This window comes from Heterodontus francisci, unplaced genomic scaffold (genome assembly GCF_036365525.1).
Source record: "Heterodontus francisci isolate sHetFra1 unplaced genomic scaffold, sHetFra1.hap1 HAP1_SCAFFOLD_106, whole genome shotgun sequence".
Classification (NCBI taxonomy): Eukaryota; Metazoa; Chordata; class Chondrichthyes; order Heterodontiformes; family Heterodontidae; genus Heterodontus; species Heterodontus francisci.
In genome coordinates, this window is record NW_027140940.1 from 5,878,489 (window position 1) to 6,022,667 (window position 144,179).

Sequence of the window (144,179 nt, forward strand, 5' to 3'; positions counted from 1 at the left end):
TCTTCGGGGCTCGTGTCAAAGTTGGGAGAGTTGTCCCACAGACTAGTCAAGTCACAGCCTGACATAGTCATACTCACGGAATCATACCTGACAGCTGATGTCCCAGACACTGCCATCACCATCCCTGGGTATGTTCTGTCCCACTGGTAGGACAGACCCAGCAGAGGTGGTGGCACAGTGGTATACAGTCAGAAGGGAGTTGCCCTGGGAGTCCTCAACAATCGACTCCGGACCCCATGAAGTCTCATGGCATCAGGTCAAACATGGACAAGGAAACGTCCTGCTGATTACCACCTACTGCCCTCCCTCAGCTGATGAGTCAGCACTCCTCCATGTTGAACACCACTTGGAGGAAGCACTGAGGGTGGCAAGGGCACAGAATGTACTCTGGGTGGGGGACTTCAATGTCCATCACCAAGAGTCGCTCGGTAGCACCACTACTGACCGAGCTGGCCGAGTCCTAAAGGACATAGCTGCGAGACTGGGTCTGCGGCAGGTGGGTGAACCAACACGAGGGAAAAATATACTTGACCGCGTCCTCACCAATCTGCCTGCCGTAGGTGCATCTGTCCATGACACTATTAACAGAAGTGACCACCGTACAGTCCTTGTGGAGACGACGTCCTGCCTTCACATTAAGGATACCGTCCATCGTGTTGTGTGGCACTACCACTGTGCTAAATGGGATACATTTCGAACAGATCCAGCAATGCAAAACTGGGCATCCATGAGGCACTGTGGGCCATCAGCAGCAGCAGAATTGTGCTTAATAACAATCTGTAACCTCATGGCCCGGCATATCCCCCACTCTACCATTACCATCAAGCCAGGAGACCAACCCTGGTCCAATGAAGAGTGCAGGAGGGCATGCCAGGAGCAGCACCTACCACACATCAAACCTGGTGAAGCTGCAACACAGGACTATCTGCGTGCAAAACTGCGTATGCAGCATGCAATAGACAGAGCTAAGCGATCCCGTAACCAACGGATCAGATCTAAACTCTGCTGTCCTGCCACATCCAGCTGTGAATGATGGTGGACAATTAAACAACTAACTAGAGGAGGTGGCTCCACAAATATCCCCATCTTCAATGATGGGGGAGCCCAGCACATCGGTGCGAAAGATAAGGCTGAACCATTTGCAACAATCTTCAGCTAGAAGTGCCGGGTTGATGATCCATCTCAGCCGCCTCCTGAGGTCCCCAGCATCACAGATGCCAGACTTCAGCTAATTCGATTCACTCCGCGTGATATCGAGAAACGACTGAAGGCACTGGATACTGCAAAAGCTATGGGCCCTGACAATATTCCGGCAATAGTCCTGAAGACCTGTGCTTCAGAACTTGCCATGCCCCTAGCCGAACTGTTCCAGTACAGCTACAACACTGGCATCTACCCTGCAATGTGGAAAATTACCCAGGTATGTCCTGTACATAAAAAGCAGGACAAACCCAACCCGGCCAATTACCGCCCCATCAGCCTACTCTCTATCATCAGTAAAGTGTCATCAACAGTGCCATCAAGCAGCACTTGCTCAGCAATAACCTGCTCAGTGACACTCAATTTGGGTTCCGCCAGGGCCACTCAGCTCCTGACATCATTACAGCCTTGGTTCAAACATGGACAAAAGAACTGAACTCAAGAGGTGAGGTGAGAGTGACATCAAGGCAGCATTTGATCGAGTATGGCATCAAGGAGCCCGAGCAAAACTGAAGGCAATGGTTGGCATTATACCAAGCACAAAGGAAGATGGTTGTGGTTGTTGGAGGTCAATCATCTCAGCTCCAGGACATCACTGCAGGAGTTCCTCAGGGTAGTGTCCTCGGCCCAACCATCTTCAGCTGCTTCATCAATGACCTTTCTTCAATCATGAGGTCAGAAGTGGGGATGTTCAATGATGATTGTACAATGTTCAGCAACATTCGCGACTCCTCAGATACTGAAGCAGTCTGTGGAAAAATGCAGCAAGACCTGGGCGGCACAGTGGCGCAGTGGTTAGCACCGCAGCCTCACAGCTCCAGGGACCCGGGTTCGATTCCGGGTACTGCCTGTGTGGAGTTTGCAAGTTCTCCCTGTGTCTGCGTGGGTTTTCTCCGGGTGCTCCGGTTTCCTCCCACAAGCCAAAAGACTTGCAGGTTCATTGGTAAATTGGCCATTATAAATTGTCACTAGTATAGGTAGGTGGTAGGGAAATATAGAGACAGGTGGGGATGCTTGGTAGGAATATGGGATTAGTGTAGGATTAGTATAAATGGGTGGTTGATGTCGGCACAGACTCGGTGGGCTGAAGGGCCTGTTTCAGTGCTGTATCTCTAATCTAACCTGGACAATATGAAGGCTTAGGCTGATAAGTGGCAAGTAACATTCGCGCCACACTAGTGCCAGGCAATGACCATCTCCAAAAAGAGAGAATCGAACCACCTCCCCTTGACATTCAATGGCCTTCCCATCACTGAACCCCCTACTTTCAACATCTTAGGGGCTACCATTGACCAGAAACTGGAGCAGATATATAAATACCGTGGCTAAAACAGCAGGTCAGATCTAGGAATCCTGCGGCGAGTAACTCACCTCCTGACTCCCCAAAGCCTGTCCACCATCTACAAGGTAGAAGTCAGTAGTGTCATGGAATACTCTCCACTTGCCTGGATGGGTGCAGCTCCAACAACACTCAAGAAGCTCGACACCATCCAAGACAAAGCAGCCCGCTTGAATGGCATACCATTCACAAACATTCACTCCCTCCACCACCGACGCACAGTGGCAGCAGTGTGTACCATCTACAAGATGCACTGCAGCAACGCACCAAGGCTCCTTAGACAGCACCTTCCAAAACCGCAACCTCTACCAACTAGAAGGACAAGGGCAGCAAATGTATGTTAACACCACCACCTACAAGTTCCCCTCCAAGTCACACACCATCCTGATTTGGAACTATATCGCCATTCCTTCACTGTTGCTGGGTCAAAATCCTGGAACTCCCTTCCTAACAGCACTGTGGGTGTACCTACCCCACATGGACTGCAGTGGTTCAAGAAGGCAGCTCACCACCACCTTCTCAAGGGCAATTAGGGATGGGCCATAAATGCTGGCCAGGCCAACGACGACCACATCCCATGAATGAGTGAATAAAAAAAAGTCTCTGATGAGACACTTTATCAAATGCGTTGTGAAAGTTCACATAAATAACATCCATACACATTCTTCTGTTGACGACATTAGTCACCACTTCAAAAAGTCCAATCAGATCTGCAAGACATGACCTACCCTTTATAAATCCATACTGGTCTCCCTGAGCAATTGACATTTTTTTAAGTGTTTAATCACCTTGTCTTTAATTATAGTCTCTAGCAATTTCCCTGCAAGAGAGGTTTAGCTAACTGGTCTATAATTCCCAGGTTTCCCTCTCTCACCTCTCAAAGAGTGATGTTGACTTGTCTCTCTCTGATATTTCCCTCAGGTGAACTGCTTTTGATCCACACTCACCTTTATCTGGTAAAGGCCAAAACTCTCTGAAACTATTCTCAAATTTGAAGTTGGTAAGAAGTCCTGAGATGTACTTGTTAAGATAATGTATCATTTAATTCAACATCACACAATAACAATTCTCACCAGTACTGTTACATCATCCAGGAGGCAGTGATACAGAGGTGAAGTTTAATAAAACATTTCCAAGTGGAAGTCATTATACAAATCCAGGTGAGTACAGGTAACAAGTCCGTTCATCGACCCCTCAGTTTCCTCAGGATGTTTCACAGGGTCATTGCACCTTTTCACGATCTCATGGTTTGCAGTCTCAGGTGATTCCGTTTGAAAATTCAGTCCACAGTAAGTACACAATGTTTAATTTCCATGGTAACACCAGTACCTGCTCCCATGTTGGTGCCAGAAACACATTAAGTTCAGGATCCTTAAACACTACAAATGCTCACGATCACCCAGACAGAACAGTGGGATTCCCGACTGGTACTTTCCCCATTTCTCCTCTCGCAGTGTTGACCCATCCTGGGTGCACCAGTTTCAGGAACCTCCCCAATAGGATACTCTCTGGGTGACCCCAGACACTGGGTATTGGTATCTATTGAACGGTGGGATCTATCCAAGCTGAACAGAGCCTGTCTCCATCCTGAACACACACAGGTTCACTTCCCAGCAGGGTCACTGGGTACTGATACTGAGTGTAAACCCTGGATAATGTAATTCCCAAACCCAGGGATATTGAGTGTAATTACCAGTGTCCCACTGCAGCCCAGACTGAGCCCCACCCTGGACCCTTCCTGTCTGTACATTTCCCCAGTGCCCCATTGGGGAATGTTCAGTCCCGGATATCCTGCAGAAGCAGCGCTGTGGGGCCGGGCGGCTGAGTCACGTGACCCTGTTGCTGGGCCTCTGATGTCACAATGGGAGATGACACTCACTCAGCTCGAACTAGAAACAGTGAAACAGCCAATAGGATTTAAACCTGGAGCGCGGCCAATTAAAGGGGAAGGACAGAAAATTGGTGAAAAATGTTCATAAAAATAGACCAGAAATGTTTACAAATTGAAATGTTCACACATCTACAACCACATCCAGTCCGGGTCTTCTATCCTGCAGCGACTTCAGCAGCCTCTTTCCATTTGAACTGAACTGATTTCCCAACAACCTGAAACAGATTAAGATTAAGGATTAAATAGCAAATAGAGAGATTGAACAACAGTGTAAATACAGGGAGACTGGGATTAATATTTCAATAATAAATACTGAGATATTACTGATAAGAGTGACTGAATCACATTTATATTTTATTTATTACATTAAGCATTAACACATACACTCACCAGATATGCTCCAGACTCCTACAATTCAGTATGAGATGGTGGAGAGCAGGGAAAGACTGTTCTGTGAAGGAGTTTGATCTCAGATCCAGAAACGTCAATGACTGGTTTGTACTGTGAAGAGAGATGAGATCCTTGACACAAGAATCTGAGAGACCGACACGCCGTAGACTGGGGATCAGAGAGAGAAATAACAGGAATCAGTGTAAATCTCCACGGTTTATTAATAACACTATTACTGATATTAATAATAATGTTCACTATCCTATTATAAACATAATCTCACACAGTCTGGTACTTACTGTTCTACTCTGTAAAGGCAGCTGGTGAAGTATAATACTGGAGCTAATCTTTACTCAGTCGTAGATATATTTAGAGTTAAACATTACAAGCACACACCTCCTCACTCAACCATACACAGTTTCAATAAGTGTCTCTTTGTATGTGCTCAATTGAAACCACCTGAATCTTACCTACCTGAAGACTGGAGCAGCGGCAGGTGGGGACCTGTGAGGAACTGAATTGGAGAGGGACCTATGTAAAGAGACAGTGGGGCTCGAGGCCCTTACCTACCTGAAGACCGGAGCGGCGAAAAGAGGACCTGGGAGGAGGCGGATCCGGAGCGGGATTCAAGTCCCTTATTTACCTGGCAGGGCAGCTCGGCAACATGGAGTGCTCCTCCTGTGCAATGTTGGAAGTCAGGAACACTTCCAGTGTGAAGGAAGTGTCTCCAGCTGCAGCTACTCAAAATTCTCGTTTCGGATTTGGAGCGGTGGCTGGGAACAGTGTGGAGCATCCGCGAGGCTGAGATCATCGTGGATAGCAAGTACAGGGAGGTGGTCACACCGCAGGTAAAGACTGCTGAGGCAGAAAGGGAATGGGTGACTGCCAGGCAGAGTAGAAGAATTAAGCAGGTAGTGCAGGAGTCCCCTGGGTCCATCTCCCTCTCTAACAGATATTCCGCTTTGAATACTGTTGGAGGAGATAGTTTCTCAGGGGTGTGTAGCAAGAGACAAGTCTGTGGCACCACGGGTGGCTCGGCTGCACAGAATGGGAGGAAAAAGAGTAGGAGAGCTACAGTGATAGGGGATTCTATCGTAAGGGGTACAGATAGGTGTTTCTGTGGCCACAAATGTGACTCCAATGATGGTATGTTGCCTCCCTGATGCTCGGGTCAAGGCTGTCACAGAATGGCTGCAGGACATTCTGAAGGGCGAGGGTAAACAGTCAGAGGTCATAGTTCACATTGGAACCAACAATACAGGTAGAAAGAGGGATGAGGTCCTGCAACAAGAAATTAGGGAGCTAGGTAGCAGATTAAAAAGCAGGGTCTCAAAGACTGTAATCTCTGAATTACTCCCGGTGCCACATGCTGGTGAGTATTGGAATCCGAGGATAGAGCAGATGAATGCGTGGCTGAAGACGTGATGCAGGAGGGAGGGCTTTAGTTTCCTGGATCACTGGGTCTGTTTCTGGTGTAGGTGGGACCTGTACAAGTTGGATGGGTTGCACCTGAACTGGAACGGTACCAACATCCTTGCAGGGAGGTTTGCTGCTGCTGTTGGGAGTGGGGGTGGGGCGAGGGGGGGTGGTGTTTAACCTAATTTGGCAGGGGGATGGGATAAAGAGTGGAGTTACAGTAGGGGTGATGCTCAGTCAAATATAGAAGAGAAACTGAGTCAGTCTGGAAGGCAGAACAAATATAGACCTGTTGAGGCACAAGTAAAGGCTGGAATGCATCTATTTTAATGCAAGGAGTCTTACAAGTAAGGCAGATGGATTGAGGGTGTTGATTAACACATGGCAATATGATATTATTGCTATCACAGAGACATGGTTGAGGGAAGGGCAGGACTGGCAGCTCAATATTCCAGGGTATAGTAAAACAGGAGGTGGCATTGCACTGTTGATCAAGGAGTCAATTACTGTAGTAAGGAGGGATGATATCTTAGAAGGTTCCTCAAATCAGGCCATATGGGTAGAACTTAAAAACAAAAAGGGGGCAATCACTTGGCTGGGAGTGTACTACAGGCCTCCAAATAGTCAGGGAGAAATAGAGGAGCAGATATGTAGGCAAATCTCAGAGAGGTGTAAAATATTAAAGGACTAATAGTAGGGGATTTCAACTTCCTCAGTATTAACTGGGATGGTCTTAGTTCAAAAGGCTTAAAGGGGGCGGAATTCTTAAAATGTGTACAGGAGAGCTTTTTGAGCCACTACGGGGGGTGGTACTGGACCTAATCCTAGGGAATGAAGCCAGACAAGTGGTAGAAATGTCAGTGGGGGACCATTTCGGGGATAGTGACCATAACTCTGTGAGGTTTAAGGTAGTTATGGAAAAGGACAAAGATGGACCAGAAATAAAGGTATTGAATTGGGGGAAGGCTGATTTCAATATGATAAAACAGGATCTGGCCAAAGTGGACTGGGAGCAGCTACTTATAGGAAAGTCTACATCAGACCAGTGGAAGTCATTCAAAAAGGAAATAGTGAGAGTTCAGGGCCAACATGTTCCCGTAAAGGTGAAGGGTAGGACCAATAAGTCCAGGGAACCCTGGATGTTAAGGGATATAGAGGATTGGATAAGGAAAGAAAAGTAGGCTTACGGCAGATACAGAACAGCGGAGGCCCTAGAGGAGTATAGGAAGTGTGGGGGCGGGGGGGGGGGGGGGGGGGTACTTAAAAGAAATAATTAGGAGAGCGAAGAAGAGGCATGAAAAAACACTGGCAGGCAAGTTAAAAGAAAATATAAGGTGTTTAATAAGAATATTAAGGGCAAGAGGATAAGCAAGGAAAGAGTAGGGCCCATTAGGGACCAAAGTGACAATCTGTGTGTGGAGCTGGAGAACATAGGTGAGGTTTTAAATGATTACTTTTCATCTGTGTTCACCATGGAGAAGGACGATGTAGGTGTAGAGATCAGGGAGGGGGATTGTGATATACTCGAACAAAGTAGCACTGAAAGGGAGGAGGTATTAATGGTTTTAACGGGCTTAAAAGTGGATAAATCCCCAGGCCCAGATGAGATGTATCCCAGGCTGTTATGTAAGGCAAAGGAAAAGATAGCAGGGGCTCTGACACAAATTTTCAAATCCTCTCTGTCCACAGGAGAGGTGCCAGAGGACTGGAGGACAGCGAATGTGTTACCATTATGCAAGAAGGGTAGCAGGGATAAATCAGGTAATTACAGGCCAGTGAGTCTAACATTAGTGGTAGGGAAACTATTGGAAAAAATTCTGAGGGACAGGATTAATCTCCAATTGGAGAGGCAGGGATTAATCAGGGATAGTCAGCTCGGCTTTGCCAGGGGGAGATCATGCCCACCAAACTTAATTGAATTTTTCGAGGAGTTGACTAAATGTGTAGATGAGGGTAATGCAGTTGATGTAGTCTACATGGGCTTCAGTAAGGCTTTTGATAAGGTCCCGCATGGGAGATTGGTTAAGAAGGTAAGAGCCCATGGGATCCAGGGCAAATTGGCAAACTGGATCCAAAATTGGTTTAGTGGCAGGAAGCAGAAGGGGATGGTGAAGGGTTGTTTTTGCGATTGGAAGCCTGTGACCAGTGGTGTGCCGCAGGGGTCGGTGCTGGGACTCTTGATGTTTGTCGTGTACATTAATGATTTTGACGTCAATCTAAGAGGTATGATCAGTAAGTTTGCAGATGACACAAAAATTGGTGGTGTCGTAAATAGTGAGGAGGAAAGCCTGAGATTACAGGATGATATAGATGTGCTGGGGCAGAGCAGTGGCAAATGGAATTTAACGCTGAGAGGTGTGAAGTGATGCATTTTGGGAGGACTAACAATGCATGAGAATATACAATGGGTTGTCGGTCGGACCCTAGGAAGTACAGAGGGTCAGAGGGGCCTTGGTGTACTTGTGCATAGATCACTGAAGGCAGCAGCACAGGTAGATAAGGTGGCTGGAAGGCAGATGAGATACTTACCTTTATTAGTCGAGGCATAAAATATAAGAGCAGGGAGGTTATGTTGGAGCTGTATAAAACGCAAGTTAGGCCACAGATGGAATACTGATCACATTATAGGAACGATGTGATTACACTGGAGAATGCGCAGAGGAGATTCACCAGATGTTGTCTGGGCTGGAGCAAATCAGCTATGAAGAGAGACTGGATAGACTAGGGTTGCTTTCCTTAGAGCGGAGAAGGCTGAGGGGGGACCTGATTGAGGTATACAAAATTATGAGGGGCATAGATAGGGTAGATAGTAAGAAACTTTTTCCCTTAGCGGAGGGGTCAATAACCAGGGGGCATAGATTTAGGGTAAGGGGCAGGAGGTTTAGAGGGGATGTAAGGAAACATTTTTCACCTAGAAGGTGGTTGGAATCTGGAACACACTGCCTGAAGGGGAGGTAGAGGCAGGAACCCTCAATATTTAAGAAGCATTCAGATGAGCACTTGAAACGCCATAACATACAAAGCTACAGGCCAAGTGCTGGAAAATGGAGTTAGAATAGATAGGTGCTTGATGGCTGGCACAGACATGATGGGCTGAAGGGCCTGTTTCTGTGCTGTATAATGCTATGACTCTCTTTGACCACCGCCCACATATTAAACGCCATTAATATACAATTAACAGATTCCCTTCATTCAATTTCAACAAAAAAATCAAATCAAAAACCTCCAGACTGTTAACTAAGGTAGACGCCCATGGAGTTGAGGGCAAATTATTGACATGGTTTGGAAGTTGGTTGAGTGGGAGGTGACAGAGAGTGGGGATAATGGGTAAGTACTCTGATTGGCAGGATGTGACTAGTGGTGTCCTGCAGGGATCTGTGTTGGGGCCTCAATTATTCACATTATTCATTAACTACTTGGATGATGGCACAGTGAGTCATATATCCAAATTTGCTGATGATGCAAAGTTAGGCAGAGTGGGCAAACTGTGGCAGATGGATTTCAATGTGGGCAAGTGTGAGGTTATCCATTTTGGACCAAAAAAGGATAGAGCAGGGTACTTTCTAAATGTGAAGAGGTTAAGTACAGTGGATGTCCAAAGAGACTTGGCGGTTCAGATGCATAGATCTTTAAAATGCCATGAGCATTGCAGAAAATAATCAAAAAGGCTAATGGAATGCTAGCCTCTATATCTAGAGGATTGGAGTGTAAAGACACAGTGGTTATGCTGCAGCTGTACAAAACACTGGTTAGACCCCACTTGGAGCACTGTGAGCAGTTCTGGGCACCACACCTTAGGAAGGATATATTGGCCTTGGAGGGAGTGCAACGTAGGTTTACAAGAATGATACCTGGACTACAGGGGTTATGTTACGAGCAGAGATTACACAAATTAGGCCTGTTTTTGCGAGAATTTAGAAGGTTAAGGGGTAATCTGATTGAAGTCTTCAAGATATTAACAGGAAAAGACAGGCTCGGTAAAGATAAACTATTTCCACTGGTTGGAGATTCTGAAGGGAGAATAGTCTAAAAATTAGGGCCAGACCGTTCAGGAGTGATGTTAGGAAGCACCTCTTCACGCAAAGGGTGGTAGTGGTTTGGAACTTTCTCCCACAAACAGCAGTTGAAACTAGAACAGTTATTAATTTTAAATCTGAGATAGATTTTTGTTAAGCAAAGCTATTAAGGGATATGGGTCGAAGGCAGGTATATGGAGTTAGGCCGCGGGTCAGCCATGATCTCATTGAATGGTGGGACAGGCTCGAGGGGTTGAATGGCCTACTCCTATTCCTATCTTCCTATGTTCCTATATATTCTGTAAAAAGCATTACATTATGAAATCCTCAAGGACCACTAACAATTTCTTCATTCAAGAATTTCCTTTTGTAAATAAGACAGTTGATGACTTGCATCTACCCATTTAATTTTAGAGATTTCCTTTCTCTCTGGCTTTTCTGTCAAGCCACCAAGGTCGATCTGTTAACTTTTCTGACGCTTTGTTGTAACATGTGCATTATCCAACAATGAACAATTATCTATATAACATTCAATGAGTATGTGATCTTCAGTAAACCCCTTGTATAGAATCTCACTTACAATATTTGACAAATAGAATCCCATATCCACTGTCTCCACAAGGGCCAGTGTGTCAATCAGTTGAAGTATTCTTAACAATCCTTTTTATTTTCTGAGCTTCCCAAGCTGAAGGACAGTATCTCCCATTTTCACCCATCAGTAATATTATGAAACCAGCTGCACTAGAATACCCATCAGGAAGATTAGCATGTGAACCATCGCTAAAAATGACAAGTTTCATATTCTTTGGGTCACTTTGGGATGGGAACTTAAGCAGACATGTATTCAGATTTAATCAATTTAATTATAGAATGTTTTAAGGGTAAATAAAACATTCTCGACTTTAGGGTGTTTCATTGTAGCACTTCACTCCAACACATAAAAACTAGTCTCTGGTCTTGTCTGACGGCCCAAACAGTTCAACTGACCAATCAAGTTTCACAATTGTTCTGTCTCTTCTTCAGATATAACATCATCTTTCTGTGATGTCCGAGTACGATTAACTGGGAGGGGAGTAACACCCACTAAATAGGATTGTTGATTCAAAATTATTTCAGACCTACTCTGCTTAATATCTAAACCAATATATTTCAAAGTTCCACAAGACTGACTCCCTGTTTTAAATTCTATTCTAATGTTATTAATAACACCTTTCTCAAATTCCGCAGTATCACCACATCAGAAATCAACATGTATCATAAAGATAGTTTAGTTTAGTTTTTAGTTTAGTTTAGAGATACAGCACTGAAACAGGCCCTTCGGCCCACCGAGTCTGTGCCGACCATCAACCACCCATTTATACTAATCCTACACTAATCCCATATTCCTACCACATCCCCACCTGTCCCTATATATTCCCCTACCACCTACCTATACTAGGGGCAATTTACAATGGCCAATTAACCTATCAACCTGCAAGTCTTTGGCATGTGGGAGGAAACCGGAGCACCCGGAGGAAACCCACGCAGACACAGGGAGAACTTGCAAACTCCACACAGGCAGTACCCAGAATTGAACCGGGGTCGCTGGAGCTGTGAGGCTGCAGTGCTAACCACTGCGCCACTGTAGATGTCTGAAATTTTCCCTTTATGATACCAATAAAACTTTGCGGGATCTGTTTTGAGTTGAACTATTTCAGCAAAACAGATCTCACCGTAAAATACCACACGTTGGAAGCATCATTCAGGCCATACATGCATTTGTTTAGTTTTCACAGTTTCCCTTCTGCATCCACTGTCTCTTTGCGAAGTTTCAGAAACACACCTCTCTGAAAGGTATCGCCCTGCAGAAATGCAGCTTTCAGGTCAATTGATCTCCACTCCCATGAATATGTGACCAAAAGAGCTAAAACGATTTTCAAGATTACTTTTCCAGCTGTGGGAGAGCCCACTCCAACATCTGTATCACCCGGTCATTCTTCAAACCGCCCAGCAACCAGCCTGGCTTTAGCCTTATCAGTCCCATCTACAAGGACCTTTTCAGTACAAATCCACCCATGTGACAAGGCTCCTTGCCCCTGATCTGGTATCAGAGTAAACTCCGACTGTCTCCAACTATCTAATTCCCTTTGTTTTACTTCTCTTAATAGTTTATCCTCAAGTTTATTGGCAACCAATAAAACTTCACAAACATGAGGACTTCTGCTTCTAGTTCTGTTCAGAGACTGTTCTGTGACTTTAATTTCATTGTGTAATCTATTCAAGTTACAGCCTCTACTTGCACTTTTATATCTGTCGGGCCAATTAGTGTGAGATCTCCCTCTTACACTATCGAGGCTCTTTCTCCAGTACCTGATTTTTTCTGATACAAGGGTCTCCTCCAGATCCACTATCAGAACGTGCACTGTGCTTTCATACCCTCCACTCTTTCATCCCATTCTACCAGTCCACACTTCTTGACCATAATCCTGCACATTAAACAATATTTAAATTTGCCAGTAGCTTTTCCTGCACGTCCCACAATTATCATATTCCTGCATTAACTTGACCCCTCTGGAATATGTGTCACCCAAGTTTCTGAGCAATTGGTCTTTGGATGTGATAGCTCTGTTCTGTGTGTCATGATCACTCACAGTACCACTAACACACTGCTGCCACAGTCCTTCCCTGGTGGAGGGAGTGAATGTTTAAGGTGGTGAATGCGTGTTAATCAAGTGGGCTGCCTTATCCTGGATGTTGTTGAGCTTCCTGAGTGTTGTTGGAGCTGCCCTCATCCAGGCAAGTAGACAGCATTCCATCACACTCTTGATTTGTGCCTTGTAGGTGGTAGACAGGTTTTGGGGAGTCAGGGGGAGGACTACTCACTGTAGAATTTCCAGCCTCTGACCTGCTCTTGTAGACACAGTATTTATACTGCTGCTCCAGTTCAGTTTCTGGTCAATGGTAACCCCCAGGATGTTGAAACTGTGGGATCCAGCGATGTTAATGCCATTGAATGTCAAGGGGAGATGGTTAGATTCTCTCTTGTTGGAGATGGGCATTGCCTGGCACTTGTTTGGCATGAATGTTACTTAGCATTTATCAGCCCAAGCCTGGATGTTGTCCGGGTCTTGCCTCATGGGGAAATGGACTGCTTCAGTATCTGAGCAGTTGAGAATGGTAGATGGAGTATAATGTAGGGAAGTGTAAAGTTATTCACTTTGGTAGTAAAAATAGAAAAGCAGAGTGTTTTTTAAATGGTGTGAAACTTGTAAGTGTTGATGCTCAATGAGACTTGAGTGTGCTTGAATGTAGAAAGTTAGCACGCAGGTACAGCAAGAAAGTCGGAAAGCAAATGGCATGTTGGCCCTTATTGCAAGGGGATTGGAGTACAGGAATAAAGAAGTCTTGCTACAATTGTACAGGGTTTTGGTGAGACCACATCTCGAGTACTGTGTACAGTTTTAGTCTCCACATTTAAGAAAGGATATACTTGCATTGGAGGCAGTACAGCGAAGGTTCACTAGACTGGTCCCTGGGATGAGGGGGTTGTCCTATGATGAGAGGCTAAGTAAATTGGCCCATACTCTCTGGAGTTTAGAAGAATGAGAGGCAATCTCACGGAAACAGACAACATTCTGAAGGGACTGGATAGAGTAAACACAGAGATTGTTTCCACTGTTTGGGGAATCAAAAACAAGGGGCACAGTCTCAGGATTAGTGGCTGATCAGTTAGGACTGAGAAGAGGAAAAATTACTTCACTCAAAGGGTTGAGAATCTTCAGAATTCTCTACCCCAGAGGGTTGTGAATGCTCTATTGTTGAATACATTTAAGGCTGGGATAGAGAGATTTTCGGTCTCTCAGGGAATCAAGGGATATGACGAGCGGGTGGGAAAGTGAAGTTGAAGCTTAAGATTAGCCATGATCGTACTGAATGGTGGAGCAGGCTCGATGGGCCAAATGGTCTACTCCTGCTCCAATTTCTTGTGTTCTTGTGGCATTGTACATTGTACAATCATTACCAAACATCCTCACTTCTGACTTTATGACGGAAGGAAGGTCATTGATGAAGCAGCTGAAGATGGTTGAGCCGAGGGCACTACTCTGAGGAACTCCTGCAGTGATGTCCTGGAACTGAGATTATTGACCTCCAATAACCACAACTAAAGGCTGGCTCGGGTATAAAATTAAAACCGAACCCGGGCCCGACCCGACCACAGCCAACCCAAAGCCGACCCCTTTATTTTTTCTTGCGCCCGACCCGACCCAACATGCACCTCCATCATCTGTTCCAGCAGCTGGAGTTGTGGAGAATCATTGGTAAGCCTGATCCTGCGACTTCCCAGAAGCAATGTTCAGCCTGAGCCGACCTGAGCCCCGAATGCTGGACTTGGAATTTTGACCCGACATGATCCGAACCTGACACATGGTGTCAGGTCTCGTCAGGTTCGGGCTGGGTAGCCAGACTTTAACCACAACCATTAACCTTTGTGCTAGGTGTGACAACAATGTTATGAAGGTGCTTCCATTTTAAAAATATTTTTTGAGGACTCGTGTTCAAAAGACTGTGGAAATACCCGAGGAGATGCTTGACTTTTGTTTTAAAAAGGGTCATTGGAAGGACACTTGAGACTTTGTTTAAAAAAACACTTACTGGAAGTCACATGTCTTCAACTAAGTGAACACCAGAGGCCTTGCTGACTATTGAAGTTGTTTACAGAGAAGTCACATGTCTAGATGTTAGGAGTTGGTTTCATTTTGAACTGTTTGAATGGACAGCTGGGGTGTCAGCCTGCTAAGAGACGTCACCAGTTCATCCTGTTCCACTTCTTTGAGAACTCTGAGAATCCAGCGAGGGAACTGGAGAAACTGATGCAGCATTTCTCCTGAGAAGTTTCTGCAAGACTTTCTCTTCACATCTCCTGAACGAACTGCTTCTGAAAAGATCCCAATGACAACTGCATGTGTCTAGTGACCCCCGTCTACATGGATCTAGACCAATTGGAATATTCCATATCGTATCCTTTTTCTCCAAGAAGGAACAAGTACTTGGCCAAAGTATTTTTTTCTGTTTTTTTGTAAAGTTGATCTCTGCAGAGAAAGCATCTTTATTTTTCCTTTAACTGGTGTGTGTGTGTGTGTTGGGTTATTTCGAAGGGCATATATTGATACTTTCATATTTCAACCTGTGTGTTAATAAGCTTTGTATCTTTATGAAATGAGTCTTGTTTTATAATAAATTAATAATTTTGTTGATTATTAAAGAAACTTTGTTGGCAGATTTTTATTCAGAAACTAAAATAGATTCCGAAGAAGGGTCACTGACCCGAAACGTTAACTCTGCTTCTCTTTCCACAGATGCTGCCAGACCTGCTGAGTGAATCCAGCATTTCTTGTTTTTGTTGTATATAATTCGCTGTATCAGTAACTGGGTAAATCATTTAAATATATGTTGTGACCTGTGGAGAAGTGGAACTAGAGAAAGACAGTGCACTCCTCCATCCTCGGTCATAACACCAACCAGTGGAGAGTTTTCCCTCTGATTCCCACTAACTTCAATTTGCCTCGGGCTCCTTGATGTCCCACTCGGTCAAATGCTGCCTCGATATCAAGAGCAATCACTTTCACCTCACCTGGTCATATGGTTCAGATTCCGAGAACATCGGAGGGCAATCAAAGCCCAACAATTTACACTTGTTTTCAGCCATTTCTGATAATTGCTGTTAGGATTGTAGTTTTTTTGTCTGTTTTTTTCCCCAGAATGTCTCCTGCATGCGCAGAGCATGTGCAGAGCGATCGACGACGTCATCACTGCGTCCGCACATTTGCCAGCTTGCCAGTATGGGTCCATGTACGCCCCCGTCAACGTCGCTACGTAATGATGACCGAGTGTTGCTTCACCCCTCAATGGCTGCGATCGCAATCTCCATCCCTCCAACAGTACCCCGCACCCTCCCGCTATCTGCACCTCAGTTACCTCTTTTTGTCCCTGCTCTCTCCTGCACCCACCTGCACGCCGCTCCCAACTCTTTGCCACTTCATCCCGCCTCGCTGCAAGCAACCTGGTGGCTCCCCCCCCACCTTTGGGTTGCGAGGCAGGGAGCGAACAGCGGGAGGAACAACTAGTGGACGGGTGCAGGAGAGAATGGTGAAATGGAGTGACGAGCAGTCGGGAGCAGTGCGATGTTCGGTGTGGGAGGGCGCGGGTAAGAGAAGTGGTGATTGTGGGAGGGAGTGGGGTATGGTTGTGGGTGGAGGTGGTAATCGTGGATTTAGTTTTTTTTGTGTTAAATTGTGCAGCGCCATTTTTATTACGAGCAGCTGCCTGAGACGTCGCAGACAGTGACATTTCTGTCTATGAGGCGACATTTGCACATGTGCCCATACTGCGCCACCTAGTGGTTGCGTTGTCAGCAAACACAGCCTTTTTTCATAGCCTTGGACCTTCACCTTGAGGCGACCATTCTCTGTTACCATATTCTACTCTGGAAATCCAATTGGTGAAGAATATTACTGGAGCTAATCTTTACTCAGGCTTCCATTAATTTACAGAGTTAAGCATTACATGCATACACATCCCCACTCAACCACACTACAGTTTAAATAAGTGCCTCTGTATATGTGCTCAAGTGAAATCCCAGTTAATGCCCACAACCTGCATACAATTAAACACAATTAATATACAGTTAGCACTTACTGCAGTTCCTGTATTTTACTGTCTGGGTTCCTCAGAACTGCAGACAGTAGTTTCACTCCTGAATCTCCTAGTTTATTATCGCTCAGGTTCAGATCAATCAGTGACCGGTTTGTACTGAGAGTGAAGGCGAAGTCCTCGATACAAGAAGCTGTGAGTTCGTTATTATAAAGCCTGGGATCAGAGAGAGAGAGAAATAACTGGAATCAGAGTAAATACCAGTGTTAATTAAGAACACTATTGCTGATACTAATAATAATGTTTATTGATAACACTATTATTGATACTAATAATAACATGCAGTGTTAGACATCCAGTTATTATAGACACAATCTCTCACAGTCTGGTACTTACTCCAGTGTCTGTATTTTACAGTCCGGGTTCCTCAAAGCCTCAGACAGTAATTTCACTCCTGAATCTCCCAGTTTATTATCACTCAGGTCCAGAAACGTCAGTGATCGGTTTATACTGAGAGCGGAGGCGAGATCCCCAGCACATGAATCCGAGATATTGTTTTTGCCCAGCCTGGGATCAAAGATGGAGAAGTAACAGGAATCAGAGTAAATCCACATTGTTTCTTGGTAACACCATGACTGATATTAATAACGTGCAGTGCTTAGCAATAACACTATTACTGATATTAATAATAATACAGTGTTTATTAATAACACCATTACTGATATTAATAGTAATGTACAGTGTCAGATACCCAGTTATTATAAACACAATCACACACAGTCTGGTACTTACCACAGTTTCTGTATTTTACAGTCTGGGTTCCTCAAAGCCACAGACAGTAGTTTCACTCCTGAATCTCCCAGATTATTGGAATCCAGTCTAAACACAAACAGACAGAGAGTGAGAAACAAACTGAATCAAACCCTGGACCTGATACAATTCACTTTCTGTTTAATGTTACAAGAAACACTGAAAAAGACTTGAGGCAATTAACAACCAGATTTTCCTGTCACTGACAATGAATCTCACACTGTAGAAGTCCTCATATATCCAGGAGCTGTCAATAAAAATCAAAGAGGGAAGTAACAGTGTAGAAATGAGCAGAACGGCATGGCACTATGCTTGATGGGAAATGTAGCCAAGTTAGGAATAGTAGCTTTGCTGAGCTTTGATAGTATGATTTAAGTTTGTAGAAACCGCAATGAAATAGTTAAAAGTAAATGCTGATGATGTGAAGTTGTAGATTAGCCTACGCCAGTAGTTATAAGGACATCTGTTCCTTTATGGCATGATTGTGTAACTCTGTAGAAACAGTGATAACAGGACGCAGCTTGTAGCTAATATACAAGTTGAAAGTATAGCCACATATTCTTACAAAATGGGGTATTTACCCAAGGCATTGTGGGACAAGTTAGTTAGCTGGCAGTTTTGAGCCTGGTACTGCTCAGCACCGACGATCCGCCTGACAATGAGGGCCCCTCTTATCAGTGTAACTGCGGACTGTATGAAACACTCACGAATACAACTTGATAAAGATTACAGGATCACAGGACTCATGACAATTGTGGGAATCGAAACCAGAATGTTGTTTCTAACTCTTCTGCCGTTGCTAATTATCTTGATTATCTGTTTTCTTTTATCTTGCTGATGCAAAACAATATTATGTTAGTAACAAGTATGTATTGAGAATAGAGGGTATTGTTAACCTCAGTAACAGATGTACTGCATTGTTATCACTTGGTTGAAAGTTAAATTGTACCGCACTGATTGGTTAAACAAGGGGGTGTAGCACGAATCTTAATGTATAAACAGTAGTATCTGTATCACGAACAACACTTACTCTGGTGGACCCGACAGACTCTGTTGGAGTCAGTGCCGCTGTATCAGAGTAAGTCCGCCGGCTAATGCGCAAATAAAGATAAATTGATTTTACCTACACATCCGACTCGGTATATTTATTGAACCAGACTGAAGGCAAAAAGAACTCAGATTAACAACAGGACAGAAGGTAAGTGATAGGTTGGTGAGTATTAGTGTGTTTTTGTCTCTCTAAGTGACAGCATTTGAATAAAGTATTACTTGGGGAAATAAATCTATTACTTCAGTAAATTAATGAGATAAATCAATCAATTAATACATTTATTATTGTTTTAAAAGACCTAATTACATTTATTCATGTTATCAATAAGCAAATTAATTATAAAAGATTAGAGATGACAGGGCAGGCTACGTGTTGGGGCTGTAGGATGTGGGAGTTTGTGGATAGTGAGACTGTCCTGCATTCCCACACCAGCAGGAAATGTCTCCATCTTCAGTCCTTCCAGCTCAGAGTCAATGGGCTGGAATGTGAGTTAGAGACATTCCCAAACATAAGGGAGGGGGAGGAATTTCTTCACAGTTTTATCCAGAACACACTCACAGCTCAGAGAAAATCACAGGTTCAAGAACAGCATTGTTAGGGAGCAGCGTGGTGAGGACTTATGAGAGGTTGAGAAGGAGGGCCCTCAAACACAGGTCATGTCAAAAAGGTACAATGTACATGTTACCTGTGAGGACAAGGAAGAAGACTGTGGGGAGGACAGTCACAATATAGACCAAGGTACTGTTGCTCCGAAGACTGTCCAAGGGGGAAAGAGCAGAATAGAATGTGGTAGTGATAAGGGTTTCTATAATTAGAGGGATGGATAGCGTCCTCTGCAGCCATGAATGAGAATCCTGTCGGACGCGTTGTCTACAAGGTGCCAGGGTAAGGGATATCTTATGGTGACAGGAGAGCAATTTGGAAGGGGAGGGAATAATCCAGTAGTTGTGGTCGATGTCGGAACAAACGACATATGTAGCAACCGGGAGGAGATCCTGCTGAGGGAATATCAGGTGTTAGGAGCTAAATTAAAAAGCAGGATCTCAAGGGCAATAATCACTGGATTATTTCCCAAGCCACATGCAAATTGGCAAAGAAACAGTCAGATCAGGAGAATTAAAGTGTGGCTAAAGAACTGGTGTGGGAAAGAGGGGTTCCTTTAAATGAAACATTGGCACTGGAACTGTCACAGGAAGGAGTTATACTGAGTTTACAGACTCCACCTGAACCGGGATGGGACCTGTGTCCTAGTGGAAAGGGTAAATAGGTAAAGGCTTTAAACTAATAAGACAGGGCAGGGTGGGGGATGGGCGGGGGGGGGGGAGATGGGGAGGGATTAAGAGAAAATGAAATCAGCCTGAATAGAAATAATACAGGAAAAAAAAAATAAGTGAGGGCTTCGATGGAAAGGAGGTAAATTGAATTATGAAGCGTGATTGCAAAAAGATGGTTTAAAAAAAAGTAAGAGGAACTGCTATTACAAATGATTTAAACTTTTCATCCAGCAATACACACAGTGTCTGTAATAAAACAGGGGAACTGGTGGCAATACTACATTGTGAGGATCCATATTAGGGATTACTGAGACATTGCTGTGGAAAAATCTGGACTGAGCATTAAACATTGCAGGATATAAACTACTTAGAAAAGATAGAGAGGAAATTGGGGAGGTGGAGTAGCTGTACTTAATACTGAAAACAATGGCAGTAGCAAAAAGTGACATGGACATCAGCAAGACAGAAAGCTAGTCTAATGATAGCCATGAAACCATCGTCGATTGTTGCAAAAACCCATCTGGTTCACGAATGTCCTTGAGGGAAGGAAATCTGTTGTCCTTACCTGGTCTGGCCTACATGTGACTCCAGACCCACAGCAATGTGGTTGACTCTTAAATGCACTGAAATGGCCTAGCAAGCCACTCAGTTGTATCTGACTGCTACGAAGTCAATAAAAATGAAACCAGACGGACCACCCTGCATCGATGTAGGCAGCAGAAACGACGACAAACCCAGCCCTGTCGACCCTGAAAAGTCCTCCTTTACTAACATCTGGGAGCTTGTGCCAAAGTTGGGAGAGCTGTCCCACAGACTAGTCAAGCAACAGCCTGACATAGTCATACTCATGGAATCATACTTTGCAGGCAATGTCCCAGACACTGCCATCACCATCCCCTGTCCCACCGGCAGGACAGACCCAGCAGAGGTGGCGGCACAGTGGTACACAGTCGGGAGTTGCCGTGGGAATCCTCATCATTGACTCTGGACCCCATGCAGTCTCATGGCGTGAGGTCAAACATGGGCAAGGTAACCTCCTACTGATTACCACCTACCGCCCTCCCTCAGCTGATGAGTCAGTACTCCCCCATGTTGAACAGCACTTGGAGGAAGCACTTAGGGTGGCAATGGCACAAACTGTACTCTTGGTGGGGGACTTAAATGAGCTCCCACATGGGAGATCACAGCGGCTCTGATGTGCGTGGCCCGCATTTTCCACCCACTGCCAGGAGTAGCGGCTAGTCTTAAAATCCAGCTCAATAAGTTGAGGGCGGAAGTGAAGAGCAAAGAGCATTAGACTGGAAAAGAGAGAATCTGAAAATGGACTGGCAGTTAATGTAAAAGGGAACCCAAAAATCTTCTAACGGCATGTAAATAGTAAGAAACACAGAAAAAGTACAGCACAGAAAGAGGCCATTCGGCCCATCGTGTGTGTGCTGGCCAAACGAGCTATCCACCCAAACTAATCCCACCTTCCAGCCCCTGCTCCATAGCCCCACAGGTTACAGCACCCTCGGTACATGTCCAGGTACCATTTCAAAGAATTGAGAGTTTCTGCCTCCACCACCATTCCTGACAGTGAATTCCAGATACCCACCACCCTCTGGATGAAAAAGTTTCCCCGCATATTCCCTCTAATCCTTCTACCAATCACCTTAAGGGCTTATGGGGATAGTAAGAAGTGGGGTGAGGCCTGTTAGCGTCAAAGAGGCTGATATATGCTTCGAGGTGCAGGGCAAGGCGAGAACATGAAATGAGTGTTTTGTATCGGTGTTTAACAAGGAAGTGGAATCTGACAAAATACCGGTCGAAGTGGAGATGGTAGGGGTAATGGATGGGGTGAAAATAGGCAGGATGTACTGGAAAGGCCAGCTCTGTTTAGAGTGTATATGTCACCTGGTCTGGATGTCTTGCATCCAGGTTGCTTCAGGAAGTGGGGGTGGAGATATGGAAGGGCTTGTCATAAACTTCCAATCTTCCCTAGATGCGGGGGAGGTGCTAGAGGATTGGAGAGTGGCAGATGTGACACCCTTGTTCAAGAAAGTTTGTAAGAATATGCATAGTAGTTTAGTTTAGTTTAGAGATACAGCACTGAAACAGGCCCTTCGGCCCACCGAGTCTGTGCCGACCATCAACCACCCATTTATACTAATCCTGCACTAATTCCATATTCCTACCACATCCCCACCTGTCCCTATATTTCCCGACCACCTACCTATACTAGGGGCAATTGCTAATGGCCAATTAACCTATCAACCTGCAAGTCTTTGGCATGTGGGAGGAAACCGGAGCACCCGGAGGAAACCCACGCAGACACAGGGAGAACTTGCAAACTCCACACAGGCAGTACCCAGGATTGAACCCGGGTCACTGGACCAGTAATTACAGACCAGTCGGTTTAACTGTGTTGGGTAAGATTTTGGAACCAATGATTAGGGAAAAATTAACAGATATTTGGAGAGGTTTGAGTTAATTAAGGAGAGTCAGTACAGATTTGTAAAAGGCAGATCATGTTTGACTAATCTAACTGAATGTTTTTAATGATGTAAGAGAAGGTGGACATTCTCTATTTGGATTTTAAAATAGCTTTTGACAAAGTACCACATAAAAGGCTGGTTAAAAAAAACAAAGTGACTCCTGACAATGCAGCGGCCGCTGATGTCAGAGTGTGCCAAATTGCGCACATGTGCAGCTACATCTTGCCAGGACTAAGTGGCGCATGCGCAGGATGATGTCACCGTGCAGCACTGATGTCATCGCGTATCTGTGCCTGGTCCATCATCAGCCATGCGCGATAAAGCGTCATCAGGTATCCAGCCCCCCACTCGGCTGAGTAGTAGACTTTGAGGCTGGAGTTCTCCCCCCTCAGCCACTCGCTCCAGACCTCGCTGCTCCCCACCCCCACAACCGGATTTTCCTGGCCGATTGTTACTCGCTTCGCGCCACCCCACTCTCCGGCTACTTGCTCGCCACATCCCCCGGCGCCCCTCCCCCACCCCCAACTCCAGCCACTAACTCTAGACAATACCGCTTCCCTCCTCTCGGCTACTTGCTCCTACTGATCAAACGTGGCAGCCAGCGGCCGAGAGGAGGGAAGCGGCGTGGTCTAGAGTTAGCGGCTGGAGGGCGGGGAAATGCAGGGAGCGAGCAGCCAGAGCGGGGTGCCGAGGAGCAGGAAACCATCGGCCAGGGGAGTGGGGGGGGGGGTGGCGGGTGCGGGGAGCAGCGAGGTCTGGAGGAAAAAGCTGATGGGGGGGGGGTGGGGGGGCGGGGAAAGCAGCCGGTGGGGAGGAGGGGAGAAAGCGAGTTGCCGAGGGGTGAGAGTGTGGCCAGTGGGGTGGGAGCCAGTAGCTGTGTTCAGATGAAATCAGTCCTGGTCAGCCATGTAAACGAATCACAATAACAAATTGGCAGCACATATTACACTCTGCCCGATTTTCTTTTCCATCGATCGGGGAGCCAATTCACTATCTTTCAATGGAAATTCAATCATGAAATTCCTTTTGTATTTAATGCGATTACTGGAATATGAAATGGATCTGAGGATTACAGTTAGTATCCTGTAACTACATAGCATATTACTGGGCTATCATCCAACTTAATGTAAGGTTAGTTTGCTCGAATGATCTCGTCATAGCGTTTCCTGTGATAAATTGAGCAGGGCCGTCTTTAATCCTGGCAGCTGCCTGAACTTCGCAGACACTGACATTCCAGTTGAAGAGGCTGCAATTGCGCATCTCCATAGACAGACAGAGACAGGAGCAGAGCTCGAGGAGTGGAGGTTCAAAAAGCGCACCAAATCAGAGTCTGAGACAGAGAGACACAGAGAGAGGAGCACAGCCCAAGGAGTGGAGGTTCAAAAAGCCCGCCAAATCAGAGTCGGAGACAGAGGGAGAGACAGAGAGGAGCACAGTCCGAGGAGCAGAGGTTCAAAAATCGCGCCAAATCAGTGTCGGAGACAGAGAGAGACAGAGAGGAGCACAGCCCGAGGAGCAGAGGTTCAAAAAGCGTGCCAAATCAGAGTCAGAGACAGAGAGAGAAAGAGGAGCACAGTCCGAGGAGCGGAGGTTCAAAAAGCGTGCCAAATCAGAGTCGGAGACAGAGAGAGGAGCACAGCCCGAGGAGCAGAGGTTCAAAAAGCGTGCCAAATCAGAGTCGGTGACATAGGGAGGGACAGAGAGGAACACAGTCCGAGGAGCAGGAGCAGAGCCGGGAAAAAAAAATCGAAAAGTGACATCAGAGTGACGTCAAATTCAACAGTGAGAGCAGGGAAACAGAGAGCTGCTGGGGTCAGTACTCAGGTAAATCAAATATAGAGTAAGATTTGATCAATTTATTAGTGTATAAACTAAAAACTAAAGCGGATTATAAAACTAAAGACCAGTCAGCAATTTAAAAAAAATTAAAATCGAATTCAATAAAATCGAGATGCAGGGCCAAGCGATGTGTTGTATCTGTATGATGTGGGAGCTGGTGGACCCCATTGTGGTTCCTAGTGACCACATCTGCAGCAAGTGTTGGCTGCTCGAGGAACTCCGGCTCAGAGTTGATGAGCTGGAGTCTGAGCTTCAGACACTGCGACACATCAAGGAGGAGCAGAGTTACCTTGACACTATGTTTCAGGTGACAGTCACACCCCTTAGATTAACTACCTTGAATTCGGCCAGTGGTCAGAGACAGGTTGGTGTGACTATGAATGAGGCAGGTAGAGGGATCCAGGAGATAGTGTTTTAGGAGACTCAGCCATTGTCCTTGTCCAACAGGTTTGAGTTTCTTGCTCCCTCTGTGGACGAGATCAGGGATTGTCGGGAGGATGAGCAAACTGACCACAGCACGGTACAGGGAGCCATTCAAGAGGGGGGAGAAAAGAGAAATGTAATTGTAATCAGGGATTGTATAGTTAGGGGCATGGACACTATTCTTTGTGGCCATGATCGAGAGTCCCGAAGGCTCTGTTACCCACCTGGTGCTAGGGTTCAGGTTATCTCATCCGGGCTGCAGAGGAACTTGGACAGGGAGGGGAAAGATCCAGTTGTCGTGGTCCACGTAGGTACCAATGATATAGGTAGAAAGTGGATAGAGGTTCTGCTGAGGGAATATGAGCAGCTAGGGGCTAAATTAAAAAGCAGAACCAAAAAGGTAACAAGCTCTGGATTACTACCTGAGCCCTGAGCTAATTGGCACAAGGTCAATAAGATTAAAGAGGTAAATTAGTGGCTCAAAGATTGGTCTGGGAGAAATAGGTTCAAATTCATGGGACATTAGCACCAGTACTGGGGAAGGAGGGAGCTGCTCCGACGGAACGGGCTCCACCCGAATCATGCTGGGACCAGAGTCCTGGCGAATCGCATAACTATGGCTGTAGATAGGACTGTAAACTAAATAGTGGGGAGGGGGGGGTTCAGTTGCATGGAAGATTAGGAAGTCAAAGTTAAAGGAGAAGGTAGGAGTGCAGGTTAGTGATGAGGCGGATTGTTACCAGAAAATAAAAGGAAGGGACAGAACGTGTGAATGTCAAATTGCAACAAGGAATCGTACAAGAGTAGGGAAATTTGATAAATAGAACAAACTTCAAGGCTTCGTATCTGAATGCACGAAGCATTCGTAATAAAATAAATGAGTTAACAGTGCAAATGGAAATGAATAGGTATGATTTAGTGGCGATTATTGAGACATGGTTGCAGGGAAACCAGGTTTGGGAATTGAGTATCCAAGGGTACTCAGTATTTCGGAAGGATCGGCAGGAAGGAAAAGGAGGTGATGTAGCTTTGTTAGTAAAGGACGAGATCACTGCTGTAGTGAGAAATGATATAGGCACTGTAGATCAAGGTGTGTAGAATCTGTCTGGGTAGAAATAAGAAATAGCAAGGGAAAGAAGTCCCTGGTTGGAGTAGTCCCCAAACAGTAGTTCCGCAGCGGGGCACAGTATAAACCAGGAAATACTGGGGGCTTGTAAGAAAGGTACGGCAATAATCATGGGTGATTATAAAATGCATATAGACTGGATTAATCAAATTGGCAAGGGTAGCCTCGGAGGAGAGTTCATTGAATGTATTTGAGATTGTTTTTTGGAGCAATATATTGTGGAACCAACCAAGGAGCAGGCTATTCGAGATCTGGTGTTGTGTAATGAGGTGGGATTAATTAATGATCTCATAATTAAGGATCCTCTAGGGAAGAGTGATCATAGCATGCTAGAATTTCAAATTCAGTTTGAGGGTGAGAAACTGGAGTCCCACTAGCGTTCTGGAATTAAACAAAGGTAATTACATTTGGATAAAAGCAAAATACTGCGGATGTTGGAAATCTGAAATAAAAACAAGAAATGCTGGAACCACTCAGCAGGTCTGGCAGCATCTGTGAAAAGAGAAGCAGAGTTAACGTTTCGGGTCAGTGACCCTTCTTCGGTAATTACATTTGGTCCTAGTGGACTGGGCAGGAAGACTAAAAGGTAGGGCAATTGATGAGCAGTGACAGATGTTTAAGGAGATATTCAATTCCTCCCAACTAAAATATATTCCAGAGAGGAAGAAAGGTTCTAAGAGGGGGGAAAACATCCAATGCTAAGCAAGGACGTTAAGGATAACATAAAGACAAAAACTAAGGCATACCATATTGTAAAGGCCAGTGGCAGGCTGGAAGATTGGAAAACTTTTAAAGATCAACAAAGGGTTACTAAAAAAGTAAAAAGAGCAAAGGTAAATTAAGAAAGAAAACTAGCGCAAAATATAAAACCCGATAGCAAAAGCTTCTATAAGTATATAAAAGGCAAGAGAGTAGCTAAAGTGAATGTTGGTCCCTTGGAGGATGAGACAGGGGAGTTAATAGAGGGGAACACAGAAATGGCGGAGACACTAAATAAGTATTTTGCCTCAGTTTTCACGGTGGACGACACTAGTACCATCCCAATAGTAACAGGTAATGCAGAGGTTATAGAATGGGAGGAACTTAGAACAAACATCACTAGGGAAAAAGTACTGAGCAAACTACTGGGATTGAAGGCAGACAAATCCCCAGGGCCTGATGGCCTACATCCTAGGATCTTAAAGGAAGTGGCAGTGGAGATAGTGGATCCATTGGTATAATATTCCAAAATTCACTGGAATCGTGAAAGGTTCCAGTGGATTGGAAAAAAGCTAATGTAACGCCTTTATTCAAAAAGAAAGGGAGGCAGAAAGTAGGAACCTATAGACCAGTTAGTTTAACATCTGTTGTTGGGAAATTGTTAGAATCCATTATTAAGGAAGTAATAACAGGACATTTAGAAAGTCAAAACGCAATCCATCAGCATGGTTTTATGAAGGGTAAATCGTGTTTCACTAATTTGCTAGAGTTCTTTGAAGCTGTAACAAGCAAAGTGGATAATGGGGATCCTGTAGACGTAGTTTATCTGGACTTCCAGAAGGCATTTGATAAGGTGCCGCACAAAAGGTTAATACACAAGGTAAGATCAGATGGGGTTCGGGGCAATTTATTAGCTTGGATAGAAGATTGGCTAACCAACAGAAAACAGAGAGTCGGGATAAATGGGTCTTTTTCTGGTTGGCAAGATGTAACTAGTGGGGTGCCACAGGGGTTTGGTCTTCGGGCTCCAACTATTTACAATCTATATTAATGACTTGGATGCAGGGATAGAAGGTACTATAGCCAAATTTGCAGATGACACTAAAATAGGTGGAATAGTAAGTTGCAATAAAGAAATTTACAAATGGATATGGGTAGGTTAGGTGAATGGGCCAAAATTTGGCAGATGGAGTTTAATGTGGATAAGTGTGAGGTTATCCATTTTGGTTGGAAGTATAGAAAGGCAAATTATCTAAATGGAGAGAAACTTCAGAGTGCTTCGGTGCAGAGGGATCTGGGTGTCCTCGTGCATGAATTGCAGAAAATGCAGGTAAAGCAGATAATAAGGAAGGCAAATGGAATTTTGGCATTTATTGCGAAAGGAATAGAGTATAAAAGTAGAGAAGTGTTGCTGCAATTGTACAAGGCATGAGTGAGACCGCACCTGGAGTATTGCGTACAGTTTTGGTTCCCTTACTTGAGGAGGGATGTAGTTGCTTTGGAGGCAGTTCAGAGGAGGTTCACTAGATTGATTCCAGAGATGAGGGGTTTGTCTTATGAAGAGATTGAGCAGTTTAGGCCTTTACTCTCTAGAGTTTAGAAGAATGAAAGGAGATCTAATTGAGGTATATATGATGATTAAGGGGATTGACAAAGTAGACAAAGTTTCCTCTTGTGGGGCAATCTAGAATGAGAGGTCATAGTTTTAGGATAAGGGGTAGCAGATTTAAAACAGAGATGAGGAGAAATTACTTCTCTCACAGGGTCGTGAATCTGTGGAATTCACTGCCCCAGAGTGTGATGGATGCTGGGACATTTGAGTAAATTTGAGGAGATAGATTTTTAATTAGTAATGGGTTGAAGGGTTATGGAGAATGGGCAGGAAAGTGGAGTTGAGGCCGAGATGAGATCAGCTATGATCGTATTAAATGGCGGAGCAGTCTCGAGGGGCTGAATTGCCTACTCCTGCTCCTAGTTCTTATCTGCAAGCACTGCGCCACCTAGTGGTTGCATTGTCAGCAAACGCAGACCAAAAAAAATGATGCGATTGGAATAGAAATGTCAGTGTCAGCTTGGACAAAAAAACTGGCTTCAGGATGGAAAACTGCGAGTGGTGGTAAATGGTTGTTTATCAGACTACTGGATGATAGACATTGATATTCCCCAAGGGTCAGTGCTGGTGCACTGATTTTATTCGTGACATATACAAATGACTTGGATGTTGGAACTGAGTAAAATTTCAAAATTTACTCATGATACCAAACCCGGAGACGTAGCAGACACTGAGGATGTCACCAATCGACTGTAACAGGGCAGAGAAAGACTAGTAATATAGGCAGACATGTGGCAGATGGAATTTAGTACAGTGAAGTGTGAGGTGATGCATTGTGGCAGAATGGGGAGGGAGAGGCAATATAGACTTAATGTCATAGTTCTAAAGAGTGTGGAGGGACAATGTCTTCCCTAATCAGTACTGTCACCACACTTCCCTTTTATCCTTCCCTATCTTTACATCAGTTCTGATGAAAGGTCACAGACCTGAAACGTTAACTCTGCTTCTCTCTCCACAGATGCTGCCAGACCTGCTGAGTATTTACTGCACTTTGTTTTTATTTCATATTCCCACATGCTGTTTGTACTTGTAGCTTAACAAACTTATTCACCACACTTTGTGCTTATACACACATGCCGAAATATGTCTTTGTATTACTTGTAATTCTTCTTAATCTCTCTATCTCTGTAATCTCCTCCAGCGGTACAGTGGCGCAGTGGTTAGCACCACAGCCTCACAGCTCCAGTGACCCGGGTTTAGTTCTGGGTCCTGCCTGTGTGGAGTTTGCAAGTTCTCTCGGTGATCCCGTGGGTTTCTGCATGGATTTGTAAACAGCAAATCGTATTTGATGAAAGTAATTGAATTTTTTTAATGAAGTAACAGGGTAGCAGTTGGCAGGAAAAAAGACAGAAGCGCAAGAGGAGAGCCAACTGTGTAACAACCCTGACAAAACAAATTTTTCTGCAGCACCTGTGGAAGAGTCTGTCACTCTAGAATTGGGCTTTATAGCCACTCCAGGCACTGCTCCACAAACCACTGACCACCTTCAGGCGCTTACCCATTGTCTCTCGAGACAAGGAGGCCAAAGAAAAAGAAGAAAACAGGACTGAGGAAGGAATCAGGAGGCAAAAGGGAGGGAGGAATTTAAAACAATCATTCTCACTAGAGAAAAAGTAATGGGAATACTCATGGGGCGAAAGGCTGACAAGTCTCCTGGTCCTGATGGCCTGAATCAGAGGGTCTTAAAGGAAGTGGCTGCAGAGATAGTGGATGCATTGGTTTTAATCTTCCAGAATTCACTAAATTCTGGAAATGCCCCAGTTGATTGGAAAAACCACTAGTATAATAAGTCTGTTCAAGAAAGGAGAGAGACAGAAAGCAGGAAACTACAGGTCAGTTAGCCTAACATCTATCGTTGGGAAAATGCTAGAATCCATTATTTAAAGAGGTAGTAGCAGGACATCTGGAAAAATCTCAATACAATCAGGCAGAGTCAACATGGTTTTGTGAAAGGGAAATCGTGTTTGACAAATTTATTAGAGTTCTTTGAGGATGTAACAAGCAGTGTGGATAAAGGGGAACCAGTAAATGTAGTGTATGTGGATTTCCAAAAGGTATTCAATAAGGTGCCACATAAAAGGTTACTGCATAAGATAACAGCTCCTGGTATTGGGGGTGATATATTAGCATGGATAGAGGACTGGTTAACTGATAGGATACAGAGAGCCGGGATAAATGGGTCATTTTCAGGATGGCAAACTGTAACTAGTGGAGTACCACAGGGATTAGTGCTGAGGCCTCAACTATTTACAATCTATATTAATGACTTTGATGAAGAGTCTGAATGTATTGTAGCCAAATTTGCGAACACTATGAAGATAGGTATGAAAGCAAGTTGTGAGGAGTCTGCAAAGGGATATCGATAAGTTAAGTAGGTGGGCAAAAACTTGGCAGATGGAGTAGAATGTGGAAAAATGTGAGGTTGTCCACTTTAGCAGGAATACAATTATTTACATGGAGAGAGACTGCAGAATGCTGTGGTCCAGAGGGACCTGGGTGACCTTGTACATGACTCACAAACAGTCAGCATGCAGGAACACCAAGTAATTAGGAAGGCAAATGAATGTTGGCCTTCATTGCAAGCCGGATGGAGTATAAAAATAGGCAAGTCTTGCGACAACCGTACAGGGCATTGTTGAGTCCGCATCTGCAGTACTGTGTACAGTTTTGGTTGCCTTCTTTAAGGAGGGACACACTTGCATTGGAAGTAGTTCAAAGAAGGTCACGAGGCTGATTCCTGGAATGAGGGGTTTGTCTGATGAGGAAAGGTTGAGCAGGTTGGGTGTATACTCATTGGAGTTTAGAAGATTGAGATGTGATCTTATTGAAAAGTATAGGGCGGCACAGTGGCGCAGTGGTTAGCACTGCAGCCTCACAGCTGCAGGGGCCCGGGTTCGATTCTGGGTACTGCCTGTGTGGAGTTTGCAAGTTCTCCCTGTGTCTGCGTGGGTTTTCTCCGGGTGCTCCGGTTTCCTCCCACAAGCCAAAAGACTTGCAGGTTGGTAGGTAAATTGGCCATTGTAAATTGTCACTAGTATCGGTAGGTGGTAGGGAAATATAGGGACAGGTGGGGATGTTTGGTAGGAATATGGGATTAGTGTAGGATTAGTATAAATGGGTGGTTGATGGTCGGCACAGACTCGGTGGGCCGAAGGGCCTGTTTCAGTGCTGTATCTCTAATCTAATCTAATCTAATCTATAATATTCTGAGGGGGCTCAACAGGGTAGATGCTGAGAGGATGTTTCCCCTCATGGGGAATCTAGAACTAGGGGGGAGCACAGTTTCAAACTAAGGGGCCTCCCATTTAAGACGGAGATGAGGAGGAACTTCTTCTCTGAGGGTTGTTCGTGTTTGGAATTCTCTTCCCCCAGAGAGCAGTGGAGGCTGGATCATTGAATATATTCAAGGTTGAGTTAGACAGATTTTTGATTGACAAGGGAGTCAAGGTTTATTGGGGGGAGGCAGGAAAGCGGAGTTAAGGCCACAACTAGATCAGTCATGATCTTATTGAATAACGGAACAGACTCGAGGGGCTGAATGGCCTACTCCTGCTCCTATTTCTTATGTTCTTCTGCGGATGATACCAATCGCCTGCATCAGGACATTGATAGGCTATCAGAATGGGCAGACAAATAGCAGATGGAATGTCATACAGAGAAGTGTGAGGTGATGCATTTGACAGAAGGGATAGGGAGAGGCAATATAGACTTAATGGCACAGTTCTAGAGTGTGCAGGAACAGAGGGATCTGGGGGTTCATGTGCATGGGTCTTTGATCATGGCAGGACATTTTGGGAGAGTAGTTAACAAAGTTTATGGGATCTTGGGCTTCATAAATAGAAGTATTGAGTACAAAAGCGGGGAAGTTATGTAGAATCTTTATAAAGCTCTTTAGGCCACAATTGGAATATTACATCCAGTTTTGGTCACCACACATTAGGAAGGATGTGAGGGTCACTGAGAGGGTGCAGTGGAGGTTTAGCAGAACAGTTCCAGGGATGGGGGATTTTAGCGACAAGGTTAGATTGGAAAATCCGGGGTTGTTCTCCTCACACATGAATTAGGAGCAGGAGAAGGCCACTCAGACCCTCGAGTCTGTTTCACCATTCAATAGGATCATGGCTGATCTCCAGTAACCTTTCACCCCTTGCGTATCAAGAATCTATCTACTTCCGCCTTAAAAATATTCAAAGACTCACGTCCCTCGGAGAAAAAAAATTCTCCTAATCTCTGTCTTAAATGGGTGACTCCTTATTTTTAAACAGTGACCCCTGATTCTAGATTCTCCCACAGGAGGAAACATCCTTTCCACATCCACCTTGTCAAGACCCATCAGAATCTTATATGTTTCAATCAAGTCGCCTCTTACTCTTCTAAACTTCCAGCAGATACAAGTCTAGCCTGTCCAACCTTTCCTCATGGGACAACCCACCCATTCCAGGTATTACTCTAGTAAACCTCTGAACTGCTTCCAATGCATTTACATCCTTCCTTAAAGAAGGAGACCAATCCTGTACACATTACTCCAGATGTGGTCTCAAAAAAGCCCTGTGTACCTGAAGCATTACCTTTTGTATTCAATTCCCCTCACAATAAAGGATAACATTCTATTAGCTTTCCTAATTACTTGCTGTACCTGTATACTAACCTTTTGTGATTCATGCACTCGGACACCCAGATCCCTCTGCATCTCCGAGCTCTGCAATCTCTCACCATTTAGATAATATGCTTCTTTTACTCTTCCAGCCAAAATGGACAATTTCAGAATCACAGAATTGTTACAGTGCAGAAGGAGGCCATTCAGCCCATCGTGTCTGCACCAGCCCTCTGAATGAGCAATTCACCTAATGCCATCCTCCTGCAAATCTTTCCTTTCAAGTATTCCCTTTTGAAAGTTCTGAGTAAATCTGCTTCACTGTCATTTCAGGCAGTGCAATCCAGATCACAGCAAATGGCTGTGTAAAAAAATTCTCCTCATCTTCCCCCTGATTCTGTTGCTAATTATCTTAAACCTGTGTTTTCTGGTTATTGCCCCTCCCACCAGTGGAAACAGTTTCTCCCGATCTCCTCGATCAAAGCCCTTCATGTTTGTAAGACTGAAAAATAGGGAAATGTTATCAAGAGAGTTTGACCTGTAGCTCACTGGGCTAGTGTTTGCAAAGTCCAGTCCTCCAGCAGTTCTTAAAGAGCTGCAGCTTTTTACAAAAGGGGAAGTTTTCATTGTACATAATGACACAGTGGAGACATGTGGGCAGCACTATGTCCTTTGATGTTAAAGAGTTGGAGTTCGTGCAGGAAGTGCACTAAAGCAGGGTGGTTCTACTTGAGATTGTGTGTCATCCTTCAGTCAAAGCACAGTCGGCAGCTGCAGGAAGGGAGGTTGTTAATTGAGCCAAAGTAGTTCCCCAGATGTCTGGAACATGGCTGTAAATGTGGACGAGGTATGTTGGCGTCAAGAGAAGATGAAAGTAAATGTCCTTTTCATGATCACATACATTCCTTGTCTGGTCCACCAATCACTGCACAAACCTAAGCTGGGAACCGTACACCTGAAGGATTTTGGATTGTTCGATACCAGTTTTAAGGATTAATTACCTGCTAAAGGATCTGAGTTTGTTTCAGGGTATTAATTTAACAAAGGAACTGTTAAATGGACTGATCAACAGCATGATGGTAAGGGTGACTGCATTCAAAATGTCTTATTCAGCAGACTGTCCAGAAAGTTCAAGATAAGACAGTTGCAAGGTTTTGAAAATCTGTGAGAAGCTGTTGTAAGCATCAGATGTTGCAGTAACAATCTGTTTGAAACTATGATAAAGAGAGAGAGTGTGTGGAAAAGTACAAACTGTATTTTTGCCAGCAAGATAATAAAACCAGGATTTTAGCAAGTTCGAGTAGACAGTCCATGAGGAGATCACGAAAACAATCCAACAGAAAACCACACGTATGTCGATGGAGAATTAGGACTGAATTTTATCAGCAGCAAAGAAATCCTGCCGCCAGGATCGAAAGTGGGACCTGACCCCGTGGCCGGTGGGACCTGACCCCGTGGCCGGTGGGACCTGAACCCGTGGCCGGTGGGACCTGACCCCGTGGCCGGTGGGCAACAGGACCCTGGGGCAGCATTTTAACAGCGGTGGCCAATTCAGACTTTAACTCCGCTGGAGCCAGGCAGGCAGACCTCAGCGATTGGGAGGAGGGGGAAATTCCTCTTCCATCGTTGGTGCTGTAGCCAGGAGGGTGACCATTGTGAGCAGGAGGCCTCTTCATGGACCATGGAGGAACCATAAAGGAGGATTTACCTGGCACTGTCCCCATATCAGCGAGGGTGGGAGGTGACTCTTCATTGGGCACTTAATTGCTTCAATTGGCTGCCCGGTGGGTGGCAGCACCACTGAGGTTCCTGCTGATGGTAAAATATCGTGGCACCAGGAAGACGTTGGACCTCCCTCTCCCCACCGCCCCCTTGCACCACCATTTTCCCATCCCTCCTGCCTCCCAGGCCGTCTCCAAAGGGCTGGTAAAATCCAGCCCTTAATCTCGAAGTCTCCTGAAGCAGAAGAATTTCCCTTCTAAGTTTCGAGAAGTATTTCGAATGAAGCTTATGTGAATCTCTGTCTTTTAAAATTTTTTGTACTTTAATGCTAATAAAAGTAATCAGTTAAAGTCATTACCATAAAGAGTTAAAACAAAAGCATCCCCTGGAACCATTGTTCACACAATCATTTCACATTTTTCCACATTATACTTCATTTTCCAGGTCTTTACCCACTCACGTAACCTATCTATCTCCCTTTGTAACCTCCTTATGTCCACTTCACAACTTACTTTCCGACCTATCTTTGTGTCATCTGCAAATTTAGTAACCATACCTTTAGTAAATTTAGTAACCCTTCATCCAAGTCATTTATATAAATTGTAAAAAGTTGAGGTCTCATCACTGATCCCTGTAACAAACCACTCATTACATTTTGACAACCAGAAAATGACCTATTTATGTCTACTTTCTGTTTCCTGTTAGTTAGCCAATCTTCTACCCATGCCAATATGTTACCCCCTACAACGTGAGCTTTTATTTTCCACAATAACCTTTGCTGTGGCACCTCATTGTTATTGTCTCCTTGGAGCAAAGAAGGTTGAGAGGAGATCTGACAGAGGTGTATAAGATTAGAACAGGTTTAGATAAGTTAGACAAGAAAATCTGCTCCCATTAGCTGAAGGTACAAATTTCAGATTTTGAGCAAGAGATACAGGGGATATGTGAGGAAGAACTTTACTTTCCACAGCGAGTAGTAATGACTTGGAACTCGCTGCCTAGGAGGGTGGAGGAAATGAAAACGATCAATGATTTCAAAAAGGAATTTGATACATACTGGAGGGAAAAAACTAGCAAGGTTACGGGAATAGAGTGGGGGAATAGGACTGACTGAATTTCTATACAGAGAGCTGGCACGGACTCAATGGGTCAAATGGCCTCCTTCTGTGGCAGGATGACTCTATGATGAGAATGTGGAACTCATTATCGCAGTGGGTGTTTCAGGAGAATAGCTTATATGCACTGAAGGGATGGCTAGATAATAATATGAGAGAGAAGGCAATAAAGAGTTATGCTGATAGAATAGCCTTCCCTTCCGGGATAACAGTGGAGAGGAGGGCACCTGCAGGAAGAACACGGAGCGAGGAGCAGATAAATAGAGCCCAAGGATCGCAGCCTAGAGCACTTACCTTCTGGGAGAGGAGAAGACCTGCGGGAAGAACACGGAGCGAGGAGCAGATAAATAGATCCCGAGGATCGCGGCCTAGAGAACTTACCTTCCGGGAGAGCAGCGGACCTGCGGGAAGAACACAGAGCAAGGAGCGAATAAATAGATCCCGAGGATCGCGGCCAGGCCACTTACCTTCCGGGAGAGGAGAAGACCTGCGGGAAGAACACGGAGCGAGGAGCAGATAAATAGATCCCGAGGATCGCGGCCTAGAGAACTTACCTTCCGGGAGAGCAGCAGACCTGTGGGAAGAACACGGAGCGAGGAGCGGATAAATAGATCCCGAGGATCGCGATCTAGAGAATGTACCTTCCGGGAGAACAGCGGAGAGGAGTCCAGGTGCATCCAGAGTTTGAAAACAAAGTTTTCAAGTACACAGTGTTAGGGTGCATGTGTAAATAGCTTAATAATAAAGAACAAGTGAGAAGCTTTTTTTTTGAGCAAGGTTTATTTTAACTAGTGAACTGCATTGATTTTTTAGTAGGATTTATCAGTAGCTTCAAAAGTAAAGTTAAAGACTTTAGATTGTAGTGGGTAGTGTTTGGAGTAGAACAAGGCCCCTTGTGTAATTAGTATTTTTTAATTAAAGGGAGTAACTAAGTAATCTAAAGATAATTCATGGCAGGAGAGCTCACATCTGTGATATGCTCCTCCTGCGCTATGTGGGAAATCAGGGATGCTTCCAGTGTCCCTGACGACCATGTGTGCAGGAAGTGTATCCATCTGCAGCTACTGGCTACCCGCATTACAGAGCTGGAGCTGTGGGTGGTTCACTGTGGAGCATCCGCGATGCTGAGATCATCGTGGATAGCACGTTTAGTGAGGTGGTCACACTGCAGGCAAATGCTGCAAAGGCAGAAAGGCAACAGGCGACCACCAGGCAGAGTAGAGGAAGGCAGGTAGTGCAGGAGTCCCCTGTGGCCATCCCCCTCTCTAACAGATATACCGCTTTGGATATTGTTGGGGGACATAGCTCAGGCGAAAGCAGCAAGAGCCAAGTTCATGGCACCATGAGTGGCTCTGCTGCACAGGAGGGGATGAAGAAGAGTGGCACGGCTATAGTGATAGGGGATTCAATCGTAAGGGGAACAAACAGGCATTTCGGTGACAGCAAAAGAGACTCCAGGATGGTATGATGTCTCCCTGGTACTAGGGTCAAGGATGTCTCTGAGCGGCTGCAGGGTATTCTGAGGGGGGAGAGCCAGTTGTCATAGTACATATCGGTACCAACGACACAGGTTAAAATAAAGGGATGAGGTCCTGCAGGCTGAATATAGAGAGTTAGGACGTAAATTAAAAAGTAGGACCTCAAAAGGTAGTAATCTTAGGATTACTACTAGTGCCACGTGCTAGTGAGAGCAGAAATAGCAGGATATATCAGATGAATATGTGGCTGGAGAAATGGTGTAGGGGAGGGATTCAGATTCCTGGGACAATGGGACTGGTTCTGGGGAAGGTGGGACCAGTACAAGCTGGACGAGTTGCATCTGGGCAGGACCGGGACCAATTTCCTCGGGGTGGTGGGGGGGGGGGGGGGGGGCGGGTGCGGGGGAGGTGTTTGCTAATGCTGTCGGGGAGGGTTTAAACTAGAATGGACGGGGGATGGGGATCTGAGTAGGGAGACAAGGATAGAAATGAAAGATTAAAAGGTAAGAAGCAAAAGTGGAAGGCAGAGAAAACAAGGGTGAGAAACAAATGGGGCCATAGTGCAAAATAAAGCTAAGATGACTAACAATGTTACAAAGTCTAAAGGCATTAATGCGCAGAGCATTCGCAATCAGGTAGATTAATTACCAACGCAAACAGATATAAACGGTGATGATATAGTTGCGATTACGGAGACATGGCTGCAGAGTGATCAAAGATGGGAACTGAACATCCAGGGGTATTCAATATTTAGAAAGGATAGGCAAAAAGGGAAAGGAGGTGGGGTCGCATTGTTAGTAAAGGAGGAAAGCAATGCAATAGTGAGGAAGGATATTGGCTCGGAAACTCATAATGTGGAATCTGTATGGGTGGAGTTAAGAAACATTAAGGGGCAGAAAACATTGGTGGGGGTTGCCTATAGGCCCCCAAACAGCAGTGGAGATGTAAGGGTGGCATTGAACAGGAAATCAGAGATGCATGCAATCAGGGTACAACTGTAGTCATGGCTGAATTTAATCGACATACAGATTGGTCAAACCAAATTAGCAACAATACTGTGGCGGAGGATTTCCTGGAGTTTGTACATGACGGTCTTTTAGACCAATACATTGAGGAACCAACTGGAGAACAGGCTATCCTAGACTGGGTATTGCGCAATGAGAAAAGATTAACAATCTTGTTGTGCAGGGTCCCTTGGGGAGGAGCTACCAGAACATGATAGAATTCTTCATTAAGATGGAGAGTGAAGTAGTTGAATCCGAAACTGGGGTCCTGAATCTAAATAAGGGAAACTGCAAAGGTATGAGGCGCGAGTTGGCTTTGGCAGATTGGGGAACTTTACTAAAAGGGTTGACGGTGGATAGGCAATGGATGATATTTTAAGAACGTGGGTATGAACTACAACAATTATGTATTCCTGTCTAGCGCAAAAATAAAACCGGAAAGGTGGTTCAACCGTGGCTTACAAAAGGAAGCATATAAAATTGCAAGAAAAAGCAGCAAGTCTGAGGATTGGGAGCAATTTAGAATTCAGCAAAGGAGGTCAAAGGTTGATTAAGCAAGGTAAAATAGAGTATGAGAGTAAACTTGCAGGGAACATAAAAACTGACTGTAAAAGCTTCTATAAATATGTGAAGGGAAAAAGATTAGTGAAGGCAAATGTAGGTCCCTTACGGTCAAATGGGGGTAATTATAATGGGGAACAAAGAAATGGAAGAACAACTAAACAATACTTTGGTTTTGTCTTCACAAAGGAGGACACAAATAACCTCCCAGAAATGTTACGGAACCAAGGGTCTAATGAGAGGGAAGATTTGAAGGAAATCAGTATAAGCAAAAAAAATAGTGCTGGGAAATTAATGGGGTTAAGGGCTGACAAATCCCAAAAGCCTGATAATCTACATCCCAGAGTACTAAAGGAAGGAGCCCTGGAAATACTGGATGCATTGGTGGTCATTTTCCAAAATCCTATAGACTCTGGAGCAGTTCCTATAGGAAAGTGGAGGGTAGCACATGTAACCCCACTATTTAAAAAAGGAGGGAGAGGAAAAAAAACAGGGAATTACAGACCAGTTAGCCTTACATCAGTAGTGGGGAAAATGCGAGAGTCTATTATGAAGGATGTGATAGCAGAACAGCTGGGAAGCATAAATGGGATTGGACAAAGTCAGCATGGGTTTATGAAAGGGAAATTATGCTTAACAAAACTGCTGGAGCTTTTTGAGGATGTAACTTGTAGAATAGATATGGGAGAACCAGTGGATATGGTGTATTTGGATTTTCAGAAGGCTTTTGATAAGGTTCCACATAAGAGATTAGTGTGCAAAATTAAAGCACAGAGGATTGGGGGTAATATACTGGCTTGGATTGAGAATTGGTTGACAGACTGGAAACAGAGAGTAGAAATAAATGAGTCTTTTTCCAGATGGCAGGCAGTGACTAGTGGGGTACTGCAGGGATCAGTGCTTGGGCCCCAGCTAGTTACAATATATATTAATGACTTGGGTAAGGAAACTAAAAGTAACATTTCCAAGTTTGCAGACAACATAAAGCTGGGGGGGGGGGGGCGGAATGTGAGCTATGAGGAGGATGCAAAGAGGCTCCAATGTAATTGGGACGAGTTGGGTGAGTGGGCAAATGCATGGCAGATGCAGTATAACGTGGATAAACGTGAGGTTATCCACTTTGGTTGTAAAAACAGAAAGGCAGATTATCTGAATGGTGATAGATTGGGAAAGGGGGAGGTGCAGCAGGACCTGTGTGTCCTTGTACACCAGTCGCTGAAAGCAAGCATTCAGGTGCAGCAAGCAGTTAGGAAGGCGAATGGTATGTTGGCCTTCATTGCAAGAGGATTTGAGTACAGGAACAAGGATGTCTTACTGCAGTTATACAGGGCCTTGGTGAGAGCACATCTGGAGTATTGTGTGCAGTTTTGGTCTCCTGATCTGAGGAAGGATGTTCTTGCCATGGAGGGAGTGCAAAGAAGATTTACTAGGCTGATTCCTGGGATGACAAGATTGGCGTATGAGGAGAGATTGGGTCAACTAGGCATATATTAATTCGAGTTTAGAAGAATAAGAGGGGATCTCAGAGAAACGTCTAAAATTCTAACAGGACTAAACAGGCTAGGTGCAGGGAGGATGTTCCGGATGGCTGGGGAGTCCAGAACTAGGGGTCACAGCCTCATGATACGGGGTATGTCATTTAGAACTGAGATGAGGAGAAATTTCTTCACTCAGAGGGTGGTGAACCTGTGGAATTCTCTACTGCAGAAGGCAGTGGAGGCCAAAGCATTAAATATATTCAAGAAGGAGATAGATATACTTCTTAATGTCAAAGGGATATGGGGAGAAAGCGGGAACAGGGTACTGAATTAGGTGATCAACCATGATCTTTTTTGAATGGCGAAGCAGACCCGAAGGGCCGAATGGCCTACTCCTGCTCTTATTTTCTATTTTTCTATGTTTCTAATTACAGCACAGAAAAGGCCCTTCGGCCCATCATGTCCCAGCTGGCCATCAAGCACCTATCCATTCTAAACCCATTTTCCAGCATTTGGACCGTAGCCTTGTATGCTATGGCATTTCAAGTGCTCATCTAAATACTTCTAAAATGTTGTGAGGGTTCCTGCCTCTATCACCCCATGAGGCAGTGCGTTCCAGATTCCAACCAATTTCCTTAAATCCCCTCTAATCCTCCTGCCGCTCACCTTAAATCTATGCCCCCTGGTTATTGACCCCTCCGCTAAGGGAAAAAATTCTTCCTATCGACCCTATCTATGCCCCTCATAATTTTGTATACCTGTGTCAGGTCACCCCTCAGCCTTCTCTGCTCTAAGGAAAACAACCCGGGCCTATCCAGTCTCTCTTCACAGCTGAAATGCTCCATCTCAGGCAACATCCTGGTGAATCTCCTCTGCACCCTCTCCAGTGAAATCAAATCCTTCCTATAGTGTGGTGACCAGAACTATACACAGTACTCCAGCTGTTGCCTAACTAGCGTTTTATACAGCTCCATCATAACCTCTTATATTCTATGCCTCGGTTAATAAAGGCAAGTATCCCATATGTCTTCCTAACCACCTTATCTACCTGTGCTGCTGCCTTCAGTGAACTATGGACAAGTACACCAAGGTCCCTCTGACCCTCTGCACTTCCGAGGATCCTACCATTCATTGTATATTCGCTTGCCTTGTTAGTCCTCCCAAAATGCATCACCTCACACTTCTCAGGATTAAATTCCATTTGCCACTGCTCCGCCTATCTTGCCAGCCCATCTATGTCGTCCTGTAACTAAGGCTTTCCTCCTCACTATTTACGACACCACCAATTTTCGTGTCATCGGCGAACTTACTGATCATACCTCCTATATTCACGTCTAAATCATTAAAGTACACTACAAACAGCAAGGGTCCCAGCACCAATCCCTGTGGTATACAACTGGTCACAGGCTTCCACTTGCAAAAACAACCCTCAACCATCACCCTCTGCCTCCTGCCACTAAGCCAATTTAGGATCCAATTTACCAAATTGACCTGGGCTCTTACCTTCTTAACCAATCTCCCATGCGGGACCTTATCAAAAGCCTTACTAAAGTCCATGTAGACTACATCAACTGCTTTACCCTCAACTACACATCTAGTCACCACCTCGCAAAATTCAATCAAGTTTGTTGGACACGAACTCCCCCTGACAAAGCCATGCTGACTATCTCTAATTAATCCCTGCCTCTCCAAATGGAGATTAGTCCTGTCCCTCTAAATTTTTTCCAATAGTTTCCCAACCACTGATGTTAGACTCACCTGGCCAGTAATTACCTGGTTTAGATTAGATTAGATTAGAGATACAGCACTGAAACAGGCCCTTCGGCCCACCGAGTCTGTGCCGACCATCAACCACCCATTTATACTAATCCTACACTAATCCCATATTCCTACCAAACATCCCCACCTGTCCCTATATTTCCCTACCACCTACCTATACTAGTGACAATTTATAATGGCCAATTTACCTATCAACCTGCAAGTCCTTTGGCTTGTGGGAGGAAACCGGAGCACCCGGAGAAAACCCACGCAGACACAGGGAGAACTTGCAAACTCCACACAGGCAGTACCCAGAATCGAACCCGGGTCCCTGGAGCTGTGAGGCTGCAGTGCTAACCACTGTGCCACTGTGCCGCCCGTATCCCTGCTACCCTTCTTGAATAATGGTACCACATTCACTGTCCTCCAGTCCTCTGGTACATCTCCTGTGGCCAGAGAGGATTTGAAAATTTATGTCAGAAGCCCTGCGATCTCCTCCCTGGCCTCACATAACAGCCTGGGGTACATTTCATCTGGGTCTTGGGACTAATCCACAGTTAAGCCCGCTAATACTTCCTCCCTTTCAATGCTAATTTCTTCAAGTATATCACAATCCCCCTCCCTGATCTCTACACCTACATCGTTCTTCTCCATAGTGAACACAGATGAAAAAATATACTTATAAAACGCTTTGGGATCTTCCTTCATCTTGCCCACCAGTTTTTTTTCATGTCCCTTCTTCGCTGTCTTAATTACTTTTTTAAGTACTCTCCTCCACTTTCTATACTCCTCTAGTGCCTCCACTGTTTTCAGCGCTCTGAATCTGCCATAAGCCTCCTTTTTATTCCTGATGCAATCCTCCACATGCCCTGACATCCAGGGTTCCCCAGACTTGTTCATGCTACCCTTAACCTTAACGGGAACATGTTGGCCCTGAACTCTCACTATTTCCTTTTTGAATGACTCCCACTGGTCAGATGTAGACTTTCCTACAAGTAGCTGCTCCCAGTCCACTGTGGCTAGATCCTGTTTTATCATATTGAAATTGGCCTTCCCCCAATTCAGTACATTTACTTCCAGTCCACCTGTGTCCTTTTCCATAACTACCTTAAATCTTAGAGTTATGGTCACTATCCCCGAAATGCTCCCACACTGACACTTCTACCACTTGATTGGCTTCATTCCCTAGGATTAGGTCTAGTACTGCCCCTTCTCGTGTAGGATTTTCTACAAGTTGATGAGGAAAGACTGGAGGAGGCTCGAATGGAGCATAAATGCCTGCATGGCCTGGTTGGTCCGAATGGCCTGTTTCTGTGCTGTATATCCTATGTAATATAATGTACTATAAAGTACTTACCTGGCGATTCAGCAGCTTCTTTTTGATCAGCGGTAGCGGTGATAGTGCGAGCCAGGGGGCAGTCGGGAAGGTAAGTTTCACTATAAAGTACTTACCTAGTGGTTCGGCGGACACGGACACGAGGACTGCTGGGTAAGTGAACTTATATATTCGGGCAGTGGCTAAACGCGAAACACTACACGTGTAGTGTCTCCCACCCATCCTCCTCCTCTAACCAAAAAAGGACTCTTGTGTGGAGGGTTTGGTAAGGTAAGGTTTTCCTTCATTTTTACTTAATTTCTGTGTCAATTTAGAGCAGAGGGGATGGAAGCTAGGGCAGTTGCATGCTCCTCTTGCAGGATGTGGGAGGTCAGGGTCACCACTTGTGTCCCTGCTGACTTCACCTGTGAGAAGTGCACCCAACTCCAGCTCCTCGCAGACCGTGTTAGGGAACTGGAGCTGGAGCTGGATGAACTTCAGATCATTCAGGAGTCTGAGGGGGTGATGGAGAGCAGTTATAGAGAAGTAGTGACACCTACGTTGCAGGATAAAGGAAGCTGGGTGACCGTCAGGGGAGGGAAAGGGAATAGGCGCACAGTGCAGGGATGCCCTGTGGCCGTTCCCCTCAATAATAAATATACCGTTTTGGATACGGTGGGGGGTGGAGGGGGGCGGGGGGGGGGGGACGGATCTACCAGAGGAAAGCCACAGCGGCCAGGTCTCTGGCACTGAGCCTGGCTGTGTGGCTCAGAAGGGAAGGGGGGAGAATAGGAGAGCGATAGTGGTAGGAGATTCAATGGTTAGAGGTACAGACAGGAGATTCTGTGGTCGTGAACCAGACTCCCAGATGGTACGCTGCCTCCCGGGTGCCAGGGTCAGGGACGTCTCGGATCGAGTCGACAGGATTCTTAAGGGGGAGGGGGAGCAGCCAGAAGTCGTGGTACACATCGGTACCAATGACATAGCTAGGAAAAGGGATGAGGACCTGAAAAGCGAATATAGGGAGTTAGGTTGGAAGCTAAAAGGCAGGACGAGCAGAATAGTAATCTCAGGATTGTTACCGGTGCCACGTGCTAGTGAGGCTAGAAACAGGGAGCGAGTGAAGCTGAACACGTGGCGACAGAGCTGGTGTAGGAGGGAGGGCTTCAGATATGTGGATCATTGGAATACATTCTGGGGAAGGTGAGACCTGTACAAGAAGGACGGGTTGCATCTGAACTGGAGGGGCACCAATATCCTGGGCGGGAGGTTTGCTAGAGCTCTTCGGGAGGGTTTAAACTAGTTTGGCAGGGGGATGGGAACCAGAGCTACGGATCAGTGGATGGGGTAGCTGTTGAACAGGCAGATATCGAGTGCAGAGAGTCTGTGAGGAAGGTTAGACAGTTGACAGGGCAAAGTTGCAGCCAGTATGATGGGTTGAAGTGTATCTATTCTAACGCAAGAAGTGTCAGGAATAAGGTTGATGAACTTAGAGCTTGGATCAGTACTTGGAGCTACGATGTTGTGGCCATTACGGAGACTTGGAAGATCAGAGGGGCAGGAATGGATGTTGGATGTTCCGGGGTTTAGATGTTTCAAAAGGAATAGGGAGGGAGGTAAAAGAGGTGGAGGAGTGGCATTGCTAATCAGGGATAGTATCACAACTGCAGAAAGGGAGGTCGTCGAGGAGGATTTGTCTACTGAATCATTATGGGTGGAAGTCAGAAACAGGAAAGGAGCAGTCACTTTATCGGGAGTTTTCAATAGACCGCCCAATAGCAATAGAGACACGGAGGAACAGATTGGGAGGCAGATTTTGGAAAGGTGCAGAAGTAACAGGGTTGTTGTCATGGGTGACTGCAACTTCCCTAATATTGATTGGAACCTCCTTAGTGCAAATAGTTTGGATGGAGCAGTTTTTGTCAGGTGTGTCCAGGAAGGTTTCCTGACTCAATATGTAGATAGGCCGACTACAGGGGAGGCTATGTTGGATTTGGTGCTTGGCAATGAACCAGGCCAGGTGGCAGATCTCTCGGTGGGAGATCATTTCGGTGATAGTGATCACAACTCCCTGACCTTTACTATAGTTATGGAGAGGGACAGGAGCAGACGGGATGGGAAAATATTTAATTGTGGGAGGGGGAATTACAATGCTATTAGGCAGGAACTGGGGAGCATAAATTGGGAACAAATGTTCTCATGGAAATGCACGACAGAGGTTGTTTAGGAAGCACTTGCTGCGACTGCTGGATAGGTTTGTCCCGATGAGGCAAGGAAGGGATGGTAGGGTGAAGGAACCTTGGATGACAAGAGATGTGGAACAGCTAGTCAAGAGGAAGAAGGAAGCTTACTTAAGGTTGAGGAAGCAAGGATCAGACAGGGCTCTAGAGGGCTACAAGGTAGCCAGGAAGGAACTGAAGAATGGACTTAGGAGAGCTAGAAGGGGACATGAAAAAGTCTTGGCGGGTAGGATTAAGGAAAATCCCAAGGCGTTCGACACTTATCAGAGGAACAAGAGGATGGCCAGAGTGAGGGTAAGTCCGATCAGGGATAGTGGAGGGAATTTGTGCCTGGAGCCGGAGGAGGTAGGGGAGGTCCTAAATGAATACTTTGCTTCAGTATTCACTCGTGAGAGGGACCTGGTCGTTTGTGAGGACAGTGTGAAACAGGCTGATATGCTCGAACAGGTTGATGTTAAGAGGGAGGATGTGCTGGAAATTTTGAAAGACATGAGGACAGATAAGTCCCCGGGGCCAGACGGGATATACCCAAGGATATTACAGGAAGCGAGGGAAGAGATTGCTGTGCCTTTGGCGATGATCTTCGCGTCCTCACTGTCCACTGGAGTAGTACCAGATGATTGGAGGGTGGCAAATGTTATTCCCTTGTTCAAGAAAGGGATTAGGGATAACCCTGGTAATTATAGACCAGTCAGTCTTACGTCGGTAATGGGCAAATTATTGGAGAGGATTGAGAGATAGGATTTATGATTATTTGGAAAAGCATAGTTTGATTAGAGACAGTCAGCATGGCTTTGTGAGGGGCAGGTCATGCCTCACAAGCCTTACTGAATTCTTTCAAGATGTGACAAAACACAATGATGAAGGAAGAGCAGTGGATATGGTGTATATGGATCTCAGCAAGGCGTTTGATAAGGTTCCCAATGGTAGGCTCATTCAGAAAGTAAGGAGGCATGGGATACAGGGAAAGTTGGCTGTCTGGATACAGAATTGGCTGGCCCATAGAAGACAGAGGGTGGTAGTAGATGGAAAGTATTCAGCATGGAGCTCGGTGACCAGTGGTGTTCCGCAGGGATCTGTTCTGGGACCTCTGCTCTTTGTGATTTTTATAAATGACTTGGATGAGGAAGTGGAAGGCTGGGTTAGCAAGTTTGCCGATGACACGAAGGTTGCTGGAGTTGTGGATAGTGTGGAAGGCTGTTGTAGGTTGCAACGGGACATTGACAGGATGCAGAGCTGGGCTGAGAAGTGACAGATGGAGTTCAACCTGGAAAAGTGTGAAGTGATTCATTTTGGAACGTCGAATTTGAATGCAGAATACAGGCTTAAAGACGGGATTCTTGATAGTGTGGAGGAACAGAGGGATCTTGGGGCCCATATCCATCGATCCCTCAAAGTTGCCACCCAAGTTGATAGGGTTGTTAAGAAGGCGTATGGTGTGTTGGCTTTCATTAATAGGGGGATTGAGTTTAAGAGCCGCGAGGTTATGCTGCAGCTCTATAAAGCCCTGGTTAGACCACACTTTTAATATTGTGTGCAGTTCTGGTCGCCTCATTATAGGAAGGATGTGGAAGCTTTTCTCATTGGAGCGAAGAAGGATGAGAGGTGACTTGATGGAGGTGTACAAGATGATGAGAGGCATAGATAGAGTGGATAGCCAGAGACTTTTTCCCAGGGCGAAAAGGGCTATCACCAGGGGGCATAATTTTAAGGTGATTGGAGGAAGGTTTTGGGAAGATGTCAGTGGTAGGTTCTTTACACAGAGAGTGGTGGGTGGTGGAATGCGCTGCCAGCAGTGGTAGTAGAAGCAGATACATTATGGACATTTAAGCGACTCTTGGATCGGTACATGGATGATAGTAGAATGAAGGGTATGTAGGTAATTTGATCTTAGAGTAGGTTAAAGTTTCGGCACAACATTGTGGGCCGAAGGGCCTGTACTGTGCTGTACTGTTCTATGTTCTATGGCTGTGTGAAGTCTTTTACTGCCCCTCAGTCTGGTCTCATTGTCTGATGATCAGAATTACCTTCCTGGAGCTTAGTGACCAGCCTCGTCATGTTTGGGGGAAATGGTCTCATTTCTGTCGCTTCTTAAATCCTGGATTTTATGGGAATGGGGTGATTTCCCCGGAATTAAATCATGAAACGGTGATTTCCTGTACTTTTTACTCTGTACAGTAGATCAATCTGTATAATACCTGGGGTGAGTTATATTGTGAAATGGTGCTAACTGCTGCTGTAAAATCCATTCCCCCAGGAGTTTATATAACAAGGAGAATTGATTCTGTCCCATTGTAAGTTTTAAATGTGTCTGTGCTCCTATTTTACAGGGGAGGGGAGTCTCTCACTTTATTCCCCATTAAACTGGCACTGCATTTATTTCAAGTGTAACTGGTCTGACAGTTTTTGGGGAATTTTGGAAGTTCCCTCCCAGATTGGGTTCTCACACAAGGGGACGGATAATGGGAAATTCCCAGGCTCAGGCCCCAGGAGCTGCTGCTATGAGGCCCCACCACTGACTGTCTGTACTCTCTGGTTAATACCCCACAACATGTTATATTGGAACCTTTTTAACAGCAAGTTTAACCTCCCAAATTTCACTCTTCAATATTCAGGACTGTGAATAATTCTGAACATTTACAGTTAAAATAATTCCTGTTTCCCCAATACTCCCAATCCAGGAAACGTTTCACTCGACATAAAAATCCTGCACGATATTGGACTGGATAAGCGGTGACGTAGTGGTACTGTCGCTGGACTAGTAACCCAGAGACCCAGGGTATTGCTCTGAGGACATGGGTACAAATCCCACCACAGCAGAAGGTGGAATTTGAATTCAATTAATAAATGTGGCAGTTGAAAAAAAGCTAGTCTAATGATGGCCATGAAACCATTGTCGATTGTTGTAAAAACCCATCTGGATCACTAACGTCCTTTCGGGAAGGAAATCTGCTGTGTTTACCTGGTCTGGTCTACATGTGACTCCAGACCCACAGCTATGTGGTTGACTCTTACATGCCCTCTGAAATGGGCTAGCAAGCCATTCGGCTGTATTTAACCGCGACAAAGTCAATAAAAAAGAATGAAACTGGACGGATCATCCGGCCTGGACTGAGGCACCGGAAACGACAACGGCAACCCTGTCGACCCTGAAAAGTCCTCCTTCCTAACATCTGGGGGCTTGTGTCAAAGGTTGGAGAGCTGTCCCACAGACGAGTCAAGCAATAGCCTGACAGAGTTATACTCACGGAATCATACCTTACAGACAATGCCCCAGACACTGCCATCACCATTCCCGGGTATGTCCTGTCCCATCGGCAGGACAGACGCAGCAGAGGTGGCAGCACAGTGGTATACAGGTGGGAGGGAGTTGCCCTGGGAGTCCTCAACATTGACTCTGGACTGCATGAAGTCTCAGGGCGTCAGGTCAAACATGGGCAAGGAGACCTCCTGCTGATGACCACCTACGGCCCTCCCTCAGCTGATGAATCCATACTCTTCCATGTTGAACACCACTTGGAGGAAGCACTGAGGGTGACAAGGGCGCAAAATGTACTCTGGGTGGGGATTTCAACGTCCATCACCAAGAGTGGCTCGGTAACACGACTACTGACCGAGCTGGCCGAGTCCTAAAGGACATAGCTGCTAAACTGGGTCTGCGGCAGGTGGTGAGGGAACCAACACGAGGGAAAAACATACTTGACTTTGTCCTCACCAATCTGCCTGCCGCAGATGCATCTGTCCATGACAGTATTGGTAGGAGTGACCATTGCACAGTCGTTGTGGAGACAAAGTCCCGCCTTCACATTGAGGATACCCTCCATCGTGTTGTGTGGCACTACCACCGTGCTAAATGGGATAGATTTCGAACAGATCTAGCAATGCAAACCTGGGCATCCATGAGGCACTGTGGGCCATCAGCAGCAGAATTGTACTCAGCCACAATCTGTAACCTCATGGCTCGGCATATCCCCCACTCTACCATTACCATCAAGCCAGGAGACCAACCCTGGTTCAATGAAGAGTGCAGGAGGGCATGCCAGGAGCAGCACCAGACATACCGCAAAATGAGGTGTCAACCTGGTGAAGCTATAACACAGGACGATCTGCGTGCCAAACTGCATAAGCAGCATGCGATAGACAGAGCTAAGCGATGCATAACCAACGGATCAGATCCAAGCTCTGCAGTCCTGCCACATCCAGCCGTGAATGATGGTGGACAATTAAACAACTAACTGGAGGAGGTGGCTCCACAAATATCCCCATCCTCAATGATGGGGGAGCCCATCCACAACAATGTGAAAGATAAGGCTAAAGCATTTGCAACAATCTTCAGCGAGAAGTGCTTAGTTGATGATCCATCTCGACCTCCTCCTGAGGTCCCCCAGCATCACAGATGCCAGACTTCAGCCAATTCGATTCACTCCGCGGGATATCAAGAAACAACTGAAGACACTGGATGCTGCAAAGGCTATGGGCCCTGACAATATTCCGGCAATAGTACTGAAGACCTGTGCTCCAGAACTTGCCGCGCCCCTAGCCAAGCTGTTCCAGTACAGCTACAACACTGGCATCTACCCTGCAATGTGGAAAATTGCCCAGGTCTGTCCTGTACACAAAAAGCAGGACAAGTCCAACCCGGCCAATTACCGCCCCATCAGCCTACTCTCAATCATCAGTAAAGATAGGGAAGGTGTCATCAACAGTGCCATCAAGCGACACTTGCTTAGCAATATCCTCCTAAGTGATGCTCAGTTTGGGTTCTGCCAGGGCCACTCAGCTCCTGACCTCATTGCAGCCTTGGTTCAAACATGGACAAAAGAGCTGAACTCAAGAGATGAGGTGAGAGTGACTGCCTTGACATCAAGGCAGCATTTGACCGAGGATGGCATCAAGGAGCCCTAGCAAAACTGAGGTCAATGGGAATCAGGAGGAAAACTCTCCGGTGGTTAGAGTCATACCAAGCGTAAAGGAAGATGGTTGTGGTTGTTGGAGGTCAATCGTCTGAGCACCAGGACATCACCGCAAGAGTTCCTCAGGGTAGCGTCTTAGGCCCAGCCATCTTCAGCTGCTTCATCAATGACCTTCCTTCAATCATAAGGTCAGAAGTCGGGATGTTCACTGATGATTGCACAAGGTTCAGCACCATTCGAGACTCCTCAGACACTGAAGCAGTCCGTGTAGAAATGCAGCAAGACCTGGACAATATTCAGACTTGGGCTGATAAGTGGCAAGTAACAGTCACACCACACAAGTGCCAGGCAATGACCATCTCCAACAAGAGAGAATCTAACCATCTCCCCTTGACATTCAACGGCATTACCATTGCTGAATCCCCCACTATCAACATCCTAGGACTATAATTGACCAGAAACTGAACTGGAGTAGCCATATAAATACCGTGGCTACAAGAGCAGATCAGAGGCTAGGAATCCTGAGGTGAGTAACTCACCTCCTGACTCCCCAAAGCCTGTCCACCATCTACAAAGCACAAGTCAGGAGTGTGATGAATACTCTCCACTTTCCTGGATTGGTGCAGCTCCAACAACACTCAAGAAGCTCAACACCATCCAGGAAAAAGAATCCTGCTTGATAGGCACCCCATCGACAAACATTCACTCCCTCCACCACCGACGCACAATGGCAGCAGTGTGTACCATCTACAAGATGCACTGCAGCAATGCACCAAGGCTCCTTGGACAGCACCTTCCAAACCCGCGACCTCTACCAACTCGAAGGACAAGGGTAGCAAATGCATGGGAACATCACCACCTGCAAACTCCCCTCCAAGTCACACACCATCCTGACTTGGAACTATATCGCCGTTCTTTCAATGTCATTGGGTCAAAATCCTGGAACTCCCTTCCTAACAGCATTGTGGGTGTACCTACCTCACATGGACTGCAGCGGTTCAAGAAGGCAGCTCACCACCACCTTCTCAAGGGCAATTAGGGATGGGCAATAAATGCTGGCCTGGCCAGCGACGCCCACATCCCATGAATGAATTAAATATCTGTTATTCACTTCAACACAGGTTTCTGTCCTGTTTCTAGTTAAAATGGTGGATGTGGAGAATATTTGCCATTAATTTTCTGTACTACTGGTTTATATTATATATTTACATTCTGCTGTCCAGGCTTATTAATGATGATTTATTGTAATTAAATTATCAGACCCTTTCAGTGACCTGTATTTACTGATTCCATACAGATTGTAAAATCCCTAATGGTTCTCAAGGATCCATTTTAGATTTTCCAGTCCTCATGGTAAAACTAAACAATCCTCTTATTATTTGTCACCGTTGTGTTGAATCTGTTTCTCTCTGGTTTAACTGAACTGTTTCTTTCCCCTCATTACGGAGCAACAACACAATCTGTGACTGTTCTACAATTCACCCAACAGTTAGAGACAAATAAACAGTTACCTCAACTCCTGGCATTTGTGCAGTATGGGTCCCAGCCGCTGGAGTCCTTCAAATGGAATGTTGCACTGCTCTAGATCAATTTTTATTATGGTATCACAGAGACTAATAACGTGAGACAGGATGGCATAGTCAATTGGGGTCAGTTTCAATCTATTAAATGCAAGTATTTCCATAGATCCCATTGTGGCCTGAACCAGAGCTTTATTCTGAGACTCAAACAGGTAGTGCAATGTGTTCAGGAGCTTCCTTTTACCAGTTTCACTCTCTGTGTTTCCAATCTGTCCTTGAACCTCCTCCTTCACCCAGTCAATCACTCTGCAGGTTGTTTGATGAAGAAATGGACCCATAAACTCCTCCAGGGGTCGAGCTGCCTGTGGGGAGGAGAGACCAGTAACAAAACGCAGAAATATCTCAAATCTCCCATCTTCCTCACTGTGAGCTTTACTGAGGAGATTCCGGATGTCCCCGGGATTTGGAGTCAGGAATTGTGCGAGTGCGGCTACAAACTCTTGGATGGTGAGGTGCGGGAATGTGTAAACCACACTCTGGACAGAATCATCTCTCTCCAAAAGTTCCATCAGGAATCCAGACAGGAACTGGGAAGGATGCAGATTGTACTCGATCAAATCTCCATTTCTAAACACAATCTTCTTCCTGGAGACTCCTGTGAAGGCCATCTCACCGATCTTCAGTAACACATCACCGGGGTTTTCAATCTCTCGGCTATGGTTTTTCAGAATGTTGTAAATATAGTAGGAATATAGCTGGGTGATGGTCTTGGGAATTTGCTGCTGTTTCCTGTCTCTTTGTGTAAAGAAGGGACCCAGTGACAGACAGAGGATCCAGCAGTAGGAAGGGTTGTAGCACATGGTGTACAGAATCTCGTTCTCCTCCACGTGTTTGAAAACAGCTGCTGCCACCGTCTGATCTTCAAAAAACTTGTTGAAATATCCCTTCCGTTCATCACCAACAAATCCCAGGATTTCAGCCCAGACACTGATCTCAGCCTTTTCCAATAAATGTAATGCAGTGGGACGACTGGTCACGAACACTGAACATCCGGGGAGCAGCTTGTGTTGTATTAAACTGTACACAATGTCAGACACTTCACACCAGCATTCGGGATCTGTGCACATGTACTGAGGTTCTGTATTTCTCCGATTGTCACCAAAATCGATCGTGTCCTTGAATTCATCCAAACCATCAAATATAAATAGCAATCCCTCTGGATTCTTCCAGAGCTCTCCCAGGACATTCCCAAAGTAAGGATACTGATCCAGTATCAGATTCCTCAGGTTTATTCTACAGTTAATAGTATTCAAATCCCGGAATTTAAAACTGAAAACAAATTGAAAGTTTTGGTATATTTTTCCAGTGGCCCAGTCATAAACAATCTTTTGTACCATTGTTGTTTTTCCAATCCCCGGAACTCCGCTCACTGCTGCTGAACTCCCAGATTTGGATTTTCTGTGGGAAAAACTGCTCTGGAATAATTGATCAGTTTGGATTTTTTCCAGTTCTTTCCGGAGATGTTTCTCTCTCCACTCTTCATGATCTCGGCCTCTTGCCAGCAATTCATGTTCTACAAGTGTCCGATCTCGAACAGTAGAAATGACCGTTAACTCAGCGTATCGATCAACCAGCTGGAAAATCTTAACCTTCTCCTTTATTAGGATAGTGTTCACTCTCAGTGTTTCAGTTTGTACCCGGAGTGTTTCCTTGTGTTTCTGTTGAACATCTGCAATTAGAACAGACAGAAAGTGGTTTTCAATGTTAGTTGCATTAACGTAAACAATTTTTCATTCCTGTTTTACTGAATGGATATATTTAATTCACAGCTTCAATAGAGGTGCATATTAGAATTGGAACTCAGTTACTGGAAATCTCGCTTGAAACGGAATAATCCTGAAAAAAGTTTCAAATTCTCCCTTGTTTCTAATATTTACTGAACCTGGAAATTTCTATGAAGCCCCTCACAGTTAATACTATCTGGCCTGCCCTGTACTATAAATATCTCATTAAGAATCCACACATGATCCTCGTATACAACAGTAGATGTTCTAGTGGATCAATCTTCACAATGGTCAGTGGTGCTGATCTTCTGCAGCAATGGGAAAAAGGACACTGGATATCAGTGGGAGAGGAACAGATTGTGTGTGGTCAGGATTTCCAATGTTACTGCAGCAGGTATTGGGCAGGTTATCTAGATTATTAGCACAGGGTGACAAACAGACTGTGAATTCCACTTGACATCCTATCTGACCTGTCACTGAGCTTCTGACCCCATATACTCACCATCACAATGACTGCCTGTCCCCACTTCACCTCATTTACTGCTGAAACCTTCATCAATGGTTTTGTTAACTCCAGACTCAACTATTCCAATGATCTCCTGGTCAGCCTCCCACCTTGCATCATCTGTACCTCAGCACCCAAAAATGGATTTTCACTGGGAAAAACTCCTTCGCAACAATTGATCAGTTCAGATCTTTACAGTTCTCTCTGGAGAAGTTTCTCTCTCCACTTTTCCTGGGCTCGGCCTCTTGCCGGCAGTTCAGGTTCAAACCTGAGCTCATCCAAAACTCTGCGATCCATATCCTAACTCTCACCAAGTCCCGTTCACCTATCAACCCTGTGCTTGCTGACCTACATTGGCTCCCGGTCCAGCAACTTATCGATTTAAACATTAGAATTCTTGTTTAAAAATCCCTCTACAGCCACACCCCTCCCTTCCTTTAACCTCCTCCAGCCCTAAAACCCTCCGAGAGGGACAGACTGTGAATAGTCAGGAGTTAAACTGCTGTTGTTTCATGACTCGGGCAGGATATCTGGGTATTACCTGCACTTCTACAGTCACCTGATGACAGGTGAAGATCACTGCCATTCTGATGGTGCAGAGGGGAATCAGAAAGTTGAAGTTGGGTACAAAAATAAATTACTGTGAATACTGCAAATGTGAAATAAAATCAGAAAATGGGAGAAATGCTCATTTCTGGCAGCATCTTTGGAGAGAGAAACAGAGCTAACATTTCAGGTTGATTGCCTTTCGTCAATTGGAAGATGTTAGAGACGTAACAGATATTAAACAAGTACAGAAGCAGGAAAAGGGGAGCGGGAGGTCAGAACAAAAGGGAACATTGGGAGGCAGGGAGATTAAATGACAAAGGGATGCTGGTGTAAGTCAAATTGATCTGATAATCGGACAAGTAAATAAACAAAAGATGGGTCTAGAGGACAGAAAATGCTGGAAATACTCAGTAGGTCTGGCAGGTTCTCTCCAGTTACTAAATTGGAAAAAGTAAATCACTGTTTCACTTGGAAGGAGTGTTTGGGACGCTGGTGGGAATGGAATAGGTAAAAGGGAAGGTGTAACATCTCTTGTGCTTGAATGAGATGAGGTTGTGGGAAGGGAAGAGGTTGTTGGGGGTGATTAAGGAGTGAATTAGGAAATCACAGAAGAAATGGTCCCTTCGGAATGCTGAAAAATGATTAAGCTATGAGAAGTTTAGTTGAGAATGTGAGGGAGTTTGAAATATTTTATTTAGGCAAGAGACTTTGGTATTGAAATGTTGTGAATTCCATTGGAACTCACAACATTAGCTCAGGAAACAGGCTCATAACTCCCAAAGTAATCAATAACACAGAAAATTGAAAGTCAGAAGTAAGAAGGGAATTCAGGGTAATTTGTTCACCGAAAGGGTAATAGAGCAGGGGGTCAGTTACCAGGAAAGGACACTAAAGGGACAGTGTAAGTGGGGTCTAGACAATTCAAGGTGTTTGTGTGGATACATCCTCTTTGCTAACGATGCTGCTATAACATCTCACACTGAAGAGTGCCTGCAGAGTCTCATCGACAGGTTTGCAGCTGCCTGTAATGAATTTGGCCTAACCATCAGCCTCAAGAAAACGAACATCATGGGGCAGGACGTCAGAAATGCTCCATCCATCAATATTGGCGACCACGCTCTGGAAGTGGTTCAAGAGTTCACCTACCTAGGCTCAACTATCACCAGTAACCTGTCTCTAGATGCAGAAATCAACCAGCGCATGGGAAAGGCATCTACTGCCAAGTCCAGACTGGCCAAGAGAGTGTGAGAAAATGGCACACTGACACGGAACACAAAAGTCCGAGTGTATCAAGCCTGTGTCCTCAGTACCTTGCTCTATGGCAGCGAGGCCTGGACAACGTACGTCAGCCAAGAGCGATGTCTCAATTCATTCCATCTTCGCTGCCTCCGGAGAATACTTGGCATCAGGTGGCAGGACCGTATCTCCAACACAGAAGTCCTCAAGGCGGCCAACATCCCCAGCATATACACCCTACTGAGTCAGCAGCGCTTGAGATGGCTTGGCCATATGAGCCGCATGGATGATGGCAGGATCCCCAAAGACACATTGTACAGCGAGCTCGCCACTGGTATCAGACCCACCGGCCGTCCATGTCTCCGCTTTAAAGACGTCTGCAACCGTGACATGAAGTCCTGTGACATTGATCACAAGTCGTGGGAGTCAGTTGCCAGCGTTCGCCAGAGCTGGCGGGCAACCATAAAGATGGGGCTAAAATGTGGCGAGTCGAAGAGATTTAGCAGTTGGCAGGAAAAAAGACAGAGGCGCAAGGAGAGAGCCAACTGTATAACAACCCCGACAAACAAATTTTTCTGCAGCACCTGTGGAAGAGTCTGTCACTCTAGAATTGGCCTTTATAGCCACTCCAGACGCTGCTCCACACACCACTGACCACCTCCAGGCGCGTAACTATTGTCTCTCGAGATAAGGAGGCCAAAGAAGACTGAGTGGAGGGGCAGGTTTGTTCATCTCTGGAACAGGGACAGACTTATTCGGGACAAGAGGCCTTTTCCTGTCTCTAACCATTCTCCTGTTAGATTGTGTTTCAGAAATCGCTCACAATTTTTCGCAGTTTTACACATAAAACTACAATCAATCAATGCAAAACAGTCCTGTCATGTTACTGATTAGAATTAGAAATGGAACTACTGCCCACTTCACCCAGTGTAATGTTAAAGCAGAAAACATTTGCAGTTCATCTGAACTGTCCTACCAATAAATACACCAGTAATCCAGAGCACCAGAATCCCCATAATTAACTAGTAATCCAGAGGCCCAGGCAATGCCCTGAGGACACGGGTTCAAATCCCAACTCGGCAGCTGGTGGAATTTAAATTCAATTAATAAATTCACTTAAATAATAAAAATCTGGAATTGAAAACTAGTCTCAGTAATGGTGCCATGAAACTATCATCGATTGTCGTTAAAACCCATCTGGTTCACTAATGTCCTTTAGGGATGGAAATCTGCCATCCTTATCTGGTCTGGCTTGCATGTGACTCCAGACTCATAGCACTGTGGATGACTCTTAACTGCCCTCTGAAATGGCCAAGCAAGCCACTCAGTTGTCAAGGGCAATTAGGGAAGGGCAACAAATGCTGGCCTTGCCAGCAATGCCCACATCCCAGGAAAGAATAAACAATATATTGCATTGTTTAATTTTGGTCCTGGTTTCCTATTATTCAGGTTTGAGAAATTAAAACTATGTTTTTGTTTGTCATTACATTGGGGTCAGAAACAACTCCAGAGTTAAAGGTTGTTCTTTGAGTAGAATAAGGTTCTCTCTTTCACTGTCATGAGGAAGTTAGCTAATAACTAACTTCCCAGTCATTCTGACCATCGTCTTTTCCTCACATTTCTTCATGGACTAATGTTCTATTGTGTGAACATCTACATATATTCTCAGATTCGATCAAATACTTTCTAACGTCTCATTCTGTGCTGTGAAATTATAATGTTTTAATGTTTCACATTTCTCCACCTCTTTTCCTACAGTTTCAAAAGAGAGAAATCGGCACCAGGAAACTACTGGCCTTTCAGCCTGAAGGGATAGAAGAGATGTCCTTTATGGTCACAGGGGAAGGAACGAACCAATAGAAATTCATAATACAGCTTCTGAAAAAAAAAAGCTTGGGCCCCACAAATTTTGCAGAGTTTTTTTTTTAGGAAGTCACTAGGATAGTGGATCAGGGAAATCCAGTGCACATTGTCTACTTGGACTTTCAGAAAGTCTTTGATAAGGTTCCTCACACGAGGTTACTTCAGAAGATGGAATCTTGATGTATCAGTAGAAATTTGTAACTCTGGATTAGGAATTGTCTTCAATCATGCAGCCAAAATGTTGTAATTAACGGATGTGATTCAGCTTGAAGACATGGTACAAGTGACTGGTCCTAGACCTGCTACTCTTCACAGTCTGTATTAATGACCTGGACAGTGGTGTTTGGAGTATGGGAAGTAGATTTGCAGATGACAACAATATCTGTGCAAGGGTTAAGACGGTCGAGGAGGGCAATCAAATCCAAAGACATTTTAGATATGGTAGGGAAGAGGACCACACTTGGCCAATGACATTCCACTTCATTAAATGTATTGCCACACACATTGGTCGGGCCAACAGAGAACATGGATATCATTTGCAGGGAGCAATAATGAGGGAGTATGAGAGGGGAAAAAAAATCATGGTGTTATTTTTCACAGATCACTGAAGGTTCATAGCTAAAACTATTTAAGTATTGGGTTGCATTCATAGAACTAATCAGTATAAAACATAAAACACCACTTTGACACTGTACACATCACTGGTCTATTAGATTGGAAAATGTTAGAAGCTATTATTAAAAACATTATAGCAGGGCATTTAGAAAAATTCAAAGTAATCAGGCAGAATCAACATAGTTTTGTGAAAAGGAAATCATGTTTAACCAAATTATTGGAGTTCTTTGAGGGAGTTACATGTGCTGTAGATAAAGGGGTACCGGTGGATATACTATACTTAGATCTCTTGAAGACATTTGATAAGGTGCCACCTCAAAGGTTATTGCAGAAAATAAAAGCTCATGGTGTAGGGGGTAATATATTGGTATGGTTAGAAGATTGGCTAGCGAACTGAAAAGAGAGAGAGAGTAGGCATAAATGGGCCATTGTTCTAGTTGGTAAGATGTAATGAGTGGTGTGCCATAGGCATCAGTGCTGGGGCCTCAACCTTTTACAATTTACATGAATGACTTCAATGAAGTGACCAAAGGTATGGTTGCTAAATTTGCCGATGACACAAAGATAGGGAGGATAATAAGTTGTGAAGAGGACATAAGGAGGCTACAAAGGGATATAAATAGGTTACTTGAGTGGGTAAAGATCTGTCAAACGGAGTATCATGCGGGAAAATGTGAAATTGTCCTTTTGGCAGGAAGAATAAACAAGAAGCATATTATTTAAATGGTGAGAGATAGAACATAGAACAGTACAGCATAGTACAGGCCCTTCGGCCCACAATGTTGTGCTGAACCTTTAACCTACTCTAAGATCTAAGTAACTACCTACCCTTCATTCTACTATCATCCATGTACCTATCCAAGAGTCTCTTAAATGCCCCTAATGTACCTGCTTCTACTACCACCGCTGGCAGCGCATTCCATGCACCCACCACTCTCTGTGTAAAGAACCTATCTCTGACATCTCCCTGAAATCTTCCTCCAATCACCTTAAAATTATGCCCCCTGGTGATAGCCCTTTCCACCCTGGGAAAAAGTCTCTGACTATCCACTCTATCTATGCCTCTCATCATCTTGTACCCCTCTATCAAGTCACCTCTCATCCTTCTTCGCTCCAATGAGAAAAGCCCTAGCTCCCTCAATCTTTCTTCGTAGGACATGCCCTCCAGTCCAGGCAGCATCCTGGTAAATCTCCTCTGCACCCTCTCTAAAGCTTCCACATCCTTCCTATAATGAGGCGACCAGAACTGAACACAATATTCCAAGTGTCGTCGAACCAGGGCCTAAAAGAGCTGCAACATAACCTCGCGGCTCTTAAACTCAATTCCCCTATTAATGAAAGCCAACACACCATACGCCTTCTTAACAACCCTATCAACTTGGATGGCAACTTTGAGCGATCTATGGACATGGACCCCAAGATCCCTCTGTTACTCCACACTACCAAGAATCCTGTCTTTAAGCCTGTATTCTGCATTCAAATTCGACCTTCCAAAATGAATCACTTCACACTTTTCCAGGTTGAACTCCATCTGCCACTTATCAGCCCAGCTCTGCATCCTGTCAATGTCCCGTTGTAACCTACAACAGCCTTCCACACTATCCACAACTCCAGCAACCTTCGTGTCATCGGCAAACTTGCTAACCCAGCCTTCCACTTCCTCATCCAAGTCATTTATAAAAATCACAAAGAGCAGAGGTCCCAGAACAGATCCTTGTGGTCACCACTGGTCACCGAGCTCCATGCTAAATACTTTCCATCTACTACTACCCTCTGACTTCTATGGGCCAGCCAATTTTGTATCCAGACAGCCAACGTTCCCTGTATCCCATGCCTCCTTACTTTCTGAATGAGCCTACCATGGGGAACCTTATCAAACGCCTTGCTAAAATCCATACACACCATCCACTGCTCTTCCTTCATCAATGTGTTTTGTCACATCTTCAAAGAATTCAATAAGGCTTGTGAGGCATGACCTGCCCCTCACAAAGCCATGCTGACTGTCTCTAATCAAACCATGCTTTTCCAAGTAATCATAAATCCTGTCTCTCAGAATCGTCTCCAATAATTTGCCCACCACCGACGTAAGACTGACTGGTCTGTAATTCCCAGGGTTATCCCTATTCCCTTTCTTGAACAAGGGAACAACATTTGCCACCCTCCAATCATCCGGTACTACTCCAGTGGACAGTGAAGACGCAAAGATCATCGGCAAAGGCGCAGCAATCTCTTCCCTCGCTTCCCGTAATATCCTTGGGTATATCTCGTCTGGCCCCTGGGACTTATCTGTCCTCATATCATTCAAAATTTCCCGCACATCCTCCCTCTTAACCTCAACCTGTTCAAGCATATCAGCCTGTTCCATTCTGTCCTCACAAACGACCAGGTTCCTCTCACCAGTGAATACTGAAGCAAAGTATTCATTTAGGACCTCCCCCACCTCCTCCGACTCCAGGCACAAGATTGCTGAGCTCTGAGATGCAGAGGGATCTGGGTGTCCTAGTGCATGAATTAGTAAAGGTTAGTATGCAGGTACAGCAAGTAATTAGGAAAGCTAATAGAATGTTATCGTTTATTGCGAGGAGAATTTAATGCAAAAGTAGGGAGGTTATGTTTCAGCTATACCGGGCATTGGTGAAACCACATCTGGAGTACTGTGTACAGTATTGGGCTCCTTATTTAAGGAAGGATGCAAATACGTCAGAAGCAGTTCAGAGGTTTACTAGACTCATACCTGGAATGGGCGGGTTGTCTTATGAGCAAAGGTTCGACAGGCTATGCTTGTATCTGCTGGAGTTTAGAAGAGTAAGAGGTGACCTGATTGAAACACATACGATTCTGAGGGGTCTTGACAGTGTGGACGCGGAGAGGATGTTTCCTTTTGTGGGCGAATCTAAACTAAGGATCACTGTTTAAAAGTAAGGTATCGGTCACTTAAGATAGAGTTTAAGAGATTTTCTTCTCTCAGACGGTCGTGAGTCTTTGGAACTTTCTCCCTCAAAAGGCGGAGGAAGCAGAGTCTTTGAATATTTTTAAGGCAAAGGTCGATAGATTCTTGATAAACAAGGGGCTGAAAGGTTATCGGGGTAGGTGGAAAGGTGGAGTTGAGGTTACAATCAGATCAGCCATAATCTTGTTGAATGGCGGAGCAGGGTCAAGGGGCTGAGTGGCCTATTCCTCCTAATTTGTATGTTCGCATGTTGGTACATTTAAACTATGTAAGGGCAGGAATAAACTGGATGTTCGATAGTTCTTCTTTCCCAGAGAATTGTGAGCCTCTGGAATGTGCTGCTGGCTGCTGACTCTCTGTATACCTTCAAGAGGGAGCTGGACCAGTTCCTGACTGGGACAGAGATCTCATCATATATCAGGTAAGTGTCTTTATAGGTAAAATGTGGTCCATGTGATCTCCTGGATTGATTTCAATGGCCTGGGGGAAGGGGGGTGCGGGCAGGAAGGAGTCAGAGAAGAATAATACAGAGCACATTTTCCCATATTGGCTCTGGGTGTTTCCATTTTTTTGCTTGGCTGTGGGGGTGGTGTCTTGTGGGGGTAAGGGGTGAGGGAGGGATGAAGTGTTTAAACACAATGGTTGAGCCTTCATGGCGTGGGGTAGGTTTGATGGACCATCCGGTCTTTTCCTGCTCATCATTTTGGTGGGACATATTGCTCGGGGTGCAGGAAACCCTGAACATCTGGGTCAAGGCACTGCTCTTTACTGTGAGCCCAGAGCATCTGTGCAGCACACAGGAGGTTTGTATTGAGATTCACAGCTTATCAGGATCCTGCCAGGTGTGTGTAAGACTTCAGAAATAATAATCAGCAGCTCGATTAAGTGAAATACAATGTTCACATATTTACAGGATATGACAGAAATCATATGAATTGTAACTTGAATCTATGCAGAATATTTGAGAATTGACAACAAATCCAAACCGTGTTCAATCTTGTTTCACCAGCCTTTGATTTTCGGATTCCCAGATTCTGTCAATCTCTTAAACAAACGGCTACAGTCAATCATTCTGATTCTCGGAAGTGAAATAAACAGTTTGAAATCTCCATGTCATCACTTACCTTTCAGGTGGCTGGGTAATTCAGATAAACCACGTACGATGTCCATATAATCAAATGAATCACAACCTGTTAAAATCAATTAATTTTCATGAAATCAGATTTGTGTAATATTATAGTAAATTCTGCAGTGTTTGAATCTGAAGTTGAATTCAGTGTGTGATTTTACCGTACCGAGTTCCTGTATTTCTTTCAGTATTGTCTCCAACTTTGGTAACCTGTGGCGCATTTTCACAAAGGATTTCCACATCAGCCTTCGGACCCGAGAGCCTTTCTCCATCACCAGATTTAGGAGAAGTTTGGAACTGTCTGCCCGGTTTCCCTTCTCCACGAGCTCAGTAACTTTCTGTAAAGAATAATAATGAATATATGAATTCTCAGTTTTGAGCACAGAAAGCAGTCACTGGGCCGGGTACTGATCCATTCTGAACATGGGCTGAATTTATTTTTTTATTTTATTTATTTAGAGATACAGCACTGAAACAGGCCCTTCGGCCCACCGAGTCTGTGCAGACCATCAACCACCCATTTATACTAATCCTACATTAACCCCATATTCTCTACCACATCCCCACCTGTCCCGATATTTCCCTACCACCTACCTATACTAGGGACAATTTATAATGGCCAATTTACCTATCAACCTGCAAGTCTTTTGGTGGTGGGAGGAAACCGGAGTACCCGGCGAAAACCCACGCAGACACAGGGAGAACTTGCAAACTCCACCCAGGCAGTACCCAGAATTGAACCATGGCAAATAAATGTGATAAAACTAAATCCAAAATCAGAAGTATTGTTCTAGGAGAGTGAGGAATCACTGAGAATCTACAGTATTTTAATGGGATTAGTTTTCTCTGTCCTTCAGTGTCCAACATGACATCAGATACTGATTGACAATATGATCCACTTGTTTCTCACACTTACTTCCTGCTGTCACAATTTGTGATTTACTCAGAAATAAAACAGAAGTGAATCAGAACTCAAGTGACAGGGAAGGACGATTCTGAACTGAGGGAAGCAGCGAGAAAACTGTCTGAGAAATTATCACCAACCAATAGAAACAACCCCTGTTGATTTATCAGTCAGGAGAATCGACCAATAATAATAATACTGAAAATCCAATCACTCCATATATATTCCCCTCAGTAATTGAGATGTCAGATACTCAATGTTTTGTACACCCACTGCCAGTATGAAACCTCAGTAACCGGGAGAACATATCCAGCAATGGATAGTCAGGACTTCCATCAACAACATACATTTAATATAGGATGTTTAATGTCAAGAAATGTCCCAAGATGCTTCACAGAGACGGAATCAGACAACGGACCCGAAATAAAGCAGGATAAATTGGCACAGGTGACCAAAACCTAAAGGAAAGGTAAGTTTTAAGAAGGAGTGGGAGGAGGATAGATTGCAGGAGTGAATTTCAGGGCGTGGGGCCCAAGATAACTGATGGAGAATTTATAGGATATGAATAACAGATGATGATGTCAATATTTCCAATGTCTAACAGGGAGAACATGGGGAGTGACATTCCACACAGAGAGCACAGGCGCAGAAAATTACACAGTGAATGAGCTCAATTTCCTGATGTTCCACCTGGGAAGTGACATTCCACACCAAGAGCACACGGGAAAATAACTGAGCAAGCTGTGGACAGTTTCAGACACTCCGTTATTGGAAGGAAATAAAAACAATGGAGAAACTTTCCTGTAGATGCACCAGGATGTTACCAGGGCTGAGGAGTTATTGTTAATGTGGGGATTTGAGAATTTAGGAATCATTCAACTCGAGGTGGGCAGATTAAAAGATAAGTTGATGGAAGTCTTCAAGATTGTGAAAGTATCTGATGGATTAAATGTACAGCATTGATGGGAAAACAGTCGGGTTTTTCTGCCCCTACAGTTTTTTTGGGGTTGTTTTCAGTTTTAGTTTCCCATATTTTCTTCATTTCACCTCTTCTGTGCTTTTAACCCCAGGCTATTTTTATCATTTTAAGTTCCCTGATTTACTATTAAGTAGCTTCCTGGGTAGCTCATTGTCTTCTCTCTAAATCCTGTCTGTTGGCTCTGTTCCCTCCTTTTTCCAGTCCGACCAAAACTCTTTCCCTTTGTTTTCAGTCCAGACACAAGTTATACCTGAACCTCTACCCTGTCCTTTGTATAGATACTGATGGATCCACTGATATTTTCACCACTTCAGACCATGCTGTCAGATTTACGGTATTTGCCGTTTTATCCATTTCTTTACTGTTTTACGGTGAATATTCCAGTCAGTCCCACTTCCCTGCTCGATCTTTGTAGCCTTGAAAGTGTATTTCCTTCAAGTGCCCATCCAATATCCTTCAGAGATCAGTTAACAACTCCATTATCAGTGCAGTATGTGACTGCCCGGAGTCAGACCTTGGTCATTTTTCAATCAGCATTTCCTTTGTTCCCACGTTACCATATTCTGTCAGTTTTGTGATGTTAGAATAAATTAACCTCATTCTGTATCCCTCCCACTTACTTGATACTCCTGTCCAGTGAAATGGTCCTCGCATGTTAATATGAGACTGAGTCCCTCCACTCCTTCTTCAATCGCCTGTTCTAGTCTCTCCCGGTAGAATTTCATCAACTTGAACAGCTGGTAATCGTCGCACTTTGTCAGGAAATCAGTGATTGTGGAGTTCGGATCTGTGAACACAAATGGAGAAAACTAAACACATTATCGGTATTCTATCCAGGCTGTTACATTTCCTCTGATATCAAACAGCTGAAACCTCCTGTGAGCCAGATTACCAAACAACTTCAGAAAACAGAGAAACACCATATGTATCACATTCCACTGACCAGTATAATCACTTCTTAAGCACTGCAGAAGTTTGCTAAACATAATTTACCTTCATGTTATGATTTACCTTCATCTTACCTTCCGGGAGCGGAGCGGACCTGTGGAGAGAACGCCGAAAGCGGAGCCAATAAATCGGCCCCGAGGATTGAGGCCCAGTCTCTTACCTTCTGGGAGCAGAGAGGAGCTCTTCCAGCGCGCCGGAGTTTTGAAAAAAAAAGCAAACAGTGACATCAGAGGGGCGCTGCAAGGTGATTGGTTGGGAGAAGACTTGGAGGGCGGAGTACCAGAGCAGTGAGTAACTTACCTCGGGTGGAAAAAAGAGAGAAAAAACACTGAAAAAGTGACGTCACAGGAAAGCTGTGACCTGATTGGCTGGTAGGGAATCTGCACTGAATCTGAAAATAAAACATTGATAAACTAATTAACCCTAATTAACTAATTAATTAATAAGTAGAGGAGTAACTAAACCAAAGGGAGGAGATTACTGTATTCAGCATTTAACTTTTATAGCAGAAATCTAGCGCTCGGAACCATAGAGTTTATTGTAACCTAATTTAGTCAGGATTTAATAAAAATTTATTGTTAATTAATTTATTAATTAATTAATGATAGAAATGTCAGTTAGAGGGGTGAAGTGCTTCACCTGTGAGATGTGGGAGGTCCGTGACACTTCCAGCGTTCCAGAAAACTGCACCTGCAGGAAATGTACCCAATTGCAGCTCCTCACAGACCGCATGGATCGGTTGCAGCAGCAACTGGATGCACTTAGGAGCATGCAGGTGGCAGAAAGCATCATAGACAGGAGTTTTAGAGACGTAGTTACACCCAAGGTGCAGGCAGATAGATGGGCCACCGCAAGAAGGGGCAGGCAGTCAGAGCAGGAATCCCCTGTGGCTATCCCCATCTCTAACAAGTACACTGTTTTGGATACTAAAATAAAAGCAAAATACTGCGGATGCTGGAAATCTGAAACAAAAACAAGAAATGCTGGATTCACTCAGCAGGTCTGGCAGCATCTGTGGAAAGAGAAGCAGAGTTAACGTTTCGGGTCAGTGACCCTTCTTCGGAACTGACAAATATTAGAAAAGTCACAGATTATAAACAAGTGAGGTGGGGGTTGGGCAAGAGATAACAAAGGAGAAGGTGCAGATTGGACCAGGCCACATAGCTGACCAAAAGGTCACGGAGCAAAGGCAAACAATATGTTAATGGTGTGTTACACACACCATTCAACACACCATTAACATATTGTTTGCCTTTGCTCCGTGACCTTTTGGTCAGCTATGTGGCCTGGTCCAATCTGCACCTTCTCCTTTGTTATCTCTTGCCCAACCCCCACATCACTTGTTTATAATCTGTGACTTTTCTAATATTTGTCAGTTCCGAAGAAGGGTCACTGACCCGAAACGTTAACTCTGCTTCTCTTTCCACAGATGCTGCCAGACCTGCTGAGTGAATCCAGCAATTCTTGTTGTTGTTTCTGTTTTGGATACTGTTGGGGTGGATGGCCTATCAGGGGAAAACAGCAGCAGCCAGAGCAGTGGCACCACGGCTGGCACTGTTGTTCAGCAGGGAGGGACAAAGTGCAGAAGAGCAATAGTTATAGGGGACTCTATAGTCAGGGACACAGATAGGCGCTTCTGTGGACGTGAAAGAGACTCCAGGATGGTATGTTGCCTCCCTGGTGCCAGGGTCAAGGATGTCTCTGAATGGACAGGGGGCATTCTGAATGGGGAGGGGGTTCACCCAGAGGTTGTAGTACACATCGGTACTAACGACATAGGCAGGAAGAGTGATGAGGTCCTGCAGAGGGAGTTCAGGGAGTTGGGTAATAAGTTAAAAAAACAGGACCTCTAGAGTAGTAATCTCGGGATTACTCCCTGTGCCACGTGCCAGTGTGGCTAGAAATAGGAAGATGGTGCAGCTAAACACGTGGCTGAACAGCTGGTGTAGGAGGGAGGGTTTCAGATATCTGGATCGTTGGGATCTCTTCTGGGACAGGTGGGACCTGTACAAGAAGGACGGGTTGTATCTAAACTGGAGGGGCACAAATATCCTGGCTGCGAGTTTGCGAGTGTCACTCAGGAGCGTTTAAACTAGTGTGGCAGGGGGGAGGGAACCAGAGCAGTAGGACAGCAGGTGAAATAACTGAGGGGGAACGAGTGAATAAGGCCAGTAAGACTGAGAGGAAGAGCAGGCAGGGAGATGTTGCTGAGCACAGCAGGACTGGTAGTCTGAAGTGCATTTGTTTCAATGCGAGAAGTATAACAGGTAAGGCAGATGAACTTAGAGCTTGGATTAGTACTTGGAACTATGATGATGTTGCTATTACAGAGACGTGGTTGAGGGAAGGACAGGACTGGCAGCTAAACCTTCTGGGATTTAGATGCTTCAGGTGGGATAGAGGGGGATGGAGAAGGGGTGGGGGAGTTGCATTACAGGTTAAGGAGAATATCACAGCTGTACTGCAGGAGAACACCTCGGAGGGATCATGCAGCGAGACAATATGGGTGGAGCTCAGGAATAGGAAGGGTGCAGTCACAATGTTGGGGGTTTACTACAAGCCTCCCAACAGCCAGCGGAAGATAGAGGAGCAGATATGTAGGCAGATTTTGGAAAGATGTAAAGGTAACAGGGTTGTAGTGGTGGGTGATTTTAATTTCCCCTATATTGACTGGGACTCACTTAGTGCTACGGGCTTGGATGGGGCAGAATTTGTAAGGCGCATCCAGGAGGGCTTCTTGAAACAGTATGTAGATAGTCCAACTGGGGAAGGGGCCGTAGTGGACCTGGTATTGGGGAATGAACCCGGCCAGGTGGTTGAAGTTTCAGTCGGGGAGCATTTCGGGAACAGTGACCATAATTCCGCAGGTTTTAAGGTACTTGTGGATAAGGATAAAAGTAGTCCTCGGGTGAAGGTGCTAAATTGGTGGAAGGCTAATTATAACAAGATTAGGCAGTAACTGAAGAATTTAGATTGGGGGCGGCTATTTGAGGGTAAATCAACATCTGACATGTGGGCGTCTTTCAAACGTCAGTTGATTAGAATCCAGGACCGGCATGTTCCTGTGAGGATGAAAGATAAGTTTGGAAAGTTTCGGGAACCTTGGATAATGAGGGATATTGTGAGCCTAGTCAAAAAGAAAAAGGAAGCATTCGTAAGGGCTAGAAGGCTGGGAACAGATGAAGCCCTTGAGGAATATAAAGAAAGTAGGAAGGAACTTAAGCAAGGAGTCAGGAGGGCTAAAATGGGTCATGAAAAGTCATTGGCAAACAGGATTAAGGAGAATCCCAAGGCTTTTTATACGTATATAATGAGCAAGAGGGTAGACAGGGAAAGGGTTGGCCCACTCAAGGACACGAGAGGGAATCTATGTGTGGAGCCAGAGGAAATGGGTGAGGTACTAAATGAGTACTTTGCATCAGTATTCACCCAAGAGAAGGACTTGGTGGATGATGAGTCAAGGGAAGGGAGTGTAGATAGTCTCAGTCATCTCATTATCAAAAAGGAAGAAGTGTTGGGTGTCTTGAAAAACATTAAGGTAAATAAATCCCCAGGGCCTGATGGGATCTACCCCAGAATACTGAGGGAGGCAAGGAAGGAAATTGCTGGGTCCTTGACAGAAATCTTTGTATCCTCATTAGCTAAAGGTGAGGTCCCAGAGGACCGGAGAATAGCCAATGTTGTTCCTTTGTTTAATAAGGGTAGCAAGGATAATCCAGGAAATTATAGGCCAGTGAGCCTTACGTCAGTGGTAGGGAAATTATTGGAGAGGATTCTTCGGGAAAGAATTTACTCCCATTTGGAAACAAATGGACTTATTAGCGAGAGGCAGCTTGGTTTTGTGAAGGGGAGGTCATGTCTCACTAACTTGATCGAGTTTTTTGAGGAAGTGACGAAGATGATTGATGAAGGAAGGGCAGTGAATGTTGTCCATATGGACTTCAGTAAAGCCTTTGACAAGGTCCCTCATGACAGACTGGTACAAAAGGTGAAGTCACATGGGATCGGAGGTGAGCTGGCAAGATGGATACAGAACTGGCTCAGTCACAGAAGACAGAGGGTCGCAGTGGAAGGGTGTTTTTCTGAATGGAGGGATGTGACGAGTGGTGTTCCGCAGGGATCAGTGTTGGGACCTTTGCTGTTTGTAGTATATATAAATGATTTGGAGGAAAATGTAGCTGGTCTGATTAGTAAGTTTGCAGATGACACAAAGGTTGGTGAAGTTGCGGATAGTGATGAGGATTGTCAGAGGATACAGCAGGATATAGATCGGTTGGAGACTTGGGCGGAGAAATGGCAGATGGAGTTTAATTCGGACAAATGTGAGGTAACGCATTTTGGAAGGTCTAATGCAGGTGGGAAGTATACAGTAAATGGCAGAACCCTTGGGAGTATTGACAGGCAGAGAGATCTGGGCGTACAGGTCCACAGATCACTGAAAGTGGCAATGCAGGTGGATAAGGTAGTCAAGAAGGCAGATGGCATGCTTGCCTTCATCGGTCGGGGCATAGAGTATAAAAATTGGCATGTCATGTTACAGCTGTACAGAACCTTAGTCAGGCCACACTTGGAATACTGCGTACAATTCTGATCGCCACACTACCAGAAGGATGTGGAGACTTTGGAGAGGGTACAGAAGAGGTTTACGAGGATATTGCCTGGTCTGGAGGGTAATAGCTATGAGGAGAGGTTGGATAAACTCGGATTCTTTTCACTGGAACGACGGAGGTGGAAAGGCGACACGATGGAGGTTTACAAAGTTATGAGCGGTATGGACTGAGTGGATGGTCAGAAGCTTTTTCCCAGGGTGGAAGAGTCAGTCCGCAAGCAGGACCCTGAGCTTCCGGTTGCTTGCCATTTCAACACTTCCCCCTGCTCTCATGCTTACATCTCTGTCCTGGGATTGCTGCAGTGTTCCAGTGAACATCAACGCAAGCTCGAGGAACAGCATCTCATCTACCGATTAGGCACACTACAGCCTGCCGGACTGAACATTGAGTTCAATAATTTCAGAGCATGACAGCCCCCCATTTTACTTTCATTTTTAGTTATTTTTTCTTCCTTTTTTTTACATTCCTTTTTACATTTTTTACAATCTTTTTTTGCATTTATTTCATTTCATCTTAGTTTGTTCAGTTTGCTTACCCACTGTTTTTTTCAGGTTGTTTTTCTTCAGGTTTGCACTTGCTGCTGTTCAATATTCAGTGTATTCACACCTAATCTGTACTAATGCTTTGTCTTTCAACACACCATTAACATATTGTTTGCCTGTTCTCCGTGACCTTTTGGTCAGCTATGTGGCCTGGTCCAATCTGCACCTTCTCCTTTGTTATCTCTTGCCCCACCCCCATCTCACTTGTTTATAATCTGTGACTTTTCTAATATTTGTCAGTTCCGAAGAAGGGTCACTGACCCGAAACGTTAACTCTGCTTCTCTTTCCACAGATGCTGCCAGACCTGCTGAGTGATTCCAGCATTTCTTGTTTTTGTTTCAGATTTCCAGTATCCGCAGTATTTTGCTTTTATATTATGGAAGAGTCAGTTACTGGGAGACATAGGTTTAAGGTGAGAGGGGCAAAGTTTAGAGGGGATGTGCGAGGCAAGTTCTTTACACAGAGGGTGGTGAGTGCCTGGATCTTGCTGCCTGGGGAGGTGGTGGAAGCAGATATGATCTCGACGTTTAAGAGACATCTTGACAAATATATGAATAGGATGGGAATAGAGGGATACGGTCCCCGGAAGTGCAGAAGGTTTTCGTTTAGACAGGCATCAAGATCGGCGCAGGCCTGGAGGGCAGAACGGCCTGTTCCTGTGCTGCTCTGTTCTTTGTTATCAGCTCCAGCTCCCCAAACCATTCCTGTATCTCTAAATGGTCACTAGTTCGAGCTCAAAATACAGACTCCAGGAGTTTTCCCACAATTCATGCCCCCCCCCCCCGCCCGCATCCCATCTCCATTCTCGATCGTCTGCAAAACGACCGAGAAATGTTGTTTCCCTTCCCATTCTTTCAATATATACATACTTATTACATTGAGGGACATAGGAACAGGAGGAGGCCAGTCAGCCCCTCGAGCCTGTTCCATCATCCAGTGATATCCTGGCGGATTTGTGACCTAATTCTATATACCCGCCATTGGCCCATAATCTTTGATACCCCTGGTTAACAAGAAGCTATCAATCTCAGATTTAAAATCAATATTTGAGAGAGCATCACCTGCTGGTTGCAGAAGTGAGTTCCTTTGTGTGTAGGTGTGTAGAAGTGTTCCATATATCTTATTCCTGAAAGGTTGGGCTCTTCTTTTAACTACATCCCCTCATCCTCGACTCCCCATTCAATAGAACTAGTTTCTCTATATTGACCTCATCTCTTCCCCAAAATATATTGAAAACTTTGATCAAATCAACCCTTAACTTTCCAAAACACAGGGAATACAACCCTAGTTTGTGTAACTTCTCGTAATTTAACCCTTGCAATCCAGGCATCATTCTGATAAATCTACACTATACTCCTTCCAAGGCTAATAGATCATTCCTAAGGTTTGGTGCCCAGAACTGAACACCGTTCTCCAGGTGTGGTCTAACCAAGGTTTTGTATATCTGTAGTGTAACATCTAGTCCTCTGGATATAAAGGCCAGTATTCCATTAGTCTTTTTGATTATTGTTAGTACCTGTTCATGACATTTTTATAATCAAGTCCATGAATTTCCAAGTTTCTTTGGACCTTCACTGTTTCTAGCTTTTTGCCATTTGGAAAGTAATGTTCTATCCATTTTAGAAAGTTGATGACGTCACATTTGCCTATACTGAAATCCATTTGCCACAGTTTTGTCTATTCACGTAATCTATTGATATATCATTGTAATTTTCAGTTTCCATCGACACTGCTGATAATGCAACCTATCTTGTGCCATCAGTAAACCTGGATATGTGGCTTTCTAATCTGTTATCTAAGTTGAGGTCCCAATACAAACCTTGCAGGACACCACTAGTCACATCCTGCCAATCAGATTCCTGCCCATTATCCCTACTCTCTGTCTCCTGCCACTCAGCCAATTTCCTAAACTGGTCAATAATCTGTCTTCAATTCTGAGCTTCAACTTTAGTAACAGTCTCTTCTGAGGAACTAGATCAAATGCCTCAACCAAAAACAAGAAATGCTGGAATCACTCAGCAGGTCTGGCAGCATCTGTGGAAAGAGAAGCAGAGTTAACGTTTCGGGTCAGTGACCCTTCTTCGGAACTGACCCGAAACGTTGACTCTGCTTCTCTTTCCACAGATGCTGCCAGACCTGCTGAGTGATTCCAGCATTTCTTGTTTTTGTTTCAGATTTCCAGCATCCGCAGTATTTTGCTTTTAGATCAAATGCCTTCTGGATGTCCATATAAATAATATCCATAGACATTCCCCTGTCTAATACTTTCAGCACATCTTCAAAAATAAGATCAGGTTCTTCTGGCACGATCTCCTGTTAGGACCACATGGTGAGGGGTTTGGGTGGTTCCCACTGTTCAACTCCCATCTGACCGCAGAAAGTGGTTATGCAATTCGGGTTTAACCCCTTGGAGTTGTATTTGTCAAATGAACAGACAGTAACAGGTTTTCTTGTAGGTTTAAAAGAGATCAATTATTTATTGAGCAACACGCCTTATCCTGAAATTGTCATATCCGCACGCACGCACGGCGGCGCAGTGGTTAGCACCGCAGCCTCAGAGCTCCAGGGACCCGGGTTCAATTCTGGGTACTGCCTGTGCGGAGTTTGCAAGTTCTCCCTGTGACTGCGTGGGTTTTCGCCGGGTGCTTTGGTTTCCTCCCACAGCCAAAGACTTTCAGATGATAAGTAAATTGGCCATTGTAAATTGCCCCTAGTGTAGGCAGGTGGTAGGGAATATGGGATTACTGTCGGCTTCTTCTTCTTTGGCCTCCTTGTCACGACAGACAATGGGTAAGCGCCTGGAGGTGGTCACTGGTTTGTGGAGCAGCGCCTGGAGTGGCAATAAAGGCCAATATTAAGAGTGACAGACTCTTCCACAGGTGCTGCAGAAAAAATTGGTTGTCGGGACTGTTATACAGTTCGCTCTCCCCTTGCGCTACTGTCTTTTTTCCTGCCAACTGCTAAGTCTCTTCGACTCGCCACACTTTAGCCCCACCTTTATGGCCGCCCGCCAGCTCTGGCGACCGCTGGCAACTGACTCCCACAACTTGTGATCAATGTCACAGGATTTCATGTCGCGTTTGCAGACGTCGTTAAAGCGGAGACATGGATGGCCAGTGGGTCTGATACCAGTGGCGAGCTCGCTGTACAATGTGTCTTTGGGGATCCTGCCATCTTCCATGCGACTCACATGGCCAAGCCATCTCAAGCACCGCTGGCTTAGTAGTGTGTATAAGCTGGGGATGTTGGCCGCCTCGAGGACTTCTGTGTTGGAGATACGGTCCTGTCACCTGATGCCAAGGATTCTCCGGAGGCAACGAAGATGGAATGAATTGAGACGTCGCTCTTGGCTGACATATGTTGTCCAGGCCTCGCTGACGTAGAGCAAGGTACTGAGGACACAGGCTTGATACACTCGGACTTTTGTGTTCCGTGTCAGTGCGCCATTTTCCCACACCCTCTTGGCCAGTCTGGACATAGCAGTGGAAGCCTTTCCCATGAGTGTGTTAATTTCTGCATCGAGAGACAGGTTACTGGTGATAGTTGAGCCTAGGTCGGTGGACTCTTCAACCACTTCCAGAGCATGGTCGCCGATATTGATGGATGGAGCATTTCTGACGTCCTGTCCCATGATGTACATTTTCCTGAGGCTGATGGTTAGGCCAAATTCGTTGCAGGCAGCCGCAAACCTGTCGATAAGACTCTGCAGACACTCTTCAGTGTGAGATGTTAAAGCAGCATCGTCAGCAAAGAGGAGTTCCCTGATGAGGACTTTCCGTACTTTGGTCTTCGCTCTTAGACGGGCAAGGTTGAACAACCTGCCCCCTGATCTTGTGTGGAGGAAAATTCCTTCTTCTGAAGACTTGAACGCATGTGAGAGCAGCAGGGAGAAGAAAATCCCAAACAGTGTAGGTGCGAGAACACAGCCCCGTTTCACGCCACTCAGGATAGGAAAAGGGTCTGGTGAGGTGCCGCTATGCTGAATTGTGCCTTTAATATTGTCATGGAATGAGGTGATGATACTTAGTAGCTTTGGTGGACATCCGATCTTTTCTAGTCGTCTGAAGTGCCGATGTCTGCTGACGAGGTCAAAGGCTTTGGTGAGATCAGTGAAAGCAACATAGAGGGGCATCTGTTGTTCACGGCATTTCTCCTGTAGCTGGCGAACGGAGAACAGCATGTCAATGGTGGATCTCTATGCTCGAAAACCACACTGTGCCTCAGGGTAGACGCGCTCGGCCAGCTTCTGGAGCCTGTTTCAAGCGACTCGAGCAAAGACTTTCCCCACTATGCTGAGCAGGGAGATTCCACAGTAGTTGTGGCAGTCACCGCGGTCACCTTTGTTCTTATAGAGGGTGATGATATTGGCATCGCGCATGTCCTGAGGTACTGCCACCTTGTCCCAGCACAGGCAAAGCAGTTCATGTAGTGCTGAAAGTATAGCAGGCTTGGCAGTTTTGATTATTTCAGGGGTAATGCCGTCCTTCCCAGGGGCTTTTCTGCTGGCCAGAGAATCAATGGCATCACTGAGTTCCGATTTTGTTGGCTGTACGTCCAGCTCATCCATGACTGGCAGAGACTGGGCTGCATTGAGGGCGGTCTCAGTGACAACATTCTCCCGGGAGTACAGTTCTAGGTCGTGCTCAACCCAGCTGTCCATTTGCTTGCTTTGGTCAGTGATTGTGTCCCCTGATTTAGATTTGAGGGGGACGATCTTCTTGATGGTTGACCCAAAAGCTCTCTTAATGCCATCATACGTTCCTCTGATGTTTCCAGTATCGGAGGCCAGTTGAATATGACTGCATAGGTGTTGCCAGTAGTCATTTGCGCAGCGCCTGGCTGTTCTTTGTGCAGTGCTTCTGGCTGCTTTAAGTGCTACAGATGTTGACTCGCTGGCGGCTTTCTTGTAGTTCAACAGTGCAATGCGCTTAGCGGCTATGACAGGTTTCAGCTTTTCAAAATGAGATTGAAACCAGTCTGCATTCCTCTTCACAATTTTGCCATTGGTGGTCAAAGCTGACTCATCGATGGCGTCTCTCATGTGGGCCCACTTGGTCTCAGCATCCCCTATGGGAGTGTTTTGAAGGGCTTTTACAAGTGAATTTAGAAATTTTTGTAACAGCTGTGGATAATAAATTCTGTTAGTGTTGATGCGCGGGTGGCCCTTCTGCTTGGAGTGATGCAGCTTCTTTGGTTTGCGTCTAACTTTGCTGCACACCAGGGAGTGGTCGGTGTCGCAGTGCACACTGTGGAAGCTGCGTTTGACTTGAACTTGTTTATGGAGGCTCGCCTTGTGAAAACGAGGTCCAGCTGGTGCCAACGATGCACTCTTGGGTGCCTCCATGAAACCTGGTGACAGGGTTTAGTGTGAAAGAACGAGTTGGTGATGCAGAGGTTATGATTGGTACACAACTCCAGCAGTCTCTGTCCATTCTCATTCATTCTTCCACCGCCATAGCGCCCAAGGGAGGAGGGCCATGAGTCATGGTCGGCCCCAACCCTGGCATTAAAGTTCCCCAGCAGGAACAGGTGTTCAGTGTTGGGGATGCTACTATTGATATTATGGAGTTCCTCGTAGAACTGGTCTTTAGCTTCAGGTGGGGAACAGAGTGTTGGAGCATAGATGCTGAGTAGGTATACTGGACCAGAGGCGGTGAACAGTCGGATGGACAGTATGCGTTCCGAGCCATTTGAGGGTGCCTCTATCATGCTGAGCAAAGAGTTTCTGATGGCGAAGCCCACTCCATGCTGTCTTGGTTCTTCAGGATCCCTACCCTGCCAGTAGAAGGTGTAGTCTTGCTCTCTTAGAGATCCACTCGCAGGGAGGCGTGTCTCCTGAAGTGCTGCAATGTCTACATTGAGTCTACTGAGCTCGTTGTTAATGATGGCGGTCCTCCGAGAATCGTTGATTTGTGTAAGGTCTTCCGACAGGCCAGGACACATAGTTCTGACGTTCCAGCTTGCAAAACGAAGGGCTGGTACCTTCTTTCCTTTTTTCGTGCTGTTTGGTGCGGTGTTGCAGTCCACGTTTTGGGCAATGACCCTGAGCTCCAAGCACCCATTGAAGCAGGTGGACTGTGGCGGGACAGAACCTTATTGACGGGGGGCTGCCCGGTTTGAGGCGGGCGGTAGCTGTCCAGTGAGGTGCGATGACCTCTCCCACTGACAAAGGCAACCCGTGGCACCCAATCTCTACGCCAATTGAACTGGACTTATAACCCGTAACTGCTGCCTTACGTGTTGTTTCGGTCGCTGTGAGGCGACTATGGAGTGACCTCTCCATGGCGCATCCCTGGGCGAATGTATGGAGGTTGTGAATTGCCCAAGTGTCAAAACCCCCCTCTCGGCCTTTCTGGTGGGGTCCAAAGGAGTGCAGAGCACGACATTTGGCACCGGTATGGCTGCAGGAACTGCCGGAAACATGCCAATGGTGACACATGACCGCCTACGGGGTTCCGCTCCGGATTTTCTGTTAGGGTTCACTCCCTTAGCCTTGGTCTTTCCCCAGACGCCCACAAGGCAGTGGGGCTGTTCGGGCCCCTACACAGGGGTAGGAGGATGCTGGTGGGAGGAGGGGGTGCGAGGGGGAGGGGTGGAAGGAAGAGGGTGCGAGGGGGAGCTGGGAAGGGGGAATGGGGTGCAGGGGGGAGCTGGGAAGGGGTTGCGAAGGGGGGAGGGGGTGCAGGGGGTGGGGGTGGGCGGTGAGCTGGGAGAGTGGAGCTGGGAAGGGGAAGGGGGTGAAAAGGGGGTGCAGTTAATAAACCATTTCATCAGTTCCCACCATCGACACCGGGAAAGCTCATCCGCGTCCTCCGGGGGGTGAGCGACAGCCGCGGGCGCCGGCACCAGCAGGAATTTGCCGACATTGCGCTACAGATACGCTACGGGCCTCACATCTCCCGTGGGCGCTTTGAAGTTGTGGCCGAGGAGCCGTTCGTGGCTTTTGACGTGTTCGGGGCACCTTTTTCTCAAGGCTTCCCCTCTGTAATAGTCTTATTACCCTAGGGTTCCGCTGCTCCTTCCTCTCTACAATGGACTTACCGCACGCAGTGGCCGCGGACACCCTGGACGGTGTAGACAGCAGGATAAAAGATCAGAGTACTTTGTAATTTCGTCCGGATTTCATTCAATTTCATTGAGTGCTCAATGAATAAAACAAAGAGCAGGTACGGCTGGGGGAGGGCAGTGGGCCCAGGTAACATTAAACTAGCTGTTAACTTGTAGTTAGGGCTAAAACGTGCTGAATAAAGAGCCAGGGGAATTTAAACAGTTTAAGAGGGTAGATTGGGGGAGAAAGCACTGAGAAAGGGAGCAGATGGCCGTGGATAGAGTTGCACAGCAAGGGAGCTTCCGAGGGAGCTTATAGCCCAGGAGCCATCTTGAAATGAATGATTGTAGGGGTTCACAGCTCCAGGGACCCGGGTTCAATTATGGGTACTGCTTGTGCGGAGTTTGCAAGTTCTCCCTGTGACCGCGTGGGTATCCGCCGGGTGCTCCGGTTTCCTCCCACAGCCAAAGACTTGCAGGTGATCGGTAAATTGGCCGTTGTAAATTGCCCCTAGTGTAGGTAGGTGATAGGGAATATGGGATTACTGTAGGGTCAGTATAAATGGGTGGTTGTTGGTCGGCACAAACTCGGTGGGCCGAAGAGCCTGTTTCAGTGCTGTATCTCTAAATAAAAAAAAAATAAAAGATACAGAAAGAGAGGAAAAGGGGGTCAGTAGTTTTCAGGTGAGGAAGTGTTCCGAGGTTCACAGTAAACCTGTTGAATTCTCTCAGAAGTCAAGTTCTCGTTAGTTGCAGGCCTGGGGTATTTGTAGTTTTCTCTCTAGGTTGAAATTTCAGTTTGAAGACAGAGGATCATTTCTAATTTCACTGCTGCATAAGTTAAACATGTAGAATTTTACAGCAGGGTGCCTCCCTTCTGTTTTGCTGGATTTTCTCAGCTGTTAGCTGGACAAGTTGTTTGGTGATGCTTCTTTCTAGTCTCAAGAAACTACTTTTATCAAAATAGTCTTACATCTTGCCTCGGTTGGGAGACGTAGATCTCCCTCCCTATGGTGACATCATCCGAAAACACAGGATTAGATTTCACATACACGTCGATGACATCCAGCTCTACCTTACCAATATTCCAAAACTCTGCTGCTCCTATCCGAACTCACACCAAGTCTCATTTCCCCATCACCTGTGGTCACTGATGTACATTGGCTCTCAGTCTGACAACACCTCAATTTTAAAATCCTCATCTTTACTATTCAAATCCCTCCACAGTCTCGCCCTTCCTATCTCTGCAACCTCCTCCAGTTTACAAGCCTTCGACATCTCTGCACTCCTCCAAATCTGGCACATAGTGCAGCCTGATTTTAAATGCTTCACCATTGGCAGCAGTGCCTTCAGCTACCAAGGCCCTAAACTCTGGCCAACAATCTCTCCTCCTTTAAAATTCCCCTTGAAACCAGCCCTGCAATCTCCCCCAACCATCTGTAACCTTGGTCTTTGACCAAGCTTTAGTCCTGTACCCTGATATCTCATTCGGTGTCTGTGTCATTTTTTTTTATTGATAATGCTCTTGTTAAGCAGCTTGGGGTATTTTGCTCAGTGTTTCAGTCTCAGATCAATAATATCACCAAACTACAGTTCAAGTTATTCTCTGGCATTAATTTATAACCAAATTTGAGACAAAGTAAAATTCACTTCTCTGCTGTTTCACTCATGTTGACACTGGTATAATAAACACACAACAAATTATATTCCCACAGCATTTTAAATATTGAAAAAACACCCCAAGGCACTTCAAAGAAACTGAGTCAGACAAAAATTGGCGCTGAATAAAAGGAGGTAGAAGCTGTGATGGACAAAATATTGGTCAAAGAATTGAGCTATAAGAGGGTCCAAAGTGAGGAGAAGGAGGAGTAGAGGTTTAGGAAAGCAACTACAGAGCATAGCTGGGACAGCTGCAGGAATGGTGAGGAGAGGGTGAAATGTACAAGAGAAGAGAGTTGGAGGAAGGGCGAGAATTTACTGGTAGGGGGATTGCAGGGTTGGAGGAGGTTACAGATGGTGGGGGGATTGCAGGGCTGGAGGAGTTTACAGATGGTGGGGGGATTGCAGGGCTGGAGGAGATTACAGATGGTGGGGGGATTGCAGGGCTGGAGGAGGGTACAGATGGTGGGGGGGATTGCAGGGCTGGAGGAGGTTACAGATGGTGGGGGGATTGCAGGGCTGGAGGAGGTTACAGATGGTGGGGGGATTGCAGGGCTGGAGGAGATTACAGATGGTGGGGGGATTGCAGGGCTGGAGGAGATTACAGATGGTGGGGGGATTGCAGGGCTGGAGGAGTTTACAGATGGTGGGGGGATTGCAGGACTGGAGGAGGGTACAGATGGTGGGGGGGATTGCAGGGCTGGAGGAGGTTACAGATGGTGGGGGGATTGCAGGGCTGGAGGAGGTTACAGATGGTGGGGGGATTGCAGGGCTGGAGGAGATTACAGATGGTGGGGGGATTGCAGGGCTGGAGGAGATTACAGATGGTGGGGGGATTGCAGGGCTGGAGGAGGTTACAGATGGTGGGGGGATTGCAGGACTGGAGGAGATTACAGATGGTGGGGGGATTGCAGGGCTGGAGGAGATTACAGATGGTGGGGGGAGTGCAGGGCTGGAGGAGGGTTCAGATGGTGGGGGGATTGCAGCGCTGGAGGAGGTTACAGATGGTGGGGGGATTGCAGGGCTGGAGGAGATTACAGATGGTGGGGGGATTGCAGGGCTGGAGGAGGTTACAGATGGTGATGGGATTGCAGGGCTGGAGGAGGTTACAGATGGTGGGGGGATTGCAGGACTGGAGGAGATTACAGATGGTGGGGGGATTGCAGGACTGGAGGAGATTACAGATGGTGGGGGGATTGCAGGGCTGGAGGAGATTACAGATGGTGGGGGGAGTGCAGGGCTGGAGGAGGGTTCAGATGGTGGGGGGATTGCAGCGCTGGAGGAGGTTTCAGATGGTGGGGGTTTATGAAAGGTGAAAGGAGCAAAGCTGCTCCAGAGAGCCTCGGGAAATCAGGTCTACAGATGATAAAAGTAGGGATTCGGGGATCTGCCACAGATGGGCTGAAGCAGGGTGAAGATGTGCAATGTTACAGAGGTGGAAGGAAGCGGTCATTATGATGAACAGAATATCATCTTGGAAGCTCAGCCCGGCCTCAAACAGGACACTGAGGTTGTGAACAGTCTGGTTCAATCTGAGACATTGCCTGCGACGGGGACGGAATCAATGGCGAGGGAACAGAATTCGTAGCAGTGGGTGAAGACCATGTCCTCAGTCTTCACAATGTTTAATGCAGGCTGCAGAATTAGAACAAAGCTTCGGATATCAACTGAAACATCTCCACCCTGACCAGCCTTCAACATCTCTGCACTCCTCCAAATCTGACCCCACACTATCTCGACCCAGCCCCGCGTCTGCACCCGCACTCCATCACCCAGACCCGCACCCCACTCACCCAGCTGTGCGCTCACACCCCCCTCAACACGCACCGTGCCTGCACCCCACTCACCCAGACCCGCACCCCACTGACCCTGCCTCTCACTCCATTCACCCAGTCCTGTGCTCACATCCCCCTCAACACGCCCCTTGCCCGCATCCCACTCACCCAGACTCGCACCTGCACCCCACTCACCCAGCCCTGCACTCTACTGACCGAGCCAAAGAATGGCAATGCACTGCATCTTCCACACCTAGTGTACTGTGTACAGTTTTGTGCTCTTTATTTAAAGGGGGATATACTTGCATTGGGAGATAATTCAGAGAAAGTTCACTGGTTTGAATTCTGGGATGAAGGAGTGGGTTGTCTTCTGAGAAAAGTTTGGTCACTTTGGGTCCATACACATTGGAGTTTAGAAGAATGAGTGGTGATCAAATTGAAACATGAGATTATGAGGGGGTTTGACAGTGTAGATGCTGAGAGGATGTTTCCCCTCATGGGGGAATCTAGAAACTCAGGGGCACAGTTTCAGAATAAAGGGTCACCCATTTAAGACAGAGATAAGGAGGAATTTCTTCTCTCAGAAGGTCATGAATCTCTGGAATTCTCTCCCCCAGAAAGTCGTGGAGGCTGGGTCACTGAATATATCAAAGTCTGAGACTGACAGATTTTTGAACTATGAAGCAATCAAGGGTTATGTGGATCAGGCAGGAAAATGGGTTTCAGGCCAAGTTCAGATCAGTTTTGATCTTATTTCATGGGGGAACAGGTTTGAGAGGCCGTCTGGCCTACTCCTGCTTCTATTTCTTATGTTCTTATGTCTGTCACAAGAGGGCAGAGAGGGCACTGTGCCACCATAGGGGGGCAGTTACTGTGTGTGCCACAAGGGGAATCATCTCTTGGGCACTGTCTCCGCAGGATAACAGTGACACAGAGGGTAGACAGTCTGAATATCCTGCACAGTATCTGCAGGAAATTCAATAGGAAATGACACACAGGAAAGAACATAGCAGAGTAGGATAGCCAGATATCCCAAGTATCGGATTGATAAGACAGGCTTACAGGCCAATACAGCCATTACTGTTACTAGTACTACCACTACTATCACTTTCATTTATGTAGTGGCTTTAATGTAATCAAACATCCCAACACACTTCACAGGAACATGATCAAACAGAATTTAAAACACAGCAACATAAGAACATCAGGATAGTTGCTTGGTGAAAGAGATAGGTGTTGAGGAGTGTTTTAAAGGATGAAAGACAGGTAGAGAGGTGGAAAGGATGAGGGAGGGATTTCTGGAGCTTTTGTGTTCAACAGTTAAAGGCACGGCCACCAATAGTGGAGTGATTAAAATTGAGGATTCACAAGAGGCCAGAATTGGAGGAGGGCAGATACCTCAGAGGACTGTGGGTCTGGGTGAGGGTACAGAGATAGAGAGGGGCCAGGCCATGGAGGGATTGGAAAAAAAAGGATGAGAATTTTAAAATCAAGGTGTTGCTGGACCCAGAGCCAATGTAGGTCAGCCAGTGCAGGGTGATGGGTGTACAGGACTTGGTATGAGTTAGGATACTGGTAGCAGAGATTTGAATGAGTTTATGGAAGATGGAAGCTTGTCCAGGAGAGCATTAGAATAGTCAAGACTAGAGAGAACTACAGGGATGGGGTATAGATAACTGCAGGAGGTGGGATTGTGGAGAGCAGAGGGGAATTGGGGAGAAGTGGGAGTGAGAGAAGGTGGAGACAGCAGTAGGAAGGGATTGTACCAGGGAGGTAACATACATCTTTTCACCAATAACAAACCAGTTTCTTGTCGTATTATAAAAAGCAAAATACTGTGGACGCTGGAAATCTGAAATAAAAGCAGGAAATACTGGACATATTCAACAGGTCAAGCAACATGTGTGGGGAGAGGACACTGTGGTTAACCTTTCCCAAGAACAGGTTCAGGATCTGAATTATCCAATCAGCAGGATGTGACTAGTGTCCTGCAAGAATCTGTGTTGGGGCCTCCACTATTCACCATATTTATTAACAATGTAGATGATGGGACAGTAAACCACATATCCAAGTTTGCCAATGACACAATATCAGTAGCATTGTACACAGTGGAAACATAAAATTCAACAAAGGTATTGATAGATTAAATGTATGGGCAAAATTGTGGCAACTAAACTCGATATAAGTAGACAGTATTTGTACGGCAGTGAGCATGGAATAAAGCGTTTTCTTAACAGAATGTTAAAGTCAGGAATTTGGTGCAGGGGGATTCCCTGATAATTATTTCTCAAGCTAAAATTTAGTTTTACATTTAGAAATTGACTGACTTTTACAAACTGTAAAAGGGCCTGCAAGTTAGTGAAGAGACCGAGTTAACAGAAACTGCCTGTCAGTGAGAGTTAACTGTCAATCAGCTGAAAGTGACTATCTGAATAGATGTTAATAACTGGAACAGGAAGCTGAGTTAACAGTTGTAACTTGGGTGAGTTATAAACTCTATCTAAGTGAACAATATTTACTGCCACACAGTGGTCAGGAAAGAGTGTTTTGTTAACAGAGAGCTAAAGTCAAGAATTCGGTGCAAGTTGTAATTCAGTGCAGAGAGGAAATGAGATGCTGCTTTTTATTTTTTATATACCTCCAGTTGCTGGTGACCATTTTTGATTTGTCTCTAAACTAGGAAACTTTAACTTGCTATTACTTTACTAAATTACTAACTTTAACCAGAAAAAACAATTAATTATGCTAAGATAATTGATCAATTAAAAATAATTTTTAAAATAATCAACTAATCAAATCAATAAAACGGAATGGTCATGGCAGGGCTTTAACTGCAGCAAGTGGGAATTTGTGGAGAACATTGTGATCTAGACAACCATATCTAACATTGTACCATTATTTAAAAAGGGAGAAAGGGATAGAGCGAGCAATTACAGGCCAGTCAGCCTAACCTCAGTGGTGCGAAAATTATTGGAAGAAATTCAGAGAGACAAGATTAATCTTCACTTTGGGAGACACAGGTTAATCAAAGAAGGTCAGCATGGATTTGATAAAGGAAGGTTGTGTCTGAGTAAGGGTCATTTACCACACAGAAGGAGGCCATTCAGCCCATTGAGTCCATGCTGGCTCTCATTGGAACTATCCAATTAGTCCCACTCCCCTGCTTGATCCCCGTAGCCCTGCAAGTTCATTTCCTTCAAGTGTCCATCCAATTTCCTTTTGAAATCACTGATTGTCTCTGCTTCCACCATCCTCGTGGGCAGTGAATTCCACGTCATTACCACTCGCTGTGTAAAAAGGTTCTTCTCACATTCCTCCTGCATCTCTTACACAAAACCTTCAGTCTGTGTCCCTTAGTCCTTGTACATCAGTGAATGGAAACACTTTTTCTTTATCTAACTTATCTAAACCTGTCATAATCTTGTACACCTTGAGCAAATTGCCCCTCACCCCAGCATTTCCAACTTAACCTTGTAACTAAAATCCCCCATCCCTGCAAACCTTTCTGGTAAATCTCCTGTGTACCCTCTCAAGGACCCTCACATCTTTCCTCAGGTATAGTGATCAGTACTGGATAGATTAGTCTAGTTGCCAGAGCTTTATAAAGGTTCAGCATAACCTCCCTGCTTTTGTACTCTATGCCTCGAATTGTAAAGCCCATGATCCCATATGCTTTCCGAACCACCCTCTCAATAGGTCCTGCCATCTTCAAAGATCGATATGCATGCACCCCCAGGTCCCCCTGGTCTTCCACACTCTTTAGAACTGTGCTATTAAGACTATATTGTCTCACCCTATCCCTTTTGCCAAAAGACAAAATTCCATCTGCCGCTTGTCTGCCCATTCTGCTAGTATATCTATGTCCTGTTCCAGGCAGTTTAAGAGCATAAGAAATAGAAGCAGGATGAGGCCATTCAGCTCTTTGAGCCCACTCCGCCATTCAATGAGACCATGGCTGATCTACTTCTACACCATTTTCCTGCAATATCTCCGTATCCCTTGATGTTTTCAATATGTAGAAATCTATTGATCTCAATCTTGAACATACTCAATGACTGAGCCTCCACAGTCCGCCGGGGCAGAGAATTCCAAAGATTCACCACCCTCCGAGTTAAGAAATTCCTCCTCACCTCAGTCCTAAATGCCCTGTCCCTTATTCTGAGACTGTGTCCCCTAGTTTTATACTCCCCAACCAAGAGAAACATCCTTCCTGCATCTACTGTGCTGAGCCCTGTAAGAATTTTGTATATTTGAATGAGATCACCTCTCATTCTTCTAAACTCCAGAGAAACAAAGGCCCAGTCTATTTAATCTTTCCTCAGAGGACAGTCCCTCCATCCCAGGAATTAGTTTGGTGAACCTTCGTAGCACTCCCTCTATAGCAAGTATATCTTTCCTAAGGTAAGGAGACAAAAACTGGACCCAATACGGCAGGTGCGGTCTCATCTTCACTGTTTGCCACTCCGCCAAGTTTGGTGTCATCGACAAATTTTGAGATTCTATTCTATTCCAAGATCCAAGTTATTTATATATTGCAAAAAAAAAAGTGGTCCTAACACTGACCCTTGGAGAACACCACTATCTACCATTCTCCAGTCTGAAAAACAACTATTTACTGTGACTGCTGTTTTATGACTTTTTCAAATTATGTCATACAGTCATAAACATATCCCTTTAAGGCTCAAAAACCTACAGAAAAAGTGGTCCAACCATGGCTAACAAGAAGAGTTAAAGTTAGTATTAAATCAAAGGAAGAGGCTTATAATGTTGCCTAGAAGAGTAATAAGCCCGATGATTGCAGAATTCAGCAAAGGAGGACCAAGAAATTAACAAGGAAAGAGAATAGGAGAGTAGATTAGCAAGAGACATAAAAACAGATTGTAAATGTTTCTATAGGTATGTGAATAGGAAGAGATGAATGAAAGTAAATCTGGGCCCTTTAGGAGCAGAGTCAAGTGAAATTATAATGGGGAATAGGGAAATGGCAGTGACATCAAACAAATACTCTGTATCTGTCTTCATGTTAAAGAAAAAAGACTTGCATTTATATAGTGCCTTTCATGAACACGAGATGTTTCAAAAGAGGCAAAAGGTAAGTTAGCTTTTGTTACAAAGGGATTGGGGAATAAGAATAAAGGAGTCTTGGTATAATTATACAAAACATTGATGAGGTCACATCTGATCTACTGTGGGCAGTTTCGGTCTCCTTACCCAAGAAAGAAAATAGTTGCCCTAGCGGGAGTGCAAAAAATGGTCACTAGACATGTTCCTGGGATGAAGGGATTGTCTCAGGAGAGATCGAGTAGACTAGGCCAAAATTCCCTGCTGTTCAGAAGCATGAGAGGTGATCTAATTGAAACATATAAAATTCACGAGGAGCTTGACAGGTTAGATGCTGAGAACATGTTTCCCTGAGTTGGAAATTGAGAAAATTGAGTCTCAGGATAAGGGGTTGGCCGTATAGGACTGAGTTGAGAAATTAGCTCACTCAAAGGGTTGTGAATCTCTGAAATTCTCTATTTCAGAGAGCTGTGGATACTCAGTTGTTGAGCAAATTCAAGATGGAAGTCTAGAGATCTTTGGGTACTAAGGGAATGAAGGGATATGGGTTCGTGCGGGAAGGTGGTGTTAAAGTGGAAGTTCAGCCGTGATATTGAATGGTGGAACAGTCTTGAAGGAACAAGTGGCCTATTCCAGCTCCTATTGCTTATGTTCAGGATATTGGTTCCAACCGTGGCTATTATCTGCTTTCCCTGGCTTCGCAGAGATGCTCCCACCTGGAATGCTTCTAGCGATGAGGAATTTCAGTAATGAAGATAGATTGAAGAAGTTAGGACTGTTTTCCTTGGAGAACAGAAGGCTGAGAGGTGATTTGACAGAGGTATTCAAAATCATGTGGGGTCTGGACAGAGTAGAGAGAGAGAAACTGTTCCTCATTCGTGAAAGGATCGAGAACGAGAGGGCACAGATTTAAAGTATTTGGTAAGAGAAGCAAAAGTGACATGAGGAAAAACATTTTCACACAGCGAGTGGTTAAGGTCTGGAATGCGCTGCCTGAGTACATGGTGGAGGCAGGTTCAATTGAAGCATTCAAAAAGGAATTAGACAGTTATATGAAAAAGGAAGAATGTTCAGGGTTACAGGGAGAAGGCAGGGGTATGGAATTGAGGGAGTTGCTCTTTCAGAGAGCCAGTGCGGTCATGATGGGCTGGATGGCCAACTCCTGTGCTGTAGCAATTCTGTGATTCTTCCCACTGACACCAGGGACGAAACTTACCATTCTGGACCTGCTCAGGGTTGTCGAAGAGTCTGTCTATTCCACTGACTATAGAATCTCCCACCACTATCACTCTCCTGTGCCCCACCTGCTTCTCACCCTGACCCCACTCGGGGTGACCTCCTGCTTCCTCGTGCCACACTGTTACTCAAGAAGACCTTTCTCTGAGTCACTGATCTTGATTTTTTGACACTTCCAGGGCCAGGATCAGAGGTGGACAGGTGTTCAGAACAGCCCCGCTGACTGGCTGACGTGCCAGTTCCCCAGCTCCATCCCAGCCTCAAGCCATGTGCGCGGAGATGGGGTGGTTGATGGGGGGGGAAAACGTGTGGCAGGGCAACCACCTCCCCCACTACTCCCCGCCCCCCGGGCATGTGGTGGGTAGCCGATACGGCTCACTGAGAGCCTATTGAAGCCAATTAAAGGAAACCAACTGGGATTTTCCAGTTGGCCTCCAGATCCCCGCAGGTAGCTGGGGCCAGTTTAACTGCTAGGAGATGGCCTCTCAGCAGCAGACCAGGAGGGCTAGTGCTCGAGGCAAGCATACAGACCCTCCCTGTCTATTCAGGTGCAGAAGCACCAACACTGCTAGCCTGGCTGCAAGATCCATTTTCTTTTTAAAATTTAAGTTTTAAAAAGATGAGGATAGAGAGGGTGCCTCCATTTTGAAGCACCCTCTCCCTTACTTACCATCTATTTCAGCCTGTTACTCCTTTCAAGCTGAAAAGCCTCTGATGAAGCTGGAGGGCCTAAGGGCCTGCCTGCCACCCTTAACTGGACGGCGAACCTGTCCTCTGGCCATTAGTTGGCCGGCACAAATCAGGGCTTGTGACTGTTTTCCAACTGCACCCCATCGCCCGCCCCGTGGGCGGGTTCGGGACCCAGAAACTGTCTCGACTTCTATTTCCCGCTCCCGGAGGGAAAATTCTGCCCACTATCTCCATTCACCTTACAGTCCCCAATACCAGGTATCTACTAGACAGTTCCTGTGCTCAGGGATCTGTCCACCTGTCAATATGATGCCCCTCTAGATGCTCACTCACTCAGTCCCTGTCCTGTTCCCTCTTCCTGTGTGAGCTGCAGGTTCTTGCCCAAGACCTGGACACCTTTGTCAGGACAGAAAGTATATTTGACGTATTTTGTGAACCTACCTGTGTCCATTCTCATCCTTGTTGAAGATGTTGGATCTTCTCCCCCGTTTGAACCTTCAGCCATGTTGGTGACAGGCGTTCTCAGATTCTGATATTCTGTAATAAATACAATATTAATAGGAAGGTTACACAGAAATATGAAATTGAGAGGTAGAACGTTGTCTTGTTAAACATGATATCAGTCCCATGTCCCCCATCAGTACAATAGCTGTCAGCTCTGGGATCGAGCATTTCCCGAGTGTTCTGATCAACTCTCCACATCAGGTATAACACTGACAGCTGCCCAGTGAAATCCAGTGAGTCCTACTGATCTCCACAATCCAGTTCAGACAGGCTCCCATCGGCCGAGACTCTGCACTGGGAGAACCCATTAGTAAGATTAACTCATACAGTGCAGGATAAAGTCAGACTTATTCCTGAGATAGAGAATATTCTGCAGGGTAATGTGGAGTGGGTGACAATTGATGAACTAAAAGATCTTTAGTTCCGTTTTATTCAGTATGACAGTATTTTATTCTTTTTATATTTACAGATTTTCATTTAATATTTTTGACTTGTTGAGTTGAGATGTTTGAATTGGTTCTGATGAAGGGTCATTGACCTGAAATGTTAACTCTGCTTCTCTCTCCACAGATGATGCCAGATCTGCTGAGTATTTCCAGCATTTCTTGTTTTTATTTCAGCCTGGAATATATTCCATGACCCACAGCCTTCACTGCTCTCTGGAGAACAGAATTCCAAAGATTGAAAACCCTTTGAGGGAAGAAATTCCTCCTCATCTGTCTGAAATGGGAGACCCCTTATTTTGAAACTGTGCCCCCTAGATCTAGACTCTCCCACAAAGGGTAACATTCTCTCAGCAACGACCCTATCAAGCCCCCGCAGAATCTTATACATTTCAATCAGATCACATCACATTCTTCTGAACTCCAGTGAGTATAGGCCCAACCTTCTCAACCTTTCCTCATAAGACAACTCCTGCATCCCAGGAATCAGCCTAGTGAACCTTCTCTGAACTGCTTCAAGTATACCTCTCCTTTAAGTAAGAAGTCAAAGCTGTAGAGTACTCTAGATGCGGACTCGCCAAAGCCCTGTACAGTTGTAGCAAGGCTTCCTACCTTTATACTCCATCCCCCTTGCATTAAAGACCAACACATTCCATTTGCCTTCCTAATTACTTTCTTTACCTGCAAGCTGACTTTTAGTGATTCATGTACAAGGACACCCAGATCCCTCTGTACCACAGTATCTGCAGTCTCTCTCCATGTTAACAATCTGCTTTTCTATTCCTCCTGAAGTGGACAACCTCACATTTTCCCACATTATACTCCATCTGCCAAATTTTGCCACTCACTTCACCTGTATCTCTCTGCAGACACTGTGTTCTTCTCACAACTTGCTTTTCTACCTATATTTGTATCGTCTGCAAATTTGGCTACATTACACTCAGTCCCTTCGTCTAAGTCATTAAAACAGATCTTAAGTAGTTGAGGCCTCAGCACTGATCCCTGATCAATCCACTAGTTACAGTTTGCCAACATGAAAATGCCCCATTTATCCCAACTCTCTTGTTCCCTGTCAGTTAGCCAATCCTTCATCCACACTAATATATTACCCCGAACACCAGGAGCTCTTGTGTAGTATCCTTTTAGATGGAACCTTATCGAATGCCTTTTGGAAATCCAAATATACTACATCTGCTGGTTCCCCTTTATCTAACCTGCCTGCCTGCTTGTTACATCCTCAAAGAACTCCAATAAATTTGTCACACATGGTTCCCCTTTCATAAAGCCAGGTTGGCTCTGCTCATCATGATTTTCTAAATATTCTGCTAATATTCCTTTAATAATGCATTCTAGCATTTTCCCAATGACAGATGTTAGGCTGGTTTTCCAACAGGCTGGGATCTTTCCAGAATCTAGGGAATTTTGGAAGATTGCATCCAATGCATCCACTATCTCTGCAACCACTTCCTTTAAGACAATAGTTTGCAGGCCATCAGGTCCAGGGGACTTGTCAGTCTTTAGTCCCATTAGTTTTCCTAATACTTTTCCTCTTGTGATATTTGATTGTTTTAACTTCCTCCCTCTCTTTTGCCTCTTGTTTTTTGTTATTCTTGGGATGTTTTTAATGTCTTCTACTGTGAAGACAGATACAAAAGACTTGTTCAAACTCTGCCATTTCCTTGTTTCACATTATTAACTTCCCAGTCTCATTCTCCAAAGGACCAATGTTCACGTTAGCTCCCCAGCGCAAAGGGGTATAATACGTGCGTTTGCTGATAGGGAGTATGATGACAATGATGACTTTAATCGGGCTGACTTGGCCAATAAGTCCAGTAAGTACCATGACGATGGTTACAGTCCTTGGGATGACAACCCCCCACCCCCACCTAACCTCCAATCGAGCCTTCGGCCCCCACCCTGGCCTTACCTATGGCTCATTAATAACTGAGGGGGTCAGAGGGCTCCATGACTAGGTTTATGGCAGAGTAACATAAAAAAGACTATGTTTCAATGAAATTTCAAGTGAATAAAAACAAGTTACTTCGTCTTTTGATTCTAATGTGTGAATGTTGGAAGCTTCCACGAATGAAATGCATGACCTTGGGATGTGCAGCTTGTGTTTTGTAGAACTGACAGTCGTTAACTCTTTGTTGTCTGGCCTCAACGATGAAAGCACGAGTCTGTTATTTGTCATTTTTGTTTTACACGTGTATATTTTGTGGGAACTTGAGTCATGTTGTGGTTGTGAACTATTTGAACCTGTGTGTTCCTTGGTATTGGGCCAGGGAATTTGACACAGATTTTGGTACTTTGTATTTATAACCCATGACAGGAATCAAATTTTCTAAGCTGTTTGGAACTGAATGAGTGTGAAAAGTGATTGTTGATCATTTCAATTTAAGATTGTGCACCCAAGAATTGAATATAAAATTGAATTATATTTTAAGTTAAAGTTTTTATTTTTATTTTAAAATTGATTTTACATCTGTGAAAAGGCAATGAACAATTTTCTGAGAGATAAGCTTCAGCCTTGAAGGTCTGAAGAGGTCTGGCAGAAATCCAATTTGAAATTTAAAACACTGCTTTAATTGGAGTTCCAGTTTAAAATCTATTCTTTTATTTGCAGTTTAAATTAAAGACATGTTTTACTGACTGTTTTAAGTAGCAAATGTCAGGAATTGGATATTGGTTTAAGGGAGAGAAGAATAAACAAAGATCTGGGAAAGATTCTGTTTGTTGAAAGTTTTTTTTAAAAAGAAACTGGTGTTAAATCTTTTGTTTGAAGAATGTTAAATAACTTTTTCTTTAGTTTTTGGTTTTATTACAGTCATTTGAAAAGGCGCCTGAAGGAAGAACAGAAAAAAGACGTCATTTAAGTATCTTTTTAAAAAAAAGCACGTGCTATTCTGTTCTGTGTGTAGTTAATAAGTATTCTAAGTTAATAAGTCTGAGTTAAGTTTATATTATAAAGGTGAACTGACCTGTTAAGTTAAGAAAACTGCAAATTTCATTTGTGGCCACAATGAACTTTCGAGTTTATTATGTCAAGTTTTGGGGAGTCTTTAATTCCGAACATGAGGCTCGCTCATATTACATTGGCAGTTTTGATTTTTAAATATTTATTGCAGTGAATTGGAATTTGGAATCATCTTTGTTGTAAAAAAAAAAATCCTTGGATTAGAAACCTTTCACAAAAGATGCTAAAAGTTTGCAAACAATTGGAGTTTAATCTAAAACGCTGCCTTTCCTGATGGAGATGCTTTCCTTTTAAGTTGATACTGTTACTAATGATTTTGTTGTTTTCAAACCGTAAGGATATCAAAAAAAACAGTTGAAAATGGAGTGTAGTTCTCTTCGATCAAAAAAAAAGGTTACGTAGTGTGATGCAGCTGAGAAGGTTTTGCTCCACCCCCTTGAAGACAAGCAAAAAAATTAACTCTGCTGCAGCTATTAGTCATAAAGTCGTGCAGCATAGAAACAGGCCCTTCGGCCCACCGCGTCCATGCCAACCATAATCCCCATCTATGCTAATCCCACCTGCCTGCATGAATTCCATATCCCTCTATGCCTTGCTCATTCAAGTACCTGTCCAGATGCCTCTTAAATGTTGCTACTGTTCCTGCCTCCACCACCTCCTCAGGCAGCTCATTCCAGATACCCACTATTCTTTGTGTGAAAAATGTACCCCTTTGATTCCCTTGACACGTCCTCCCTCTCACCTTAAATCTATGCCCTCTTGTTTTAGTCACCCCTACCATGGGAAACAGACTCAGGCTATCTACCCTATCTATGCCTCTCATAATTTTATATACTTCTATCATGTCCCCGCTCAGCCTCTTTCGCTCCAGGGAAAACAGACCCAGCCTATCCAATCTCTCTTTATATATAAAAGAAGCCCTCCAAACCAGGCAACATCCTTGCGAATCTTTTCTGCACCCTCTCTAGCTTAATCACATCTTTCCTGTAGTGCGTCGACCAGAACTGCACACAGTATTCCAAATGCGGCCTAACCAACATTATGTACAACTGTAACATGATGTCCCAACTCTTGTACTCAATGCCTCGGCCGATGAAGGCAAGCATGCCATACGCCTTCTTCACCACCCTGTCTACCTGTTTTGCCACTTTCAGGGAACTATGTACTTGCACCCCAAGGTCTGTCTGCTCAACAACACTCCCCAGGGCCCTGCCATTCCCTGTATATGTCCTGCCCTGGTTTAACTTCCCAAAATGCATCATTTCATACTTGTCTGCATTAAATTCCATTTGCCAATCCCTTGCCCACTTTCCCAGTTGATCTATATCCTGTTGTAACCCTTAGACAATCTTCTTCACTGTCCACTATATCACCAACTTTGGTGTCTTCTGCAAACTTACTAATCATGCCCCCTGCATTCACATCCAAGTCATTAATATACATGACAGACCACAGAGGACCCAGCACCGATCCCTGTGGCACACCACCGGTCACCAGCCTCCAATCTGAAAAAACAACCCTCCACTACCACTCTCTGCCTCCTATCACCAAGCCAATTTTGTATCCAATTGGCTAGCTCACCCTGGATCCCATGTGTTCGAACCTTCCGGACCAGCCTACCATGCGGGACCTTGTCAAAGGCCTTGCGAAAGTCCATGTAGAAAACATTCACCGCCCTGCCCTCATCAATCCTCTTGGTCACTTCCTCAAAAAACTCAATCAAATTCGTGAGACATGATTTCCCACGCACAAAGCCATGCTGACTATCCCTAATCAGACCTTGCCTTTCCAAATGCATATAAATCCTGTCTCTCAGAATCCCTTCCAATAACTTTCCCACCACTGATGTAAGACTCACCAGCCTGTAGTTCCCTGGCTTATCCCTGCTACCCTTCTTCAATAAAGGCACAACATTAGCTATCCTCCAGTCTTCCAGTACCTCACCCGTGGCTAATGATGATACAAAAATCTGTGCCTGGGCCCCAGTAATCTCCTCCCTTGCTTCCCATAGCATCCTAGGATACACCTGGTCAGGCCCTGGGGATTTATCCACCTTAATGTGCTTCAAAACCTCCAAATTTGTAATGTTGATATGCTCCAGGATATCGCTGTTCCCTCCCTTGAACTCACTAGCTTCCATGACCATCTCCACGGTAAATACAGACGAGAAGTATTCATTTAAGAACTCGCCCATTTCCCGTGGCTCCACACATAGATTACCACACTGATCCTTAAGGGGACCTACTCTCTACCTAGCTACCCTTTTACTCTTAATATACTTATAGAATCTTTTAGGATTCTCCTTTATCTTAACTGCCAGGGAAAACTCATGGCCCCTTTTCGCCCTCCTAATTTCCTTATTAAGTGTACTCCTACATCCCTTATACTCCTCAAGGGACTCGCTTGATCCCAGCTGCCTATACCCGACATATGCCTCCTTCTTTGTCCTGACCAGGCCCTCAATATCCCTCGTCAACCAAGGTTCCCTAAACTTGCCAGCCTTGCCCTTCAATCTAACAGGAATATGCTGGCCCTGAACTCTTCCTATCTCACTTTTAAAAGTTTCCCACTTGCCAGACGTCCCTTCACCTGTAAACAGCCTCTCCCATTCAACTTTTTAAGAGATCCTGTCTGATGCCATCGAAATTAGCCTTCCCCCAATTTAGGACTTCAACTTGAGGACCAGACCTATCCTTTTCCATAACTATCTTGAAGCTAATAGAGTTATGGTCACTAGTCCCAAAGTGCTCCCCCACTGACACATCAACCACCTGCCCAGCCTCATTTCCTAAGAGGAGGTCGAGTGTAGCCCCTTCTCTAGTAGGGCGATCCACATACTGCTTCAGAAAACTATCCTGGACACACTTAACAAATTCTTCCCCATCTGATCCCTTAGCACTAAGGCAGTCCCAGTCAATATTAGGAAAATTAAAATCACCTACTATGACAACCCTATAATTCCTACACCTATTCTGCATCTATCCGACACCTATGCTCCTCCAATATTGTTTTTCCATTTACTCCACCACACAATTTTTGCATTGCTGAGAGTAAAATTTATATATATTGGACATTATTAAATCTTAAATTTCTAAATTGACAAGATATAATTGGATAAATTAACCCATTGGGCTCAGGAGCAGAGCCACAATGTATTCTTTTCGTTTTTTTTAAGCAGGTGATGGTAGGTTCCAAGGCCACATGAGAACTGATGCCACAGCAGGAGATCTGGCAGCTTGAAGAATTTAAGATCTTAACTGCAGACATCAAATGTCACAGAATCTTTATCAATGAGACAAAGTGCTTGAGAGAGAGAGATCGTTGCAAGCACTTCTGTCTTTAAATGTAAAAACAAATGCAACACCACCAAGTCTAGGCATAAGAAATTGGAATCGATAAACAAAATGTAATTGATATGAGTGGTTATTTAAAGCACTCAAAGGGAAATTTATCTGACATTTAAAGAGGACAATCAAAGTTGGAGAAAACAAAAAAAAACTAAAACTGTCTAACTGGTTTACTGTGTTGGACATCAGCAATGGGTTCTGGTCCATACTGCTGGCACAAGAGTGTCAATATAAATTTGCGTTTACGTTCCAGGGACAACAATACACCTGGACGTGTCTCCCTCAGGGATTTCATAATAGTCCATCGATATTCCACCAGCAGTTGGCACAGAGTAAGGAGGAGCTCCTTCGACTTCTCTGGAAGGACTGGTGAGACTACTGGAAGATCATGCTCACACTATTAATGATATCATAGAAAAGGTAAAGGAGATCCATGACATTTCAAACAATGAAAGTGTTTGTAGTACAAATGGTTCATGGATGTTAGAACAAACTCAGGAAAGTTAGAGGCAAACTGATGCAGGACAGGTACCAGAATTAATGAATGATCAATGTAGAACATAGAACAGTACAGCACAGTACAGGCCCTTCGGCCCACGATGTTGTGCCGAATCTTTAACCTACTCTAAGATCAAACTACCTACATACCCTTCATTCTACTATCATCCATGTACCTATCCAAGAGTCGCTTAAATGTCCCTAATGTATCTGCTTCTACTCCCACCGCTGGCAGTGCATTCCACGCACCCACCAATCTCTGTGTAAAGAACCTACCTCTGACATCTCCCCGAAACCTTCCTCCAATCATCTTAAAATTATGCCCCCTGGTGATAGCCCTTTCCGCCCTGGGAAAAAGTCTCTGGCTATCCACTTTATCTATGCCTCTCATCATCTTGTACACCTCTATCAACTCACCTCTCATCCTTCTTCGCTCCAATGAGAAAAGCCCTAGCTCCCTCAACCTTTCTTCATAAGACATGCCCTCCAGTCCAGGCAGCATCCTGGTAAATCTCCTCTGCACCCTCTCTAAAGCTTCCACATCCTTCCGATAATGAGGCGACCAGAACTGAACACAATATTCCAAGTGTGGTCTAACCAGGGCTTTATGGAGCTGCAGCATTACCTCGCGGTTCTTAAACTCAATCCCCCTGTTAATGAAAGCCAACACACCATACGCCTTCTTAACAACCCTATCAACTTGGGTGGCAACTTTGAGGGATCTATGGACGTGGACCCCAAGATCCCTCTGTTCCTCCACACTGCCAAGAATCCTCTCTTTCAGCCTGTATTCTGCATTCAAATTCGACCTTCCAAAATGAATCACTTCACACTTTTCCAGGTTGGACTCCATCTGCCACTTCTCAGCCCAGCTCTGCATCCTGTCAATGTCCCGTTGCAACCTACAACAGCCCTCCACACTATTCACAACTCCATCAACCTTAGTGTCATCGGCAAACTTACTAACCCAGCCTTCCACTTCCTCATCCGTCATTTACAAAAATCACAAAGAGCAGAGGTCCCAGAGCAGATCCCTGCGGAACACCATTGGTCACCGAGCTCCAGCCTGAAGTCTATCTACTACCATCCTCTGTCTTCTATGGGACAGCCAATTCTGTATCCAGACAGCCAACTTTCCCTGTATCCCATGCCTCCTTACTTTCTGAATGAGCCTACCATGGGGAACCTTATCAAACGCCTTGCTAAAATCCATATACACCACATCCACTGCTCTTCCTTCATCAATGTGTTTTGTCACATCCTCAAAGAATTCAATAAGGCCTGTGAGGCATGACCTGCCCCTCACAAAGCCATGCCGACTATCTCTAATCAAACTATGCTTTTCCAAATAATCATAAATCCTGGCTCTCAGAATCCTCTCCAATAATTTGCCCACCACCGACGTAAGACTGACTGGTCTGTAATTCCCAGGGTTATCCCTATTCCCTTTCTTGAACAAGGGAATAACATTTGCCACCCTCCAACCATCTGGTACTACTCCAGTGGACAGTGAGGACACAAAGATCATCGCCAAAGGCGCGGCAATCTCTTCCCTCTCTTCCCTTAATATCCTTGGGTATATCCCGTCTGGCCCCGGGGACTTATCTATCCTCATGTCTTTCAAAATTTCCAGCACATCCTCCTTCTTAACATCAACCTGTTCGAGCATATCAGCCTGTTTCACGCTGTCCTCACAAATGACAAGGTCCCTCTCACTCGTGAACACTGAAGCAAAGTATTCATTAAGGACCTCCCCTACCTCCTCCGGCTTCAGGCACAAGTTCCCTCCACTATCCCTGATCGGCCCTACCCTCACTCTGGCCATTCTCTTGTTCCTCACATAAGTGTAGAACGCCTTGGGATTTTCCTTAATCCTACCCGCCAAGACTTTTTCATGTCCCCTTCTAGCTCTCCTAAGTCCATTCTTCAGTTCCTTCCTGGCTACCTTGTTACCCTCTGGAGCCCTGTCTGATCCTTGCTTCCTCAACCTTAAGTAAGCTTCCTTCTTCCTCTTGACTAGCCGTTCCACATCTCTTGTCATTCAAGGTTCCTTCACCCTAACATCCCTTCCTTGCCTCATCGGGACAAACCTATCCAGCAGTCGCAGCAAGTGCTCCCTCAACAACCTCCACATTTCTGTGGTGCATTTCCCTGAGAACATCTGTTCCCAATTTAAGCCCCCCAGTTCCTGCCTAATAGCATTGTAATTCCCCCTCCCCCAATTAAATATTTTCCCATCCCGTCTGCTCCTATCCCTCTCCATGACTATCGTAAAGGTCAGGGAGTTGTGATCACTATCACCGAAATGCTCTCCCACCGAGAGATCTGCCACCTAGCCTGGTTCGTTGCCAAGCACCAAATCCAACATCGCCTCCCCTCTAGTCGGTCTATCTACATATTGGGTCAGGAAACCTTCCTGGACACACCTGACAAAAGCTGCTCCATCCAAACTATTTGCACTAAGGAGGTTCCAATCAATATTAGGGAAGTTGAAGTCACCCATGACAACAACCCTGTTACTTCTGCACCTTTCCAAAATCTGCCTCCCAATCTGTTCCTCCGTGTCTCTGTTGCTATTGGGGGGTCTATAGAAAACTCCCAGTAAAGTGACTGCTCCTTTCCTGTTTCTGACTTCCACCCATACTGACTCAGTAGACAAACCTTCCTCGACGACCTCCCTTTCTGCAGCTGTGATACTATCCCTGATTAGCAATGCCACTCACCCAACTCTTTTACCTCCCTCCCTGTTCCTTTTGAAACATCTAAACCACGGACTTTAAAAATGAAATTGCGACGGTATTATGTTTGCACAAGTGATTATGTAATAATAGTGATGTTTAAATTGTGCTTTCATTTACATTACACTGCTTATGCTTTGACAATGAAATTGTAATTGTACAAGTGTACTACCCAAGAGGCATGGAGTGTGATCCCTTGGGCACAGCCCTGCAGGATCAAAGGTGGGGGGGGGGGAGGGGATGTAGACCCAGTAAAAGCACATATAGCAAAAACACATGAGAACTTAGTAGAAACAAAGGGGCTAGTCACACAACAATGAACAGTGCTTTTAAGCATAAGGGGGCTGGGTAGAAAGGGGCCACAATACACAGATGGCTGAGGAATTGTAGACAGTATAGAAAAGACATATTGATGATCCCAGACACTGTCCTTGCACATACCAGATAAAAGGTGTCATCATGGACACAAGATATGATTAGACTCATAGTAGATAATGGAAACTGTAAAGTGTTGACCAGGTTCTCACTGAGCCAAATAAGGAATTACCATTAATAATAAAAGCAAAATACTGCGGATGCTGGAAATCTGAAACATAAACAAGAAATGCTGGAACCACTCAGCAGGTCTGGCAGCATCTGTGGAAAGAGAAGCAGAGTTAACGTTTTGGGTCAGTGACCCTTCTTCGGAATTACCATTATGTCATTATGTCAGACCCATATGAGTAAGGACGAGGGGAGGGTCTTGGAAGCAAGATTTAACCTCTGACTGAAACTGGGAATGGCCCGAGAATCCCAGGGAAGAACACTCGAGAAGATACCCCTGAGCCAAGGGCTCAGAGAACAGAAGAGCAGCGGCAAGTCCAAGACTGATCACCTCGTGCCTTGGCGAGTAGTATATTGTGCACGTAGTGAGTGCTTGTACTTTGATGATTCTTGATACTGTGCAAGTGAGTGAGAGCTTGTATTTGATGATTTAGTGTGTGAATAAAATATTGATGTACCTTTCACCAATCGGATTCCGTGAATTCTTTAAGAGTAAGTGCATATTAGGCACAACAGCTGAAAGCTGGATCAGTTGATTACTGAAGAAGCACACAAGGTGGCAAGGACACAGAATGTACTCTGGATGGGGGACTTCAACGTCCATCACCAAGAGTGGCATGGTAGCACCATTACTGACCGAGGTAGCCAAGTCTTAAAGGACATATTTGCTCGACAGGGTCTGTGGCAGGAACTAATGGAGACAAGAGGGAAAAACCTACTTCACCTCATCCTCACCAATCTACCTGCCGCAGATGTATCTGTCCATGATAGTACTGGTAGGATTGACCACCGCACAGTCCTTGTGGAGACAAAGTCCCGTCTTCACATTGAGGATACCCTCCATCGTGTTGTGTGGCATTGCCACCATGCTAACTGGGATAGATTTCGAACAGATCAAGCAATGCAAAACTGGGCATCCATGAGGCGCTGTGGGCCATCAGCGGCAGCAGAATTGTATTCAACCACAATCTGTAACCTCATGGCCCAGCACATCCCCCACTCTACCATTACCATCAAGCCGGGGGATCAACCCTGGTTCAATGAAGAGTGCAGGAGGGCATGCCAGGAGCAGGACCAGGCATATCTAAAAATGAGGTGTCAACCTGGTGAAGCTACAACCCAGGACTACTTGCATGCCAAATAGAAGCGGCATGCGAAAGACAGAGCTAAGTGATGCCACAACCAACGGATCAGGTCTAAGCTCTGCAGTCCTGCCACATCCAGTTGTGAAAGGTGGTGGACGATTAAACAACTAACTGGAGGAGGTGGCTCCACAAATATCCCCATCCTCAATGATGGGGGAGTCCAGCCCATCAGTGCAAAAGCTGAAGCATTTGCAACAATCCTCAACACTAGAAGTGCTGAGTTGATGATCCATCTCGGTCTTCTGAGGTCCCCACCATCACAGATGCCAGTTTTCAGTCAATTCGATTCACTCCACATGATATCAAGAAATAGCTGCAGGCACTGGATATTGCAAAGGCTATGGGCCCCGACAACATTCCTGCAATGGTACTGAGGACCTGTGCTCCAAAACTTGCCGCATCCCTAGCCAAACTGTTCCAGTACAGCTACAACACTGGCATCCATCCGACAATGTGAAAAATTGCCCAGGTATGTCCTGTACACAAAAGGCAGGACAAATCCAATCCAGCCAATTACCGCCCCATCAGTCCACTCTCAATCATCAGCAATGTGCTGGTAGGGGGCATTGACAGTGCCATCAAGCGGTGCTCACTCAGCAATAACCTGCTCACTGACCTTCACTGTGGGTTCCGCCAGGGCCACTCAGCTCCTGACCTCATTACAGCCTTAGCTCAAACATGAACAAAAGAGCTGAACTCAAGAGATGAGGTGAGAGTGACTGCCCTTGAGATCAAGGCAGCATTTGATCAAGTATGGTCAAGTAGGGTGGCACAGTGGCGCAGTGGTTAGCACCACAGCCTCACAGCTCCAGGGACCCGGGTTCGATTCCTGGTACTGCCTGTGTGGAGTTTGCAAGTTCTCCCTGTGTCTGCGTGGGTTTTCTCCGGTTGCTCCGGTTTCCTCCCACAAGCCAAAAGACTTGCAGGTTGATAGGTAAATTGGCCATTATAAATTGTCACTAGTATAGGTAGGTGGTAGGGAAATATAGGAACAGGTGGGGATGTTTGGTAGGAATATGGGATTAGTGTAGGATTAGTATAAATGGGTGGTTGATGTTCGGCACAGACTAGGTGGGCCGAAGAGCCTGTTTCAGTGCTGTATCTCTAATCTAATCTAATCTAAAAAAGGAACCCTGGCAAAACTGCAGTGAATGGGAATCGGGGGAAAACCCTCCACTAGCTGGAGTCGTACCTAGTGGAAAGGAAGATGGTTGTGGTTGTTGAAAGTCAAACATCTCAGCTCCAGGAAATCACTCCAGGGAGTTCCTCAGCCCAACCATCTTCAGCTGCTTCACCAATGACCTTACCTCCATCATAAAGGTCAGAAGTGCAGATGTTCACTGATGATTGCACAATGTTCAGCATCATTTGTGACTTCTTGGATACTGAAGCAATCTGTGTCCATATGCAGCTGGACCTGGGCTGATAAGTGGCAAGTAACATTCGCACAACACATTGCCAGGCAATGACCATCTCCAACAAGAGAGAATCTAACCATCTCCCCTAGACATTCAATGGCATCACCATCACTGAATCCCCCACTATTGAGATCCTAGGGGTCACCATTGACCAGAAACCGAACTGGACCAGCCATAAGAACCGTGGCTACAAGAGCAGGTTAGAGACTTGGAATTCTGCGGCGAGTAACTGACCTCCTGACTCCCCAAAGCCTGTCCACCATCTACAAGGCAGAACTCAGGAGTGTGATAGAATACTCTCCACTTGCCTGGATGGGTGCAGCTCCAACAACACTCAAGAAGCTCGACACCATCCAGGACAAAGCAGCCTGCTTGATAGCGTGCCAATCTACCATCTTCAACATTCACTCCCTCCACCACCGACGCACAGTAGTGGCAGTGTGTAGCATCTATAAGATGCACTGCTGCAAGTCACCAAGGATCCTTCAACAGCACCTTCCAAACCCACGACCTCTCCACTTCGAAGGACAAGGGCAGCCGATGCATGGGAACACCACCACCTGCAAATTCCCCTCCAAGTCACACACCATCCTGACTTGGAACTATATTGCCATTCCTTCAGTCACTGCATCAAAACCCTGGAACTCTTTCCAACAGCACTGTGGGTGTACCTACCTCACATGGACTGCAGCGATTCAAGAAGAAAGCTCACCACCACCTTCTCAAGGGCAACTCGGGATGGGAAATAAATGCTGGCCTCGTCAGCGACACCCACATCCCATGAAAGAATAATTAAAGACAGGGCGGGACCTGGGTTGAACTGCACAACTATCTTCAGCTGCTTCACTGACCTTCCCTCCATCATATGATCAGAAGTGGGGATGCTTGCCGATTGTTGCACAGTATTCAGTTCCATTTCTAACTCCTCAGATACCGAAGCAGCTGCAGCAAGATCTGGTGCAGGCTGATAAGTGACAAGTAACATTCATGCCACACAAGTTCCAGGCAATGACCATCTCCAACAAAAGATAATCTAACCATCACCCCTTGACGATCAACGGCATTAGCATCGCTGAATCCTCCATTATGGGAGGATTGGAACATGATCGCTGTTCCTACATTGATGGTGGGGAAAAATCCTGAACACCTTCTCAAACAGCACTGTTGGTGTAACAACACCACATGGAGTGCAGCAGTTCAAGAAAGTGGCTCACTACCACCTTCTCAAGGGGAATTAAGGACAGGGAACAAATGCTGACCTTGCCAGCAGCACTCACATGCCATGATTGAATTTTTAAAAAAAGAAAGATGATTCAAGACCATCCGCATCTCCTCACATACTGAAGCCATCTGTGTCCATGTGCAGCTGCACCTGGACAACATTCAGGCTTGGGCTGAGAAGTGGCAACTAACATTCTCGCCACCCAAGTGTCAGGCAATGACCATCTCCAACAAGAGAGAATCTAACCACCTCGCCTTGACATTCAATGGCATTACCATCGCTGAATACCCCACTATCAACATGCTGGGGGTTACCATCGACCAGAGGTGAACTGGAAGCAGCCACTTAAATTCAGTGGCTACAAAAGCAGGTCAGTGGCTGGGAACTGTGCAGTGAGTAGCCCACCTCCCAACTCCCAAAGCCTGTCCATCGTCTAGAGGCACAGTCAGGAGTGGATGGGTGCAGCTCCAACAACACTCAAGAAGCTAGACACCATCCAGGACAAAGCTTCCCACTTGATTAACACCCCAGCCACCATCTTAAACATTCACTCCCTCCACCACTGACAGTGACAGCAGTGTGTACCATCCACAAGATGCACTGCAGCAACTTGCCAAGCCTCCTTCAACAGCACCTTCCAAACCCCTGATGTCTACCACCTAGAAGGACAAAGGCAGCAGTTACATGGGGACATCACAACCTGCAAGTTCCCCTCAAAGCCTCACACCATTTGACTTTTTTTTTTAAATTCATTCATGGGATGTGGGCGTCACTGGCTATGCCAACAATTATTGCCAATCCCTACTTGCCCTTGAGAAGGTGGTGGTGAGCTGCCTTCTTGAACCGCTGCAGTCCATGTGAGGTAGGTACACCCACAATGCTGTTAGGAAGGGAGTTCCAGGATTTTGACCCAGCGACAGTGAAGGAACGGCGATATAGTTCCAAGTCAGGATGGTGTGTGACTTGGAGGGGAACTTGCAGATGGTGGTGTTCCCATTCATTTGCTGCTCCTGTCCTTCGAGGTGGTAGAGGTCGCAGGTTTGGAAGGTGCCATCGAAGGAGGCTTGGCAAGACTTGGAGCTATATTGCTGTTCCTTCACTGATGTTGGGTCAACAACCTGGAACTCCCTCCCTATCTGCACTGTTGATGGAACTGCACCACATGGACTGCAGCAGTTCAAGAAGACAGCTCACCACCACCTTCTCAAGGGCAATCAGGGATGGGCAACAAACGTTGGCCTAGCCAGTGACGCCCACTTCCCATGAATCAAATTTTTAAAAACCTGACATGGCAGCACTCCCTCAGTCATCCCAGATTATGTGCTCAACTCCTTCGCAATGCCATTGAATGTAAAGGGGAGATGGTTAGATTCTCTCTTTTTGGAGATGGTGATTGCCTGCCACTTATGTGATATGAAGTTACTTGCCACTAATCAGCCCAAGTCTGGATATCATCCAGGTCTTGCTGCATTTCTACACGGACTGCTTCAGTATCTGAGGAGTCGCGAATGAACACTGTGCAATCGTCAGTGAACATCCCCACTTCTGACCTTATGATTGAAGGAAGGTCTTTGATGAAGCAGCTGAAGATGGTTGGGCCGAAGACACTACCCTGAGGAACTCCTGCAGTGATGTCCTCCGGCTCAGATGATTGACCTCCAACAACCACAGCCATCTTCCTTTGCGCGAGGTATGACTCCAACCAGCAGAGAGTTTTCCCCCTGTTTCCCATTGACTTCAGTTTTGCTAGGGCTCCTTGATGCCATACTCCGTCAAATGCTGCCTTGATGTCAAGGGCAGTCACTCTCCCCTCACCTCTTGAGTTCATCTTTTTTGTCCATGTTTGAACCAAGGCCAGGAGCTGAGTGGCCCTGGCAGAACCCAAACTGAGCATCACTAAGCAGGCTATTGGTAAGCAACTGCTTGATGGCACTGTCAACAACACCTTCCATCACTTTACTGATGATTGAGAGTAGACTGATGGGACAGTAATTGCCTGGATTGGATTTGCCCTGCTTTTTGTGTACAGGACATACCTGGGCAATTTTCGACACTGCCGGAAAGATGCCACTGTTGTAGCTGTACTGGAACAGCTGGGCTAGGGGCGCGGTAAGCAATCTGGTAAGATTACCCAACAGCTACATGTATCAGAATGTTTCAACCTATTTCCCAGTATCGCTTACTCATGAAAACCCCTCACACAATCACAGTTCTATTGTTGTATTTCATTTGACCCTTGGTAAAAGGATGATTGATACGACACTAGGATGTACCTGTAGTTTTTTTAATGTACAACAGGTTCCCATGTTTGCAGTGATCAATGTTGCAAGAAGACATAACTGCGGCTTTCGGTATCGCATCATTCCTGAACCCTACAGTTATCACTACAGCATAATCCTTTTCCTCTGCAGTTACCAATCTATTGCAATTCCTCAAGCCAATTGTTAGTGTTATATTACAATTCTACACATCTTTAGTTATCAGGACCAGATTCCCTTTATGCAGTGTCTTAATCACAGTAAAACATCTCAAGTTGCTTCAAAGGATTGTTGCTAAACAGCGTTTGGCACCCAGCCATATAAGGAAATATTAGCAGAGCTGACCAAAAGCTTGTTTATCAGAGTAGAGCTTAATGACCAGCTTAAAGGTGCAGGTTTAAACAGGGAATTCCAGAGCTTTGGGCCTCGGCTGCTGAAGGAATGGCAGCCAATGCTAGAGCTGTTCAAGAGGGTGGAATTGAAGGAGTGCAGATGTCTCGGAGGGTTGTTCAGCTGGAAGTTGTTACAGAGATAGGGAGGGGCAAGGTCATGGAGGGATTTGACAACAAAAATGAGAATTCTGACATCAAGATGAAGCTGTACCAGGAGATAATGTTGGTCACTGAACACAGAGGTGATGGGGTGATCGGGACTTGCTGGGAGTTAGGATTCAGGCAGCAGACTGTTAGATGAGCTCAAATTTATGCAGAATCCAGGGTGTGACGCCAGCCAGGAAGGCAATGGAATAGCCGAGTTCAGAGTTAACAAAGGCATGGATGAGGTTTTCAGCAGCAGGGGTTGAGGTGGGGGTAGAGGCAGGTGAGGTTATGGAGGTGGAACTAGCGTACTTGGTGATGGGTGAACATGATGTTGGAATCTCATCTCAGGGTCATATATGATGTCAGTTAACAAATTGCAATTCTCCCTGACTGGGTTTACAGTTATATTGCAATTATACATATCTTCATCAAGAAACTGCACACTTTCAATGTTTGCAGTTATCAATATATTCCATTATAACTATAATTGTTTGAGAATGATTAATTTATTCTGTTAGTGATGGGCCATTCTGATCAATGAGACTGGTCTGTGCAACGTGATCAGTGAATCAAACATGATCTTTTCAGTTCAGTTTTTCCTTTTGTTTTGTTACCAGATCAGAGCAATTTTAATATTGTGATCTAATGTTGATGCAAGTTCAGCCCAACCTAGAAAACAGACACGTTCCCATCAGCTGGACTCTGCTTCAGCTGGAGTAACCTCTTCAATCAAATCCATTACTCAAAAATACACATAACATTCACTCGTGACCAGGTGTTTCGAGACAAAAACTGATCTCACTTCACAATTCATTGCATGGCTTCCTGCTGGATAATTATGTTTTTTTAAAATCTGTTCTTGGACCGTGAGCATTGCTGGCCAGGCAATGAATGTATTGTCCATCCCTGATTGCCCTTGAGAAGGTGGTGGTGAGCTGCCTTCTTACACCACTGCAGTCGTGAGCAGGAGGTACACCCACAGTGCTGTAGAGATATTTACCCCGATTCCCAATTGTTTGAATATTATACTGCTTCCTTGATGTCGCACTTGATCAAATGCTCCAGCACTACAGGCGGGTTGCTGTCAGGGCCCACAGCCTTTGCTGTATCCAGTGCATTCAGCTGTTCCTTGGTATTATGTGGAGCGAATCTAACCGGCTGAAGATTAGAATCCGTGATACCGGGGATCTCAGGAGGAGGCCGAGATGGATCATTCACTCGTCACTTCAGGGTGAAGACGGTAACAAATGCTTCAGCTTTGCTTTTTACATTGAGCTGTTAAGATCCACCATAATTGAGGATGGGATGGTTTCATGATCATCAATGATACCAGGTTTTCATTCTAGATTTGTTAATTATTGAATTTAAATTCCTCCAGCTGCCGCGGTTGTGTTTGAACTGATGTCTTCGGAGCATTAGTTAGACTCCCCCAGTCTCATTCTCACCATTTCCTGCCTTACCTTGTAACCTTTCTGTACAGTCTACAGGACCAGTGTTTCTCAGAGTAAATGAGACTTTCTCTTACCTTTTCCCCCAGTCAATCTATCGAAGCTTTTTCAATGGGAAGGGTTCTCTCTGGTTGGTGCTCTCACAATCCTGTGCTGGTTCACCTGCTGTTGTATCTCACTCTACAGATCCTCAGTCCAGCTGTGGACCTTTCTCATCACGATCATTTACCAAGAAATCTATAACACAACCACAGAAAATGAGAATAATATTGAAGCTGTGAGGTACAAAACCAATTTGCTCATATCCAAAACTCAGTCTCCAGGAACGCCAGCAAATCCTCAGAGTTTCTGGCAGAAATGTACCGCTTCCACTCCGTGTATTAGACAATCCTCCCCGGGTTACACACTGTCAGATCACACTGGGTCCATCCTCACCGGGTTACACACTGTCTGATCACACTGGGTCCATCCTCCCCGGGTTATACACTGTCTGATCACACTGGATCCATCCTCCCCGGGTTATACACTGTCTGATCACACTGGGTCCATCCTCCCCGGGTTATACACTGTCTGATCTCACTGGGTCCATCCTCCCCGGGTTACACACTGTCTGATCTCACTGGGTCCATCTTCCCCGGGTAATAAACTGTCAGATCACACTGGGTCCATCCTCCCCGGGTTACACACTGTCTGATCACACTGGGTCCATCCTCCCCGGGTTACACACAGTCTGATCACACTGGGTCCAGACTCCCCGGGTTATACACTGTCTGATCACACTGGGTCCATCCTCCCCGGGTTACACACTGTCTGATCTCACTGGGTCCATCTTCCCCGGGTTATACACTGTCTGATCACACTGGGTCCATCCTCCCCGGGTTACACACTGTCTGATCACACTGGGTCAGTCCTCCCCGTGTTACACACTGTCTGATCACACTGAGTCCAGACTCCCCGGGTTATACACTGTCTGATCACACTGGGTCCAGACTCCCCGGGTTACACACTGTCTGATCTCACTGGGGTCCATCCTCCCAGGGTTACATACTGTCTGATCACACTGGGTCCATCCTCCCCGGGTTACACACTGTCTGATCACACTCGGACCATCCTCCCCGGGTTACACACTGTCTGACCACACTGGGTCCAGACTCCCCGGGTTACACACTGTCTGATCTCACTGGGGTCCATCCTCCCAGGGTTACATACTGTCTGATCACACTGGGTCCATCTTCCCCGGGTTACACAATGTCTGATCACACGGGGTCCATCCCCCCTGGGTTATTCACTGTCAGATCACACTGGGTCCATCCTCCCCGGGTTACACACTGTCTGATCACACTGGGTCCATCCTCCCCGGGTTACACAATGTCTGATCACACGGGGTCCATCCCCCCTGGGTTATTCACTGTCAGATCACACTGGGTCCATCCTCCCCGGGTTACACAATGTCTGATCACACGGGGTCCATCCCCCCTGGGTTATTCACTGTCAGATCACACTGGGTCCATCCTCCCCGGGTTACACACTGTCAGATCACACTGGGTCCATCCTCCCCGGGTTACACACTGTCTGATCACACTGCGTCCATCCTCCCCGGGTTACACACTGTCTGATCTCACTGGGTCCATCCTCCCCGGGTTACACAATGTCTGATCACACGGGATCCATCCTCCCCGGGTTGCACACTGCCTGATCACACTGGGTCCATCTTCCCCGGGTTACACAATGTCTGATCACAAGCGGTCCATCCCCCCCCCAGGTTATTCACTGTCTGATCACACTGGGTCCATCCTCCCCGGGTTACACACTGTCTGTTCTCACTGGGTCCATTCTCACCAGGTTACACAGTGTCTGATCTCACTGGGATCCATCCTCCCCGGGTTACACACTGTCTGATCACACTGGGTCCATCCTCCCCGGGCTATTCACTGTCTGATCACACTGGGTCCATCCTCCTCAGGTGACACACTGTCTGATCTCACTGGCTCCATCCTCCCAGGGTTATTCAAAGTGAGATCTCACTGGCTCCATCCTCCACGGATTACACACTGTCTGATTACACTGGGTCCATCCTACCCGGGTTACACACTGTCTGATCTCACTGGTTCCATCCACCCCGGGTTACACACTATCTGATCACACTAGCTGCATCCTCCCCGGGTTACACACTGTCTGATGACACTGGCTCCATCCTCCCCGGGTTGCACAATGTCTGATCACACTGGGTCCATCCTCCCCGGGTTGCACACTGTCTGATCACAATGGGTCCATCCTCCCCGGGTTACACAATGTCTGATCTCACTAGGTCCATCCTCCCGGGTTACACACTGTCTGATCTCACTGGCTCCATCCTCCCCGGGTTGCACAATGTCTGATCACATTGGGTCCATCCTCCCCGGGTTACACACTGTCTGATCACACGGGGTCCATCCTCCCCGGGTTATACAATGTCTGATCACACTGGGACCACTCTCCGGGTGACACACTGTCTGATCACACTGGGTCCATCCTCCCCGGGTTACACACTGTCTGATCTCACTGGGTCCATCCTCCCTGGGTTATTCACTGTGAGATCTCACTGGCTCCATCCTCCACGGGTTACACACTGTCTGATCACACTGGGTCCATCCTCCCCGGGTTACACACTGTCTGATCACACTGCGTCCATCCTCCCCAGGTTACACACTGTCTGATCTCACTGGGTCCATCCTCCCCGGGTTACACAATGTCTGTTCACAAGCGGTCCATCCCCCCCAGGTTATTCACTGTCTGATCACACGAGGTGCATCCTCTCCGGGTTACACACTGTCTGACCACACTGGCTCCATCCTCCCCGGGTTGCACAATGTCTGATCACACTGGGTCCATCCTCCCTGGGTTACACACTGTCTGATCACACTGGGTCCATCCTCCCCGGGTTACACAATGTCTGATCTCACTGGGTCCATCCTCCCGGGTTACACACTGTCTGATCTCACTGGCTCCATCCTCCCCGGGTTGCACAATGTCTGATCACATTAGGTCCATCCTCCCCGGGTTACACACTGTCTGATCACACGGGGTCCATCCTCCCCGGGTTACACACTGTCTGATCACACTGGGTCCATCCTCCCCGGGTTACACACTGTCTGATCTCACTGGCTCCATCCACCCCGGGTTACACACTGTCTGATCACACTGGGTCCAGACTCCCCGGGTTACACACTGTCTGATCTCACTGGGGTCTATCCTCCCCGGGTTATACACTGTCTGATCACACTGGGTCCAGACTCCCTGGGTTGCACACTGTCTGATCACACTGGGTCCAGACTCCCCGGGTTACACACTGTCTGATCTCACTGGGGTCCATCCTCCCCCGGTTACACACTGTCTGATCTCACTGGGGTCCATCCTGCCCGGGTTACACACTGTCTGATCACACTGGGTCCATCCTCCCTGGGTTATACACTGTCTGATCATAATGGGTCCATCCTCCACCAGTTACAAACTGTCTGATCTCACTGGGTCCATCCTCCCCGGGTCACACACTGTCTGATCTCACTGGTTCCATCCACCCCGGGTTACACACTGTCTGATCACACTGGGTCCATCCTCCCCGGGTTACACACTGTCTGATCACACTGGGTCCAGACTCTCCGGGTTACACACTGTCTGATCACACTGGGTCCATCCTCCCCGGGTTACACACTGTCTGATCACACTGGGTCCAGACTCCCCGGGTTACACACTGTCTGATCACACTGGGTCCATCCTCCCCGGGTTACACACTGTCTGATCACACTTGGTCCATCCTCCCCGGGTTACACATTGTCTGATCTCACTGGGTCCATCCCCCACGGGTGACACACTGTCTGATCACACTGGGTCCATCCTCCCCGGGTTACAAAATGTCTGATCACACGGGGTCCATCCACCCTGGGTTATTCACTGTCTGATCACAATGGGTCCATCCCCCCGGGTTAGACAATGTCTGATCATACTGGGTCCATCCTCCACGGGTTACACACTGTCTGATCTCACTGGGTCCATCCTCCCCGGGTTACACACTGTCTGATCACACGAGGTGCATCCTCCCCGGGTTACACACTGTCTGACCACACTGGCTCCATCCTCCCCGGGTTGCACAATGTCTGATCACACTGGGTCCATCCTCCCCGGGTTACACACTGTCTGATCACACTGGGTCCATCCTTCCCGGGTTACACAATGTCTGATCTCACTGGGTCCATCCTCCCGGGTTACACACTGTCTGATCTCACTGGCTCCATCCTCCCCGGGTTGCACAATGTCTGATCACATTAGGTCCATCCTCCCCGGGTTACACACTGTCTGATCACACGGGGTCCATCCTCCCCGGGTTACACAATGTCTGATCACACTGGGACCACTCTCTACGGGTTACACACTGTCTGATCACACTGGGTCCATCCTCCCCGGGTTACACACTGTCTGATCTCACTGGCTCCATCCACCCCGGGTTACACACTGTCTGATCACACTGGGTCCAGACTCCCCGGGTTACACACTGTCTGATCTCACTGGGGTCTATCCTCCCCGGGTTATACACTGTCTGATCACACTGGGTCCAGACTCCCTGGGTTGCACACTGTCTGATCACACTGGGTCCAGACTCCCCGGGTTACACACTGTCTGATCTCACTGGGGTCCATCCTCCCCCGGTTACACACTGCCAGATCTCACTGGGGTCCATCCTCCCCGGGTTACACACTGTCTGATCACACTGGGTCCATCCTCCCTGGGTTATACACTGTCTGATCATAATGGGTCCACCCTCCACCGGTTACAAACTGTCTGATCTCACTGGGTCCATCCTCCCCGGGTCACACACTGTCTGATCACACTGAATACATCCTCCCCGGGTTATACACTGTCTGATCACACTGGGTCCAGACTCCCCAGGTTACACACTGTCTGATCTCACTGGGTCCATCCTCCCCGGGTTACACAATGTCTGATCACACTGGGTCCATCCTCCCCGGGTAACACACTGTCTGATCTCACTGGGTCCATCCTCCCTCGCGTTACACACTGTCTGATCTCACTGGGTCCATCCTCCCCGGGTAAAACACTGTCTGATCTCACTGGGTCCATCCTCCCCGGGTTACACACTGTCTGATCACACTGGGTCCATCCTCCCCAGGTAACACACTGTCTGATCTCACTGGGTCCATCCTCCCCGGGTTACACACTGTCTGATCACACTGGGTCCATCCTCCCCGGGTAACACACTGTCTGATCTCACTGGGTCCATCCTCCCCAGGTTACACACTGTCTGATCACACTGGGTCCATCCTCCCCGGGTTACACACTGTCTGATCACACTGGGTCCATGCTCCTCGGGTTACACACTGTTTGATCACACTGGGTCCATCCTCCTCGGGTTACACACTGTCTGATCACACTGGGTCCATCCTCCTCGGGTTACACACTGTCTGATCTCACTGGGTCCATCCTCCCCGTGTTATTCACTGTCTGATCTCTCTGGGTCCATCCTCCCCGGGTTATTCACTGTCTGATCACACTGGGTCCATCCTTCCCGGGTTATTCACTGTCTGATCTCACTGGGTCCATCCTCCCCGGGCTATTCACTGTCTGATCTCACTGGGTCCATCCTCCCCGGGTTATTCACTGTCTGATCTCACTGGGTCCATCCTCCACGGGTTATTCACTGTCTGATCTCACTGGGTCCATCCTCCCCGGGTTACACACTGTCTGATCACACTGGGTCCATCCTCCCCGGGTTACACACTGTCTGATCACACTGGGTCCATCCTCCCCGGGTTACGCACTGTCTGATCACACTGGGTCCATCCTCCCCGGGTTACACACTGTCTGATCACACTGGGTCCATCCTCCCCGGGTTATTCACTGTCTGATCTCACTGGGTCCATCCTCCCCGGGTTACACACTGTCTGATCTCACTGGGGTCCATCCTCCCCCGGTTACACACTGTCTGATCTCACTGGGGTCCATCCTCCCCGGGTTATACACTGTCTGATCATAATGGGTCCACCTCCACCGGTTACAAACTGTCTGATCTCACTGGGTCCATCCTCCCCGGGTCACACACTGTCTGATCACACTGGGTACATCCTCCCCGGGTTATACACTGTCTGATCACACTGGGTCCAGACTCCCCGGGTAACACACTCTCTGATCTCACTGGGTCCATCCTCCCCGGGTTACACACTGTCTGATCACACTGGGTCCATCCTCCCCGGGTAACACACTGTCTGATCTCACTGGGTCCATCCTCCCTCGCGTTACACACTGTCTGATCTCACTGGGTCCATCCTCCCCGGGTAAAACACTGTCTGATCTCACTGGGTCCATCCTCCCCGGGTTACACACTGTCTGATCTCACTGGGTCCATCCTCCCCGGGTTACACACTGTCTGATCACACTGGGTCCATCCTCCCCGGGTAACACACTGTCTGATCTCACTGGGTCCATCCTCCCCAGGTTACACACTGTCTGATCACACTGGGTCCATCCTCCCCGGGTTACACACTGTCTGATCACACTGGGTCCATGCTCCTCGGGTTACACACTGTCTGATCACACTGGGTCCATCCTCCTCGGGTTACACACTGTCTGATCACACTGGGTCCATCCTCCTCGGGTTACACACTGTCTGATCTCACTGGGTCCATCCTCCCCGTGTTATTCACTGTCTGATCTCTCTGGGTCCATCCTCCCCGGGTTATTCACTGTCTGATCACACTGGGTCCATCCTCCCCGGGTTATTCACTGTCTGATCTCACTGGGTCCATCCTCCCCGGGTTATTCACTGTCTGATCTCACTGGGTCCATCCTCCCCGGGTTATTCACTGTCTGATCTCACTGGGTCCATCCTCCCCGGGTTACACACTGTCTGATCTCACTGGGTCCATCCTCCCCGGGTTACACACTGTCTGATCACACTGGGTCCATCCTCCCCGGGTTACGCACTGTCTGATCACACTGGGTCCATCCTCCCCGGGTTACTCACTGTCTGATCACACTGGGTCCATCCTCCCCGGGTTACACACTGTCTGATCTCACTGGGTCCATCCTCCCCGGGTTACACACTGTCTGATCTCACTGGGTCCATCCTCCCCGGGTTACACACTGTCCGATCTCACTGGGTCCATCCTCCCCGGGTTACACACTGTCTGATCTCACTGGGTCCATCCTCCCCGGGTTACACACTGTCTGATCTCACTGGGTCCATCCTCCCCGGGTTACACACTGTCTGATCACACTGTGTCCATCCTCCCTGGGTTACGCACTGTCTGATCACACTGGGTCCATCCTCCCCGGATTATTCACTGTCTGATCACACTGGGTCCATCCTCCCCGGGTTACACACTGTCTGATCACACTGGGTCCATCCTCCCTGGGTTACGCACTGTCTGATCACACTGGGTCCATCCTCCCCGGGTTATTCACTGTCTGATCACACTGGGTCCATCCTCCCCGGGTTATTCACTGTCTGATCAGACTGGGTCCATCCTCCCCGGGTTACACACTGTCTGATCTCACTGGGTCCATCCTCCCCGGGTTATTCACTGTCTGATCTCACTGGGTCCATCGTCCCCGGGTTATTCACTGTCTGATCACACTGGGTCCATCCTCCCCGGGTTATTCACTGTCTGATCACACTGGGTCCATCCTCCCCGGGTTATTCACTGTCTGATCACACTGGGTCCATCCTCCCCGGGTTATTCACTGTCTGATCACACTGGGTCCATCCTCCCCGGGTTATTCACTGTCTGATCAGACTGGGTCCATCCTCCCCGGGTTATTCACTGTCTGATCAGACTGGGTCCATCCTCCCCGGGTTATTCACTGTCTGATCACACTGGGTCCATCCTCCCCGGGTTATTCACTGTCTGATCACACTGGGTCCATCCTCCCCGGGTTATTCACTGTCTGATCACACTGGGTCCATCCTCCCCGGGTTATTCACTGTCTGATCACACTGGGTCCATCCTCCCCGGGTTATTCACTGTCTGATCACACTGGGTCCATCCTCCTCGGATTACTCACTGTCTGAACTCACTGGGTCCATCCTCCCCGGGTTACTCACTGTCTGATCTCACTGGGTCCATCCTCCCGGGGTTATTCACTGTCTGATCACACTGGGTCCATCCTCCCCGGGTTATTCACTGTCTGATCACAGTGGGTCCATCCTCCCCGGGTTATTCACTGTCTGATCACACTGGGTCCATCCTCCCCGGGTTATTCACTGTCTGATCACACTGGGTCCATCCTCCCCGGGTTATTCACTGTCTGATCTCACTGGGTCCATCCTCCCCGGGTTATTCACTGTCTGATCTAACTGGGTCCATCCTCCCCGGGTTACACACTGTCTGATCTCACTGGGTCCATCCTCCCCGGGTTACTCACTGTCTGATCTCACTGGGTCCATCCTCCCCGGGTTATTCACTGTCTGATCTCACTGGGTCCATCCTCCCCGGGTTATTCACTGTCTGATCACACTGGGTCCATCCTCCCCGGGTTATTCACTGTCTGATCACACTGGGTCCATCCTCCCCCGGGTTATTCACTGTCTGATCACACTGGGTCCATCCTCCCCGGGTTATTCACTGTCTGATCGCACTGGGTCCATCCTCCCCGGGTTATTCACTGTCTGATCACACTGGGTCCATCCTCCCCGGGTTATTCACTGTCTGATCACACTGGGTCCATCCTCCCCGGGTTATTCACTGTCTGATCACACTGGGTCCATCCTCCCCGTGTTATTCACTGTCTGATCACACTGGGTCCATCCTCCCCGGGTTATTCACTGTCTGATCACACTGGGTCCATCCTCCCCGGGTTATTCACTGTCTGATCACACTGGGTCCATCCTCCCCGGGTTACACACTGTCTGATCACACTGGGTCCATCCTCCCCGGGTTACACACTGTCTGATCACACTGGGTCCATCCTCCCCGGGTTACTCACTGTCTGATCACACTGGGTCCATCCTCCCCGGGTTATTCACTGTCTGATCACACTGGGTCCATCCTCCCCGGGTTATTTACTGTCTGATCACACTGGGTCCATCCTCCCCGGGTTATTCACTGTCTGATCACACTGGGTCCATCCTCCCCGGGTTATTCACTGTCTGATCACACTGGGTCCATCCTCCCCGGGTTATTCACTGTCTGATCACACTGGGTCCATCCTCCCCGGGTTATTCACTGTCTGATCTCACTGGGTCCATCCTCCCCGGGTTACACACTGTCTGATCACACTGGGTCCTTCCTCCCCGGGTTATTCACTGTCTGATCACACTGGGTCCATCCTCCCCGGGTTATTCACTGTCTGATCACACCGGGTCCATCCTCCCCGGGTTTTTCACTGTCTGATCACACTGTGTCCATCCTCCCCGGGTTATTCACTGTCTGATCACACTGGGTCCATCCTCCCCGGGTTATTCACTGTCTGATCACACTGGGTCCATCCTCCCCGGGTTATTCACTGTCTGATCACACTGGGTCCATCCTCCCCGGGTTATTCACTGTCTGATCACACTGGGTCCATCCTCTCCGGGTTATTCACTGTCTGATCAGACTGGGTCCATCCTCCACGGGTTATTCACTGTCTGATCACACTGGGTCCATCCTCCCCGGGTTATTCACTGTCTGATCACACTGGGTCCATCCTCCCCGGGTGATTCACTGTCTGATCACACTGGGTCCATCCTCCCCGGGTGATTCACTGTCTGATCACACTGGGTCCATCCTCCCCGGGTTATTCACTGTCTGATCACACTGGGTCCATCCTCCCCGGGTTATTCACTGTCTGATCACACTGGGTCCATCCTCCCCGCGTTATTCACTGTCTGATCACACTGGGTCCATCCTCCCCGGGTTACACACTGTCTGATCACACTGGGTCCATCCTCCCCGGGTTATTCACTGTCTGATCTCACTGGGTCCATCCTCCCCGGGTTACACACTGTCTGATCACACTGGGTCCATCCTCCCCGGGTTATTCAATGTCTGATCACACTGGGTCCATCCTCCCCGGGTTACTCACTGTCTGATCACACTGGGTCCATCCTCCCCGGGTTATTCACTGTCTGATCACACTGGGTCCATCCTCCCCGGGTTATTCACTGTCTGATCACACTGGGTCCATCCTCCCCGGGTTATTCACTGTCTGATCACACTGGGTCCATCCTCCCCGGGTTATTCACTGTCTGATCACACTGGGTCCATCCTCCCCGGGTTATTCACTGTCTGATCTCACTGGGTCCATCCTCCCCGGGTTATTCACTGTCTGATCACACTGGGTCCATCCTCCCCGGGTTATTCACTGTCTGATCTCACTGGGTCCATCCTCCCCGGGTTATTCACTGTCTGATCACACTGGGTCCATCCTCCCCGGGTTATTCACTGTCTGATCACACTGGGTCCATCCTCCCCGGGTTATTCACTGTCTGATCACACTGGGTCCATCCTCCCCGGGTTATTCACTGTCTGATCACACTGGGTCCATCCTCCCCGGGTTATTCACTGTCTGATCACACTGGGTCCATCCTCCCCGGGTTATTCACTGTCTGATCACACTGGGTCCATCCTCCCCGGGTTATTCACTGTCTGATCACACTGGGTCCATCCTCCCCGGGTTATTCACTGTCTGATCACACTGGGTCCATCCTCCCCGGGTTATTCACTGTCTGATCACACTGGGTCCATCCTCCACGGGTTATTCACTGTCTGATTACACTGGGTCCATCCTCCCCGGGTTATTCACTGTCTGATCACACTGGGTCCATCCTCCCTGGGTTATTCACTGTCTGATCACACTGGGTCCATCCTCCCCGGGTTACACACTGTCTGATCACACTTGGTCCATCCTCCCCGGGTTACACACTGTCTGATCACACTGGGTCCATCGTCCCCGGGTTATTCACTGTCTGATCTCACTGGGTCCATCCTCCCCGGGTTATTCACTGTCTGATCAGACTGGGTCCATCCTCCCTGGGTTATTCACTGTCTGATCAGACTGGGTCCATCCTCCCCAGTTTATTCACTGTCTGATCACACTGGGTCCATCCTCCCCGGGTTATTCACTGTCTGATCTCACTGGGTCCATCCTCCCCGGGTTATTCACTGTCTGATCTCACTGGGTCCATCCTCCCCGGGTTATTCACTGTCTGATCACACTGGGTCCATCCTCCCCGGGTTATTCACTGTCTGATCTCACTGGGTCCATCCTCCCCGGGTTATTCACTGTCTGATCACACTGGGTCCATCCTCCCCGGGTTATTCACTGTCTGATCTCACTGGGTCCATCCTCCCCGGGTTATTCACTGTCTGATCACACTGGGTCCATCCTCCCCGGGTTATTCACTGTCTGATCACACTGGGTCCATCCTCCCCGGGTTATTCACTGTCTGATCACACTGTGTCCATCCTCCCCGGGTTATTCACTGTCTGATCACACTGGGTCCATCCTCCCCGGGTTATTCACTGTCTGATCACACTGGGTCCATCCTCCCCGGGTTATTCACTGCCTGATCACACTGGGTCCATCCTCCCCGGGTTATTCACTGTCTGATCACACTGGGTCCATCCTCCCCGGGTTATTCACTGTCTGATCACACTGGGTCCATCCTCCCCGGGTTATTCACTGTCTGATCACACTGGGTCCATCCTCCCCGGGTTATTCACTGTCTGATCACACTGGGTCCATCCTCCCCGGGTTATTCACTGTCTGATCACACTGGGTCCATCCTCCCCGGGTTATTCACTGTCTGATCACACTGGGTCCATCCTCCCCGGGTTATTCACTGTCTGATCACACTGGGTCCATCCTCCCCGGGTTATTCACTGTCTGATCACACTGGGTCCATCCTCCCCGGGTTATTCACTGTCTGATCACACTGGGTCCATCCTCCCCGGGTTATTCACTGTCTGATCACACTGGGTCCATCCTCCCCGGGTTATTCACTGTCTGATTACACTGGGTCCATCCTCCCCGGGTTATTCACTGTCTGATCACACTGGGTCCATCCTCCCCGGGTTATTCACTGTCTGATCACACTGGGTCCATCCTCCCCGGGTTATTCACTGTCTGATCACACTGGGTCCATCCTCCCCGGGTTATTCACTGTCTGATCACACTGGGTCCATCCTCCCCGGGTTATTCACTGTCTGATCACACTGGGTCCATCCTCCCCGGGTTATTCACTGTCTGATCACACTGGGTCCATCCTCCCCGGGTTATTCACTGTCTGATCACACTGGGTCCATCCTCCCCGGGTTATTCACTGTCTGATCACACTGGGTCCATCCTCCCCGGGTTATTCACTGTCTGATCACACTGGGTCCATCCTCCCCGGGTTATTCACTGTCTGATCACACTGGGTCCATCCTCCCCGGGTTATTCACTGTCTGATCACACTGGGTCCATCCTCCCCGGGTTATTCACTGTCTGATCACACTGGGTCCATCCTCCCCGGGTTATTCACTGTCTGATCACACTGGGTCCATCCTCCCCGGGTTATTCACTGTCTGATCACACTGGGTCCATCCTCCCCGGGTTATTCACTGTCTGATCACACTGGGTCCATCCTCCCCGGGTTATTCACTGTCTGATCACACTGGGTCCATCCTCCCCGGGTTATTCACTGTCTGATCACACTGGGTCCATCCTCCCCGGGTTATTCACTGTCTGATCTCACTGGGTCCATCCTCCCCGGGTTATTCACTGTCTGATCTCACTGGGTCCATCCTCCCCGGGTTATTCACTGTCTGATCACACTGGGTCCATCCTCCCCGGGTTATTCACTGTCTGATCACACTGGGTCCATCCTCCCCGGGTTACACACTGTCTGATCACACTGTGTCCATCCTCCCCGGGTTATTCACTGTCTGATCACACTGGGTCCATCCTCCCCGGGTTATTCACTGTCTGATCACACTGGGTCCATCCTCCCCGGGTTATTCACTGTCTGATCACACTGGGTCCATCCTCCCCGGGTTATTCACTGTCTGATCACACTGGGTCCATCCTCCCCGGGTTATTCACTGTCTGATCACACTGGGTCCATCCTCCCCGGGTTATTCACTGTCTGATCTCACTGGGTCCATCCTCCCCGGGTTATTCACTGTCTGATCACACTGGGTCCATCCTCCCCGGGTTATTCACTGTCTGATCACACTGGGTCCATCCTCCCCGGGTTACACACTGTCTGATCACACTGGGTCCATCCTCCCCGGGTTATTCACTGTCTGATCACACTGGGTCCATCCTCCCCGGGTTATTCACTGTCTGATCACACTGGGTCCATCCTCCCCGGGTTATTCACTGTCTGATCACACTGGGTCCATCCTCCCCGGGTTATTCACTGTCTGATCACACTGGGTCCATCCTCCCCGGGTTATTCACTGTCTGATCTCACTGGGTCCATCCTCCCCGGGTTATTCACTGTCTGATCACACTGGGTCCATCCTCCCCGGGTTATTCACTGTCTGATCTCACTGGGTCCATCCTCCCCGGGTTATTCACTGTCTGATCTCACTGGGTCCATCCTCCCCGGGTTATTCACTGTCTGATCACACTGGGTCCATCCTCCACGGGTTATTCACTGTCTGATCACACTGGGTCCATCCTCCCCGGGTTATTCACTGTCTGATCACACTGGGTCCATCCTCCCCGGGTTATTCACTGTCTGATCACACTGGGTCCATCCTCCCCGGGTTATTCACTGTCTGATCACACTGGGTCCATCCTCCCCGGGTTATTCACTGTCTGATCACACTGGGTCCATCCTCCCCGGGTTATTCACTGTCTGATCTCACTGGGTCCATCCTCCCCGGGTTATTCACTGTCTGATCACACTGGGTCCATCCTCCCCGGGTTATTCGCCATTTTCTCTCGGAACAAGAGATTAACTGATCGGGTTCCGGCCCTGTACTGACAGCATGTTTTCATGCTGTAACATTCTGTATTGATACTGTACGATGCCAGATGCTATTCCTGTTCCTCACCGTCACTCACACATTGATCCCGGTTCCTCTCTCTTCCCTCCGTCCTTCCCAAAAACCAGATTGTGGACATGCGCAGTCGGCAGGGTTGAGATTATCCACGTGACGTTCGCCGGAGGGCGGAGTGGGCGTGACGTTTGACAACAATGGTGGAGGGAGCTGTCAATCTGCTCGTCTGAGCCAGTAGGAGAAGCGAACGCTGTGGGAAATGTTAATTTATTCAGAAATCGGAGCGGATTGTGCTGGATCATGTGACAGTGTCTGGAGAAACAGAGTTGACGGTTCAGGACGGGGGCGGGGAGATGGTGATGTGGTGACAAGGTCAGGACATTGATAAATATGTGTCCTGTGGACACAGGGTTAAATCCCACCACGGCAAAACATCATTCGTTTCAGTGATGACTCCATGAAACTATCATCAATTGTTGTCAAAACCCATTGTGAGAATAAGAAATACTGAAATAAAAGCAAAATACTGCGGATGCTGGAAATCTGAAACAAAAACAAGAAATGCTGGATTCACTCAGCAGGTCTGGCAGCATCTGTGGAAAGAGAAGCAGAGTTAACGTTTCGGGTCAGTGACCCTTCTTCGGAACTGAAATGTTGTTTCTACAGCTTGTGGAAAGTTACCAAGAAGTCATTTGTGCACAACATAATGAAATCACTGAAAAAGAGAACAGATAAGGATATGTCAGTGGAGACCTTAAGACAGTACATCACTGACAAAGAGAACTGATAAGGGTATGTAAGTACAGACCTTGGGACAGTACATCACTGACAAAGAGAACTGATAAGGGTATGTAAGTACAGACCTTGGGGCAGTACATCACTGACAAAGAGAACTGATAAGGGTATGTAAGTACAGACCTTGGGACAGTACATCACTGACAAAGAGAATTGATAAGGGTATGTAAGTACAGACCTTGGGACAGTACATCACTGACAAAGAGAATTGATAAGGGTATGTAAGTACAGACCTTGGGACAGTACATCACTGACAAAGAGAATTGATAAGGGTATGTAAGTACAGACCTTGGGACAGTACATCACTTAAAAATTGTGCTTAGGCAGATAACAGAGAAACAGCAAGAGTTAGAACAAAGGATGTAGTGAATAAGAAACTGCCCCACTAAGATAAAGGCTGACAGCTGCAAGTTAAAACACATAATGGAGAGCCAAATAAGGTAAAACAAAAACAAGAGTTAGGGGCTAGAAAGTTAGAGTAGGGGGAGAAGTAAACAGAGGAGGAGACTGCAGCAACCATAGGATAGGTTAGCGTCATAATACGTTATAACCAATAATGTAAAATAAAGGCGTGGAAAAATGGATTTGTATTGTATAAACATGAACTGAATATGTTGATCGGTGTGCCTGCTTGTTGGACACCCGATCTTGCAAGAATGTTAAATAAACTTACTTCTTCAGAGTTTGACTTGGTGTAAATTATTATTAAGTGGGCTACGTTTCTCACAATTGGGGGCTCGTCCGGGATCTATTCATCATTGCCGGGACCGCGGCCGACGACAGACGAGAAGACGCATCCCGTTAATTTAAAAACGGTCTCGTTTCTCTCGTTGGTAGCGGACCCGAGTAATTGACTGAAAACGATCCTAGGGAAGTCACTCTGAACGAGTATTTAGTGCGGCAGGTACACATGTGAAGTCAGGCAACTCCGTGCATGGACCAAGGTAAGAAAAACGACTTTTAAGTATTATCTTGGTGACTTATGGTTAACTGTAGGATAAGACCTTCTGAGTACCAAAAGTCCTTGAGGAGTGAATTTTACAGTCCTGCAGTATACGACCCTTCAGCTAGGAGGTGAATACCGTAGGGAACAAGACCCTTCAGTTCGGAGGTGAATACTGTGGGACAGTATAAGACCCTTCAGCTCGGAGGTGAGTACTGTATGGTATAAGACCCTTCAGTTAGGAGGTGAATACCGTAAGGTATAAGACCTTTCAGCTAGGAGGTGAATACCGTAGGGTACAAGACCCTTCAGTTAGGAGGTGAATACTGTGGGGCAGTATAAGACCCTTCAGCGAGGAGGTGAATACCGTAAGGTATAAGACCCTTCAGTTAGGAGGTGAATACTGGTTAACTGTGGGATAAGACCTTCTAAGTACTGCAGTATAAGACCCTTCAGCTAGGAGGTGAGTACCGTAGGGTATAAGACCCTTCAGTTAGGAGGTGAATACCGTAAGGTATAAGACCCTTCAGCTAGGAGGTGAATACCGTAGGGTACAAGACCCTTCAGTTAGGAGGTGAATACTGTGGGGCAGTATAAGACCCTTCAGCTGGGAGGTGAGTACTGTATGGTATAAGACCCTTCAGTTAGGAGGTGAATACCGTAAGGTATAAGACCCTTCAGCTAGGAGGTGAATACCGTAGGGTACAAGACCCTTCAGTTAACCATGGGAAATAAATCGTCTAAAAAGGAAGACGATGGGAGACGAGGAAAGTCTGCCGGCAACATCCCTCCAGAAAGTCCATTGGGACGGATGTTGGAGTATTGGGATTTAGAGTCAAAAACCAAGGAGAAAAAGACCCAAATATGATCTAAGGACAGCAAGAAGGACCACCCCTAAACCCGACGATAACGACGACGATAGAGACAGAGAGTCTCCTAAGACAATGATGCCCTTGAGAAATGTACCAATAGGAAATAATGAAATTGGATTTGTTAGTGCACCATTAACGTCAGGAGAGGTAAGAGTGTTTAAAAAGGAAATGAAAGTCCTCGTAGAAGACCCCTGAAAATTTGGGAAAGAGAAAACCCTCCCGGGGTAGGTGGAAACGAACCAGCTGAACAAAAATACCCTAATCAAGACCCGCAGTGGCAGAACAATAATATCGGCCATAGGGGCCAGATGAAAGACCTTAGAAATCTGATAGTAAAAGGCATTGTTGTAAACAAGTAGTTGAAGCCCCTGCAAAACGTATGCCTTTACAGAGTTACCGCAGGCCCCTCTTATGGCACAAGCAGGCGACGTATTGAGGGCGACCCCTCTGGGTGTTGAAGGCTGTTTCTAGACAAATAGAGACCATTAAAGGCACCTAGGTGGGATCAAGGGATTGATTTTTACACAGGTTTTGAAGAATCAAAAGGGGGACTGTGAGAACAGAATTTAGATTTTAGAATTTTTAAGAACAGAATTACATGGGAACATTTAAGATGAAAAAATTAATCAGTCATGTATTGCTAACAAGCTAGCTGACTTCATAACTTCAGGGCTGCAGAGGCAACTTGGCCTTGCAGCTGGTACAGCGAGAGAGAGAGAGACATTGTACTTCAACAGCACTCTTCTTATCACCCAGACATGACAATCCTAGGGGATAGTTAGAATGAAAAACATACCGACCAGGCTAAAACACGCCCCTTGTTAGAGGGTGGCTCAGCCTACCCTAAAACAATTAATCAGTCATGTACTGCTAACAAGCTAGCTTCAGTGCTGTAGGGAGGGACAGCTTATCAGAAATGACTTCATAACTTCAGGGCTGCAGAGGCAACTTGGCCTTGCAGCTGGTACAGCGAGAGAGAGAGAGAGAGAGAGAGACATTATACTTCAACAGCACTCTTCTTATCACCCAGACATGACAAAGTTAGAATGAAAAACATACCGACCAGGCTAATACACACCCCCTTGTTAGAGGGTGGCTCAGCCTACCCTTCTGATTCAGCAGTTGCTGAGTTTTTTATATTTGCTTTTATATTATCCTGTTTAAATGTTATTTGAGTAAATGGATCCACATAATCCTAGTGAATATATATATAATCATATATAAGTTGATCAGTAGAGAGAAGGTTATCATAGAATGATAAAAGGGGGGAATGTGGAAGTGAGCAGAAAGGCATGGCACTGTGCTTAATGGGAAATATAGCCAAGTTAAGAATAGTAGCTTTGCTGAGCTTTGATTTTAAGTGGCAGAAACCACAATGAAATAGCTAAAAGGGATGGCCAGAGTGTGTGCAAGCTGTGGCAGCCACAGCACTTCAGACCAAGGAAGTCATTTTACCTCAAAGCTATTACAAGAAATAGTTAGGGGATTGGGAATCCAATGGGACTTCCATACCCCTTGGCACCCTCCCTCTTCAGGGCGGGTGGAAAGAATGAATCAGACCTTAAAGAAACACCTGTCCAAACTGATACTTGAAACAAGGTTACCCTGGACAAAATGTTTACCTATAGCGATACTCAGAATTCGGACAGCCCCTAGAAAAGATGTGGGACTGTCCCCCTATGAAATGCTATTCGGATTACCCGATATGGGAACCAGGGGCAAGATGCCAACCTTAGAAACTAAAGATTCTTTTCGAAAGAACTATATACTGGCGTTGTCTTCCTCATTGTCATTCCTCAGGAAGCAAGGCCTGTTAGCACAGACACCACCTCTCGAATTTGCAGTGCACAAGATCCAACCAGGAGATTGGGTTCTGGTGAAATCGTGGAAAGAGACTAAACTACAACTGAACTGGGAAAGACCATACCAGACTCTCCTAACCACTGAAACAGCCATAAGAACGGCAGAAAGAGGTTGGACCCACTACACAAGAATCAAGGGGCCGGTACAACTCCCGGCCGAGGAAGGAACTTGGACAACCGAATTAACAGAAGAACCATTGAAAATAAAGCTAAAAAGACTATGAGTAACGAATTTTTTTTAATGTAACGGCGCGAGCGCGGAAATACTGTCTGTAATATTGTGTGCCTTCTCTCTTTCTTTTCAAAAGTAGCCAGGAAATAAAATGGGTTGGATGTTTTTGTATTACCCACTTCCAATTAGACAACAAGGTGTTTGGAGTAACAGTTAGAGAAGGGAAAAAGAAAGGTGAATTAAAATGTTGTTTTCAGGTAACAATAGATAAGACTGGTAAACCATCTAACAAACTAAAAGGGACCTCTCATAATGATCCTAACATAGTAAAAATAATAGAGGTAAAGGACCTGAGAAAGACAATTGAGATAGAAACCGGTTACGGGGACACAAATGCCTGGGTAGAATGGATAAAATTACCTGTAAAAAGTTTGAACAAAAACAATTGCTATGCTTGTGCATCTGGTAGACCGATAGCTCAAGTAGTACCTTTCCCGCTGGGGTGGGAGCGTGACCGAAAGGGCATGGAATGCATGTTAGCCCTATATCAGGATAAGACGGCTTGGGGTATTCAAACTTGCATATCCTTGTCAATAATGTTCCCTCCCCTAGAGAAAAAGGATTCAAGGACTCCCCCTTCATTTTTAGCCACCAGTGTGAATCACACATCATGCGTACGTCGACACGGTGCGGAGCTAACCAGAAATATGGGAGAGTTGAAGTCATGCATAGAGACTGAGGACGTAACTGGAAGAGTCAGGGGAGGGAACTCATCATCATTGAATGTCCCCAGAGCGGATTTATGGTGGTATTGCGGAGGAAAAATCCTGAGACAGACCCTACCCCCCCAGTGGAAGGGGACGTGCGCAATTGTTCAATTGGCAATACCATTCACCTTGGCATTTGAGAAACAAAAGATAATAACGAGGGAAAGGGGTAAAAGGGAAGCGATAGCGAACTCTTTTGACGACCAGGTGTACTTGGATTTCATAGGGGTCCCAAGAGGGGTAACTGATGAATTCAAGGCCCGAAACCAAATAACCGCCGTTTTCGAGTCTTTGTTTTGGTGGGTCACTATTAACAAAAATGTAGATTGGATAAATTATATTCATTACAACCAACAAAGATTTATAAATTATACTAGAGATGCGGTAAAAGGTATAGCTGAACAATTAGATGCCACTAGTAGAATGGCTTGGGAAAATCGACTGGCTCTAGATATGATCTTAGCAGAAAAAGGAGGCGTGTGTATAATGTTAGGAGGGAAATGTTGCACATTTATCCCAAATAACACAGCACCCGATGGTTCAATCACCCGAGCACTGCAAGGGTTAACAACTTTAGCAGAGGAGATGGCCGAAAATTCAGGAGCAGACACTTCCCTGACGGGGTGGCTTGAATCCTGGTTTGGAAAATGGAAAGGCATGATAATCTCGGTTTTTACCTCCCTGATCATGGTTGTCGGAATACTAATAGCCATCGGGTGTTGTATTATTCCTTGTGTAAGAGGGCTGACACAGCGATTGATTGAGACAGCTTTGACGAAGCAGATGTCAATACAAAGAGGCCAGGAAGAGAGTATATACCTGTTAGGTAATGACAAAGTGGATAATATCAACGGAAATACAGACATTGAAAAGGCGGCTGAAATAATGCTCAGAGGATTTGAGAGGACATATGAGAACCCTCCGCAGTATGTAGAAAACAACAAGGATTAAGTAAAAGAAAAGGGGGAATTGTGAGAATAAGAAATACTGAAATGTTGTTTCTACAGCTTGTGGAAAGTTACCAAGAAGTCATTTGTGCACAACATAATGAAATCACTGAAAAAGAGAACAGATAAGGGTCTGTAAGTGGAGACCTTAAGACAGTACATCACTGACAAAGAGAATTGATAAGGATATGTAAGTGGAGACCTTAAGACAGTACATCACTGACAAAGAGAATTGATAAGGGTATGTAAGTGGAAACCTTAAGACAGTACATCACTGACAAAGTGAATTGATAAGGGTATGTAAGTACAGACCTTGGGACAGTACATCACTTTAAAATTGTGCTTAGGCAGATAAAAGAGAAACAGCAAGAGTTAGAACAAAGGATGTAGTGAATAAGAAACTGCCCCACTAAGATAAAGGCTGACAGCTGCAAGTTAAAACACATAATGGAGAGCCAAATAAGGTAAAACAAAAACAAGAGTTAGGGGCTAGAAAGTTAGAGTAGGGGGAGAAGTAAACAGAGGAGGAGACTGTAGCAACCATAGGATAGGTTAGTGTCATAATACGTTATAACCAATAATGTAAAATAAAGGCGTGGACAAATGGATTTGTATTGTATAAACATGAACTGAATATGTTGATCGGTGTGCCTGCTTGTTGGACACCCGATCTTGCAAGAACGTTAAATAAACTTACTTCTTCAGAGTTTGACTTGGTGTAAATTATTATCAAGTGGGCTACGTTTCTCACAGTACCAAAATAAAACCTTTTGTAACACCTCCGGCCTCGGTGAAATAAAACACCATTCTTGAATGCGTTTCATTGCAATGTAAAAATAGGAGTTGAAAACATTTTTTAAAAATTCGCACTCATGCCCCTCATTCACTGCACTGGTAGTTAACACAATTTTGTGTTGAATCAATCTTCCTCATTCATCTCAACAAAGTTAAATACTTTATTGGTGGCGCTTCAATTCGTTTGAAAAATTACCCTGCTGGCTGTTCTATGCCTGATTCGTCATCTTGTAATAGGACTGCGCCGATCCCCAGATCATTAGCATCAATCGCTACCTTGAAGGGCTTTGTAAAATTTAAAGCAGTCAACTAGTTCACTCATCAAAACTTCCTTTAGCTTTTCAGAAGATGCTTGCCATTCACCTGACCACGCTATCTTGGTTGTCTTTTTTGTAGCAAATCAGTTAGTGGATTGTCTACAGCATTTAAATTTGGTGCAAAATTTCTGAAGAAACCACACATACCCAAAAACCTCATGACTTTACACTTAGTCTCAAGGATAGGAACCTCCACTAAGGCTTGTGCTTTTGACATTTATGGCAATACTTGCCCCACTATATGACCGAGGTAGGTCAAGCTTGCTTTTGCGAATTCGCTTTTTGCCACATTTGCCACGAAATCAGCTTCTTCTAATTATTAAAACATAGTTTCTTGCTGTTTTAAGTGTTCCTTCCGAGTGTTACTGCAGAACTGTTCAACCATAGAAAAGTTACAGCACAGAAGGAGACCATTCAGCCCATCGTGCCTGTTCCAGCTGCAAAAAAAGAAAAAGAATCTCGTTGCTCTTATCTAATCCTACCTTCCAGCACCCGGTCCGTAACCTTGCACTTCAGGTCCATGTCCAGCTAACTTTTAAATTAGCTAAATGTTTCTGACTCCACCACCGATCAGGCAGTGAGTTCCAGACACCCACTACCCTCTGGGTGAAAATGCTTTTCCTCTGGTCCCCTATAATCCTTCTACCAATCACCTTCAATCTCTGCCCCTCTGGTAATTGACCTCAATGCTCGGCGAAACAGTTCCTTCCTACCTACTCTATCTAGACCCCTTATAATTTTGTATTCCTCAATTAAGTCACTCCTCAGCTTCCTCTGTTCAACAAAACAACCCGAGATGATCTACACTTTCCTCATAGCTGCAACTTTTAAGCCCTGGAAATATTCTTGTAAATCTCCTGTGTAGTGTCTCCAAAGGAATTATGTCCTTCCTGTAATGTGGGATCAGAATTGGATGCAAAACTGCAGCTCTGGCATAACCAGAGATTTATGCAGCTCCAGCACTACATCCCTGCTTTTGTATTCCATACCTCTGCCAATAAATGAAAGCATTCCATATGTCTTCTTCACCTCTCTAACCACATGCCCTGCCACCTTCAGAGACCTGTGGACATGCACTCCAAGGTCTCTCACTTTTTCTACTCGTATCAATATCCTCCTGTTTGTGTGCATTGCCTTGCTTTGTTTGCTCTCCACAAATGCATTACTCCACATTTCTCTGGATTGAATTCCATTATCCACTTTTCTGCTCATGCAACCAAACCATTGATATCATTCTGGAGTCGACAGCTATCAACTTCACGGCAAATTTTATGATGTCTGCAAATTTCCCAATTATGCCTCCCACATTTAAGTCCAAATCAATAATATATGCCACAAACAGCAAGGAACCCTGTACTGAGCCCTGTGGAACGCTACTGGAAACCGCTTTCCATTTGCAAACATGTCATCGATCCCTACCCTTTGTTTCCTGTCACTGAGGCAATTTTGGATCCAACTTGCCACATTCCGCTGCATCCCATGGGTTTTCATTTTTCTGGCCAGTCTGCCATGTGGGACTTTATGAAATGCCTCACTAAAATCCATGTAGACCACATCCACTGCGCTACCCTCATCAATCTTCCCTGTTACTTCGTCAAAAAATTCAATCAAGTTAGTAAGACATGACCTTCCCTTAACAAATCCATGCTGACTATTCCCTGATTAATCTGTGCCTTTCTAAGTGACAGTTATGTGTTTCAGAATTGATTCTAATAATTTACCCACCACTGAGGTCAGACTGACCAGCTTAATATTATTTGGCCTATCGCTCACACCCTTTTTAACCAATGGAACAACGCAGGCAGACCCACAACCCTCTAGGACCTCACCTGCATCTTGTAAGGATTTGAAGATGATCCTCGGAGCATCCGCTATTTCCTCCCTAGCTTTCGTTGACAAACTCGGCTGCAATCCATTTGGCCCTGGTGACCTATCCACCTTCAAGAATGTTAGACCCTCTACTACTTCCTCCTTCTTTATGTGTATTGCATCTAATGTTTCACACTCCTCCTCTTTTACTACAATGTCTGCAGCATCCCTCTCCTTTGTGAAGACAAAGACAAAAAAACTCATTAAGAATCCTGCCTACATCATCTGCATCCACGCATAAGTTCCCTTGTACATCTCTGATAGGCCCTATCCTTTCCTGAGATATACTCTTGCACTTAATGCACTGATAAAACATCTTTAAGTTTTCCTTGATTTTACCTGCCAATAATATTTCATGTCCTTCCTTTGTTTTCATAATTTCCTTTTTTGCTTCACTTCTGCACTTTCTATACTCCTGTACCCTTTCTACATTATTAAGTTGTTTTGTGACCACCGTAAGTTTTCTTTTTTCTGTTTAATCTGACCATATATGCTTCTAGATACCCAGAGGGATCTAGATTTGACCATACCAACCTTTATCTTTGTGTGGACATGCCGACACTATGCTTGTGGAATCTCACTTTTGAATGCCTCCCACTGATTTGCCACTGATTATCCTTCAATTAGCTGTATCCAGTCCACTTTCACCAGATCGCCTCTCAGCTTCGTAAAATTTGCTTTCCCCCAATTTAGAACATGGATTCCTGTTTTATCTTTGCCCTTTGCCATGATTATGCTGAAATTAATTGCACTATGGTCATATGTCCAAAATGGTCACTCATTGCTACTGCATCCACTTGTCAAGTTCCATTACCTAAGACTAAATCTAGAATTGTGCCCCCCTCCCTCCACCTCCACCCCACCGCCCCCCACCCCGTTGGGCTTGGTGCGTGCTGGTTGAAAGATTTCTCTTGAATGCAGTTCAAGAATTTTGTTCCCTTTGTGCCCTTCACACTGTTTGTATCCCAGTGGATATTAGGGTAGTTGAACTCCCCAACTATTATTGCCCTCTTGTTTTTGCACTCAAAATGTACCTACATATTTGTTCTTCTATCTCCCTCTCGCTATTTGGGGGTCTATAGTACACTCCTCGGAGTGTGGTTGCCCCTTTAGTATTTCTGAGCTCAAACCATATGGCCTCATTGGAATGTTTCATGTGGCATCCCTCCTCACAACTGTTATTGATTCCTTAACCATTAATGCTACACCATTTTTAAGTTTCCTTCCAAGCTGCAAACATTTCATTCACTGTCACTGGGATACAATCCTGGAGCTCTCTTCCTAACAGCACTGTAATATTCCTAACATACCTTCGCAAATGGACAGCAGCTGTTCAAAATGAGGCTCACTACCACCTCCTCACGGACAATTTAAATGGACAACAAAAGCTGGGGTTTTCAGCCACGTCCATATCCTTTGAATGAATAAATAATGTCTCGCCAATCTTTCACAGTAGGGTCTGGTTACTGTTGTGCTGAAAGCTCAACATCCTTTGATGCTGATTTATAATGATAAGTTAATTGCCTGGACAACCTTCACGACTGAATTTTGTGAAGCAATTCCACCCATCAGTGTTTTGGTACTCAATTGTTCGAAAAATCTTTTTACATGTGTCAATGCGTATTAAACTCCTGTGTGCCAAGCTTGAACTTTCAGCTCTGATTTGTAGGGTTTGGATTCTTCCTTCTCATTTGGGAGACATTCTCTCACTCAGAAACTAGGGGATAACTTAATCGATGGTTAATAAATTGCATTCTTTTTGATCCGAATTGGGTTAAATGCAACGGAGACCGTCAGACATCATTCATCCCTCCACCAACACTGGGAGGTAACCACTGAACCCAACCGCCTCCCACCCGACCCAGACAATTCCTTAGTCAGGAGTTAAAGGAGGGAATGTAGGATGTGTCTGATGTTTCAGCTGTTATCTTTCAGGATACCAAAACTCAGCTTTCTTACAACAGGATCTCCACAACTTAGGAGAATACTTGAACTCACAGTCCAGAATATTCCATGCACCTGTTGCACTGTATGGGCTCTGCAAAAATAATACGTCAGAGATTCCACTATTTGAACTTCATTAAAGTGCAGCTAACTGAGTTGTCAGGGTTTTCATTTTTGATTTATTAAAATAGGGACAGGTGCCACAGACTATCCCATTTTAAACTGTCAGGATACATTTTCGAATTTCTGTAATACCGTTAAGTATTAGAATTCTCATTCTCTTCCTCTAAAGTATGTGTCGTGACAGGATTATTCTATTTCTAATTTCACATTTTGTCGATCGTGGTGATTGAACTCCGTGTCGCTGTGATGAATTTGAAAAAAAAACTTTGGCCATCTCCTCATTATCTTAAAACCGACATTTATCCGAAGGAATCCTATGTTCTAAAGATATCAAACGTAATGTTGTATAATTTATTCAAAACTGGAATTTTGAAGTCCTGGAATCTCTGCAAACGATGGAGTGGAAATTCCGCACTGCACAGAGAGGTAATTGCATATTGAAAACAGGCTACGGGCAAATGGCAACCTGTGAGGCAAGGGTGGCTATTGAAGATCTGGCATCTTGTTAACAGATTATTACATACGTTTTGTTTAATAGAATCTCAACGGGGATGAGGGTATCTTAGAATAAAATTAAAATCATGCCACATTGGTAAGACTATGAAAGCATTGATGTATTCTGTGTGGGATTTGGACATTTGAAGCAGTCGAACTGTCCTGTGTTCTTGGATTACAGTACTGTCTTCCTGTTTACACAAACACTTAATTTATCTTCGTCTAATACACGCCAGTTTCCCCCTTAACATTTTCTCTAAAGCAAAACATTCCATGCCCCAAGAACCTTTGCATAAAGAAGTTTCTGCTAATCTCTCTGTGCATTCCCTTTGTGACCATGTTAAATTGATCACCTTTACCACTGACTAACCAACTGGACAGAATAATCTCCCTCTCTTCATTTCGCGAAAGCTGTTCATAATATTTAAACCCTGTATTAAATGTTCTTTTAGTTTTATATTCTCCACTGCATATAGATGCAATGTCCTGTTTTTCATCATCAGTACGGTTATGATCCCTGACACCGTACTGGTGTGTCTACACTATCTGCTCTCTGCTCGAAATATGAGGTGACAGAATATTTATCTGGTAGTCTAACGGCGGCCTTAGCAGTTTTTACAAAGAATTACCACCACTTTTACAATCTTTTGGTGTTTCCAAAATGTTTGTTGTTTTTTCTTTTTTAGTGGACTTTGCACCAGGAAAGCCGTTTTCTGAGAAATGAGTACTTAAATCCCTAGAGCTTGTTGTTCATCCACACCCTGCAGATCCTTTTCAATGAGAACTCGCTCCTATTCTTTGGCATTCCAGCAAATTGAAGAGAGATGGTACATGAACGATTTGTAACTGATCCAAACTTCCTGGTATTTAATCAATTATTATGTGGAATAATATAGCTGATAGTTACCAATGATTCTTTCTGACTGTGTTCAATGCTCAATACCAGTTTGACATTTTTTGAATTTCTTGCAGTTTTATGCAGGTAACTTTATTCGACTATAATAATTAATAATCTTATGACAGATTATTTCGTAGTACATTCCTTTTGCATTCGGTTTCAGACACTGGGACAGAATAGCAATATTATTTCTCATGACAATGTTATAAACTGATCCAATGCACAAAATAAAAACAGCAAGCTCTATCGATGATGAGTGAGAGACACCAGTCAGTGTACAATTGACATTTTCATTAAATATCTGGAGCAAAATAGGTGAAACGTTACATTGATCAGTGTCAAGTTTTGACAGTTTTCTCCATTTGAAAACTTATCATGTGACAAGATCCTGGTTCCATTTGTCAATGAGGAATGGCGTGTGATTGTGAGACCCACACTTGCAATATTCACATCAATCTTCCCAGACTGTTACCACTATCGATGATCGCAGGACCTTTTTTCCATCACCAAGCGAAGCCTTACTGATGAATCTAACTTGCACGCCCGATCCCAATATCTCGAAAATAAGGCACTTCCTCTCTTACCCACATGCACATCGCCACTACTGAAACACATCATTACCATCTTTGAAACGTTAACTTGAAATGTGCTGAATTACAAGAACAAATTATGTTTACTCAATGAACGAAAGGTGAAGAACGAATGTAGTGCAGCCACCTTCTTTGGTCTCCTTATCTCGAGAGACAATGGGTAAGCGCCTGGAGGTGGTCAGTGGTTTGTGAAGCAGCGCCTGGAGTGGCTATGAAGGCCAATTGTAGAGTGACAGACTCTTCCACAGGTGCTGCAAAGTGCAACCACCAAACGTGCTACAAAATTGAAGAGCTTATTTATTTATTGAAACAGCACTGAAACAGGCCCTTCGGCCCACCGTGTCTGTGCCGACCATCAACCAGCCATTTTCTTCTAATTCTACATTAATCCCATATTCCTACCATATTCCCACAATTCCCCTACCATCTACCTATACTATGGGCAATTTATAATGGCCGATTTACCTATCAACCAGTAAGTCTTCGGCTGTGGGAGGAAACCGGAGCACTCACAGGGAGAACTTGCAAACTCCGTGAGGCTGCTGTGCTAACCACTGCGCCACTGTGCAGCACTGTATTTTCCACATCTCCGAACAGAGGGACCTTGTGTGGTAGCAAATGAGTTGCCATTGAGCTGCAGATGTGAACAAGCTGTCTCTAATTTTATCCGCATTTTCCAACTAATCTCAAAATTAGTGTCCAGAGAGATTTCAACACATTCTTCAGCTCTGCTCTGAATTTCCTCTGGGTCGCTACATAAATACATGGGTTTTGAATACAGCTCAAAAATTTAAGGCAAGTTCCAGTTTCAGCGGCGATATACCTCGGGGCCATGAGGTCACCACGGTAATAGTTGGTGTTTGTCAGTCCGGTCGGCACGAAACTCATGGCAGCTGTCAACCAAAACAGTATAAAACTGCCCGCAACAGTAAACAATAAAATAATGGATTTCCTTCGGTTCTCCATTTCTGAATCACTGCGATTCTCACTCCTGTTACCCTGGAGCTTCCTGCGGGTTCTATTGGACACTAAAATACGTCCGATGGTTGAACAATTAAGTGAGACAATTAAAGTAAAAGGAAGCCAAACGAGCCAGGCACTGTGAAACCAGACCCACGCTGTACCGAGTGGTGAGGAAAAAAAATCCACGCTTGCCCAACAGCCCCACTGCACCTTGTTAATTATTTGCTGAGGTTCGTATGCAAATAAAAAACGAATATTCTTCAAAAAACTCAAGAAACAAAACACTGTTATAACCACACCTGCAGTTCTTTCTGTGCATATCTTGTTTTAAACCTCTCAAAACAGATAGCGACAAAACGGTCAAATGTGAAGGAGACTGTGAACCAAACAGACAAATCAAAGGTGACAGTACATAGGTATATAATAACCCTACACACGGGAGTGTAAGACAGGAATGAAAGTGGAAATTGATAACTGAAAATACGATACACGATTACATTGATGATCAGAACCAGGAGATCTGCTGTTGCCATGGCCACCATATAAACAGAAATACATTTGGAAAGGCCGCAGTTTCTTCGGGAGAGAATCATAATTGTCACCAAGTTCACTATAAGAAAGAGAGACGAGATAAATAGCGTTTTAGTGGTTGTTTGAAATATATATGGTGATATCTCTTGACAGCATTTTCCTCCGTTCAGTGTGATTATATAAGTTGAGCTGTGGAGCCATTTCCTGGGAAACCTGACCATAGATTTTAATGAGCTGCTATAGCGCTCACTCTGCACGGGTGACACTTGATTCTTTGTCTCAGACCTTCAAAGAACATTATCACATCGGTATGGCTATCAATTTGAGGAAAACAGAGAAAGTGCGGACACCCGGTACACAAGTTTGCTCCATAACCACCACTGTGTAATGACGGCATCGGGAAACATGTTTTGTTATTCAACATGTGGTAAAAAACAGGGAGATAGTCAAGACAGATTACGAACAAATAGTTTATAATAGCTCACCAAGGACACCCAGGGCTGCGACAATCGGGTAGTAAATGTCTTTCATCAAAAGAATAACTGGTTTCCCCATATTATGTGACAATGGACGAAAACTGTAGGAGTTGAAGGATTGTCTCACGTCTGAGCCTCTGAGAAGGAACCTATATTTATGTGCAAATTAACCCTCCAAGGAGCCAATCAGCTTTCATCATAAATCGCATTGGTTGTAATCATTTAACAAATACACTCGGTAAGTTGTTTTTCTCTGTCAATGCAGAACTAGGGAAAAAGGTTAACACTGAGACAGTTTTAACAATACAAAATTAAAACGTTCTTTACAATTTGAACGAATATGGATCCTATTCTCACAGGATCAGCCAACGGAGCTCTCTTTGCACGAATTGACTTGACGCTGCCCTTCACTGCAACCTTTTGATTCAAAACCTGCTGATCAGGCAGCAGAAGAAATCCCACAATATTTGTGATGAAAATTGTCCTGCAGCAATACAGGTGATTTTAGTCTTCTGATACTAGTGGGACCAATGCATGTTCACAGAGGTCTATATGCTTATTCTTGATCGTGTTACACCACATTCACGCTCGAGGTGGCCATATTCCTTCAGTACTAGTGTCACCCTTCAATTATGCTGGAGTGAGCAGGATGTCCCTGTAATAGTGGTGTGCCATAACTTAGAGTTGACCATGTTCCTTTGATACTAATGGCACCTATGATTACAATAAATGTGTCCATCTTTCTCAGTACTAGTGGCACCTACACTTACAGAAGATGTGATCATCCTGCTCCAATACTCGTGGTTCCCTGCACTTACACTGGAGATAACAATTCTTTTCTGATACTCGTGATTCCCTTTATTTATTCTAGAGGTGGCGACTGCTGGTAGCCCTACACTTAAGTAAGGTAAAACCATATTCTTCCGGTACTTGTGATCACCTATATTTGTAATGTAGGTAACAGCGCTCCTCTGCTACTAATCATTCTCTACAGCTACAGAAGAACTAAGGAACATAAGAGATAGGTGCAGGAGTTGGTGATATGCCTCTCAAGCCTACTCCACCACTCAAGATGATCACGGCGGATCTTCTACCTCAACTCCATTGTCATGCCCACCCTTCACATCCTATTCCATGAAAGGCGAAGAATATGTCGATCTCAGCCTTAAACATGTTCATTCAACCATGTCGCATCCACAATCCTCTGGGGTTCACAATTCCAATGATTCACAACACTTTGAGTGAAGAAATTTCTCTTGATCACAATCCTAACCCTAACCCTAAACCCTTTTCCTGAGACTGTGCCCCCACATGTTCTGGATTCCCCACGGAGGGAACCAATTCACAGCGTTTACCCCAACAAACCCCTTCAGATTCTTATTTGTTTCAATGAGATCGCCTCTCATTCTTCTAAATTCCAGAGAGTGTAGGCCCAATTTACTCAGCGTCTCATCATTGGACAACTCACTCATCCCAGAAACCAATCTAGGTGTACTGCTTCCAAGGTGACTATATTCTCCCTTAGATATGGAGACTGAAAGAGGGCAAAGTACTCTTGGTGTGGTCTCATCACAGCACTGTACAACTGTAGCGAGACATCCTTATTGTAGTACCCCAATCCCCTTGCAGTAAATGTCAACACCAAGGGGCGGCATAGTGGTGCAGTGGTTAGCACCTCAGCCTCACAGCCCCAGCAACCCGGGTATGGTTATGGGTACTGCCTGTGCAGAGTTTGCAAGTTCTCCCTGTGACTGTATGGGTTTCTCTCGGGTGCTCCGGTTTCTTCCCACAGCCAAAGACTTGCAGGTTGGTTGGTAAATTGCCCCTAGTGTAGATAGCAGGATGGTGGGGATGTGGTAGGGAATATGGGATTAATGCAGGATTAGTATAAATGGGTGGTTGTTGGTCAGCACAGACTCAGTAGGCCAAAGGGCCTGTTTCAGTGCTGTATCTCTCTATGACTCTATCACATTTGCCTTCTTAATTGAGTGTTGTTCCTGCATGCTAATTTCTGAGTTCTTTGTCTGAGTATATCCACGTCTGTCTGAACGTCGACATTTTGAAGTTTCTCGCCTTTTAAAAAATCAGCTTTCTTTTTCTTACTACCAACATTTCCCTATATTATGCTTCAACTGCCACCACGTTGCCCACTCACTTAACCTGTCGAAATCTCTTTGTGCTACTCTTGTACAAGTGCAACCCAGCAATTGCACTAGAAGTTATCGTATTTCTCTGGTACTCGTGGTACCCTACACTTACAAGAAAAAATGTTCCCCTCCAGTATGAATGGCAGACCCACACAAGCAGTAGAGGAAACCATGCTCCTCCAGCATGAGTGGTGACTTGAACTCACACTAGAGATGAACTTCCAACCCCAATGTGAGTAAAACGCTACACTTCAATAGAGGTACCATTCTTGCTCCAGTGCTAGTAGTAAACAAACATTTGGACTAGAGGTAAAAATTTTCCACTCGTACTGATGGTGCCCTATCCTGATGCTAGATGAAGCTGTTTTCCTCTGGAATACAGTAGAGATGTCAATGCTGCTTCAATACTAGTGGTACCCTACAATTACACTAATGATGACAATTGTCCTCTGGTATGAGTGGTGAACTGAACTTATACTAGAGATGATAGTTCCCAACTGGTACCATTAGTAACACACAATTACATCAGAAATGTTTATGCTCCTCTGTTACTAGTGGTGCTGCATCAACTACACTCGATGTGACCGTGCTCTCCTGGTTCTAGCGGTGTCCCTACTGTCACAAGAGCTTTTTTTTGTGTTGAAAGCTGGGAAAAGGGATTTTCTTTGAAGATTGAAGGATGAGGCTTGTTGCTTGAAGATTGCAGAATGCAAGACCTGTTTCCAGGAAACCAGGAAGATTATGACTGTCATATGATGTGACAGTTGAAAAACGTTAGTTTCGTTTTGTCATTGAAAGAGGCCAGTGAACTGTACAAAGAGCAGGCTTTGAAATCTTTGCTTTCCCTGCCTGGAAAGAGAGGAAGACTCAGAAATGTGTCACGACTGTCTGCAAAATCACAGACTCGTTACAGCGCAGGAGTACATTCGGCGATCGTGTCTGAAAGAACAACTCCCTCTGTTCTATTCCCGCGCCTTCTCCCCATCACCCTGCACATTAATCCTGTTTATATAATGATCAAATTCCCTTTTGAATGCTTCAATTGAACCTGCCTCCACCACATTCTCAGGAAGCACATTCTAGACCTAAAGCACTAACTCCGTGAATATGTTTTTCCTCATGTCACTTTTGCTTCTCTTAACAAATATTTTAAATCTGGGCCCTTTCGTTCTTGATCCTTTCACGAGTTGGAACAGTTTCTCTTTATCTACTCTGTCAAGACCCCTCTTGATTCTGAATAACTCGATCAAATCACGTCTCAGCCTTCTCTCCGAGGAAAACTGCCCTAACCTCTCCAATCTGTCCTCATGACTGAAATTTGTTATCCATGGAACCATTCTCATGAATCTTTTCTTTACTCTCTCCAATGCCCTCACATCTTTCCTCAAGTGCGGCACACAGAATGAGACGCAATACTCCAGCTGAAGCCAAAATAACACAAGTTCAACATAACCTCCTTGCTGTTGTACACTATGCACCTATTAATAAAGCCCAGAATACTGTATGCTTTATTAACTGTGTTCTCAACCTGTCCTGCCACCTTCAATGACTTATGCACATATTAACCTAGGTCCCTCTGTTCTTGCACCTCTTTTATAACTGTACCCTTTATTCTACATTGCATCTGCATGCTGTTCCTACCAAAATGAATCACTTCACATTTCTCTGTGTTCACCTTCATCTGCCACCTGTCTGACCATTCCACCAACTTGTCTATGTCCTTTTGAAGTCCTACACTACCCTGCTCACAGTTTACAATGCTTCCAAGTTTCGTATCATCTGCAAACTTTGAAATTGTGCCCTGTACATCAAGGTCTCAGTCATTAATATATTAACAGGAAAAGCAAGGGTCCCAACAGCGATCCCTGAGAACTCCACTACAAACCTTCCTCCAGACCAAAATACATCCATTAACAACTAAACTTTGTTCCCTGTCACTCAGCAAAGTGTGTATCTATGTTACTACCGTGCCTTTATTCCATATGCTGCAAGTTTGCTCACAAGTCTGTTGTGTGGCATTGTATCAAACGACTCTTGAAAGTCCATGTACACCACATCAACAGCATTGCCCTCATCAAACCTTTCTGTAACCTCCTCAATAAAAATCAGGAAGTTATTTAAACATAAATTTTCTTTAAAAAAAGACCAATGCTGGCTTGTCTTAATTAACTTAGATTTGTCCATGTGACGATTGATTTTGTCCCAAATTATTTTTTGCCAGAAATTTTCCCACCACCATAGTTAAACTGCCTCCCCTGTAGTTGCTGGGCTTATCTTTACACCCTTTTTTGAACAAGGGTATAACGTTTGCAATTCTCCAGTCTTCTGGCAGCACACACGAGTCTAAAGAAGACCAAACGATTATCGCCAGTGCCTCTGGGATTGCCCCGTTCACTTCCATTAGTATCCTTGGATGTATCTCATCCGGTTCTGGTGCTTTATCAACTTTAAGTACAGACACCCTATCTCATGCATTACCAATTTTAAACCCCTCTAGTGTATGACCTACCTTCTCTTTCAACATTGCCTGGGCTGCATCTTCTTCCTTGGTAAAGACAAATGCAAGATATTCATTTGATATCTCAGCTATGCCCTCTGCCTCCATGTGTAAATCCCATTCTTGGTCCCTAATCTGGCCCACTCCTCCTTTTACCACACTTTTACTATTTATATGCCGAGAGAAAACTTAGGGATTTTCTTTCAGGCTAGCTGCCAGCCTCTTTTCATGCTCTCTCTTTGCTTCTCTTATTCGCTTTCTCACTTCCCCTCTGGACCTTTTATATTCAAACTGGTTTTCAACAGTATTTTCTACCTGGCATCTGTCATAAGCACACTTTTTCTTCTTTATCTTAATCTCTACTTCTTTTGTCATCCAGGGAACTCTGCATTTGTTTGCCCTACTTTTCTCCTTCGAGGGAACACACCTTGACTGCCTGAACTATCTCTTCTTTCAAGGGAGCCTCGTGATCATCTACCATTTCCCTGTTAGCTTTTGACACCAATTTATTCGCCCCAGCTCCACACTTACCTCATTGAAGTTGGATTTCCCGCAGTTAATTGATCTTATCCTTTATTGCTCTTTGTCCTTTTGCAGAGTCAGCCTAAACCTTATGATACAAAGATCACTACCGCTAAATGCTCTCTTACTGATACTTGATCCACTTGGCCGACCACATTCCTAAGAACCAGGTCTAGCAATGCCACCTTTCTCGTTGGACTAGCAACTGTTCTCCTGTTGTAGAAAAGAAGCCTTGAATCCCTTCGAAAGAAACCCTACATTTAAGGTGTGGCTTTGACCTGCCTGAAGAGAGGGAAAGACCCAGGAAAAGGGGAGTCACTACTCTATGTGGAGGAAGATTGCTTTGCAGAGAGATAGCCCTTTTTAAAGGTAACAGATTTCTTTTGCCTCCAGTCTCTGAAGAATTCCTGCCTCAGGAGTAATTCCTTTTAGTCCTGTGTCTTGGGAGATCCTGAAATCTCAAGCAAGATTCTACTGTTGGACTAGTACTTCAAAATCCTAATAGACCTGTTGCTGAAAGATCTGTGTGACACATGCTGCAGACAAGTTTCCTTGAATGCCCAATCCTCACAGACTGTTCATCAGTCTCAGCTGGAGAGACTTTGAGTGGTATCTGACTATTCGACTCCGGATCCAGAAAGACCCAGCAGACTGTGACAACCAATTATTTATTATTACGAAGAAACAGTTGCAATTCAAAACATCATTTTCCCCCAGTTGACTGGTTTTTGAATGTGTGTGTGTATGAGGGTTAGGAAGAACAAGAAGTAAGAACATATTTTCATGTATATAGATTTATCCCATTATTGTTTATGATTTAGTTTATTAACAAATAGTTAATTTTTGTTGTTGTTTAAGGAAACTTAGTATGGGGTGCTTTATTCTGGGGGACAAATCGATAGCTTAATTTTGCAATTTTCCAGTAGATGGGAAATGTTATTTGATGTGCTATGACCTGTGAAGCACTGGGACTGAATTAACAGTGCATTGCACCCGCCTTGTTCGTAACATATTAATTGGGAGTCTTGTGAGATTGAAATCCAACGTTATCTCCGTGAATTATAAAGGGAGTAACAATTTGAAAGAGACAGAAAAAAGAACCAGATTTCTTATATAAGAGGGTAAAGGGTATACCATTGGAATGACATTAGCAGTTGCAGTTGAAAAGGAGAATCTGCCCCTCAGTGACTTGAAAACTTTAACTATAATTATACTAAAACAGCTGGCAGAACAATTAGGGTTAGCATTGAAATCAGTTTCTACAAAACCAGAGAAAATTTACATAATAGCCCAACAATTAAAATTGGAAGTGGAAGTGGAAGTGGAAGAGGTGGAAGAAGCAGAAGAAGAAGAAGAAGAAGAACAAGAACAAGGAGGAGGAGGTGGAGGAGGAGGTAAGTTAGAGGGTTATGCAGTTGAATTGGCTAAGATTTAGTTAGAAATGAAAAAAGCCTGGAGCAGTAAAAAGAACAAAGAAAACTTGAGAATGAGAAAGAATTGACAATGAAAAAACTTAAATTGGAAAAAAAAAGTGGAAAGGGAGAAATAGAAGGAATTTGGGTTAAAAGAGATGGAACTAAGTCAAAGGGATGGTCTTGACTCCAGGGGAAATTATGGTCAGGAAGAAGCTGAATCCAGCTCAGGACCCAGAGAAAAGCTGTTAAAATTTATACCAGCTCTCCTGAGGTTTGAGGAAAGGGACGTAGTGGCATTTTTCACTTCTTTTGTAAAAAATAGCCAAACACATGACATGGCGAAAGGAAAGCGGGGCACTGCTTATGCAAAGTGGGTTTAGTTTAGTTTAGTTTAGAGATACAGCACTGAAACAGGCCCTTCGGCCCACCGAGTCTGTGCCGACCATCAACCACCCATTTACACAAATCTTACACTAATTCCATATTCCTACCACATCCCTATATTTCCCTACCACCTACCTATCCTAGGGGCAATTTATAATAGCCAATTAACCTATCAACCTGCAAGTCTTTGGCATGTGGGAGGAAACTGGAGCACCCGGAGGAAACCCACGCAGACACAGGGAGAACTTGCAAACTCCACACAGGCAGTACCCAGAATTGAACCCGCTGGAGCTGTGAGGCTGCGGTGCTAACCACTGCACCACTGTGCCGCCCCACAGTGATGAGCAGAGCTCATTAATTTATGCTATGCTTCCTGAAGAGGCTTCTGCAGATTATGACTTGGCACAAAAGGCTATTCTCACTGCGTTTCGTCCCTGATTTAGTCCCTGAACTTTACTGACAGAAAGTGGGGAACCTACAGAGATTGGCTGGGCAGACTTGTGTAGAATTTAAGAGGGTAGAGCAAATTAATTTTGATCATTGGATATGGGCATTAAAGATGGAAGCCACGTATGAGAAACTTAGAGAATTGATTCGCTTGGAAGAGTTTAAAAAATCAATCCCTCCAGTCGTGAGATCTCATGTAGAAAACTTGAAAGTTTTAAAATCCAGGCAAGCAGCAGAAATCGCTATGATTTTGAGCTTGTGAATAAGCCAAAACCCTTTGTCCGTCACCCCCATAAACCCACAAAGTATGGAAAGTGGGAGAGTGAAAGGAAGGCAAGTAGCTGGGGAAAGAAGCTACAACTGGATACCCTCCTCAGGCCAGAAAGGAAG

General features: G+C 45.7%; 1 protein-coding gene across 1 annotated transcript; it reads right to left on the reverse strand.

The window, feature by feature from the left end:
* Positions 1 to 4,503: 4,503 nt before the first annotated feature.
* On the reverse strand, positions 4,504 to 112,716 carry LOC137361456 (NACHT, LRR and PYD domains-containing protein 3-like). The gene is made up of 12 exons (XM_068026318.1): positions 112,668 to 112,716; positions 107,132 to 107,291; positions 88,416 to 88,511; positions 65,026 to 65,192; positions 62,689 to 62,860; positions 62,518 to 62,583; positions 51,883 to 53,620; positions 17,675 to 17,761; positions 17,279 to 17,449; positions 16,928 to 17,098; positions 4,821 to 4,988; positions 4,504 to 4,645 (listed from the first exon to the last, which is right to left on the reverse strand). Exons 3-12 carry the CDS (start codon positions 88,477 to 88,479, stop codon positions 4,552 to 4,554), a joined length of 2,898 nt encoding a protein of 965 aa, XP_067882419.1. The 5' UTR covers positions 88,480 to 88,511; positions 107,132 to 107,291; positions 112,668 to 112,716; the 3' UTR covers positions 4,504 to 4,551.
* Positions 112,717 to 144,179: the final 31,463 nt, after the last annotated feature.

What these genes read in the sequence shown, in the direction of transcription:
- LOC137361456 (XM_068026318.1), bottom strand. Translation starts at nt 88,479, where the DNA reads ATGGCTGAAGGTTCAAACGGGGGAGAAGATCCAACATCTTCAACAAGG. An exon ending in ATTACCCAGCCACCTGAAAG is followed by an intron (nt 53,621 to 62,517) that starts GTAAGTGATGAC and finishes TTCTAATTGCAG; the next exon opens with ATGTTCAACAGAAACACAAG. An exon ending in TGTAAAATACAGACACTGGA is followed by an intron (nt 17,099 to 17,278) that starts GTAAGTACCAGA and finishes CTCTGATCCCAG; the next exon opens with GCTTTATAATAACGAACTCA.